Genomic DNA, 144179 nt, shown 5'->3' on the forward strand with positions numbered 1-144179 from the left:
AAGTAGCCGGGGAGAGGGAAGTCTGGGCTTCCCTGCTTAGGCTGCTGCCCCCCGAGATCCGACCTCAGATAAGCAGAAGAAGATGGAGGAGGATGCAACAGTGTCACTCCAACTACTACTACAGCAACAACTATAGTGCAAAACATTAGCTCAGCTAATTAGTGCGCTAAAATTGCACTTTAAAAAATCCGCAAAATAGTGAGTCCGCGAAATGTGAACCATGATGGAGCGAGGGAACACTATACTATATATTCTTCAGCTGTCAAACACACCTTCAACAGCACTTTCCTGAACAATTTCTCCATTACCCATAAAATGCATGAAATATTATACAATGGGAGCTCAATTCCAATTAAGTTATATTTATCTTCTTTTGTAAAGTCAGGAGCAGCCATTTCTCTTCCGTCACTGCCCCAGCAACATTTCTACACTCTGGTCCAGTTTTCATGTTTTTTGTATTATTGCATGTCTTTCCTCAGCAATTACAGTAGTTGTTCTATTGTGTTTGATTGCAGCTGTCTCATATCAGAGTACTTAAGTTTGAGTCGGGCTATTGGAGAAAGTGACACTGTGCACAGGTGACGTGTGCAGCAGCACTGTAGTTTTGTGGAGCATTTTCGGGCTTATGTTCGTACTTGAGGCAGAGCTGCTTAGAATTGTGTGGCTGGAGGTGGTGAGACATGTGACATAGTCATGTCACAGTTAAGGATGAACATTACCAGCAACAAGGTTGTTCGTCAGACAAACCCTGAGAGTGAAAGAACATTACATCTCACGTCGAGAGGTCTTGACACCAATTAACACTGAAAAACAGCAGCATTTAACGCCAGGTCTCAAACAGGAAAACTATAGTGTCATTTTAATGTCATCCTGGTGTACAGAAATGTTGTCTATTTTACATTATGATATTATACAACTTTCAATCCCCCTACTGTAGCTGATTAATATTCATTTTTTATAACATTATTGACCTATTTTTCCATTTTAAAAACGGCTTTTTCTTCAAGGTTACAAAATTATGAGGCATACAATAAAAATCAGTACATAAACAAATGCACATTTTATTTATTAACTTTTTTTGTAAATGAAGTACAGTATGGAAAAACATCTGAAAAATGTGAATTGTCCACAAAATCCTTCACTCCATCCAGTGCATATCCTGTTCAAGGTCACAGCTGGATCTTAACTTTGGGCAAAAGGCAGACTACACCCTGGACTGGTCCCCTGTCATTCACACCATGGGGACTGAACCTATACTGCCTGCAACGGAAGTCAGGTGAGTCAACCACTAGATCAGGGATCGCCAACCGTCTCGTTTGACCAGTCTGTCAATCTGCAGGACTTTGCTCTCCAATCTTAAAAATACTTGGAAAAATAAATGCATTATCACACGAATGAGGTCCCCTCCCAGAGAGTGACATGCCGAGACATGCCAACAGGCACGCATTATAACCCTGAATGTACCCTGAATGTACGTCTCGCCATATGGCACAAACACTGCCAGCTCCAGCCCAGTGAGCCCAGTCCCCGGAACCCGGAGGTGCCAGTGCGCGCCACACACTCACCCGACAAGTAAAAGGCTTTGTGTGACATGCACCTCCAAAAAAAACATGGCTCATTAAGGTTGAAGCTGTAACGCATCAACCAGCTCCAGCCACACCAAAACGACCTCTCTCCCCTCAACCACTATTGCTTGCCCGCAACAGGAAGCCGTCAAGCCAAATAGAGTTGTAGTTCGCTCACAGAACTGACGCCACGCACCGCGCCCAGGCGAAGAGCCATAAATGCAGGTGTGCCCAAAGTGCGACCTGTGGTTCATTTGTCAATGGCCCCAGGCACACTGGAGAATCAAAATTAATGGGAAAAAAAACGGTAAATATGGTAAAAACAGGAGCTGCTTAGTTTAGGATGACCAAACATCCTGGTCTTTCAGGACATGTCTTGTTTTCACATCCTGTCCTGATAAGAAAGTGATGAAAATATCCTGTTTTTTATTGTTTTTCATTAGGCCATTAAATTGACCTGCATTAGGGCACTCCCTGAGAGGCTGCCGTGTGGGCGGCTTTTTGTATTCGTGTTGCCAAAAGAAAAGGCAAAACACATGCATGGAGCTAATCCTCTGACGCTTGCCGAGATGAAGTCTTGTAAAATTGGGGACGTCATGCACAACGGCGGCTCAAAATCCCAAGTTCTTGCAACTTTGGAGAGCACAATTTTCCCCAAAATAATTGGTTACAATCCTAAACCTCACAAGCGATCCACCTCAGGTTATGGTGTCCGTTTTTTCTAATCATTTTTGTGACGGTTTTTGAATGTTATTCCTTTTTGTGTCTTTGATATTTTGTAACATAACAATTGTCTATTCATACAGACAAGGCATACTTCATACCCTGGTCACACGAGAGGTGGAATGAGCCAGAATGCCATCAGAAAGAACATTTCTGGTTTACTCTTGGACATTCAAAGTGCATTCTAAAAATTCTGATGGTGTTCTCAAGATTCAAGAGTTTTATTGTCATGTGCATTGTAAAAAATTCTGAGTGCATTCCAAATATTTGGGCCCATTCTTGTGGCCAATCCCAATGTTTTGAGCATGCTAAAAAAGCTCGAGGTGGATTCAAAGTGGAAAAATATCAAACGGCCAAAGAAAAAAGGAGCCACGCTTAACTCCACCACCGGCGTGGACAGCACAGAGGTGCTGAAACCCAAGAAGAAGAACCTGAGGAGCCAGCTCGTCTTCCTGATGATGAATTCCAACCAGACTTCGGGCAGAAATCGAATGGCACTCGTATGACGTTCAAAGTGCTTTCTAAATATTCTGACTGCATTCTAACAGTGTTCTTAATATTCCTACTGTGTTCCAACTACATTCGGTTTGAATGTGCAAGAATGATTAGAAACAGGTTTGAAACATAATCCAAGTATTAGAACGTCATTCTTACAAATGTCAGATCTTCTCCCGAATGTGTAAAAGTATTTAAATTAAATCAATTGAATATTACAAATTAACACGACTGAATTGAACAAAAAAATAACCTTTTGCAAACTTGAACGGGACATTTTTTCAGGGAGGATAATTTGTGAGCTCAAAAATATGCGCTTAATGTTAATTTTGTAGACACACGCACAGTCTGGCTGAGTTTCATATCTCAAAGGCATCTTTGGATGGCAATACTGCATTGAATTCTTCCCTCCTCAGAGCATATGACATCTGTAAAATGAGATTCTTTATCTGAAAGCCCTGTGAAAGCTATTATTCTGAAAAAAACCTACATTTTATCACGTTTTTCTTTTCTCCGTGCCACTGAAGAGATAACATTGTCCTTTGTTATCTCCTCATATATTTTCCGCCATACATCACAAATGGTTACAGCAAGATCACATTTTGACATCTTCTCAAGCATTTATAAAAACCTTACCCTACCATCTGCTTGAAGTGTACAGGACACACAAGCCTTGTATTTTCTACACCGCACTGCCCACCCCCCCACCATTATCACGTTCCACCCCATGCTCCCATTCAGCCATTGTTATTTTCAAAGCTTGCAGAAGATCTATTTGGACACTCTTGCCGCCACGTTAAAGGCTGGCAATGACAACTGGGCCATTGTTGACCGGCCAAGAGGAGCTGCTGCTCTGAAAAGCACTCTTGGTTATGTGATATGATTTGACATCTTTGGTCAAACATGAAACAGAACTAAAATGTTTGATTTTTCATTTTCATTTTGGTCAGCATTTAAACCAAAGTACAATCAAGTCTCATATTTTTGCAGAGCTGAACAGTTAAGAATGACAGTGATAAAACAGTGACATTTAAAGGGGCATATCCTGCTCATTTCAGAGCCTTTCAAAATGACATTTTATCCCAGTGGGGCACGATAGTAAGTTTCTTTTCATAAAGTAACCCATAAATGTCAAGTTATGTACATAGTAAATTACATTTTTATTTATTAATTTTACCACTCCCCTGCTTTGGGTTGTCGGTAAACTGGTATGAATGTCGCACAAAAGATCAAGAATCGGTGTGGCAGTCAGCCATCTCAGCGGAACAAACACCAAACACGATGTGCTTGTTAATTTACTTGCATCTCACCAACGCCTCAGGGATAGAACAACATTTGCAAAGCCTACCCTGGTAACATAACCTTGGGCCGTGGCCTAGTACAGTGCTTAGAGAAGGTTAAACAGGTTACGCATACCAAGAAAGGCGCCTTCTTGTTTTCAGTCCAGTGGGGCGTCACATAATACCAGACGTGATGGTCGAACGATCCCTCCCTCTAACTTCTCCTGTTTACTTCGTCCACAACACCTGCTGCCTCTTAGCCTGTAAATTAGAGGGTGCAACACAGGGTACTCAACAGTAACAGGAAGCCTCTTTCCTTCTGTTTTGTGTCTCAGACTTTAGAACTTGTACCTCAGCCAAAAAAGATCCTTGTGAGGATAAAGTACATCTGGTGCAGTTGCATCAACATTATCCACTATATCTATCAGCAGGATTGTTGAATTGCCCTATTAAGTGTGAAGCACAGGTGTGGCCAAAGTACAGCCTGAGGGTTATTTGGTTGTTCACCTATATGCTGTATAACAGTGGATTGGTTTCAGCACCCAGATGCTTCATAGAACAATGGTGTTCCATAGAACAATGGCTTGAATGGAGTGAGGCCGCTTGTCAGTCATACAGTCACTTTGTCTCTGTGGGGGGAGGCAGGGCTGCTAGAATACACACACAGAATGCAGCAAGTATGTTTTGTGGAGAGCGCCATGCAAGGTAATGTAATAGAAATTAGGAGGGAAAAAGATTATTGCAAAGCAAGTTGCCACAGTCCCAGCGTGGGAGTATTCCCACTGAATGAGCAAGGTGAGCCCATCGATACGGGTGGACTGATGGACTTGCTGCAAACATATCCACCCGACCCAGTTTTCCCATCTGGGAAAAAACTACACATCGAGATGCAGAGCCTTTGTCTGACGGTCAACACTCAGAGACGTTCGATCAGCAAATGGAAGGTTTAGAGGTTTATTCGGTCTCAAAAAATGTTAAAAATAATATTGTTTAGTGTCAAGTTGTGGAACAATAAACATTTCAAACACACCTGCATTGATTTGTGACTTGGTTAAATTATAAAACATTTATTTGTCCTAGCATATTTTTTATGGTACTTTTCTTAAAATGAATGTTAAAACCTCGTCTCGTTACGTTCTCGTGGACCCAATCTGGTGTATCGTCTCGTCTCTCACCTCTGAGCTGGTTGCCTCGTGACACCCCAATTGAGCTCTGCGCATTCCGCCATAGAAATGTGCATTGTCTGAAAAGCTTGTTACTGTCAAAAATGTACTTTTCTCATACCCGCCAATACAAAACGAAAAAAAAATTAAGATGAAGAGAACTAATCTTTTGAGAATATCTTTCTTTCAATATCAGTTAAATGATGTTTAGTTAATCATATTTTATTCATATTTGTTTGTTGCCTCACAGTTGATGATTAAAAAATGCATTATAACTCCCTCCCTGGGTTTTGCTAAGGCTGCATTCACACTTGGGGTTTGGTACTCTGGTCTGGACCAAAAATAAATGGTGCAGTTGATTTAGCGTCCACGCTGGTATTTTTGTCATTGCAGCAAATGCTGTGCACTTGTAAGGCTGTGATTGGGCAGCTTTCAGAACTTATTACATGATGTAACTCAACCGTTTCAAAATGAAATACACTGGTTATTTTTATAGTCTGCTATTTTTACCAGCTCAGATTTCACAAAGGGTTGGTTGGTTTGCATGTGTAACCCCCTAGATCCCAAATATAAGACTGTTCTCAAGGGAAAAACCATCTTACAGCATGTCCGGGTCAATGTGGTAATTCTGACAATGGATCTGAGTCACATAAGCTTACGGAGCTCCAGGGCATATATGAGCATTATTGGTAAATGCATTTGGAAATGTCCAGGAGTGTTACACAATCCTAATGGAGATGAAGTGTGAGGGATGGTAATGATTTAAAGCAGCAATGATAGGGTAATGAAACGTAGGAATGGTCAAATACATTGACATCGTTAACGGGTCACGGTCAACTTAAAGCTATTCTCTTTCTTGTAAGTCATTTGACATCTTCATCTCCAAATACTGTTGCCTTCATTCATCATTAGCTAATAATGTTTGATTTAGCTCTCACAGCACAAGCTTTTTTGTTAGCCAAATCTATCGGCGTCTTCTAAGTGGATAACCATGCCTGTAACACGTTTTTTTTTCTTGGGTTTTCTTGTGTAATTTTGTCTGTGGCCAATCCTATGAAGAATAATTCACTAATGTCAGAATCTTTACAGTTGAAAATAAGTCACTTTCCCTCTCCTGCATGCAGTGTATGCTTCCAGCACAGTGTCAGAACCTTTCTTAATGCACATGAATAAAAATCATCTTAGATTTATATAACCAAGCTATTTCCGTACTAAGATCAGGGACAACAATGATATTGTTCTGATTCTCTCTCCCGAATGCATTTAATGTGCTCTGTGTGCTGTCAAGACATTTTTTGAATCACATAAATATACATCTACAGATCCTGATCTAACAAGAGGGGCTCGTTTTGATCTCTGTGCGACTGTTCTACTATACTGTACTGTTATCGTTTTTCATGAATTGTCTTGCATTTTCATCTTTAGCAAAACAGACTTTAGCCAATAGACTCAGTTTCCACTTTGGATTAACATACTGTACAATCTCAATATGTCATCATACTACTATGGTGTAATTGTGGTACCTTTTTAACCTATTTTAGTTAAGTGTGTGTCAGTGTGTCACTGATATAGAGCAGGATCCATTCTATTTGTGTCCTGTCATGTAGTCTGGCTTTTGCTCCGAAATCAGCTAGGGTAGGACATAGCTGCAGCAAAAGGCACCACGATTTGTGTGAGTAAGTCTTATCTTCTGGCTCTTTTTCACTTCTCTTTTTGAATTACACATGGAGGCATGCTGATTTTTATCAACGTCTGAGGGACTGGCGTGTTAATTAATTAAACAACCTTGTCCTTTTTATTCAGCTACTTAATTACAAGTGAATTCAACAATGCCCATTATGAATGATGTCTAATCAGATGAATAGATTTTGCCAATTAAAGTGCCCTTAAGCCAAGAGGTGAAAGAAAAAATGTGTTTAAGATTTGCTCATAAATCCGAGTATTGATTGGGACACAAAAGGTCAGGTGATTCAATAAATAAAACCCAGCTCGCATGCATCATCACTCTCTACACACCTAAAGGCAATAGTTCAAAGCAATTTAGATTGAGTGCTGATGGCATCAAAGACTATACAGTATAGACCCGGGACGAGCGAGCACACCACTATCTGTACCCGTATCTGTTCACCCATTTAAATTATCTGTGTTTGTAGCTGTACTCGGAGTGGGCGTAGTTTAACCGGAAATGGGTGGGGCTGAAATTGGTACAGGTCTGAAATTGACATGGACTGATCAGAGGCTGCTATATTTATTGTTTATTATTCAGCTATATGTGTACTGTGTGTGTGTGTGTGTAAGTGATATGCAAGACGATTATTTCATTATTTTTAATGACGTGTGTGAAGTTGGTAACAAACAAACATCCAGTGATGGCAAACAGGGAAATAATCTGTCAGCCTTGTTCACTGTAGTTTTCTCAGTACTTTCAGTACTACGAGCAAAGTTTTCCAACTGACTTTATATCACCAGCCAAATTAGCAAGCAGATGAAAAAACCCAAAACAAAACACCTGCACTGACCGACGCAACACGAGCCGTTTACAGCTCTGTCTTGTCAAATGCACCGCGTACGTAAGGAAACAAGTTTACCAAGTAACTTGAGATACGAGCTGAGCTGAGGAAAACCTAAAAAAACAACCTGTCCACAGGGGAGGCAGTGACCAACGCGACACAAGCCGTTTTCAACTCTGTCTTGGCAAATGCATCACGTTCGTAACGAAACAAGTCTACCAACTAACTATAAATATCATACAAACCGAAATTGAGCGAAATAGAGAACGTGAGCTGGAGTCGAGCCAAGCAAGCAGAGAGTCGCTGCCTGTATTGTGTCTGTGCGTGCAAAAATGAGAGGCATCATGCATGGTTCCTCTCTCTGGCTGTAGCGAGTCTGTCTAGGCAGGGGCGGACGCCAACCGCAGAGCGTTAAGAGTGAATACATAAGCAGTTACCCATTGAGGATGTTCCTTCTTTACAATGACAGCTAATGACGAGCTGTACTTGTTTCATGCTCGTACTCTGCAAAAATGAATTTGACCGTGTCCCTTGAAGAATCCTGTGGGGGGTACTCCAGGAGTATCGGGTATCAGACCGCCTGATTCAAGTGGTTTGATCCCTGAACGACCCTGAACAACCCTGAACGGCCAGAGCTTGGTCCACATTGCCCGCAGTAAGTCGGACTCGTTTCCAGTGAGGGTTGGAATCACGCCAGGGCTTTGTCCTTTGTCGCACCTTTGTTTTCATAACTTTAATGGACAGAATTTGCTTGCATTGGATCTCTGCTTTTTGCAGATGATGTCGTCTTGCTGGCTTCAATGGATCGTGATATTCAGTTTTCGCTAGAGTTTGAAGCGGCTTAGGTGAGAATCAGCACCTCCATGTATGAATTCAAAAGGGTCGAGTGCCATCTCTGGGTTTGGGGATGTCCTGCCTCAAGTTGACGTGTTCAAGTACCTCGGGGTCTTGTTCACTAGTCAGGGAAGGATGGATTGCAAAAATTGGTGTGGCGTTGACAGTGAAGCAGACTCTGCATCGGTCCACCGTGGCAAAGAGGGAGCTAAGCCGAAAGGCAAAGCTTTCAATTTACCGGTCGATCTACATTCCTACCCTCACCAGTGATTATGAGCTTTGGGTAGTGACCGAAAGGACAAGAGTGCAGGTACAAGTGGCCGAAATGAGTTTCTGACGTAAGGTGGCTGCGCTTTACCTTAGAGATAGGGTGAGAAGCTCTGTCAATCAGGAGGAGCTCAGCGTAGAACCGATAAGGTGGCTCGGTCATCTGGTCAGGATGCCTCCCGGACGCCTCCTTAGACACGTCCGACTGGCAGGAGGCCTCAGGACATGAAGAAGAGACTATGCCTCTCTACTGAGTGCCTTGCGATCCGCCAGGACGAGCTGGACAAAGTAACCGGTGAGAGGGAAGTTTGGGTTTCTTCTTTCTTCTTCTTTGAATAAGCGGAAAAAATTAATGGATGGACGGACGAAAATAAAATTTGATCTGACCCAAAATAGCTTCAGGAGCTAATTAGGTCTTTTCTCTCTCTAGTTTAGGTCTTGAATAGTATCATGTGTTGATCCATAATTTAAATTACCATGGGATTACAAATCCTAAAATGGACACCTTCTTGTATGTATCGTATGTCACACTTCTACCAAGCAAACTTATTTGTCTTCACCCATCAGTAATTTGCATGTTGGTCGGTCAGTTACGTTTAATTTAGTATTTCCATTTTCAAGTACAAATGCAACCCTCTAAATGCGTATTTTACATAATAAAGAATTGGTTTGAAGTGGGAGTTATGGCTCAATCTTCTGCACCATCAAACTAAATTCCATGTTAGTGGAAGACAAGTTCACCTCCTGGAGCATAGAGGCTTCTTCTTTCCAGTGCAGCAGTTACATGTCATGCCCAAACTAGTGTATCCAATGTAACATTTGGCTCCTAATTTGACAGCCCTCATTTCAGCCTCTTCATATCAACTCTCAGTCAGCACAACCAGCCATCGTGTATCGTATTCTTTTTCTACATGAGTGCACATCTCTTGTTGGTTGTAATTGTTTTTGTGGGGTTTTTTTGCCTTTTTACATCACTACTGGAATCGTGTATCATTGTATGCACTGTACTTACTGCATGTTTTTTTTCCTGCTGTGAGTCGGTTGAAAAGAGTCATGTTTTAGTTGTAATGCATGGAAATAGCATGTACTCAAATCCAGGGCGCTGCAAGAAAGCATACCCCAAACCGTATACAAAAAGTTTGATTTTGGCTGTCCATTTTTCGGGGGGTTCAGAGAAAACCTTTTCATGAGTCAAGTGTTTATTCTTCACTGGAAAGGACCGAAATCCTGCACAATACTTTTTCTTTTTTTTTTTTACCCTGGTGGTAGCAGTAGCATAGATATGGAATAGAACTCAGTAAACACTAACCACTAAAAAGCTGCCGTTCTCTCGTATACACAATGCCATTATGTCCGCCTGTCATGAAATCAACCAGTATCAGCCAGTTTGTCTGATCTGTAGTCATTGGCGGCCCTCTGGAGATGGACTCCCTGTTCATATTCACTGTGTTGAGTATTTTATCTGCATTCAATGATTCAATGCTTTGTGGTCTACCACAAGCTGTGCTTCTCACACATCAAGTGGAGTGCTATTAAGGAATACTGCAGGGGGAGGAGAGGGGAATGGGCGCCTGTGGACAAAGCCTCTTTGCAGTGCACAAATTGTGCTGACTGAGCTATTTTGATGGACAGGCCACGTCTGTATGAATTGGGGGTTCCTGCGTGACAGCAGCAGCGGTGGTGTTTGGCAAGGGAGAAAGGCCACAGCAAAGCAAACCGGTTCAATAAAGAGGTCTGAGAGGTGGGCTTCTTTCCAGTCCTCAGCACAATCAGGAAAGATGAGAGGTGAAATGGCCAGCCCTTTGAACAACAAATAAAAAAGGAATCGATAGATAGACAGATGGATAGATAGACAGGCAGACCGTATACTGGATGTGGCTATATGGAACCACAGTAAGCGTACACCCCGGTTAGCATGTTTTTCGGTCAAAAATTTATGGCAAAACTTTGTCTCAGTTTGCATTCAATTTTTGGTTAGCTTCCAACATGACATGATACATCAACTTGGTTAAATATGTTATATATTGTTTGTAATTATGTTCTACATTGTTCCGTTTTTTAAAGCAAATGGTCCATCCATCTTCTATACTGCTTCTCCTCATTAGGGTCATGGGGGTATGCTGGAGCCTATCCCAGCTGACTTTGGGGACAGGCGGGGTACAACTTGGACTGGTCGCCAGCCAATCACAGGGCATATATAGACAACCATTCACACTCACATTCATACTTATGGACAAGTTAGAGTTGCCAATTAACCAAACATGTTTTTGGAATGTGGGTGGAAACCGGAGTACCCGGAGAAAACCCACGCACACACGGGGAGAACATGCAAACTAAACAGAGTTTGCCCATATGCAGTGAGTTTGCCCAAGTTTGCTCATCGGAGATTGGAACCCATGTCTTACCGATGTCCTGACTGTGACTGTGTGGCCAACATGCAAACTACTAGGCCACTGTGCGGCCCCAAAGAAAATGGTAAATTCACAGAAATGACATTTATAGCTCATGGCGCCACCCAAAACGAACTAACTCTCGCAGTTCAGGATCATTTCCGGAAGTGACGCTAATGCACAGTAAACTAATACTTCTCGAGGTAGATCTTCGACTTGCTTCAGTATATTTTTCATCAAAATAGTAGTCATGACACAACGTGTTGCTGTGGATGTGTACAGTAAGTTTGTTTTCTTTTCCAAAAGAGGAAGGTTTAAGACAACAATGGACAAAGCAAATGAAGAGAATGGGAGACAGATGGACGGCCACCTCGGGTTCTGTTCTTTGCAGTGATTGTTTCAGTGGTGACTGCTTCAAAGGAACACCTTTTCAAGAAGCATTTGGCTTGAAAGTAACAATATAGGACAATATAGAACATATTTAAGCAAGAATCATGCCAGGGAGCCTTTAAGCAGCTTGACATTTAAGATATCAGTTTCATCGCACAGTGACGATATACAGTATGAAAGGACCTTGCCTTGAACTTCAGTTAAGTGTAAAACAGCCATCTCAGGTCATATCTTCCTTAAAAGTTTTTGTTCACGCAGAAATATCGACATTACTCCCTGTCAAAGGGCGACGATGTTTATTGGCATTGCTAGCTGAGCTTTTGCACTATTTTGACACTTTTTCTGTCCCCATTTCTGACTAGAATTACAGGATTGCTTGGTGACACCCTCTTCAACAACATTATCAAAAATATGGACAAAGCGATTAAAGGCTTTAATAATTGCTTTGTAAATATTAGACCAAACCTCAAAAAAAAGATCCCTCATCTCTTGTCATTTGAGGACTGGAATGATACCATAGACAAAAAACCCAGTTCAATGTTCTTCAGTGAAGAGACAGAAGAGGAAATAACTGATATTGTGAACAAATGCTAATCTAAACTGTAATCTGACTAATAATAACTATAACTAAACTAATAACTAAAATAATAACATGAATCAGTAAAGTAATTCATCATTGCAAACAGATTTAATTCTCAGACAAAATAAAAATAGCTGAAAGTAGTGCTGATTTATAAGCCTGGGGACACCAATTCACAAACTACAGACACAACATCAAAATTAATGAGAAATTATTCAACAACAGGTTAGAATTCATGAACAAGAGAAAGCTACACTAAGCCAGCCAAGATGGATTTGGATATGGATGCCAAATGATGGCACGAATTAAAAAAAACTAAGGAATCACCAGGGCTATTGATTGCAAGCAGTGTGTCGCTGGACTATTTATGGATCTGCCAAAACCATTCAATACATACACAGATACAAATGGATGGCGTTGAAATTTACAGGGTGGATGAAAACAAATTCCTCACATCATCCAAGATGATAAAATGAGCTATCCATTAAAATCTATAAAGACACTGTGAAGTGGTGTTATCATATCATGTGCGGGCGTATGGGGTAATAATTACAGAACACACTAAGCATGCTGTTAAAAAGTGTCCTCCCTTCAATCACAGGCATTGAAATTCATCGATGTGGTACATTTGCAAACAGCTACAAAAATCATTGAACTCCCCCCCACCCAGTGAAAAAAACCCCCAGTGCCTGACATCATTTATCCTGAACTCATTCATTTCATTTCATTTAATAAGGTATACATCATTTATTACAGTATTACATAGTATATTATGTATTCATAACACTGCTACTAGGTTTACTTTCACTGTTAAAATAAACCTACAATAATAATTATGGACTGTTTGCGTGTTTGTAAGGGGGGGGTTAACATATAAAACCAGCATGGGATCAAATCATTATTTCCCCACTGTGTCACTAAATGTCAATGAAAGCCATAAACACCAAATTGAAGTCTTTAAAATGATCACTTCGTTGCAAATAACACCCCACTTCCTGCATGTTGTGGATCTCTTCCAATATTATAGTAGCTGCATTGGGGCCTATGGCATCTGACCACTGCAGAGGTCCTGTATGATTATATTATTATGTATTAATATCTATTAACACTGACTCATGTATTCAGACACCTTTTCTCCTTCTCGGAAACTGAGCAGTTCTTTCTTCCATGAAGCATGTGACCCTTCTCGAGTGGTGGTTAATTCATAACTTAGCAGATTGCATGTTCCACAGTATTTATGAGTTGTATAGGAATGTCCATGAAGTTGTGGTGAATGAATGAAATGTGAATGATGATGAAAGATGATGCTGAGGGGGCGTGAAAGCACAGAACAAAAAAGCAGCCCCACCAGCAAGAGGCATTCGGTACTTTAGCACAGTCCTTACTAGTGCACAGTTCCGGGTTTCGTAATCCGTTCCCAGACATCCAAAAATAATTCTAAATGACAACTGGATGAAACTTGTTGATGCAGATGTCCCGTACAACTTTCTTTGGAGGGTTATTTAGCAATCACACACGCAATAAAAAAGGCACGGACGGTGAGTCAGCAACGTGTAGGATGCTTGGTTTGTGCACTTGATTTCACATAACTAGTTTGTTACATGCAATATTACACAAAACCCGAGACAATGTACACAAAACAAAACGTTGGTGAACATTTTTGATGAAAACCGAATCATACGGTAATGACCCTTCGGGCCCTTATGTGTGTTCATGTATGTTTTGCCGTAGAAGATGTTGGCTTGGAGGAGCTGAAGGGGGGCCGGGCAGGAAGGAGGATCCCCAAGTTGACTGCAGTTCAGTTTGCCGTGGGTTATGGCCGCAACAGTAGCCTGTGTTCGGAATTATTTTGCTGTTGTAATGATCGCATTACTGCAATTAAAAGGCTGTTATTTCGACTATCCAGACTGATGCTTGTACTGCGCATGGAGTGTTACAGTACCAAAACCGGGGTGTACAAAAACCAAGGGACGTAAATACACAATCCTTGGCTCAAACCGTACACTCAGTGATGAAATTCTGCCACAATTTGTTCACAAAAATGAATTAATTAGGGCAACAATATACATTTTGATGCTGGAACACATTGCTCCAGTGTCTGGAAAACACAGCGTGCCCGGAAAGTAAAAATCCATTGTAACCTTGATAAAGTGTGATGCAAAAGATGAGTATCGACACATTCAAATGTACACCAAGTGAAACCGATACGTTGAGCAACAACACATTCGTTGTCTGTGTGTGTGTCCTTGACTGTGTGGCTGTATTAACATTACGACAACATATCAGCAGTGGAGACAGCTCTTTGGAAATAATCAGATTAGCTGACAGCATAAGTGCAACAGGATAGTCTGGTGCAATGCAGGAAGCACACACTCCACTCACTGCAGTGGTGAGGGCTCGGGAAAGCGCGGTCTTTGGTGAGCATGAGCGTGGGCTTGAGAATATAGTCAAATATTAGTCTGTTCTTTGTGGTGGGGCCCAAAGTGATATTTTTTTCACAGGGCCCCAGATCCCTGACGGCACTTCTGAGCACAACAGCAGTGGGAATGTATGTGAAGGAAATGTTCCAGTGTGTAATGCTTCAAGTAACAATTACTTATTCTCTTCCATACTCTTTGGCACATAAATCTGTCTTCAAATGGGAGCCTGCGGTGGTGGATGGAAGGCTGATAGCTCGTGGGGTTGCTGGCACAAGAGTGCTTCTGTGTGGGCATGTCAACTTGGCAAAGACATGCTATGAGCACATTTCTACTCTATTGTCTCCAGGAGATTGCACATAACGCTTCAGCGTGTGTGGTTTGTTTCTAAGCTGTGTGATGCACCCAGTGTCCAAAAAAGAGGATTAGAGAGGAACCTTGCAATAGGATTTGTCTGTTTTTTTCTGGAATAGCTCAATTTTCATATTTCCTTCAGAAAACACTTGCGTTATGCTTCAGTGTCATCTGTATAACACCACTAGTAAATTCACTGGATTTTTACAGTTCATGTGTGACCAAAATTATATCTACAGTACTGAGCAGAAAAAAGGAATTAAATTCCTGAATCGATATTTTTGTTTTATTGGAATTTAATTCATTCAGAAAACAGTCACCAATGATTTGCAGGTTGTGAACATGATCCAAAATGACGCAGATGCAATTTGCATGATGTTAACATCAAACTGTATTCATCATAACTTGCAAGGAAATAAGTATATGTACTGTATATGCAGTGCTCATGGTACCACAACACGTTACTCTTATTTCCACCATGAAAAATAACACTGAAAGGCATATATGCTGTGTTAGATGTGCTCATATTTTGAAATATATACCAATTTTCAAAATGTTTGTCACTTCTTCCGGGTCTGGAGGAGGCAGAGCAAGTGACGTCTAAACTGGACAGTCCCACCCAGAAGTTCCCGTTCATTACAATGCATTCCCTGTTGTTATGCTCCAGTTGTCTGTGAATTTCAGCTCATTGTTATATATTTGTCTATATTATGCCTGCTGGTTGTGTTGAAGTCTTTTGCTGGAACACTCAAGGAGACGCGGTAAGCCTGTTCGCATTTCTAATAGACGCCATTCACCTTGTCAGATGATCAGCAGATTTTGTATTTGTATTTGTACTTTATTTATCCCACAGCGGGGAAATTCACTTGTTACAGCAGCAAGCAAGATACGCAAGTAAAGAATACATAGTGACTACAACATGGTTCAGGTGGTGCAGGTGTTGTAGAGCCTGACAGCGGTCGGTATGAAGGACCTGCGGAACCTCTCCTTCTTACACCGTGGGTGTAACAGTCTGCTGCTGAAGGAGCTGCTAAGGGAACCCACAGTGTCATGTAGCGGGTGAGAGGTGTTGTCCATGATGGATGTCAGCTTAGCCAACATCCTTCTCTCCCCCACTTCCTCCACGGAGTCCAGAGGACCGTCCAGGACAGAGCTCGCTCTCCTGATCAGTCTATTGATCCTGCTCCTGTCCCTGTCCGTGCTGCCCCCTCTCCAGCAGCCCACAGCATAGAAGATGGCTGAGGCCACCACAGAGTCATAGAAGGTCCGTAAAAGAGTCCTGCACACACCAAAGGACCTCAGTCTCCTCAGCAGGTGGAGGCGACTCTGGCCCTTCTTGTAGAGGGCGTGGGTGTTGACGGACCAGTCCAGTTTGTTGTTAAGGTGAACACCCAGGAATTTGTAGCTGTCTAGCAACTCTATGTCCGCTCCCTGGATGTTCACCGGTGTAAAGTGAGATGTTTTCCTCTGGAAGTTAATGATCATCTCCTTTGTCTTGCTGGTGCTGAGTTGCAGCTGGTTAAGCTCACTCCAGCTGACAAAGTCCCTGATGACCGTCCTGTATTCCAGATCATTCCTGTGGAATGGCTGTGTCATCGGAGAACTTCTGGATGTGACACTGTGTGGAGTTGTGTGTGAAGTCCGAGGTGTAGAGGGTGAAGAGGAAAGGGGAGAGCACCGTACCCTGAGGGGCACCTGTGCTGCAGAGTACCATGTCAGACACACAGTGACGGAGCCTCACATACTGTGGTCTGTTGGTGAGGTAGTCTATAACCCATGCAGTCAGTTGTTGGTCTACTCCCACACTCTCCATCTTCACTCTGAGTAGTGACGGCTAGATGGTGTTAAAGGCACTGGAGAAGTCATTTGTGGGACAAATGTTTCAATATTACCCCGCAGATGGCAATAAAAAGTAAAAAACCCACAAGACGTTCCACCATGGAAAGGGTGCCAAGGTGACAGTAAGTCAATTCATGTTTCTTCTGCTAACATGCTCCATAGTAGGCTAATGCAGTGGTATTTGTGGTAATTCCGAACTGACGAGCTAGCTAGGCGGCTAATGTGGTATCTGAATGGTTATCACTGCCAGAAAAACATATCATACTGCTCCCAACACAATATTAGTGGATGTTATTATTGTTGTGAATATGTCACTTTCTTCGCATACGTTCATGGCTGTGTTTACACCTGGTTGTCGGTGTCACCCGGAAGTGTTTTCAACATGAATTGCTGGCAAAACATGGTTTGTTGCCACTTGCCTTTCGAGCCAATCTTGCAGTCAATCTGTCAGTTTCCATATTTCCAGCAAATCCATATTTTTTAACTTAATCTAGTCTGGGAATCTTAGAATAATAGTATGGGGTTTCATGCCAAGGCTAAATAAGCATCGATAGCTGTTCACTGGTCTTTTGTTTTGCAGTGAGCATATATCTGTCTGTGTCACTTACTGACCATTTTCCGTGTGCATTTTTTTACCTGCATTATCACGTATTTATAAATGATTGCTCACCCATGGTGAATGAGATGTGTTTTCTGTAGGAAAAAAAATGACCTATTTTCGGAAAAAAAAACGTTTTTGGGTTTTTTTTCAAAAATCAGAAAATTTGCAGGGCTGTGGATGCTGAATCTCACCACATGCTAATGATTGAGGCATTAAATGTAATCAAATTCAAAATAGTTTAGTACGTAATTAACTTCCTTTTCATCTTGACTGTTTCACTAAATAACAAAAATGAATGACCTGAAAATGTATGTATTCATGTGAAGAAATTGGAGCAGCTCACGATTACACCAAAGCCCATTACCTGCGTCCTATTGCCTGTCTATGACGATGTATCGAGGCACAGCTGGGTCAGTGGGATCTCACAGAGAGGGATTAATACAAGTTGGGGTCTGCTGATGCATGCTCATGCTTCTTCGGGCCTCCATAATTCACAATGTCAGGTGAAGAGTCCAAGCCCAGCGCCAACCCGGACCTGTCTCTCATCATAACACACAGTCAAGAGCCTGTCAGAACAGATGAAGCCACCAGCTCAGCACTGTCTAGGAACATTGAGTTGTAATTCACATTCTTGTGCCCCGACAGGCCTCACTAAATCCAGGTCCCTACATGATTTGCTGGCATCTGATCAAGAAAGCTCTACGCTCAACCACTGTGTCAAGAACAAGATTCATAACGACTGATTCACCCAGTCTTCCCATCACATTACAGCATTTCACTGCCTATACTGGAACTGCACTGCAAAAACTCAGACAGAAAATGAAGACAATTCAATGGAGTTCCTGTGTGTCCAACACATACTGTAGGGTATAGATAGGGTGTAAATCCAAATTAATGTACTTTGTTCAAACAATAAACATCTATTTTTCAGCAATTTTAACTGTACTCGCACTATTTAAACAACTAAGGAAATTAGAAATGGACACCAGCGATGCACTTCTGTGCAGATTGAAGTCAAATCAATTTGCATCAAAATAACTGCCTTTTTGTCAAAATGGTTGGTAATAACAGTCCAGAATACACTCCTAAATAACATCTTAATACCGGCAGCTAGCTACTGGATGTGGAGATGCTGCAGTGTTGTCATAGCCTTCACTGCATAAACCGGGGCTCTCTGTCAAGAGGGATGCCTGCTGCAACATCTCCACATAGCCAAGTGCCAATTGATGCCACTACCATCTGCCTCTTGATATACAACAGTCATGCGTTTTCTCAGTAAACAAATACAGTGCCACCCAACATTTGGCTAGTGGAAGTCATGAATATGAAGCCAGAGCTTGAAAACCTTCTTCTATCGTTACAGTCTCTTGTTTGGAATCACTTCGCCTTCCCGGTGAAATACGTAAATGAACAAAGGCAAGTGGGCAAAACGAAAGGCGGCCTTCTACAGTCGAGATCGGGAACGGGATCTCTTAATGCTACACTTCGGACAACTGTTCAAACTATTACTGTTTGACTTGTTTTCATCTTTGCACTTTCCTAAAAGGAAGCTTATATATTTCTATTACTGATATATAGTGGTACCTCGGTTCACGTCCGCCCTGGTTAGCGTGTTTTTCGGTTATCATTCAAAATGTGTGCTTAAATTTTGCCTTAGTTTGCATTCTCCCGTTTGGTTAGTGTGCAACATGACATGCGTAAAAAACTTGGTTTGTTTACACAGCCATCTTGGATCATGCGCCCAAGACAAAATCTTGCAATACTTAGTTCGCTCCTTTATTACGGCAGCCTGTGAGGCAATGAAGTGGCCATACGATGGAACCCTCGGCTTTGGCGACGCCTGTCTGTGCATTTTTTCACTGAATGTGACAAACTCTAAATAAGCCGCCATAAGTCCAAAGAAGATTGCGAGCATGATCTCCTCTCCTCCCCCTGCCTCTTTGCAAAACTAGATAAAAGTGATGTTGAATGTTCAGTTGTCCCTTCATTTGTCATTTGTAATTATTTTTGCACCATTTTCTGCATGTACAACTATAATTACTGTTTATAAAAATGTTTTGTGTTAAAAATGTTTGGGTATCTGGAACGATTAATTGGATTTACATATTTGGTTTGTACATTATTGGTTAGTGTCCGTTTCGGTTTAAGTCAGACATTCTTGAACGGATTAATGACGCACCACACTGTATTTCATATTCATTTTCTTTTTATTACCTGTATTTTTTTATTTGAGGTTTTTTTTTAAGCATTATCTGCTAGCTCATTTGCATTTTTATTTTAAAATCACTAAAGCGTTTAACACAAAACTTCTGCATGTGGATGCTTCTTCTACCAAGAATTAACCAAACTGTGACCTTAAAACCAAAGTAAGTACTGAACCATGATTATGACATGTACCCCCAGTAAAAATCACTGTCTTGCTGTGTCCAACCTGGACAGCAAAGGTGCATTTACATTGGACGTGCTTACAGTATGTAGTTCAACAATCCCGCCACGCTTTTAGCCTTTACCATCAGGCGGTCATGGAGGTCTGAATGAAAATGACATGAAAGCCAAATTGTAGCATTTTGATGTTTTTTTCAAACTCTATGGTTCCTAACTACATTTTTTTGTCTCATGCATGGTTCTCTTTTTTTGCATTTTGATTATGGATGAGCGAGTACACCACAATCTGCATCTGCATCTGCATCTGCATCTGCATCTGCATCTGCATCTGCATCTGCATCTGCATCTGCATCTGCATCTGTTCACCCATCTAAATGATCTTAAGCCGTACCTGTACTCGGAGTGAAGGGGGCATAAATAGGAAGTGGGGGTGGTTTAAGCAGAAATGGGTTGGGGTTAAATCTGTAAATTATCTTAAGTCTGAAATTGACATGGCTTGATCAGAAGTTGCTATATTTATTGTTTATTATTCAGCTATGTATGTGTGGAAGTGATCTGTAAGACTTTATTATTGAATTATTTTAATGACCTGTGTGAAGCTGGTTCATGCAACCATCGGGTGATGGCAAACAGGGAAATAATCTGTCAGCCTTGTTCAAAGTAGTTTTCTTTGCTACGAGCAAAGTTTTCCAACTGACTTTATATCACCAGCCAATTTAGACGCAAGCAGACGAAAAAGAAAAAACAAACACTGGCAGTGACCGACGCAGCACGACTTGTCTTGTCAAATGCACCGCGTACATAATGAAACAAGTTTCCCAAGTTACTTTAGATACGAGCTGAGCTGAGGAAAACCTAAAAAAACCCCGTCCGGAGTTGAGGAAGAGACCAAAGCAACACGAGCCGTTTTCAATTCTGTCTTGTCAAATGCACCGGAGGGGAGGGGCGGGTGCTGTGTGTGACTGGCCAATCACAGAGCATGAAGAGTGAATACATAAGTAGTTACCCAATGAGGATTTTCCTTCATCATGCTTACAGATAATGACGAGCTGTACTCGCTTCATGCTCATACTCGGCAAAAATACATTATCCGTAACGGATACTCGTCTAAAACAGGCATCCGGCTCATCCCAAATTTCGATGCTCTACTTACCGTTTAGTTCAGGGGTCACCAACGTGGTTCCCGCGGGCACCAGGCCTCCCGCGACCACATGAGGTGCCCGCAGTCCTGCTTTTCATTCAGGTTTTCAGTTAATAATGAAAGAACAGTAGAAAGAAATGCATTCTGAAATACAACATGTGAGTTGTGGACACCAGCATTTTGTTCATGTTCTGGTAAAACAAGCATATTGGCTTTGTTTGGGTTTAAAATAATCTCTGAAAATAAATCTTACAAAAATGAGTAGCTCTTGGCCATTTTCATTTTGTAAAAGCTCTCACACGGAAACACGTTGGTGACCCCTGGTCTAGTTAAAAATCTACCAATGCAAAAATGTCAATACGTCAATACCAATACGTCATCCAGTTGTCATGTCAGTACCAATTTTCCCGTGTTTTGTTCAGGGCCGTATGTCTACCTGGAGTAACTATATTTACTGACATGGTTTGACAAAGATAAATCATCTTTCATGAAAACATGAAATTGGACATTATAACGTTCTCACCAACCACAGTCCGCAGCATGTCAGTGGATTAATGAAGACATAATGATGAAGATGGGATGTTCCCCTCAGCTCAGGGATTTCAGGTGCCCACTGTCAGACTACATTTATACCATTAGCCGCCATGATTGGCACCTAAGCCTCCAGGAAACCCTCAGGATGAATGTACCATCAGGGATAGATTGGGTAAATTATGTTCCGGAAAACTGCATGGCCCAAGCAAGAGTTAAGCCTCGGAGTAACGGATGAGAAATTATGATATCCACACTTCGGTGAGATGTAATTATTTCTTATATATTCTTGATAAGAAATAATTACAATCATTACCACCAGACACACATTGTCATTTAGCATTTGCATTATTACGAAGAAAATGGTTTAGATATTAGATATACGGTAATTAAAATGGTTTAGTTTATTTCAAACATGTTCAACAGTAACATTAAAGATGCTCTCAACACCAGTTTTACTGTTCAGTGGAGACGAAGTGAAGAGGCACAAAAATGTTGGAACCTATTCCTGCTAACGAACAGGAAGTCAACCATGTTGATGTAAAAACCAGGGATCATACTTCTACGAAGTCAATCCATCCATTTTCTATACCACTTGACGTCATTTGGGTCACGGATAAGCTGGAGTCTATCCCAGCAGACTTTGGGCGAGAGGTGGGGTACATTCTGGACTGGTGGCCAGCCAATGGCAGGGCACATATAGACAAGCAAGCATTCACACTCACATTCATACCTATGGACAATTTAGAGTTGTCAACTAGCCAAAAATGCATGCTTTGGGGATGTGGGAGGAAGCTGGGGTACCTGGAGAAAACCTGAACATGAACATGAACATGAACATGAACATGAACATGAACATGAACATGAACATGAACATGAACATGAACATGAACATGAACATGAACATGAACATGAAGAGGGACAGGGACAGGGACAGGGGCAGGGACAGGGACAGGGACAGGGACAGGGACAGGGACAGGGACAGGGACAGGGACAGGGACAGGGAACAGGGAACGTAGGTGAAGAGCGTGTAGAGGAGTGGACTCAGCACACACCCCTGTGGGGTCCCAGTGCTCACAATTCTTGAGCTGGATGTGCGATTGTGGACTCTGACTGACTGGGGTCTGCCTGTGAGAAAGTTAAACACCCAGTTACAGAGGGAGGGAGACAGGCCAAGTGTGAGGAGCTTATCTGTGAGTTTGTGGGGGCTGACTGTATTAAAAGCAGAGCTATAGTCTATAAATAGCATTCTGACGTATGTGTCCTGGCCCTGTAGGTGAGAAAGGGCTGTGTGGATGGCAGTGTAGCAAGCACATCAGCTAGCTCTGATGAGCAAACCCGAAGTGCACGTCCTGAGATGTTGTCTGGGCCTGCTGCTTTTCGTGGGTTTGTTCGCCATGCAACACAAAACTCTAATAACCTCTGTATAAGGTCCGAGCATGATCAAAATTTGGAAACTGTGTTTTTAAAATGAGCTACATAAATAAAGTGGATTGGATTGTAAAATTGGTGTGTTTAATGGGCTGATGGGCAGAACATGATTGTATAATCACCTGTAAAAAAGATTCTGTCCGGTTGGACATGACAGAAGATAAGTGAGACCACTGATTTGTGGCTATGTTTCAGTTTGGTATACAAGCGGTTTAGAAAATAGATGGATGACTTGTGGCATTCCCCGTCTGACTGCATGACCCCTGTGACACCAGTGCCTCCCCCTATTTTTGGAAATTGTAACCCCCCACATGGTCCAATTCTTATCATTTTTTTATGATGTGTTAGGGCACCATCCAGTACATAGTGCATGTATGTAAATTGCATGAAAGTACAGTACAGGGAGTACCAGGAAGTCTTAGGCATGACTAGAAATCTAGTGAAAAGACCAGGGCTGTCAAAGTTAACGCGTTAATAATGAGTTAACAGATTTTCCCTTTCACATCTCTATTTTTTTATGCGCGATTAATGGGGCCAGAGTCAAACACATCCTGTTTGACCCTGGGCCCACACCGTCGTCTGAGGAAACACAGCGGCGTTGCAGTGAATGTTGAGCCACAAGTGGGAACAAATATTGAGCGGAAATGGACGAAGCCAGAGAATGTGCTGGAGCGCTGCCGGTATTTTTTATTGTCATTTATACAGCGGTACCTTGGCTTACGAGTGTCCCAACGAACAAGTGTTTTTAAAATACAAGCCATCTCTCCGGTGAGAGCTAAAATTTGGGTTACAAACTGCTGGTTTTTTTCAGGCATAGTCAAAGACAGCTGTTTGGGGGGCTTGTATCACAAAGACGGACATGAGTGCTCAATGAGATGGTAGTAAAGGTTGACGAGGGAATTTATTAGCGTTGTTATTATTAGTTATTAGCGATTTATATGCGTTTGTGCTTGAACTGCTGTGTTTGTCAAAGAGGACTGAATAAAACTGGTATTTTCACAGGGTTTTTCTGGAAAACCTGAAAAATCAATGACTTGAATTTTCCAGTCATGGAGAAAATGGAAAATGAACAAAATGGAAAAATATCCTAGAAACTGTCCAGTTATCCTGGAAAACTATTTACCCTCCCCATCACTTAAGAATGCAAACGATTGAAAAGTTATGCACATGCAAATCTGTTGTCTCCTTATCTTCTGGGCACCATGAAGGCACGGACCTTCCCTGCTTCGAGCCGACACAGCGCCCCACGCGATGCTACCAGCCAATCAAATTTGCATTTCCGCTTAGAGCAGCTCTGCAACCCAGTGCTTCCAACAGACTTTGTTGGTAGAGTTAGTGACTTTTGAGACCCAGATAGGAACTTAGCATCGACAGACAAAACTAGCAAGTGTAAGTTGAAAAGTGTCATATTGATCTGTATGAAATTAGCGGCTGAAAAGGTTCCGTAGAGTCCTGGAAAATAATTTCAGGGAAAGAGTGGGAACCTCCGTTTTTTAAATTTTGCTCATTCCCCGGAACCCTTATGTGAGACATGAACACACATTCCTTGCCCTTTCCTGTGCATTCTAAAGAGAGGAAAACCACTAGCATGAGGCAGCTAACAATGCAAGTAATGGGACTCAATTATTTGAACTACAAATCCCCCTAAAAAGCCATTAAAAAACTCCAACAATGTACAATTTTACAATTTACACAATGTGACCTGCATACTAACCAAGCCACAGTGACACTTATTGCAGGAGTTACCACCGAGGAACTACTTTTCTGGTGTAGTGACACAGCCGCTCTCACAACGCCTCAGGCGACTACCGAGAGGCAGCGTTAGCTACTGGATCTGCTGCTGCTCCATCGCCTGTGAGTTTGGAAAAGATGATGCTAGGACTGTGAATCACGCCTCGCCCGTCGATAGTAGAAGGGTGTGGCAATAAGCTGAAAAGTTGGTCAACTTTGAGATTCCACACTTTCCTGACTAAACATCCAGACAGACACTGCTGAGCTCTACTGGCTCTCAACTCGACCCGACGGCATCGCTACGAAGACTCATACTAGCTACGAGCTACATGCTCGTTTGCTAATTTATCCAGCTCAACTTGGAGCAGATACAGCCATACATACCATCAGTTGGCAGTCGGACACTAAGTGATTGTTTTATTATAGTCTTATGATAGAACATTTAGCACTAGTGCTACATGATAGCCCTACGAGAATGGCTTAGTGTTTCACTATAGGTGGATTTACCTAGCACCCACTTATTCTCTGCCTGGGGGGAGTAAAATGGTCACAGCATGTGTATAAAAAGAGGAAACGTTGTTGGAGGTTTTTGGAGGTGTTTTAAGAGAGGGCTTTAAAGGTGGAATAGGTGAATCCCATTACCTGCACTGTTTGCTGCCTCGTGCTAGCAGTTTTCTCTCTTTAGAACACACAGAAAAGAGAAAGACGAGTGTTCACGTCTCACATAAGGATTGTGGATGATGGGCAAAATACCCCCAAAAAGTGCATTTTCCTTTAAAGCACGGCCCTTTCTAATTGCTATAATGATTTTATCATTTACTCTCAGTACCTTATTGCTATCGTCAGGTGTTGAAAGTGTCAGGTGGTTTTGCAGAACTATAACAGAAATTCTTCAAGGGATAGAAACAATTATGAAGCATAAAAAAGGCCATCTGTCACTGTCTCTATCACCAAGATGCATTTACTATCCTGCTCGTCCGTGCAAACCACACTACGTAATAAAAATAAGCCTGACAATATGAATGCAAGTGTTCCATCAAAAGGCAACGAGACAGAGCCGTGCACATTTGACATATTCGTTGTTTTGTTTCCTTTCTTTTTCTCATTTCTCTTTGGTGTTTGCCAACCCATTTTAAAAATGTTTTTTGTGTTAATACAGTATGACCTCTTTAATAGGGACGCTCCCATCAGCGTTTAAAGCTGCAGATTCCGATAGCGATCATCCAGGACTGAAATCGGCCAACGCTGATCACATGGATTAATTATACATTTAAATGTATTTATAATGCTATTGGTTCATAATATAATGCTAATAATGCTATTATTAATAGTGTTACGGGGGGCCGTATAAAGGGGAAGGTCAGGACAATTCCAAGATCCCTTGACTGCCAGTGGACCCACAAAATAGGTCATTAATAATAAAAACGTGTAATTAATTAATGGGGGCGAGGGGACGTGATTTTTTTTCATGGGACCCAGAATTCCTGGCTGCACCCCTGCTACTGGTCATATGATATGAAAAAGGAAGCATAAAATCAACTTAATTTAGAAAAAATCATATTCAACTTACTTTTTGAAGAGAACATGCATCACTGGTGAAGCTCTCAGAGGATGACATGCCTCCTTCAAGGAGACTTGGGATGTGACAGTACTTCCAGGTACGACTGGGCGAGCTCAGTGTCTTCCCCTGCTGAGAAGGGCTGGTCATCTTGTGCCATGAATTCAATTATTTTTTGGGTTATGAGCTTAGCCTTAGTGTAAGTCTTGCACGAGTGTTAGCCACATGGCTATATTAGCTGCCGTATGACTGATGATCACACCGTGAGCCTCGAAAACATACTCCTTTGCGCTCAAACGTTACGTTCAAATACCATATTGAAGTTTTTTCCTGGGGTTCCAGACCGCAGACATGATTGTTATTGAGGGAAAAGTGGGAGGTCAAGGTAGGTCAGGACGCTACACAGCATGAAAGGATCGCTGCGTGCTGCAATAGTGTTAGCCACCGGTATCAGCTTTGGTGATCGGCGTTGAAAGACATTTATCGGCATATGCTGATCTCGTGATTTTTCACGGAAATCGCCCGATACTGATCGGTGGCCGATCAATCGGCGCACCTCTACTCTTTAATACAGTAGTAACAGTCATTTTTCTCCTTTCACCAAAACCTTAAAATCACAGTGTTCTCTGGACTATAAGTCACACTTTTTTTCATAGCTTGGCTGGTCCTGCAACTTACAGTCAGGTGCGACTTACATGAAAGTATAAATTGCTTCTGCTCTACTCTTATAGGCCGGAAAAAAGGTGACACAAAATGGTGCCATCCTTCAGAACACATCAACTTGAAAAACAATAACATTGCTTGCTTTCCAACAAATGGGTAAAATATTATTCTTGTCAACGCTCTGAAGTTACAACTTATAAAATCACATTTTTCACGTCACCGCACAAATTGCCCTTTCTTATTTGAAAAGTATTGCAATGACAGCATGAGAGAATTAAGTGAGTATAACCTGAACAATATATAGAGATGCTTCATTATCATTCCAAGGACAGGCTATTGGGATGATGAAGACTAGATAGAGGTCTACCGTGCAACTGAAATTTGCACCTCAGGTAATAGCAGTGCGTGCCATTTTACCCAATGTGTGTGTTAAGAATGAGGACGTGCATATGAGTATGATCCTCTTGCAGAAAATAAATGCACCAATATCGCTGCGAGGAACAGACGAGCTGCTTGGCCTCAGGGCATGTGCACGTCATATGAAGCTGTGTGCATTAAGATTTTTCTATATGTATCTCAGGGTTGCCGTGATCAAAACAGACTGGTTTGCTGTGCTCTGGGATTCGTGCTTTTCTAATGAGTATTTTCATGCATATATGTAGTGGTCCCTCATTTATAGCGGTTAATTGGTTCCAGACCCGATTAATTTCCCTGCTATAGGATCAAATGTTAATAAATGGAATGTTTTTGTAGTTAAAGCATAGAAAATGTGTTTATGACTTTCTAAATGCGTTTTTTAACATTATTAGAGCCCGGCAGACATAAATCGTCACCTTGACACTCCTATTATTCATTGTTTACAACACTTTGCTACAGGCACTCGAGACGGCCGCTAACCAGTTAGCCTCAAAAATATTCTAATTGCTGATATGATCCATGTGTAGACATTCCATTTTCCTGGTGTTAACATGTGACTCTAAATGCTTTCACCTTTTAGTGACGGATGGAGCTTGCCACTGATCACTTCTTCTTGCATTGTTCTCGGGCCTCGCAGGGCAAAACCTGGCTCATTAATAAACCTTCGTGATTAATTTCCAGTCCTCCCTTCCGTGTCACTTACCTTGTAGCCATTAAAAGCGAAACCCTTCCAATTAGTGAACTGCAGCTCAATGCCCAGGGACAATGCTAAGGACTCATGTTGACATTGAGAAGAAATTCATCAATTGTTGCTGTGGCAGAACAGACTACATAGCTGGTTTATACTGCAACTACAGCAGGAGTCGTTTTTTATTTTATCGCAACAGTGTCATCGTATCAGCGTGCTTTTTGCCAAATAATGTTCTGGAACTGGTGAAGCCCAATGTTGACTGCTAACTTATGACCTTGCAATGATCTTAGGTCAACAAAAAGCCTCATGTCTGAGGTTATCGTGTTCAAAATAATGTCTTGCAATGTAATATCCACCTGAACCATGTTGTAGTCACTATGTATTCTTTACTTGCGTATCTTGCTTGCTGCTGTAACAAGGGAATTTCCCTGCTGTGGGATAAATAAAGTACAAATACAAATACACTACAAATAATATGGACACCGGGAAGTCTGGGCTTCCTTGATTGAGACTGCTGCTCCTGCGACCCAGACTTGCTAAAGTGGAAGAAAATTGATGTATGGGTGACATATAATGCAAAAAAATGGTTTCAAATGTTGGTAATAATTCCTGGTAATACCTCAGAGGGTGGATTAATCACGTTTCTGCATTGCGTCTTACGAGCTAACAAGCTAGCGAGCTAATCAGTTAGCCTCAAATTTATTTTAAATGTAAGAAGCCAAAAACTTACCACTTCCACACGGAATGGAAGGAGGACTTTTTTTCACACTATCATGTGGGACTTGCCATGGCTGACTTTATGACTTCATGCAGTGTTAAGCTAATGTCATGTAAGCTAATATCTGAATGCTTTGTGTCATTACTGCTGCCTGGTGATCGGAATACTACATGTCAATGTACGTAAATTACGCTCCCTGTTGCATTCGATGTGGGTGGGTATGATTTACTGGGGACCGGTCCAGGGTGTAGTCTGCCTTTTGCCCAAAGCCAGCTGGGATAGGCTGCAGCTCTCCGAGACACTTAACAGGATAAGCGGTAGACAAGGGTGGATGGACGGGTAAAGCCATCAGCTGGCCACACACACACACACACACACAAACAATATAAATCTATAATAGAGACAGAAAAAGTAAATTGCTCCCATGTTTTAGAATCCCATTGTTGTCAGTGGCCACAACAAGTTCTATTATTGGGAGAAGGTTTGGTCCTTGATCTTTTTCATCACAGGCAGCCAAAGTGAACGATGACTGGAATAAACATTTTTATTTATTAAGTTATAGTTTTAGAAAAGTCCAACACAAATTCACAAACGATGATGACCATGCACAATTTTAGTATACAAGACAAAACAGTTACTTTTCAATGTGAAAATCCAACTCTACACGTCAGCATCTCACAGAGATCATTGATTAATACAGCAGTATTAGGCTGGAGAACACACTACAGAAGAGCATTAAGGTTGTCTTGGGTGGCCATATTTAAAAATATATGCAAGGTATTTACAGAGTAGGAAACACAACTTTCAAGAAACAAACACAGGAATCAGTTCAACCGGGCCATCCTTGGAGAACAAATAGATATGCTGCTTTTTGTGGTCAATACATTGTATATCGATGTGTGGAATCTCCTCCCAATGTACTGTAAGTCCTACTACAAACTTCATGTACTACAAGCTAAGAACACAACAATTTGTTTCAAAAATGAAGAAACAGTAAAACATTGTTGCTAAGGGACAATTATTGAGATTGTATATGGTTTCTTTCTTGTCTCAAACCTAAAATTCTACAATAATAACTTTAGCATCAATAGAATGAATTGTAAAGGATGTTCATAGGCGATCCAGAACAACACTGACGGTTCCCATTGGTTGTTCTTATCTTAAGAGGGCCAACATTGACATTTTCATGAACCAAAGCCACAAACAATAAACCTGTGAGCCGAAACAACGCTAAGTAATTACAGTCATTCAATCATACAAAGAAAGCTCTGATAACACTGGGGAACAAACACATTACAAGCATGGTATGATTTCTATACCTCATTATAACATTCAATCCACTGAACCAGAATACTACTCATTTTTGTAGTACTTATAGATTTTTAGATCATGTAGCTTTCTTCAGAATGCCACAGCATTTGTTCAGTATTTTATGCTGTAGTTTGATAATAAATAATACAAAAAAACATCCATGTGTAGGAAACTGTTTTATTAATAAAAAGAAAGGCAATAATAATGACTTGTACAGCAGTCCTGTGTCCAATGGGTCGTATGCAACAGTTAGCGGTCTACCCAGTGACATGCGGTCAGAGGAGGAAGGTGAGGCACAGCCATCATGGGAAAAAAAATGATAACACTCAAAAATATTAATATTTGTCCGTTGAACTATGTTATACAGTCGTCCCTTACAATATCGCAGTTCAATTATCGCTCCCTCACTATATCGCATCTTTGCAGAAATGAATTAGTTAATACATGATCGCTGCTTTGTGGTAAACTATGGTCTTTATTAGTCAAACACAGGTGATATGTAGTATTCTGATCACTAGGCGGCCGTTAATAACACAAAACATTGAGACATTAGCTTACATGACATTACCTTAACACTGCATGGTCATGACGTCAGCCACGGCATGTCAGACATGAGAGTGTGAAAAATAAGTCCTCCTCCCATTCTGTGTGAAAGTGTGACGTTTTTGGCTTCTTAAGTTTACAATAAATTTGAGGCTAACTGGTTGGCTAGCTTGTTAGCTGGCGACTGTCTCGAATCCATGCAGCATGAGAGTTGCTCAATGTGTTGTAAACAATGAATAATAGGAGCGTAAAGGTGACTATAGGTGTGGTATTTCATGTCTAATAATGTTAAAACCTGCATTTAAAGTCATATATATATATATACTTATATATATACTGTATATATACACACACAGTATATATATGTATATCACATTACGGAAATTCCCTATAGAACCAATTAACCACTATAAACGAGGGACGACTGTAAATGTATTTCTGTATGATTCCAATTGTTTCTAACATTTTTTTCAGTAAAGTTGCTGAATTTGCACATTTCCTGACCAAATACGGGGCGGGAATGTGAGATGGGGCTGCGGTGAGTCTCTCCTCTCGAAGTAAGCGCGCGAGCTGGAAGGTGCTCGTTGCGTTGCTGCCGTCCTTCTACAAACTTTGTGAATAAACAAGCTCGAATCAGCAACAAGTCAGATGTATTAAATATATGTTCATGCTTTGCTGAATGAATGAATTTGACTGCCAAGATGGAGGATTATATATCCAAGCTCAACGGACCGTGATCAGACTTTTACAACAAAGTATCAGAGCTATTGTTGGAGAAGGTTAATGTATACTTCATCTACATATACGACCACAAGCGTTTTTCAGTTTATAAAACAAATGAATAAATAGGACAAAGAAGTATTTGAAAACAAACTTAGTGGATTATGTCTACCTTTTCTCCTCTTGATGTCAACTTGTATTAACGTAAATAAAAAACTTCAAAGGATTCAGCACCTCACCAGCCATGAACTTCACCCTCCGCATGTCACTCGGTATGTACTATATCAGTAACTAGAGCTGATGGAGGAAAACTGAAGGCATATTTCAAATCAACAACCACAACTTACAATAAATAGGTCTAACATCCTAAATTCTATGTTCCCCAGTGTAATCGAGAACACATGAAGGATTGAGCAAACAGATTTTATACCTCGGTCAAGATATGCAGGTCAATTTCTGAAGGATACTGTGGCAGTGAGTTCCTATATTAAACCAGTCATGTACGACATGTATTATTGCAATTGGAAAACCTTTTTTGCCACCTTGTGAAAAACTGTAATTGATAAACAAATTTAGCAGTTTTGCATGGTAGCTTACTTTAAGTACAACTGCCAATTTCAGGCTTGTCAAATCACTATAAAGTACTGCACTACAACAGATCCTAAGAAAGACAACTAAGAAAACATCTATTGGCAAAACTGAAGAGAAGTACATGCACACACACAAACAGTGAAATAGTGACGGACATCATTGACGGTAACACAACAAAATGAGTATCAGAAAGGAGGCCATCAGTCAACCAGGAAACTGAAATATGACAGCTGTAATAATAGCGCAGAAAAATCAATATTCCATTGATGACTATGAAATAGTCCCATCAACGAACACACGGCTTCATGTAACGAGTCAGGCAGCAGACAGGACATCCTGATTATGCCAGCCTTGTAGGACTTTTTATGAGGCCGCTGAGATCGGCACACCTGTTCAGATGGCTAAGGGAGGACATCCGGTCACCTTGCATCAGTTCCTTGTGCTTTTGACTTTGAGAGGCGGGAGAGTGCAAAACTGCAGATGACAATAACCTCTCAGCTGATGTCCACAGCCCCATGTTCAGCAAAGGCACGATAATGTGTAGCGGTTGGCTCTATCGTTCCACATCCATATGGGCACTATCAGGACTGCAGCTCTCACTTGAAGGACTCATCCACATGGTGAAAACAGGGGTGGCATGTCGCTCTTGCACGTTCTTTTCTCGCTGCTCAGTCTGGTATGAGGTTGATGGTAAAATGCCAAGTATGCTTTTTGCTCCATTTCAATCCTCTGCTTTTTACAAAGCAACCATTCTTATCATGGATTTAGATTGACTTATTTCAATAAATATTTACTGATTGTACCTTATACACAAATCGGGATTTCTCTGCATTTTCCGACAGCACTTTCTAGCCTTTGTGCCGAATTTTGAAACACAAGCAAATATTGACTTCTCTGTTATTTGGATGTCTGAGCAACTTGAAAATAAACAACTTATGTTTGAGCTCTGGTGAAGGCACTATCATTGATGTACTGTAGTCCACTGTGCACTGGACCGGGTGATCATCTATAGTAGCTGTGGCGATACAGAACACAGGTCACCGAAATGTAAAAGGCGAACAATACACATGGGATCAGTTTGACAAGATGGAAGCGCTGCACGCATGTCTTCTCTGGAAAAAATAACTTTTTCACTAGACTGAGAAAGCCGGTGTGATGGACATTTATTATTTAGCGGCAGAAGATGGAGAGAAATCACTGTATTTTCGAGAAGGCCTGAAGCTTAGCCTGTGGCTCAACAACAGATTTACTATGATTTAAGTACGCAAGTACGTTGGTGTGAAAAAAGATGATTAGAATTAGCATTGCTACATTTCATAAAACTAGGCAAACATAAATGTATTCATAGATGGGTTTTTTTCAAAGCCAAAAACTGCTGATATTACCTCATTTAAAATACAGGTCATCCTCGGGTTACGGCATTCCGAGTTTCGGTGTTTCGCAGTTACGTACTTGTGCCCATAAATGAATGAAAAACGTACTTTTTATCCGACAGCAGTGCAGTAGCGTGAGAACTGGTTTCAGCACACGCAGGGGATGCACGCTTCAAGGCTGCAGTGTGTACTCGTACTCGCACTGTAGATGAGTACAGCGTATGATACTGTACTGTACTGTATGTATGAATGTGCTGAGGAAAACAAAGACCTTCACCATCGAAGTGAAAATGAACATCATAGCTCAGAGAGAGAAGAAACAGCCACCAATATCTGCAGCACTTTTGGTATTAAAACGATTATCGATTATCACAACCATCAATTAAGGATAAAGATGGTGTCCTTCGGCATGTTAAAGCATCTATTCCTATGAAAGCGACAGTAACAACAAATCAACGCTGTGGTCTCATTGTTTTGTTCGTTCTTCTGCCTCTTCTATTTCCTCCTCCCAAAAAGCTACAGAGTAAAGATCAAAAGTTCATAGCTATGGACGATTTTTAGAGTTTCCAATGACCCTATCATGCATATTGTTGGAATGTGGAAGGAAGCCAGAGTACACAGAGAATACCCACGGGGGGAGTGTACGTGTTCCGACAGGGATTTGGACGCAGGTTGCCTGACTGTGGGGCCAACATGCTAACCACTCTGCCAACGTGCAGCAAAGATCTCTTATTGTCGGCATGTTAGTTATGTTGGTCACTTCTTCACCGGTCTGAGCTTCTCGACAAGCATGAAGCAAATAATATGGACGGAACTTTTTTACTTAAAAAGAAAAAAAGTGTGATTGTATCTAAAATTCACTTCATTTAGGAAAACCTATTGCAAGAAACACTATCAGAAGTCTTTTTTGCAACATTTGCATGTAAAATCACTAGTTTTTAGATTTCGAAACTAGATAAAAAGAGAGTAATATTTTCTTAAATCACGTTTGATCATTTTCCGACTAGATTTTATGACTAGATTTAATATAATAAATCTTGGTACGCTCTATGAAATTTGCTGTGCAGCCTTCACATTGGACCAAAATCAGCAAATGGTTTTTGAGAAATGCTTTCTTAAAATGGGACTTTTTTACTTTCTTGAAATTTAGTTTTTGCAGGGTAGATATAGTTTCTCTGTGTGAGTCCATTCTCAAATTTAGAAAGTTTAGAAGCCAGTTTTATTCTTAATTTAAGACAAATATATATTAATCTGTTGTTGAAGAAGAATCAAAATAAGGTTTTTATCTTATTACAAAAAAGAACCAATTTGTGGCAAAGAAATAAGAATTGGCTAGCTATACTTTCTTAATATAAGATGATTTTTCTCAAGTGAAAATTGCTCGACAAGATATTTTTTCTGTTTAGGAAAAAAATAAGGAATGGGTGCTTAAAATGGGACTTTCTTACTTTCTTGAAATGTTGTTTTTGCAGTTAGAAGTTAAATTAGCTGTAAGGGCCAGCTTGCACAAAAACTCGACTTCCATCAGTGTAGGAACAGAAGCCGTACGTAACCTGCGGACTACCAGTATTGGGTAAGTGAAACTGGTTATAACGTTGATTGATAGTGTTTATGTTTTGGTTAAAAAAGGAGGGAAACAGTGACAACAGGATAATCTTTCCACTGAGCGGCTGACATTATATATTCTCTCAATATCTCTTTTGCAAAATGCTTGACTGGCATCCTCTGTTGCCTAATTTGGTATGGAGTGAATATGTAAAATTGATTTTAAGGCATTTGTATCGCTTACAGATACACAGGATACGTCATTTTGACATCATAACCTCGAAAATGAAACAGCATGGTGGCACTTATAACTCCAGAGGAAATATTGTAAGGTATCATGCACTTCATATCATTACATCCTTGTCATATAGTCTTTACTGAAAATGACCCTTGAACGGTTTGGCCGTAATCCCAAGTCCTACCACTGTATCCTGGCCCCTCCAATGGAGGGGTAACATTAGGACAGGCTCACTTAGGGGACTGTTGGGAAAGAAAGAGCGATGAAGGTTCTGATTAGACATCACCAGACGAAGCAGGCCAGGGCACTGATGAGGACTGCAGCCAGGTTTAATGGGTTGAGACAGTGTGCGCCTGAGCCCCGCGCTCCCATGCCTGCAATGAAAACCAGCAGATCAGTTTTTGATGAACCATAAATACCCCTAATCAAAAGCAGGAGACTTCTCTGCCATCATAAATCCGACGCCGAAGTCTTCAGGATGAAGCCTGCAGTTTTGTTTTGGTTTTTTTCACATATATTCAGTGAGGAAGCTTTTTCAAAGCTACTTATTTAAAGTAGCACTAAGGCGTTTTTCATTTTTTGGGTTTAATTCTAGGGGTGCCGACTGATAATGATTGGGTCGATAACCGCTAATTTAAAAAAAACGCTCCAGTGAGGCGAGATGACCTGTACTGTGCGAGTGAGCAGTTCAAGTCAAGACGTTAATGGCCTGTCGTAACTTCCTCTGAGCTCACTTGTAAACAAGATTTTCACACACATCACCTTTCACGTTGGAAAAAATTGATCAACATTTTTGCCTCCATTGATTGTTTGTGTTTGGTTCATATTGATTTGGTCTGACTAGGGCCTAACCGGTTACTCAGTTACAGTAATCGAAACGAGCTTCAAACGAATCAACTAAAAAAATAATCATTAGTTGCAGCCCCAGTATCCATCCATCCATCCATCCATCCATTTACTTCCGCTTATCCAGGTCCGGGTCACGGGGAAAACAGTCTCAGTAGGGAATCCCAGACTTCGGCCACCCCTCCCAGTTCCACCGGGAGGACACCAGCCGTAGTATCATGTAAATAAATTCTGGAAGTAATGGTTTGTTTTCATTATTCTAAGTATGTATGCCATTATGCCAGCATATACCGTAATTTCCGGTGTATAAGACGCACCCACTAAATTTTTTAGAGACAAAAACAGATTTGTACATATAGATTTGTACATTGCCGCACCGGACTATAAGCCCACATGTGCACGTCATAAAATGGCATATTGAGTCCGTGAGGACCAGGTAGCTCTTTATCTTACATCTTATAAAGAATGCTAAACTCATCACACAGCAACTTCACACTCAAAGCTAGCTAAGAAATATACAAGGGAAGTACCAATACAAGTTTAAAATAAAAAACAACAGCTATTTTAACTTCATCCCACAATGCATTTCATCCCAGCAAAGCATTTAATTGGTTATTGCTGCTGGGGCGCTGCAAAGACATCAGCCTCCCTCCTGTGGTTCCCTCTGGTGGACAGAGGCAGCACTGCAGGTCATTGGAGGTCAGACATTTTTGGCTGGACAACTTTCTGGAAGGCAACAGATGTTTGTACAAGCATATCATGCTAAATGGTGGTCTGCTTATGTGGAAGATGGTGGAAATAGGTGCCTGGGGTTTCATTGTAATGATGGATCTTATTTCTGACATTACAAGCTGAAGCTGTTTAAAAATAAAAGTAAAATGTTCTTTGAGAGGGATGGACCGAGCCATTCCATTGTTGTATAAAGCAACGTCTAAAAGCACTGAACTGCTTGATATGCTAGAGTGAGCTGTAACCAGTCAACGAGGAATAATAACCTGACAAGGATGACAAGGAGCCCACTTTCCTAAAAGGTCCTTTTTTCTGAGTTTTCTAGCACTGAAACGTTTGTATTACACACGCTTGAAGAAGTGTGAAGTGAAGCCATATGAAAAGTTCCATCTCATGCATGCTCTGTCAGTCACCTGAGAGGATGGCACAAGGAGGGAAAACGCAAACTCACTTAATTTGTGGATGTGGATGGGCTCACTGCCCACACCTTCACCGCCCTCACTCGTGGCCTTGATCTGAATGAGATAGTTGTCACTGGCGGACAGGCTGAGCTGCACAGAGGTTTTATTGGTGACCAAAGTGTTGATATCATTGTAACGGTGTCTTTTCAGCAGCACCTAAGCAGAAGAGGGTGTTGGAAACAAGTCAACAGCTGCAAAAATGTCATTGAGGAAAGATGACCTTTACAGTGCAAATGGGACCTACCAAATATCCAGTGACTTTGGACTCGGTCTCCATGGCTACCACAGGATCCCAATGCAGTGAGAGGGTTGATCCAATCATGGACCATTGTATGTTCAGAGGTGGCTGATTCGGTGCTGAAAAAAAGATCCAAGAGTTTGCGTTATATCGTTTATTTACATCCTAGCTTCCCAAAGTGGGGTACGTGTACCCCGAATTGTATTTTATAATTTTATAATTTGCCGTAGGGCCTAGGTTCCCAAAGAGGGGTACGTGAATGAAAATGAAAAACAATTACCACTTAACGTAATCAAAATCAACTTTACCAAAATGTGACCACGCAAAATACACATCTTTGGCCCAGAATTACTATAACGTTCAATATTTCAAGTTAATGAGCATAAAAAGGAGTATGTTTTTAAGTGTGTAGGGGGTCGTGGCCAACGCCTCATGTGAACGGCCACGCAGCCAGCAGGCAGTGCAGTGCAGAAGAAAGGTGACAGCACTGTCATCACGCAACACGGACCGGAAATGCAATCGGTACTACACATGTGCAGAACGCGTCTGAATCCGGTCGGCCTATTTTTCGTCAGTGACATGTAAGGCACGTGTAATCTACCATACGCCAATTACAACATAGTCAACCTTTTCTTTTCTTATATCATATCCATGGTGCAAGTGGATTAGTTATAAGCACTCTCTTCTTGGCTGCATAGATTATTTTAAGTTGTTTTCACCACTGAAAAAAGACACACAAGAACATTTGCTAGGAAGATGTTTGGATGGATCGTATTTAAAAAAAAAAAAAACTCTCGCTGAATCCTCTTTCTTCGGTCGTTGCGGCCGCTTTGTTCGGCGGTCTTTGAACACACCATTTGTGACGCAGATTGAGACTTATGTGTATGACTTTCTCCGACGCTTCACAGGCAGATGTGAATTTTCTAGTTCTTCCTTTCGCCTGGTCCTTGTGCACAAACGTCAATGCTGTGCCTAAATGCACAGAGATTAGGTTTAATAATGTTAGGTCTGTGCTGCTATGCATTTTTGCTTGGTACATAATCTCATGCTATATGTGCTCATACTGTATGTCCACTTGGCTCAGTTATAAGCCTCGTGTTGAATTCATTTCCTAATTGATTTCTGTACGTTATGAGCCTTTGTTTTCAGCCTTATGTTTTACATGCAAGAGCGGTTGCATTGTACTAATTATTTCCATGTTGTCGCAGACCAAAGCACAGCAAAAGAGCATAAAGATCACAGTTCAGCACATCTTACCACAGCTTGTCATCACTTAAATACTCAATACAAATACAAATAAATTCACCAAACAGAAAACAAAACTGCCAGGAAATATCTTACTCCTCTACTGTGAAACCCTCTCCATGTTTAAATTAGCAGTCAATGTGTGTAGTTGAAAAATAAGACACATGATTTTTTAATATAATGTCCTAATATATAATATATTTAATCATATATCAAAGATGTTTCATTGTGTGGTTTATGTTTTTTGAAGTGTGCGGGAGTAGGGGGCACATGACTTCCACTTAGATGTCTGAGGAGGTACATGACATTCACTGTGTTTACATGCAGTCAATATTCAGGTTAATGTCAATATTCCAGTTTGTGAAACTAGTTTATACCTGTTATACTACTTGTATTATGCTTCAGAATGCTTCAGAAACCGGAATATTGACCTTAACCTGAATATTGACTGTATGTAAGCGCGGTGATAGAGTAACCCAGGGGTAATATTCGGGTTTTTAAAAACCAGAATATGAGCATATTCTGTTTTTTCAAAAGGGTTATTGGTGTTTACGTGGCCGTGCGCAACCGGGTTAGTAATGTTCCGGTGATGATAGAGTTATTTGACTGCGTGTAAACGATTTACATGATTAATTTCTGAACATTGTTATCTAAAGGAAAACACATTCCGTACAGTTTCCAGCGCCATATTTTATTTTCTATGACAAGGAAGTCAAATCTTAAAGACTGACAAATAAAACCTTGGATTCACCGAAATATGTTGGTGATAACAATTGTGATGATGGAAACCACATGGTTTTTAGATATCAGTACATAATTAACTCAATGTTTCATTCATGTGGAGTAATTTGGCCCCATAACTACCTTCTTGCTGTGTTAGAAGCAAAACAGAAGGCGTTAAATTACGCTGATTAACCAGTGTGACGGCCGCAGACACAAAAGTTACTGGATTTCCAAAGTTCCTGTACTCCCGTGTAGCAGAAACTGTGAGCGTATTTTGCAAACAGCATCATCAATGATGACTTCCGCTGCCAATCAGCTCACAGGATGCAATTACATTTAATATCAGAGCCACTCAGTAAAACATTCCTGTCAGGTTTATGTGTCGATTTTCTGCCCCAATGTTGAGGTTTAAATCAACAATGAAGAACAAATGTTACCCAAGACTCATTTCATCATCACTATACCTCAACAATGTAACAATTGCAGTCATACAATTTCCATTTCACCTTAGTTTCAAAATATAATAGCATAAAAGATCCTTGTCAAGACCTGTAACTCCACTGCCAATTATGGAACACAAATTTGATCGTTGAAGAAAACCTTCTGTATTGTTTGTGTATTGCTTAATCGTAGGAAGCATATGACATAGTAGATAAACACAAGAAGCAGATTCTTTCCTCTTATTTCAGAAGCAGTCTGCAAGTGCACCCTTAACTTCACTTTCCCTCTTCCAGCGTCAACACGCAAAGCAGAGAGAAAAGTCTTCCTATCTTGTTAAAGGCGCATCATGCATTGCCCATGAATAAGTACAATTTAGGAATTAATTCAGAAGGAGTTTACTCACGTGGTTTCCTTGTCGTGATGTTGATGGGCATCGACTGCGGCCCGGGGCCAGCCGTATTACAGGCGGACACAGCGAGATAGTAGGCTGTGTTTGCATTCATCCCTGTGATGTTAACCACGGTGTAGTTTCCTGAGATGCGCACTTTGCCGACGGTGTCGGGTTTGGTGTCATCTTCCCAGTACATGACCTGTGAGGGACAGCCAGGTTTAGATTTATCTGTGCATTAGTGAAATGAATATTCCGCCATGAAATGTTCAATGGTGTATGATTTTCAAACAGGGAGGACGCCATGATAAACAACCGAGACCTCGTGTCTCTGTCACATGATAAGTGAGACAAGAATAGTCACAGTCAAAAAAATGTTATATAATAACAATTCCGACTTAAAAGACGGATGGCGTGTTTGTGTAAGATGTAAAGAAAACAGTTGCTTGTTTTGAGTCAACTTCAGTCATTCTCGTGTATTTGTGTTTGTAAGTGACAGAAAAATGAGTCAATAAAAAGCACAACTGAGATGTGACGTCCTCCTTTGGGAAACACTTCGGCTCACATTTATTAAAAATCTATTAAGGCTGTGTGATCATTGCCGGGGTGCAATTTGAAGTAATGTAATCTTTTGAGCAGGAATAAGTGATTTAACTACACTGCACTTGTAATTCTAAGACGTTCTAATTAAAGGACGGATATTCCGCATGTGCGGTTCACAGCTTCAGATCCACACTGTTGGTGGTCCATTGAGAATTGAAGCATTGGAATGCATTTCAGGACCACATCAGTCCCACTAGGACAATGTGACCAGTGCTATGGCAACTGGAGATATTTGTGCCGAGGGCCAGAGGTGACAGACACTGAAAGAACACCAGAAGAATCGCATTCTTGAAAGGTTGGTTTTTTTTTTTGCTATTGGGGCAACATTATGTTGGCACTGCAACAACAAAGTTATGTTGTTGCAAAAAGGAGGAGTGTAGTTCATAGTTTGTCAACCACAGGAAACCTTGATATTCCCATTACAGTGGTACCTCGGTTTTCATTATGAATTTGTTCCAAAAGGTCCGACGATATCTGTAATTTTTCTCATAGGAAATAATGCAAATACAATGAATCCCTTCCAGAGTCGCACAGTATTAACAAAAATATATTTTAAAAAGAATAATCCTAGTTTTACAGCACATGCAGAAAACAATGCAAAAATCATTATAAATAAGAAAATGAAATGAATAAACATTTAACACCACTTTTACATTTATTGAAGACTCGCGTTAGGAAGGTGGACAGGGAGGGTTAAGAGAAGGAAGGGAAGGGATCCAAGAACAACTTTTCAACATTTTTTATCATTTGCGATATCTGTTTTGTTTGCACCATGTTGGGAAAAAGATGGTCTGTTATTGCACTTATAAATGTTTTGTATCCATTATTCCATTAGATTTTATTCCAACATTAGCACATATTAATGTCACACCAGCATGCTATGATTATCTGCTTAAGGCCTCCGGTGTCCAAAGCAAGTCCTGCATATGATTATCACCTGATTCAAATAGTCTTAGGTGTACCCTCGTATTTGAATTTGAATAGTCAAACATTTTCTCGAGAATCCGTCTGTTCAGGTTATATTGATTTGTCTCCTCGCATGCACTAGCAGAGTTTGTTATGCGCAATATTGTACGCTACTCGAGACAGTGTACGAGAACACTGGGCTGTTCGAAAACCGAGGTTTGACTGCATTTGAAAAAAGAAAATGGAAGAAAAGAATGATATTGAAGGAAGTTTCAACATACCTCATATCCAAGCACTCTTTCAGGGATGGCTGGAAGGGCCTCCCAGATCACTTCAATTTGTGTTGCAGACACACTCCTAGCTCTAACCATCTTAGGAGCCACACTAGGGACTGCAGAAATAGAGCACATAGTAAGAATCCGTGACGCTCAGCATCTCACAGACTAATAGCAATAAGTAGAGAGCACAGAACAGACCTGTAGTCTCACAGAAAAGCTATTTCCTCTGCTCTTCTAATGGGATCTGTGACTGACATAAGGGAATACTGCTGCCCAGCAAATTCAATTAACAGTATAGCTCCCTGACAGCATACTGTGGTGTGGTATCTGCTAGGATTTCCTGTAATCTACCAGCATAATAACTAATATGAGGTGGGCATTCCCCGCTTTAGAGGGTTAGGAAACAGCAGCAACATTGTCAGAACATTCGTATTCAAGGTGAACGTGTAAGGAGATATCATATGTTACTTAAGCAACACTCTGCTGATGGGTTTGTACTGTACCATCCTCTGCTGAGTATACGGTGGCGATAGAGCTGAAGGGCCCCTCCCCTCGATTGTTGAAAGCGCCGACTTTCACATCAAAAGGTGAAAAGGGTGGGATGGTGTCATTGTGGAAGACGTAACGTGCGGCGCCAGGCGTGGAGATGACAGCTCGCGTCCAAGTAACTGTGCCCACGGGCCTGAGTGCGATGATGTATCCGAACCCCTCGGCATTTTGCAGTTCTTCGGACACAGGCTGGGAGCAAAACACAAAACTATAGTGATATTAAAACGCAGACAGACAGAGAAACAGACTGACCCATGTCTGTGCCGTACCACAATTACACAACCCGGTTATTTGGCAATACAACTGGGCACACTTAGCAATCACCCTTGCATTTCCCTCTATTGCTATGTAATTGTAGCTCCTCAAAAGCAAATGCTTTCTGCCCCTTCATTTTTTTTGACGGAGAAACGGCACTTAAGAGGCTGAACTGGAGAGCGGCGTCTCACTCTGTTGGATTATTAAATTGCACAGCTCATTCTGCACAATTAAGCAAAGCCATTATTCGACAATGGCGAGAATAGTAAAAATTTGACACATGACTTACCTCCCACGTTATCACTAATTCAGACTTTGTGCCACCTCCACCTCCGATATCCGTGGGAGCTGTATCAGGAACTGAAAGTAAAAAGCCCAGAGGGTCATTAAACACAGCTCCCAAAACACAACAACACATCACTTCAACTGTACATGGGGCCTCCAGACAAGGCTGCCTGCAGATACCTCTTCTTTTATACCTCACACGCAAACATTCATGATATACGGTGGTGTGAAAAGGCCTTTGCCCCCTTCCTGATTTCTTATTGTTTCTGCATGTTTGTCACATCTTTCAGATCATCAAACAAGTTTAAATATTAGTCAGTGACAACACAAGTGAACACAAAATGCAGTTTTTAAATGAAACGTTTTATTATTAAGGGAGAAAAGAATACAAACCTACATGGCCCTGCGTGGAAAAGTGATTGCCCCCTAAACCTAATACCTGGTTGGGCCCCCCTTAGCAGCAACAACTGCAATCAAGCGTTTGCGATAACTGCATTTTGTCCCACTCATCTTTGCAGAATTGTTGTCATTCAGCCACATTGGAGGCTTTTCCAGCATGAAGCGCCTTTTTAAGGTCATGCCACAGCATCTCAATAGGATTCAGGTCAGGACTTGGACTAGGCCACTCCAAAGTCTTCATTTTGTTTTTCTTCAGCCATTCAGAGGTGGACTTGCTGGTGTGTATTGGATCATTTTTCCGCTGCAGAACCCAAGTTGGTTTCAGCTCAAGGTCACCAACAGATTCAGGATTTTTTGGTAGACAGCAGAATTTCATCGTTTCATTTTTCACAGCAAGTCTTCCACGTCCCGAAACAGCAAAACAGCCCTAGACCATCACACTACCACCACCATATTTTACTGTTAGTATGATGTTCTTTTCCTGAAATGCTGCGTTACTTTTACACCAGATGTAATGGGACACACACTTTCCAGAAAGTTAAACTTTTGTCTCGTCAGTATTTCCCCAAAGGTCTTGGGGATCATCAATAAATTTTCTGGCAAAATTGAGCCAGAATGAGCCTTAATGTTGTTTTTGTTCAGCAGTGGTTTTGGTCTTGGAACTCTGCCATGCAAGCTGTTTTTGCCCAGCGTCTTTCTTATGGTGGAGTCACGAACACTGACCTTAACTGAGGCAAGTTCTTTAGACGCTCTTGTGGGGTCTTTTGTGTCCTCTTGGATGAGTCGTCACTGCGCTGCTGGGGTCATTTTGGTTGGCCGGGCACTTTTGGGAAGGTTCACCACTGTTCCATGTTTTCGCCACTTAGATAAATAATGTGGTTGGCTGGAGTCTTTACAAATGGCTTTATAACCTTTCCCACACTGAGAGATCTCAATTAATCACAGTTATTTTTAACAGGGAGGCCAATCACTTTTACACACAGGGCCATATAGGTTTGTATTTTTTTCTACCTCAATAATAAAAAGTTTAATTTAAAAACTGCATTTTGTGTTCAGTTGTGGTGTTGATAATTATTTAAATTTGTTTGATGATCTGAAACATTTAAGTGTGACAAACGTGCAGAAAAATAAAAAATCAGGAAGGGGGCAAATACTTTTCACACCATAGATACATAATCATGACCGTATCATACAGCGCAAGCCTGATCATAACAAGTCTTCTGAAATGTGGAATATGCACAAAATCAATGTATTACACCATACTTCCACTGTTCATAAGCAATCACAAACAATGTGCTGCTTCCCTTCATTAATTCAGAGCATTGCTTGATTTGTGAAATTAATGTGTGCTAATGTGTGCTATTTTTCATTCCCTGTTCTTGACAGCTCTCTGTCTCGGAGCGCAACACAATCACCTGCTTGTTTTATATTTAAACAGGTGGGTCCTGTGTTGGCTGGCTTGTGCCAATATTATGATGAGCCCAATGAACTCTGCCTTGCAACCTTATCCAATTTGCATATAAAGCCTTTGACACTCTATATCAAAGAATTCTATCAAAATATAGCGTTTTGGAAACATAATGGCATTTCCAGTGGCTTGTTCGCTCTATTTATGGAGTGTGCCGAGTGTTGTTGGAAAATGTCTGGTAATACAGTGCTTACTTGTTTGTAATATTTGTATTTGTATTTGTATTTGTACTTGATTTATCCCACAGCAGGGAAATTCGCTTGTTACAGCAGCAAGCAAGATACGCAAGTAAAGAATACATAGTGACTACAACATGGTTCAGGTGGTGCAGGTGTTGTAGAGCCTGACAGCGGTCGGTATGAAGGACCTGCGGAACCTCTCCTTCTTACACCGTGGGTGTAACAGTCTGCTGCTGAAGGAGCTGCTGAGGGAACCTTACTACTAAATAGTGGGGGTGTCACGAGACACTCCGTTCGAGACGAGATTGGGTCTAGGATTGGGTCTACGCGAACAAGACAAGATTTTAACTTCAAGTTCAATGAAAAAATGTCAAAATATATGACAATATGTAGCAATCTGCTAATATTATTTCTACGGTCCACTGTCCTGCAGTCTGTGTGTATGCTAGCAGCCCCGCCTCCATCCGGTGAGACAAAGACACTGTATGATGACTCCATTCATGCCGTTGTTCTATGGAACAAACGCACCAAGGTGCTGAAACCAATGCACAGAGTGAACCGCTTCCTGCCTGTTTGAGATTTCAGCATTTGCGACCCTGCAAATTTGCAGATTTTTGGTCCCAAAATTTATTTAATGAAAAAAAAATATTCTCCAAAAATAAAAATTTTTGGGGGGAGAAAACACATCTCATTCACCCTAAGTCGGTAATAATTTATAAATATATGATAAGAAAGCATACAATATCGCAGATCCCTGCATATTCTGTATTTCAGCATTCACGACCCGCAAATACCCCCACTTATGGTTCCAGAAAATGTAAAAAATGTAATTCAGCTTTTACCCACAGGCCATCAGGCTTCTCAACGAAGCACTCACACACGCCGCACGCAACACACACACACACTCATAGCACTTTATTATTTATTTATTTATTTATTTATCTGTATTTATGTCTCTTCTGTTGTTGTTGCTTAATTTATTGGTATTTATGTTTCTTATGTTCTTATTCTTTCTTGTGTTTTCTTTCTTTTCTTGGGAGAATGAACAGAATAAGAGTTTCATTGATTAGTATAACTGCTGTTTTACTATGCACACGACAATAAAACTCTTCAATCTTGAATCTTGACTCTTCCCCCAAAAATACACAATTTTTTTTGCAGAAAACACATTCTCATTCACATCTCATTCACCCTAAGTCGGTAATAATTTATAAATACACGATAAGAAAGCATAGAATATACAGCATGCATGTACGACAAAACGGCATGATATGGAAACACTGGCTTCTGCAGTCGACTTTCTACGATCTGGCTTCAAAGCTTACAGTCAGGTGAACACAAGTTGGTCTCAAAATGCAACCCTGGCTAATAGCATGGACCCACTGTAATACATTATATTGAAATGAACAATGCAGAAAGATAAGTGCAACTAAGATAGTTAGGTTCAGAAATATCTGGACAGTCTATCTCATTTTCCCTCTTTATATCACCACAACGGATATGAAATAAAGTAATCAATATGTAGACTTTTACAAATGACATTCCACTGAATTTGGCATTTACCAAATGACTGCTATTTAATATACAATATTTTGTCTGAAGTCTGGAAACATTAGCAAATGCCCCTGGTTTTCACCCTGGAGATACTTTCTAGGCCTTCATTGACTATCCAGTACTTCTGGATGTTGTTTTTGTGTGCGTTTTGATGCTTTCATAAATGCTGAATGCCATATTTTTGTGAAAACTCTTAAAGATGCGAGTCTACACTTGAACCTTCTTTTATTTGAAATCCATTGCCATGGCGTATAGAGACAAATTGATCAAACCTAACCTAACATTCCACATATGCAGGATAGGATGGCTGTGTTTGCTTTCCCTTCCTCAAGTCGGTCAAGCTTCGAGAGAATGTGAAGTTGTTTGGTTTTACTTACTTGCATCTTCTGTCCTGGTTTTTGCTGAGGCTGGACTGGGCTCACCAAGGCCCACACTATTGCGTGCCACGACTCTGAACTCATACTCCACCCAAGCATTTAAACCCACCACCGTTGCAGTCAGCGTATTACCATTTACCACTTCAGGCACTGCAATTTTTAAAAATTCAGATCAGAAATTGAATGTTAAAAGAATAAAAGGACCCTCATAAATACAGCATGTGGGTGGGTGATATTCAAAGATACCCGTCTCAACCGCCTGCCAGCCCACAGTAAAAGGTGTCCGACCCTGGATGATGTAACCGGTTATGGGGCTGCCATTGTCTCTTCCAGGAGTCCAGGAAAGCTGTGCCGTGCTGTCTGTGATCTCCTCCACTGTCACTTTGTCTGGAGGGCCTGGTGGACCTAAATCAATGACACAACGAGCAGGGTGACTTCTTCTTCCAAGAAGTCTGCCCTCATCAAACCCATCAAGGCCATCATGGTATCTTTAATGAAGAGCTCCATCCTTGATGTGTGCATGAAGGGACTTGTATGTGTGATGTGCTGGGACTCAACTAATTCCCATCAATGGAAAGAGATATTGAATGGGGATCATTTATTAAAATGTAGATGAGTGAGACCAAAGACCAAAGACTAAAATAAGGCTCTCAGTGTGAGTGTTATTGACACATTCTGGTCTTACAATGCTGTTTACGTTACGCAGATGTGTAAATGAACCAATTAGAATCATTTTCTATGATAAACATTACCTCCTCAAAGCACCGAGGACAGCTACTTTGGTCTAAGGGCATGAATACCAATGTAAATCACTAGAGATAACCCTGCACACCAGCGTTCTACACAGAGCACATACCAATGAGGCAACCACAGCTGGGCCTCCAGTCACACATGTCAGAGTGCGTGTGTTGGGGTTTTCCATTTCAGCAGCACATACATAATGTAAAAAGGAGTGGATATACCTCTGAGCTAGGTAGCGTTTTTGCCATTTATACACTATATTGTCACAGCACGGGTTTACCGCCTTTTAGCAAACAAACAACACTCGTTTCTCCATTCATGCTTCATATTTTACAACTGTGGGTCTCGTAATGCATGACATCAAACACATCAAATCCAATCAATAATGGTTACCTTTGACAACCAGGATGGCAGAGGCGGACAGACTCTCAACCTCAGTGTCAATAACGCAGACGTATTTCCCGCCATGGCTCAGTTGAATGTTGCGAATCATCAGATCTCCCGATATAGTCTAAAAGGGAATATGACCATTGAAAAAAATATGTTAGGAAAAGTACGATTTCGGATCGGCAGTGTTTCAACATTTATGATGCTTTGCGCAATCACAGTCTCAGTCGACCATCAATGTTTTCATCTTTTCAGACAACAACAGCAAACCTGGCAGATGTAGTCAGTGCAAATAAAGCTATTGGCTGCCCTTCAGGCTTTGTTCCACCATCCAGTTTCTCCGCCACAAAACGCTACGAGCTCCACGCAGGAAACACACAACAAACACGTTCTAGATAAATTGGTAAGCTAGTCCTAATTGGCTTGTAATCGCATCAGCATAATACGAGTACAGCGTAAAGAGCAAATTAAATTTTACATTAGCTAAATGCATGTATGCTACAAAGATCAGAACCCAGCACCCATATAAATAATGTTTACATTTTGGGGGGTTTAGATATTTGCCCTCGCCATGTATTATTTTAGTGGAGCATTAGTATCAACAGCAAGTTTCAATAGCTTGAACAGAAGTATGTTTATTGTACAAAAAAAGAAATTGCGTGACCTTGAGATGTCTTTTCGCTATTTAATAATAACACTTGTTTTGGGCACAAAGAGAAATCACTATAGATTTGAAATTGTTGCACTAAAACAAAAAGGTCATATTTGGCTCTTAATTTAAAAAACTTGACAAAAGGTTGAAATGTAAAGCAGGGCTCGGTGATTACCGTAATTTCCAGCGCATAAGCTGTGACTTTTTTCTCACTTTTAGAACCCTGCAGCTTATACGCTGATGCAGCTCATTTGTGGTCACGTTCTGGTCTCACGTTCTGGTCTCAGATCAGTCATTTTGTGCCTCATCATTAGTGATGTGCGATATACCGAGTCAAATTTAGGCTGGTATCAGCCTGTACTTTGTGCAAATACACCTGATGTGTTGGGTACATTTTAAAAAGCAGTGTATTTCAAATCATAGAATAGCTCATTAAAAAAAGAGTTGCCAGAAAATAAAAATTAAGGCACAACACTGAGACAAAAGGCGCCAACACGCCACAAGCCCAACCCCGAAGAAGATCCACAAAAGTAGGGGTCGCCAAAGTGCGGCTCGGGGGCCCTTCGTGGCCTGTTTCTCATTTGTCATTGCATCACTGCAGAAAGACAAAACAAAACAACAAAGACTTGCTTTGGTGTGTGCAGGACTCTTTTACGGACCTTTTATGACGCTGTGGTGGCCTCAGCCATCTTCTATGATGTTGGCTAAGCTGACATCCATCATGGACAACACCTCTCACCCGCTACATGACACTGTTGTTTCCCTGAGCAGCTCCTTCAGCACCAGACTGTTACACCCACGGTGTAAGAAGGAGAGGTTCCGCAGGTCCTTCATACCGACCGCTGTCAGGCTCTACAACACCTGCACCACCTGAACCATGTTGTAGACACTATGCTTTCTTTACACTGTTCTCTTTACTTGTCTTGCTGCTGTAACAAGTAAATTTCCCCGCTGTGGGATAAATAAAGTACATACAACAACAACTACAACAACAACAATGTATTTGGGAGCCAGGTATAGCAGAAGACTGGTGCAGAATTCCCAACACTATTATTCATTTATGTAGTGTAAACAAAAGCCTGTAGTGTTGTTACATCAACACCACATCCTCCCAAACGCCAGCGGTGTGTGGACACACGGCTTAAAACGTACGCAGATTCACACTTTCCATGTGGACAGTGCCTAAAATACTCTGAGCTAAATTAGCGAAAGCGGTGTGGGATTAGGGAGTTCCTAGCTGGGCGACCGCTGTCAGTGCAAACTATCCACACTGGCACTGCTCTGAGTGATTCAAAGTTGGTCAGTCCTCGGGAGACTTCATCAGGCCGGTGTCTCAAGCGTGTGCCTGCCGTGCCTGATGGCAAGCATCGCCTCTGCCAATGCATGCTGCAAAAGTTCCAATAATATTCTCGAAACAATCTGGCGGGTCATATATTACCCGTGGCCGCCGATTGCTGACCACTGGTATGAAGGCAAACTGACTTGAACAAACATCTCGAGATGGTCCTTGTGTGTAATTATCCAACTCACTAGTTGTATGCCTTCAATTTTGGTGTTTTCTTGATGACATCAACAAATAATGACATGCTCTGGGGATTGTGCATGACTCATATTATGTGCTTATTTTAATACATCCTCTTGAAGTAGCATGTCAGTGGTGAAAACAAGCATATTGCTTTGGAAGGCAGTTACCTGGGGGTGAACCTATTATGGGATTGCAGCACTCATATCAGACGTCATCACCCCCAGCAGCACTCCATCAGAGATGCAGCATTCACTCTTAAGGAACTTGGCACGATAACCCCTGGACCTCTCCCTCTCTGAGCAAACGGGTCTGGTACTGGACGAAGTGCCGGACTACCGTTGCTACACTACATTCTCTTGTTTTGCCTGACAGTTTCACACATAGCTCTGATTCCATCTTGAATGCCAGCAGCCACCTGCCCAACCTGCGAGCGTACGGCTGAAAGGAAGGCGTCTATGTCTTGGCAGGAGGCAAGTGAGACAGATTTGCTATAATTATGTAAATTAATTGACCAGAAGCTGTTGAGCAGGAGCCTGGTAATTTCTCTGGACAGGGGCAACAAGAAAGTATGAAAACTATATTACAGCCCTATGCTCAATTCCATGTCAATGCTAATTTCCATGGACATTCATGAGGATATGATCTCGGTATGGCCACAACACTGCCACAACGCTGCGGTGCACACTTCAGATCATCCTGTACATAATAAGCCTTTGACACATAAGTTCCAATGTTTGGACTGTATTGGAAAGAATGACACTAAAAGAAATGACTGTAAAATTATGTAGGCTCCCCCCCCCCCCCCCCCCCCCCCCTTAAAAGGAACACGTTTGAGCCATCGTGTATCATTATTTTCAGAGATGCACTATACATTTTTTTCAAACCGATATTGATAACTTTCTGCTTCTTAAAACCGATATGATACCAATAACCACTTTTTTTATATCTGCTTTTTTAAATTTAGATTTAACTGTAGTTTTTGCACACCTGGGGGTGAGATTGACTCGAACAAATTTGGATTTGACCAGCTGTACCTGTTGATTTGCCCTAATCAAATATCATGACATTACTACTGCCACTTCACTACTATCAGGGGAACCGGAGTATAGAGAGGAGGGAACCACCTGCTGAGGGCCAGCAAGGTGCACTGTATTCAGACACATGCTCTGAGCAGCCAGTGTGCCGCTACAGAGGTCAGGAGAACCGGAGTATAGAGGGGGAGGAGCCACCTGGCATGGGCCAGCAAGGTGCACTCTATTCGGGAACACGCTCCGAGCAGTCGGTGTTACGCCACGGAGGTCTCTAGCAAACCTTCAAACGCCACAGCACAATAAGCCCCAGGCGTCGTAGCTTTGCTGGCATTTCAGGTGGCTGATAAGGTTTTTTGTGTCCCCTAATTGCGGAGCATTTGGTAAAACTAGCACGCGAAATGTCTTTCTCTTAAAGTGAATGTTTACAAGTGAGCTCAGGGGAAGTTACGACAGGCCATTACCGTCACAGGCAGGAGAAAAGAGGAGGGCTTGATTTGCTCACCCGCACGGTACTGGTAATCTCACCTCATTGGAGTGTTTTTTTTTTTTAATTATCCGTTATCAGAGCTATTTTTAATGTTCTTGGATTTATCCGTATGATGTCAAAAGTCCTTCATATCGGCTAATTATCGTGCACCCCTGTCTATTTCAATGCCTGAACATTTCAAATACGCTTTTTAACATCATCATGATTACTTCAATCATTTTGGGGCTCAAGGTTTATAAATAATGATGCACATTCAATTAGTGCAGAGGCAGATTGTACGACACTATTCTACATGTTTTAAAATATAAAGTACCTTCTGTATTACCGATATTGGACCAGTTTAAGAAGATGCAACACAGTTCACAAAGTCAGTTAAAAGTCACAGCCTGGCACCCTGCAATAATAGAAAGTATTATTCATTGAGGCTTTTATAAAGTACACAGCAGCACTGATGTCTCCTATCCGACTGACTAACGCTGACCACTTGAAAACTCCCTGAAATTGACCTTTCTTGACGAAGCTGTCTTTGCTTGGGTGCTATTCATATCTTGGTAGCCCTGCGTGGGGCTGCAGAGCATACCTCTTGCACCCTACACTGTATGTCCCAATTAATCTCGGAATAGCCTGACAGTATCTGAGTTTAATGCTTAAGATGACTCACCCCACCCACTCTCTCAAAATGATCGCTGTCTTGCCGGAAGTCGATGAGCTGGCCATTAAATGCCCACGAGAAAGAGACATCCAGAGCTGGATCGCAGGCAATCTGGCAGGGCAACACGATGCTCTCGCCAACAATAATCTCCATGTTTGTGGGCCTCACGGTGATTCTGGTTGGCTCTGCGCAAGGAAACAGACAACATTGGCATCTCACTTTAGTCGATAGCTAATACACCTTCAATGAATGACACACAGGTAGTTGCATTCACTAACGTGAATACGTTCTTCAGCTCCAAGCCTGTTCACAGTTGTAACATTTAGCATAAAGATGGGATGCAGGAAAGTGGACACTAGATGCTATGACATAAAAGCGTTATCGGTATATGATGTGAATGAATTTACCAGAAATAAGAACCAGAGAAGTCAAACACTACTACGGTGCACCTATCATAAACAGAGGAAGTGCAGTGCTGCAATTCACAGCTTGACAGGTGAAGCATAAACAGCCCAGGGTCAGTCTGGGGAAACGGGTTGTTTCAAGAACACTCACCGGTGACAAGCAACCTCCCAGTGGTGCTCGCTGAGCCAAACTGGTTCTTGGCGATGCATGTGTAGCTGGCTGCATCCCCTCTGGTTACATTGGTAATCTTTAATGTTCCATTGGGAAACACGATCATTCTGTAGATAACACAAGAGGCAGTCAGCGCGTTGACTCCTGTTGAGCTTTGTGTAGAATATGCTTATAGGCAATACTTGGTATAAAATGGTTTATTAGGATTATTATTATTACCACAGAGTAAATATCGAGAAATTCTGTCAGAGATGTATGAGTCTATCATTTTATTTTAGTTGCAGTTGTCAGTGGGATAGAAACTCACTGCGTCACACTGATAGGCGACGCTATTTAGCAAGATAGAACAATGCACTAGAAACTCTGCTGCGGTAATACCTCTTTTTAGAATGTCAGCCAAAGAATACTGAGCACTATTATTGTTTTTGAAAGTATTTTTATTACAATTTTTGTATTTGATGCCATCATATCCTATAAAAGATTCAGTAAGTGTACTACGCTATGATTTAGGCTAGACTTCCAGCTGCTGTGTGGCCATACAGATAGAAATGAATATAATGAATATATGAATATAATATAATAATGAATATGGTCATAACAGACCAGTCATGGCATATCGCACTAAAGGTCCACTGTACTAAAAAAAACAACAAGATTGTCTTTTCAGGAGGGAGCAAAGACTGAAAAGGCAGAACTTGAAAAGCAGGTTTCTCAACTTCGTCCGCAGGCTAATGACGCCTAAGAGAAAGGCATCTCTTTTATTTACAATCAACTGGTGAACACTCTACAAGGAAAGGAAATGACTTTTAGTGTAGGTACAAACAAATCCCCAGATAAGAACGTTTCATAAATCTTACTTCCCCTGAGACACAGACTTACAGTATATCAGGTGTCAGAAAATAGTGACGATAAACGGCACAGAAGATGGGTGGGTGGAGGTGTCTGAAAAGTCCCAAGACTGTGGCTGTTTTGGTGGCATTCTTTGATGTGAGGGGTATCGTCCAATGCGAGTTCTTGCCACAGGGCCAGACGATCAACCAGCACGTCGAGAAAGAGATCCTGCGACGTTTGCTTCAGTTCCTGGCCACCTCCCTACCTCACCTCCCTACTCACCCGACCTCGCTCTGTGTAATTTGTTTTCTCTTTCCCAAGCTCAAGGGGCTCACCAAGGGGACCCGTTTTGAAGAAGTGGATGACATCAAGATGGCAGTGATGACAAAGCTACGGAGGATCCGGAAAAATCCTTGGCAGGGAAGACTGAGACTCCAGCGGGATTGCCTAAAAGGGGAATACTTGTCGTTCGGATTTGAAATATATCCTTTGTGACACCAGTCTTGGAGTTCTTCTGAGAACATATCATACGCAAATGTGCTTATAAATGTTCTCGGGTGTTTGTAGGAAAATATGGATTTCAAAAATGCCTTCCTTAAAAGCGCTTAATTAATTTATTCTGTAAGTGGTTTTCCAACATGGTCCCCAGTAAGGTCCTTCTAAGGACAGAGCCAACCAATTTTGCCATTTCAGTCAACTGTTTAGATTTGTTGTCATGTTTGACTCCCTCCTGTGGTCCAATAGGAGGGAAATGCGACCACACACGGATGAAATGTGGCACCAGGAAGTGCGTCTCATTTCCTTAAAATCTGCTCAGGACATTTTTTTTAGGTGCATGGTAATAAAAAGGATGATTCTAATACATTCCAATAAATAGGATCATTCCCAGAGGAAAGAATATTTTTTTCGTCTGTGTGGGCTGGCTGCCGTGATGAGCAAACACTACGACACACAATCTGTGATGGGATGCCAGTTGACCTTGTCATGTTTTGAGGAATTTTCCAACATTCTCAACTGTCACACAAGTCTAACAACTACGCAACTGAGCCATGCACGCCAGATTCAGCACAATGCGGTGGAAGTCAGTTTGTCTTCATCTTATCCGGATGCCCTGCTTGTGGTCCTCCTGTGGATTTTTTCCCACAGTGCACGGCTTCTGGAAAAATTCCCATTCTGTGCCCGCACACTGACTGTTTTTTTTATCTTGAAAGGTTTCATATATAGTGTGTCTAAATGTCGGTTGTCTTGGGAGTTGTGCACATTTTTTGCAGGGGTAGGTGCAGCTTTCAATGGAACCGCCAGAAGAGCCTTGATGTTTTGCTCATATTATTTGGCCCGAAGCCTTCTCCCAGTTGCGTGTGTTTGTGTGTATGCGTGATTCTGCATTCTTGAACTGTGTGATTATCTAAAAATTCTAATCAAACACTGCCCACCTCTGATTCAGTTTTGCTTATATCATATTATATAGTCATCAGTCCTGTGTGACATCGCTCCAGTTGATCAAATTAAGCTTCCTCTGTTTTCAACCCCCCCAAAAATGATGCACCACTTTATAGTAGTGAGTGGTGCTATCCGTGTACTCATTCTCTACATCACGTTTCTCTGCACAACGTTTGCCGTCTATTGAAAGCTGCTGCTATCATCTACAACAAGGTCTCTTTGCCTGTGCAACCACTGTGATTATATGCTGTAAATTCTATTTGCATGTCACGATAAAGGGGAACGCAATTACCTATCTAATTACTATCTAATTACAGGTGCAGGATCTTCAGTTTAACTTTTTAATGGCCTAATCTGCGAGCAGACAGCATATATCTTCAGCACCAACCCAATTTGCTTATCTTGGAGACTTTTTTGTACAACTAGTGAAGGTCTGGTCAACTTGCATCCTAATCATGCATACCAAGCAGTGTGCAAATTGGTGCGCACAAAGTGAAGTATTAGCTATGAACAATTATCCCTGAAGGATGCTTGTCTCTCTCCCTCTCTCTCTCCCTCTGCCTTCATTAGCTTTTCCTTCTTCCTCATTAGCTCCTTCCTTATGCATCTGCACAAATGCCAAATATACGTACTATTCAAACATGTCTGCCAACAGTGCATGGGAAGGGAATCTGCAAGGAAGATACACTGTAACCCTACCTTTCATTTCTCTGCAGCAACTCATTGTCCTTTTTCCAAAGGCTAATTGCTGGGGGTGAGGCTTGAGGCTTGCATTCAAGAGTGACTTCGCTACCAAAGCGAGCTTTCAGCACAGCCTTTAATGGATTTTTGGAGAAACTGGGAGGTGATGCTGCGTGGGAGGAAGGACAGAAAAGATGAGTGAACCTTTTCAGATCTGCCTAGCCAACATGAGGTCACTGTTCTGTGAGTGTGAGTAGCGCCACATCGCAGGATATTTGGCCAAAAGGCCTTTCCTATACGTATAATTATTATTACTATTATTATTTATTACTATTCCTTATTATTATGTATTAATGCACTACAAATTGTAAGTGAACCGTATTTACTGATTTCTACTTACTCTATTTTCTTATTTCCACGGTCTTGCCTTGGTTGTTTTACTTCGTGATTAAGAGATTAAGTTTGCTGGGACATTTTTGGAGAGCTGCTCAAAATATCTTTCTATCTATCTATCTACACACCAAACTCACCAATGCAAATATGTTTACAGTTGTCTACAGGCATCGTTGCATTTTGCCAGGCTTGATTAAGCTCTGTCACATTCATGGAGGGAGAATAGAAGCCCTCCTTGAGATGGAAGCCATTTGTGAAAGTAATCAATGCTTGTAAATAAATCAATAAGTCATCGATACGCATGCACAACGTTGCAAAGCCTTGGTCTTGCAGCATCAAATCAAGATGATGAAATAACTGAAAGAAACAAATAGACGCTCCCTGCTTTTCTGGCACATCCCATAGTTAGGCCAAACGAGTCGGCAAGACTGATGGCAGAGGAGCGATGTAGCTGCATGGTTTTTATCTTAGTCGATGATCAAACACAGACAACGGGGATAAGCGGAGGAAGACTTACCTAACACTGTTAGTTGGGCAGAGGAATAAATAATACCATGTTTGTTTTCAGCTACACATTGATACATTCCAGAATCTGACAGGTTTAACGCAGCTACTGAAAGGGCCCCATTTTCGATTTGTATCCGGCCCTGTAAAAGAAAGACAAACAGTTGAGCATATCCCTTGCAACCGCTGGCCTATTATGACCAAAGGCACACAAGCAATTACTTGTGCACCATGTGGAGAGAGAGACAGCAGGAAAGGAGAAAAAAAGGCCTAAGGAGACTTGTGGCATTCCATGTATGTTCATATTGAATCTGAAAAATATGAGGCCACAGAAGGGAAAAACTGCTCCCCCGCATGCTCGATACATATGACAGCACGGACTCGTTGCGTGTTGTGAAGTCATTTGTAACTGCTGTCGATGGTGTTTAAAGTAACGCTGCACAATAGTGTGACATGTTAACCTCCACGCAGCATTGGTGCTGGGTTTTAACTATGCATCTCCGACTAAAGCACATCATGAGAAGAGGAGCTCTGTACAAATCTGTACGACGTCTCATCAATAATATTGTGGGTGAGTAACAAAGCGCTATTTTCCAGGCACCCTAACTGCATTCACTTGTGTGACACTGACTACAAAAAGGAATCAAACGATTGTCAGTCAATGCAATCCTTCCCCCCATTAATTGACTTCACTGCATGATGGGGGGGCTGGAGCCATCATGGAGGAGAGGTGGGGTTGGAATGAGCACCAGTTAACAAGTGACGATAAACGGCCACACTTGCAAGGAATTGAACATTGTCAATTAAACAACAATAGCAGGGCTGTCAAATGATTACTTAAAAAAATCACATTATTCACATTTTTATATTAATTAATCATGATTAACTCATTCAACCCCAGCCATTTTTCAAAAGACTACCCCCTTCAGTACCAGCAATTTTAGATGATTTTAACTGATCCTTCAAGGCACCCACAATATTGTGTTGTATGGTAGAATAAACATGGAGCCTAGCAAAAGAAACATTAGACTCCCATCTTTCATCAGAGACAAAAAATGCTTGTTTCTACCTTTTTCCGTTCTTTTGTAATCAGCAGTAAAACATAGGTACGTTTCAGGAAAAGAACGCTTAAATAGGTAAACAACTATGCCACAACATAAACAACGCAAAAAAGGCTTGTTTTACAGCAAAATAACAATTTATTTGCAAATATTATAAATAAATAATACAAATATTTACAAATATACCACCGTTTGGAACTGAGCTATGCATGTACATGTGTGTGCACGCGTTTGCGTGCGCCTGTATGTGCTTGTGCATGCCCTAACATTTCCCGAACATTCCACACGCTACACTCCTCCACGTTCTTCCACTTACACACGTACGTACGTCCACGTACGTTTTTTCGATTCAAGTTCACATGCCAAGCGCTTCAAATGCACTTCTGCCACCTTGTGGACATTTTTAATGGCTTAAAACTGCTCTAAAAGTGACATCCATTAATGTGCAGTTACGTCATCACCTCTTTTTGCCTCTCGCGCAGGCAAAACGTAAAAGACATACAAATATGACTTTGGGATTCGGCATTCGGGTTTATAAAAACATATAAATTCATCTTTGGGATTGAATGTGTTAATCACCATTCACAACTATGTCTGAAATATGTCCATCTTTACTGAATTTTGTTAACAGAACGATAAATGACAAGACAGAGTTAGATATATTTGTATTAACCGTTCCAAATGAATTGGCAATTCAAATCAAGCTAAAAGATACCACATATCCCAAAATGCATTTACCTAACACTGGTCTCTTTGATAGTAGCAGAATATCTGAATCACACTTCAATCATGTTATTATGAGCAATGAGGGGTTGCGTTCAGAGACACTACGTAATTTAGGTGGAATTCCCACGTTTTGAGCGTATTTTCTGGGATTTCCGAGCATTGTACTTCCGCATTAAGAGTTACTCAGTGCGCTTGAACGGATCATCCTTTGAAGAGAACACAATGCACGCTAGGTCCTGCTCTGACACAAAGAAAGGAGACAATTATGGAGTTGTTATGTTTTACAGTTACTTTGAGTGTTAGAATATCCAGACATGTTTACCGAGTTGGAGATACGTACGTATATGGTGTCAGAATTGCACTGCAGTTCCGCCCATAAATGTATTATTTCACTCCCTTTAAAGCCAAACAATCAGCACTGCAATCACTGCCAAAAATAGTTGATCAAACATTCACCCTTAACAACAAATGGCTGCCAGAACATATATTGATCATGAAATTAGGTGCACGTGGTAATATGTCTGCCTCACAGTGAGACGGTCCTGGGTCCTGGGCTCCGACCTTTCTGGGTGGAATTTGCATGTCATCCCCATATTTGCATGGCTTGTGTGTTGGATCGCATGGAATATTAAAGCGAGGACTACCTTCATTAAAATGACATAAACAGGGTGTGATATTTACTCTACAAAAACCTTTTTTTTTTTTTTTTTTTTTTTTTACCAGTGATAGTTTTAAAGAAGTGGCAAAAGCTAACATGAATGAAAGGTTTTGGGTTAGTTGAGGTTCATGCAGCAGTTTAAATGTGTCTTTCTGGATAACATACATTCATTTTGACACTAAACAGCTTTCATTCCAGTTTTCTATTTCAACAATTTGGTTAAGTCAGGTGATCCACATAACACCCAAATCTCCATTGCCATATTGTTAACCCGGTTGTAGAAGCATGAGGAACACAACCAGCTTTTTATTACCTCTGTAATCACTTGCTCTCCATTCTTCAGCCAGCTGTACGATGGTTTAGGCTTTCCATTGGCCTTGCACTCCCAGAACAGATTTTGTTGGATGGACAGAACCGTGTCAGCCATTGTCTGGAACCAGTGAGGTTTAGCTTGGAATAAATGAGAGGATTACCTTTTCAAACATGTTTTCATTATCAAGAAACTGAATAAGTACAGAGTGAAATAGAAATCAAAACGCTATGAAGCGGCTCTTTAAATCTTCACATTCTAAACGAGGACATGGAATTCAAAGTGCAAGTAGAAATTAGCAACTAGTAGAAATAAGCACTTGTATACAGGGTTATTCAAAAAGAATGAACCAATGTCATTAGACAATATATTTTAAGGAAAAGTCCCCCAAGTCACAAGTATTCTACTCACAATCAACGTGTATTTCCTGTCTTGCAATGCAGCACGGCCAACATAAATACGATGAGAGAATTCCTCCCAGACACGTCTCAGAATATCACGATCCACTGAGTTGATCGCTGTTGTTATCGGATGTTTAAGGTCATGGAGGTGAGGTGCGGTCTGGGGATCTCGCAGGCCACGTACAAAGAGCAAGGTCTTGGCCCCCCTTGAACTACGTTGCCGGAGGAAGGACGCGACTAAAGAGCAACTATGGCAGCTACTCAAAACTTCGAAAACTAAATCAAACGGTCACTGACTCATTCCATGACGAAGCAATCGAAGCAATGCGTCATGAAATCGGTCCATTCTTTTTGTACACTACTGGTCAAAAGTTTGCGAACACCCCAATTTTTCCAGTTATTTATTGAAATTGAAGTGGTTCAAGTCCAATGAATAGCTTGAAATGGTACAAAGGTAAGTGCTGAAGCGCCAGAAGTTAAAAGAAAAGGTAAGGTTACCCAAAAGTGAAAAATAATGTGTATTTCAGAATTATGCAAAAAGTCCTGTTTCAGGGACCACAAAATGAGTCAACAACTTAAAGATGTTCTGCAGAAATGGAGGTTGATGAAGCCTTGGCAGTTTTGCAACTAATTCCTACAAGTGTTCCAAGTTCTGGAGTACGTACTACCTCCTCTGTCTGCATAAAAACACTGTGGTACTGTACCCTCGTGAACATTAGTTAGCACTTTATTGGAGAAACTTGCTATAAAAATGGCAAGAAAAAGGGGAATTAACAATGGAAGAGAGGCAGACCATCGTAACACTTAAAAATACAGGTTTTTTCCTCCAGAGAAATTGGGAGTGTTCTAAAACTTTTGATATCACTTATTGATATTACACATGGACACAAACTGATAATCGATAAAGAGTGGATTGGTGACAGGAGCTGAATATTTCAATAATTGATCCTTATTCGTAAGAATAAAAATGTTTTTGTCTTGGAACAATTTTGATGTGGACCTCTGTCACAGAGCAGATCGAGCTCAGTTTAGAGATTTCACTGTGATTGTCAGGATTTTAGTCATAAATCTTGTCAGTATACCAAACCCTATTCAACTTCATATTACAGCAAGATATGCTGTAGTATCTATGGAAGCACACAAAGCTCAGAGATCCTCTCTCAGGAGCATCACGCACAGACCTTTGGCCTCAGGGCGTACTCACACTAGACCGTTCGTATAATGCTGGTCTTGGGACTGATATTCCTCCTCCCTCTCCTGGCCCCTGCTGGCCTGCGCTCACACTGTGCATTCGTGCCATGGCCCATCACGTCTATCCTGCTGTATTTCTGCAATGTCTCTGCCTTAGTGAAATAGTGGCTTTTTTGGAGTCGCTCTGATAATTTGTTTTCTGCAAGGTTGCCGCTGTCATTAGTTACTTGCAAGAGAGGCGATCGCATTAATTAAATGATATGTTCTATTCTGCTCTATTGCTACAGTTTCTCTTAATATGTGGACAAGTTTCTCCCATATTTGGAGTCATTCTGATCATTTATTTTGGCCAAGGATGCTGCTGTCATTCATTTTCGCAAGAGGAGCATTATTTAAATGACACATCTTTCTTACACACACAAATGCAACCCCGCGTGAGTGCTGTGGAATTTTAGTTGATACTGTCTGTATTGTTCAAATACTGGGGAGTGAAAAAGTGTTTGCCCCCTTCCTGATTTTTTATTTTTTTGCATGTTTGTCACACTTAAATGTTTCAGATCATCAAACAAATGTAAATATTAGTCAATGACAACACAACTGAGGACAAAATGCAGTTTTTAAATGAAAGTTTTTATTATTAAGGGAGAAAAGCTCCGTGGCCCTCCGTGGCCCTGTGTGAAAAAGTGTTAAAACATGACTTAACTGTGGTTTATCACACCTGAGTTCAGGTGGAAAAGGTTATAAAGCCATTTCTAAAGTTTTGGGACTCCTGCCAACCACAGTGAGAGCCATCATCCCCAAATGGAGAAAACATGGAAGAGTGGTGAACCTTCCCAGGAGTGTCCGGCCAACCAAAATGACCCCAAGAGCGCAGCAACGACTCATCCAAGAGGTCACAAAAGACCCCACAACAACATCTTGCCTCAGTTAAGGTCAGTGTTCATGACTCCACCATAAGAAAGAAGCTGGGCAAAAACGGCCTGCATGGCAGAGTTCCAAGACCAAAACCACTGCTGAACAAAAACAACATTAAGGCTTGTCTCACTTTTGCCAGAAAACATCTTGATGATCCCCAAGACCTTTGGGAAAATACTCTGTGGTCGGACGAGACATAAGTTGATTGATTATGTGGTGGTAGTGTGATGGTCTGGGGTTGTTTTGCTGCTCCAGGACCTGGAAGACTTGCTGTGATAAATGGAACCATGAATTCTGCTGTCTACCAAAAAATCCTGAAGGAGAATGTCCGGCCATCTGTTGGTGACCTCAAGCTGAAACCAACTTGGGTTCTGCAGCAGGACAATGATCCAAAACACACCAGCAAGTCCACCTCTGAATGGATGAAGATTTTTGGAGTGGCCTAGTCCAAGTCCTGACCTGAATCCTATTGAGATGCTGTGGCATGACCTTAAAAAGGAGCTTCATGCTGGGAAAGCCTCCAATTTGGCTGAATGACAACAATTCTGCAAAGACGAGTGGGCCAAAATTCCTCCCCAGCGCTGTAAGAGACTCATTGCAAGTTATCACAAACACTTGATTGCAGTTGATGCTGCTAAGGGGGGGCCCAACCAGTTATTAAGTTTAAGGGGGCAGTCACTTTTTCACACAGGACCATGTAGCTTTGGATTGTTTTTCTCCTTCCTTAATAATAAAAGGTTTCATTTAAAAACTGCGTTTTGTGTCCAGTTGTGTTGTCATGGAGTAATATTTACATTTGTTGGATGATCTGAAACATTAAGGGTGACAAACATAAAAAAAAAAAATAAGAAATCGGGAAGGGGGCAAACACTTGGTCACATGTGGAACTATGTGCTGAAGAACATTGTGGAGCGTTTGTAAGTAATTCCACATGCTTTTTGAAGTGTATACAACTTCAGCCCTACTGATTGAATTACATGAATGTAAGAAGGAATCCGTTTACTCACCATGGAATGAAATCCGACCCCGTGCAGCATTTTTGCCCCGTCGATTCTCCGCAACACATTCATATGTTCCCGCATCTTCCTGTTGGAAATTTGGGATTTCCAGAACAGCGTTTGAGTTCTTCATTTTGACTTTGCTAGGAAAAGGGACTCCACCAGTTCTCCTCCAGCTTATTTCTGGAACGGGGCTGCAAATGAACAGATAATTGTCCTATGACGGTAAGTGTTTGTGACTGTATCAGGGTTCAAAAGCTTTAAAAATAGATATTGCACCTTACTCAAGTGATGAATATGATGATGAATAATGTGATGCTTTTGCAAGCTTAAATCTTGTAGAGCAGTACTTATCCATGCACCAACGATCTCATGTCACATACGCAACAATGCTGACTTACTTTCCCAAAGCAAAACATTCCAGTTTCACAAGTGATTCCTTCGCAGCAGGAACCGAGTCAGGAAAATGGACTTCTATTTTGGGTTCGTATTCCCCCATTACTCCTACAAAAGAGAGAGACATTATATGATAAGATTTTGTAGAAATAATGAACTGGAGCTGTGGACTGCACACCGGATCAAAGAGAGAGCAGTGACATTCGGGGGCAGTAAGTAAAGAAAATCGTTACGCGATTGCAGAGTAAGTGACAACTGTAGGGCTGGAAAAGGGGGATGGTAATCAAAGGTGGCTTATAAAAGATTTAAGGAAGACATTAGGTAAAAGACATGCTTAGTAGATATTTATCACCAGTGGCACTGGCGCTTGATTTATGATTTTATTTATATTCACCTTACTTGAACAGCTCAGTTACTGCTCCCTTTAACATTTCAAACAGTGAAAGCTGACATTTCAAAAGATGTGTATTAGATGGTATTTAGCAAATGCTAATTTACTTAGGACTTATCACTTTGAAGTTATACATTCTGTTATGAATAAAGGTACCCTGTGCGGCGTATGGCCCTGGGAGCAGAATGCAACATTTGCCTTTGGTTCGCTGCTACTCGTGTGATCTGGTGCCCTTTTTTCCAAAAAGAAAAACATATGATTCATAAAATGCATTAAATGTGAATAAGCACACATAAGTAAACTATGTAGTCCTACCGGTGCGTAGGTTACACCTACACACAACAACCCTGCCGCATACAAATACATTTAAAACACGCAAGCATGAATTCCTTTGAATTGGATGCTTTGATGAAGACTTCTATAGGATGCAATTAAACTGTACATTTAAGTTATTGTGGAACCTTGGTTAGCAGAATTAATCCGTTCCAGTCGGTCCAACAAACATACTCGAACCGAATAGAAATCCAATTAATCTGTTCCAGAAAGCCACAAATGTTAACACAAAACATGTTTTAATAGTTTTACAATTATACTGTAGATTGACACGCAGAATGAACATTTAACGCCACTTTTATACTGTACCTTCCAAAGACAGCCAGATCAACACGGACACCACCTTTGTGTTTTTCCATGATCCAACATAACCCAAAATGGAGCCAAAGAAAGTTGCAAGTGCAAGCATTTTGGTAAAGAAAGTGAGAAACATTGAATTCAAGACATAACTCATTGCAAAACACAAAGGTGGTGTCCGTGTTGATCTCGCTGCCACATTGTGTCTTTGGCAACAATCACGTCTTCGTTAAAATGTTTATCACTTTCATTCGTCATTTCTTTATAACTAGAATAATTTTCTGCGAGTATTGCTATACACTATGTACAACTATAAAAACGTTATAGTTTTGTGTTAACATTGTGTTAACATTTTTGAGACTTGTGGTGTAACTGTTTTAATTGGCAAAGAACTACAGTCAACTGCTGATGACATCGTAGCTGGGTGACATAGCTGACTTACGGTTCCTGTTTCCTTGTAGTAGCAAGCTAAAAGGGTGCTAACAAGGACGTTTGGGGAAGGCGGTCTCATGCAGTGTACTAATATAATGATTGTACACTACCTGGAAAAAGTATGCAGACTGAGGCAAAAATTTGGAGTACATTTTCGGCGTTAACCGAAAAACATGCTAACAGGGGCATACGCTAACCAAGGTTACATTGTAAATATATTGTGTGGTAAAGATGGTTCGAACTGATTAGTATCGTCCCTATACTGGCCAAGTCTGATCCAAACACCCAAACTATCAAGTAAATACTCAGTTTCATGTTGTGCAAAAGGCCTTAAACAGACTTTAACAACGAAGAAACAGCTTTTCCAGGAGAAAGACAAGGCAAAAGTGCTTCATATACAAATAAAAGCTCAGTTTAGTTTTTCAGTTTATAAATAATAAATAAATGGGACTAAGAAAGATTCGAAAATGCAATTTTCGACGAAAGAATTATTTTCTTCCTTTTTCTTTTCGTTCTTGGCTCCGAAGGAGTCGGTGCCTCTCCAGCCATGAACCTCGCTGCACATCACCGGTAAAGAGTATGCAGAGGTTTCACAGTCATCTACTGCAAAGGAGAAAAGAAAGCCCCGACCAAAGCCATTCGTGGAAGAGCTCTTTGTGCACCTTCAACAAGAGCAAGAGGCTCTTCAGCACCGCCTCCATTATTATCGATGAAAGGAGGAGCAGACTGACAGCTGAGGAGGCTGAAATGTTAAATTGTTTTGAAAAACAATCTGGACCTCATATTGAGTCACTACATTGATATAACATCGGAGGGCAGGCACTGTGTGCCATTTTACACTGTCAGTTGGATGTGCTCTTATCTATGTGTCAAGTTACACTTATTTAAGTTATGGTCAAGACTGGTTTGAGACTTAGATTTAACATTTTGTCCAGTTTGTAGCTTTCATTTCATTCCATTTTATTTGGAATATTTGAAACAGGCTGCTAGGTGTGGTGACCAATCAAAAAGGCCATTAAAAGTAATGTGCAGCAGCGGCAGCATCGCATAACATGAATCATGCTGTGGGCAATTTACTTTCTTCCTTCAGGGAAGCAGAATATCTGAACATGGTGTTTTTTTATATCTATATTAACCAAAGTACATGCATACAAATCTACAGCTATAACAAAAAAAGAGAAAAGAAGGTTACATCCCCGTATCAGATTGGTATCGATATGGGCATGTATGGTGACAGGATTGGTATTGGACATGAAAACGTGTGGTCAAGCCTGTGTTCAAACATTTCCAGATCAATGTTCATCTGAGTAGTAAAGCTCAATTATTCAATTTACCATCACTTCTGAGGACCAGTGGTGTCGGAGAGCTTAATATCTTCTCCCTTGTGACGGTGTTGTTCACCACGCAAGTGTAGTTTCCCACATCTGAGGGTTCTACCTTGGCTATGTACAAACTTCCAGTCTCTTGTGAGATGAAGCGACGACTGTCTTGTTGGACAAAGTGCGGATATTGATTGAAGATCCATGCAAAAGTCAGCTCTGAAAAAGACAGTAAATGTTAAGGTGCACGGTCATCTTCAGCCTTGGTCACAACCGGACCTAGGCTTGTTTTGTTTGTGGACAACTTAGAGTAAGATCTCGACACGCATGGAGGACGTGCAAAATATCTGAACGTGTATTGGCCGCACTAATTATGTATGTGGGATGCGCGTGTGGTGCACGACACACATACGAGTCCACAAGTGCCAAGTATGAAAACATTGACATTTTGCCCAAAACTGACACCAGCAAAATGTACGAAAGACACACGTTGGCCATACGGACGACGCACAAAGACGTACGAAGTGCGTAAGTTTGTCTTGCAACCTGAAAACAACTAAAGCGCCCATAGAGTTTGTTTGACATGACAAAGAACCTCTGAGGCCCGTCTGGGACCAGTCTACGGCTCGAAAATCAACATGTCACACACGTTCTGCATTTTTCGGCACGTAGACCGGTCGTAGGAGCCCGTACGATGGGTTGTGACCAAGGCGTTATACACTGAGACAAAAAATAACTACTTGATACCCCGATGTACATTTACCCCCTTAAAAAGACCTGAAGAGTCCAGAAGAGCTACAGAATATCAACAGCAAAAACAAAATCCGGAAAAAAAACATGAAATACATTAATTTGTACTACAAAGCACGCACATTAGTCCTGCTCCTTCAGCAATAAAACTGGTGAGAAAGAGAACGAGACTGCTGTTGTCTCTGTAATTTGAAAGCAAATACAAGATAATACGTTATCACCCTCGCACGCGTGCACGCGACGGACAGGACACCTCAGCTTGGTTGATAGCAGGGATGGGCGATATGGCCTCAAATCCACATCACAAAATACATCACAGCCTCTTGACGATAAATGTCAGGATATATTTATTTCTTCTAAATTTAAGAAGCCATCATTATTTACAGAATGGTACAGAGTCTATAATTTTATCTCCAAAGTGGGCCGCGTTAACTTGCGTGATTGGTGTAATTCAATACAATCTATGAGTTTCCGCGCATGCGCTCTGTGACAGGTGACTCCAGTGAATCGTGAACCGCATGGATTCAGTGAGTCACGGAGGTGGACTTGTTGCGCATGTACGAGTTTCTCGAGTGACGTAGACGTGAGCGCTGAATCATACTTCAGCATCGCCGCCATACAGAGAAAACATACAAGATGGTTAATTCATGTCTAACGGATGCCAGCCAGCGTGGCTACGCAAGTGTACGTTGGTAAACCTCACTCCCTTGGCTTAAAGGGTCACGCTGGGTTGACAGTCTGGGCTTTTGGCCTGGCGGTCAGCGCTCTCGACTCCCATTCCAAAGGTCTTGTGTTTGAGCCTAGCGGGGGGTTGGCCGAAACAGGCGGGTTACACATGGTCAGCATGGAATACAGTCCAAAGAAGATCTCACGCCTTATCTTTCACAGGTAAGGCTGAAAAAAATACTTTTGATTGTATTTGGCCATTATAACATCATTTTACAAACAGGATTGTTGACTTTGTGGCACAATGCTGTGGATTCTCGCCATGAAACCAGCCTCCAAAGCTTTGTAGAAAGGCACTTTATTAAGTTAAGATAAGGTCCATTTTCTTGCATTTGTTTAGGGGCAGATATGTCACATCCAAACGTATCGCTGTGACCTGCCAACCAGTGAATTGTTTCCATAGTGAGTATATGGGAGTCTACGTGTGAGGGGGTTTTTGTGCATGAGTCCTATGACATGACTATGACTATGACACCCCACTTACTTTTGTGGTTGCCTCATAACAGCTTCAGCCAGTAAAAGGAATCAAGTTTACCATCACTTTAAGGCACCAAAACTTTATAATTTAAATCTGGTGAAGGACGAACAACTTTACGTAAGGGAATTAAACACAACTGCATTCGGTGGCATTCCCGTGATATGTCTGTGGTATATGTCTATATTCTCAGTCATCCAAGTCATAATCCGCAAAAGGTTGACTCGAGGCAACTGGATTCTTGTTGTTGGTTGAAGACATTTCAACTTTAATCCATCTCCAATTTGCATCTCCAAAAGGAGGGACATTCCTTTGAGGACAACAATGTCCAAATTCTGGATAGAGAGGACCGAGAGCGCTGGTATAGAAGAGGTGTGAAAGAAGCCATCCATGTCAAACTTGAAAGGCCCTCTCTGAACAGAGGAGGAAGTTTACACCATCGCCCTAGTCTGCTTACAGTCATCAGTCAAAGGTCACGAAGTGAAATCAGTGGCATGGATGGATAATGAGATGAAAAGATAGATTTCGTAGATGGTCTGAGGGTGAGAAGCAGCGATTAGTTGTAATGTTCCTTCGTAAGAGAAGAGAGGCCTGTCACGATGAATAAGTATATCATTCCGAGACGAGCACACTGCACAGATTTGCAGTAGCGAGAATGGGCTCTGTGTAGTCTACCACTTCTGAGGTGACGACTATTCAGTCAAAACAGGGAAGCAATGACTGTCAATCATCTCTCCGAGGGAGAAAATCTAAGCCTTCTGAAGGAGCGATTGTCCAACCTGGTTGAAGTGATGCTGGCACAATGTTGCTTCTGATTTGATAAGCAGGGACCATTACCTGAACATATTTCTTTCAGGAAGTAAACATACTTGCTTGGATACAACGCAGTAACCCTTTTCCAATCACAACACGACTTGTTCATACTGTTCATCCATTTTGAGTGGAGTTTGAGTTTGGTCAATGCAGTCGGAATTCTGCTTCAACTGTGCTGACAAGTCAGAAATTCCTTGTTCCTCCGCATTCAACAGTGAGTCAACCCACTCAAATCACACTTGAAACGGTCTTGATTCCCACAGCATATCGCCGGCTTTGCAGGTGTCAGATGAAGTTTATGTGCACAATCACTCCCTTCGAAATGAAAATGAATGACACAAAGCAAGCGAAGGGAAGGAGAATGACAACAAAAGAAAGCAACGCCAGGCCCCCACAGCTTCATTTCTGAAAATGGAATACAGACTAGTCCATTGGCTACAGCAGGCAACTGTGCATAAGCCTGCATCAGAGCAGAAAGCTGTCAAACTGTATTTCACAGAGAAAACTCTTGCCCATTATCCAATAGACCAGCTGCACAATGCAGTACACTCCAAACTGTTCTCTTGTGTGGGAAACTGGTGCTCCAATGTGCAAGCTACTGTATCAACGGAGAGACAATCTCAACAGCAGCCATTGTTCATGCCTCGCGGATGCCCACGGAAAGAGAAAAAAAGTTGCATCTTTATTTGGAGTGGAGAATTTTTAGCTTTTCTTCTTAAAAGCACATGTAAGGATGGGTGTGTTTTCATGAAATGCTCAAGCCCTTTTGTTGGATGTCACTGTCATGGAATTAGATGAGCATATTTCCACAAAACTCAAATGCCGAAAAAAGAAATCTTTGCCAGTAAATTTGTAAGAACAGGTGTACGACTATAACAAGGAAATTGGCTGTCATTACATTATTTTATTAACACAATACAGCTACAGTATCAGTTGAATTTGCTCAAAGAAAGCCAGCTGATGAATCTTTGCAAGGCTTATGAAAACTTAAAAGAAAATGAATAGATTCATGGACAGCTAGATTACACAATGAGTAGGAGTCATACAAATAACTGGGAAAAAAAGCTAATAAAGATACCTCCAGAGTGTGCAGGTGGGCCACATAACAGAACCACTCCTTGGCCTTCTCGGACATTCACTGTACTTCTCACTGTCTGCGTTCGGAAGTTTTCAAGATCTGAGGAGTGAAAAATCGTAAAGATTTTAGCTGAAAAGCATGAACTCAAATCAAAACACATGCAGTAATCCCTTGTTTATCGCGATTAATTGGTTCCAGACCCAACCCTAAGTGCGATTCCTTATTTATAAATGGAACATTTTCGTAGTTAGAGCATCGAAAACCTGTTTGCGACTTCTAAGTAGAGCGTTCAACATTATTAGACCCCTGTAGACATGAACTGACATCGCAATCACCCCATCCAGCAGACATAATAACAGAAAATAAGCCATTTACGACATAAATAACACTTATGCTCGTTGCTATAAATGTGTTCCCTGTAGGAGCACAGTGAGGGGCGGACAGGAAGTGACGTCGGGAGTTCAGAGTTGAGTTTCACTTTGCCATGGGTTACGGCTGCAACAGTAAACTGTGTTTTGATTAGGGATTATTTTGTCTGTTGTGAGATCATTCAAACCTGCAATAAACGCTGATGATTAGTGTAGAATACCACATCAATGTTTTGAATGCATCTTTTCAATGCCTTATATTTGTATTTAAGTTAATTTAGTCCTTTTTATGTCTGGTGGTGATGGGCGATGGACAGACAGCTATCTGCGCATACTCTCCCCAGCTTCCACGTATTCACTGAGTCCTGCATTTGGTGTTACACTTTGAGCTATGGGACTTTAATATGACATCAGTGGTTGCCCTGGGACATCTCCTGACAGCCTGTAATGCTTTGAAAGCATCTGGAGTGCTGATGAAAGAGATAGCTATAGCTCTACGTTTACTGTTTTGCACAAGGAAAAGATTAGGCAGCGCACGGACTGAACAAACACTAGGGAGCACGCATGAGAAATGAGTTTGCGCTGCCAGCAGCCACAAGTAACATCATTATTAAATGTGGTGTAATCTTGCACTTAAAAGCATTAGTCTCACCATCCATACTCGCAGCACAACCTATCACCTCCAAATTAATGAGCAGTTTATGGCAGATAAAACTTAAACGTGGGATGATAAACCACCTCTGACTTCATGACTGATGGAGGTGAGATGCTGCAGACCGTTCTCTAATCTGTTTGCAGCCTCTGGCTCACAAACTGGTGTAAGCCTTCCAAACATAAACAAAAGAAAGTCAGTGTGACAGATAAGGGAAATTAGAAGGGAGAAGATTATGGCAAGAAGTGGGACAGCGTGTTGGTAAGATTAATGAGCAGCCCTCTGATGACCGCAGTGGAATCAAACAGTGCCAAGTCACGACAGGACACCACAGAGGTCAAAGGAGGAGATGGCTGACTTGAAATAGAGACAGAGGTGACTTCCTTCTGATCTCAGCAGGCTGCCTTGGTGAGCCCAACACTTAAATGTACTGCATTTGCTAGAGAAGCTTTCTAGAAAAAGACAACTTAAATGTATTTCTAATCCTGAGGAAGCTGCTTGTTGTTTCTAATTCTCATAAAGCTGCTGGTTCAGTGAGTTTTAGTATCATTTAGAGGAATGGTACTTGTGCCCCTGGAAGTGCAGTGCTTAATATGATGCATGAGTGTTTTCATGAAATAATTCCTACATTCAGATCGCTATAAAGTGTTCAGTTAAAGCAATAGAAGTGGAATAGACCCCTGATTACGATGGGATTATGTTTAGAGAAGTGTGAGGAAATGAAATCATTTTGGGAATAATATAATTTATTTAAGTTCTGTCCTGTGATCTGAAATAGGTGCAATAATGTTTGCTGTCTTGGATGGGATTAATAGTCTGTCTATCATGTTTACAGACACACATTTGAGTATTTTTTTCAGCAAAGGCAGCGGAATGGGAGTGTTTTTGTCTCCTCTGTGTCACAGCATGTTGCCACTCGCTGCACTTTCTTAATTTTTGAGATCACTGCTGTGACTACCAAACACACCCAACATCCCGCAAAGGACACTGAGGGGGACAACCAGCATCGTAAAATGCACAGCATCATCTCCCCACACAAGAGCAGTTTCAATGGCAGATTACTATCACTGTCCTGCTCAACTGGAAGACTATCTATCTATCTATCTATCTATCTATCTATCTATCTATCTATCTATCTATCTATCTATCTATCTAATGTATAAATTTCTCCACCTCAACTAAGAGCGCCTCAATTTCTGTGTTACTAAATATGTTTGTTGGGTATTTTACTGACTGTAGTGATTCATGGTGAAGTGCCATTTGTCAGCAGGCTCATTGATATGAATTTTCATTCATGAGGTGCTTTGCATTGACTCTTTATGGTTGAACGTGGGCGTGTTGAGGACAGAGATATAAGGGGGACCCTGCGGCGCACATTTCCAGGTGGTGTGTGATTTATAAAAGGAAAATTGCTTGCGAGTGTTTTTTTCATCATTCATTTTAATTTCCAATACTGCATGGTCATGGGCGAACTGGAGTCTATCCCAGCAACCTTTGGGCGAGAGTTGGGGTCAATTGCAGGGCACACGCAGTGCAAACAACCCTTCACATTCACATGGAGTCTCAATTAGAGAACACGCATGCACAGGGAGAACGTGAAAACCTCACACAGTGAGACTCACAGATTCGAACCCTCAATCTCCTGACTGCGAGGCCGACGTGCTAACCAAGAGGCCACTGTGCGACCCCCACACGCCTTTTAAGTTTGTATTTTTGTGCGCACACAATTTTCGCTTTTGTGCACAGTAGGGGTGGAATGGTATTTGGTCTACGTTTTTTTTTGTGCATACATTTTCTCCCCAAAATCCCTTTTTATTGTTTATTGTTATTATTGAATCATTATAAAACGAAAACATCTTTTTTGACCGTTTATGGAGGTGATGTGTTCAAAACCATCGACGGCAGGGCCGGGAGGAGGTGAGGGGAATGTAGCTAAGGAGATCCACCCGTCCGAGTCGCCTCCGTGTATCGCTATCACAGTTGGGCGGGCGGCCGCGTGGCTGTTTCCCCAACTTTTAGGCAGGCTGTCCCTCACTTGAAATATGTACAGGGTGGGAAATGGGACATTACGTTGCAGGGAAGGCTTTCCGTCAACGTGGACAGGCATGAGCGCGCACACACACGCAGTGCAAAATGTATCGCAAAACTGCCGATCCATGAGGTGGATTGTCCCGTGCAGCCCGAGTACACACACAATTTTATAATCGAGACCCCAGTTCAGTTAGCCATGTTACAATTTGATGACACAAAATATCAGCGAGGGTAGAGATATAGCAATGTAGGGGAGCAGAAAAATATAGGTCGTCACAGCAGTGAACTGGCCACACGCTGTAAGTGCAAATGCTTGAGGCCTCAACTCACTGTAGCTGCAATGATTGCTTTGTAAGAATCTATGTCCCTTGTAGGACAAGGGAAAGGGAAGCAAGTAGTAATGCTCGCAATAGAGCCACGGCAAATCGAGTCTCCATTGTGACATCGTATGACTTGATTTGAAAATGTTGATAGAAACTTGGACTAATTTTCAAACAACTTTGTACGTGTCTGGAATATGAAGGGCAAACATAATCTCTATCGAGACGATGATAATTACAAAGACACTTTGCACTTTTTGAGCTGTCGCTCAATAACAATGAGCTTCAAAAGGACACAGTTGGAAAGGAGGCAGAGCATTCCTACATAGGCACGGCAGCATTACACAGAGAAAGTGCATCAGCTATACTGATCTCTGAGACCTCCCTCCCGTGCATTTGGCAGACAATAAATGTCAAGCAGCTCTACTCTTCACCCAGCCCCCACATGTAAGATTCACCAGAGAACTACACGGATAATGGCAGCCTCGCTCATGAGAGTAAATGAATGATTCTTCATCCAGGGGAATAATCAATAGTGTGTAAGTTTGATCGAGAAGAGAGGTGACTACGATTTCTATCAGGAAAAGAAGAACCCACGTCATTTCTGCTTGTGGTGTATGGCTGGCAGGGTTTTATATCTTTAAAATACACATCTTAGCCATGACTTGGGTTTGTATGGATCACAGTGTCTTGGCAAACTATGTGTCAGTTTAGATGTTGTTGATGCTGTCAGAGCTGGAACCGCTAATTGGAATCAATCCAGTTGAGAATCTGCCTTACCCACAGTATTTGTTGCATTTGGCATTTCATTCAATTACCATCAACCCCTCTAAAATCAATTCCAAGGCAATTTAAATAGCAAATGAAAGTAGACCAAGACCGCAAGCAAATTACATGCGTGTCAAATTGACCTACAAGAGATATCCAGATGTCAGAATGTCCGTGTGTGTTAGCACTCACATGCAAATTGGACGGTAGCCTTCCGGCTCAGGACGGACCCCCACGTGTTGAAGGCTTTACACTGGTATATCCCAGTGTCTTGGTCTTTGTCCAAGTTGCTAATGATCAAGTTGCCCCCAGACATGCGACGCCGGTAGTCATTCCCAAGATCGATGGGTGTTTCGTTTAGTGACCATCTGAAAAAAAGCAAACACAATCAGTAGCTGAGCCCCTAGGAGATGCACACTCAGTATTTATCACAACGATCAATACCTTTGCTCTGCTCACATCCAGCAGACAAGTTGGGGTAAATTGTTAAGCAGTTTGGCTTTAAAAAGGTTTAAGCTTTAGGTTCTTTTAAACAATTGTGAGTTTCAGGTGATGGATGATGATTTTGGCGGACAATTTGTGGTTTCTATCAAATGGCCTCAATATTAATTATAGTTGCAGCTAGACTGAATGTTCTGGTCCTTTTCTGGATGAATGCAATACTTAATTAGTATCTACTTTTGGTTACAATTAAGAAATAAATCAACCTTGTCTTGGTAGCAGTAATTAATTTGATATCATTAAGGTCTGTCAACAAAATAAGTCTTCAACTGCTCCTTTTAGTCAATATTCACGTCAATATTCAATATTCAAGTTCAACAAGTCATGCAAATTAGTTGAGAGTTCGCTCTCACACACACGATACGTTTCACTTTCTGTAAAGACAGATCACAGTACATCTGCCAAAAAAAACCTCGAAAAAGGTTTCACGTTCACACTAAGACACAACCTTGAGAAATGGAAACATTTTGAGAAAGTGAGAAAACATGTGAGAAGAACAGAGCAGGTGCATGTTTGCAGACGGTGGGGGGAATTCTGCGTAAATCTGTCTGAGACAGGACTGCGAGATGACAATTTCACCGATACACCGATCAATTTGATTTCCCCCTTCCAGGCAAACCTAACAGGCAGTTAGAATGATGCTTTGTGTTGTTATGAAACCAGTAAATTTCCCCTATTTTCCTGGCTGACTGAATACAAAAGACGCGTCTGTCTTTCATCTTGAAACCTGCATGATTCACCGTGCTCACACTAAGCCGCTCGTACTGGTCCCCCCTCCCGCTGGTCTGCTCTCAGGCTGAGCGTTTGCTTGTCCCATCATTACTACTCTGCTTTGCTGCAATTTCTCCAACTTGGTGGCTCATACACTGCTTTTGCTATTTCTACTGTGGAAGGTGTCTGCGGCCATTTGCACTCTTTGTCTTTCATTTACATTCGGAATTGTGCCGTTTATCTTTAAGAACCTGCAAGCAGTGATCGCATTACAGTCATTCTGTGACGTGGCTACGTTGCAGGCGTGCATGTGTAAGTTCATGGAGCCGTTCCCTAGACTACCTCCTTCAACCGTGCCAAAAAGGGGAAGCGTGTGGCGCCTGGACGCATGTCAGTGAGCTCACAGAGGCCAGACGTGCCGGACGTGGGTGTGACGTGGGCCCAAGCACATTCCAATTGGCCTGGTCTGGTACGGCCCAACAGTCTGTGGCAGCCACTTTCTCATTATTCCAGCGACGACGTTACTTTTGATGCCCTTTTGTCACAACAAAGTTAGACTTCTAAAAATATCTGCACACAGTGAAGATACTTAAAATAAAACATTTTGATATGTCTTTACTTTTAAAATGGACTTGTATGTTTTGCTCTTGTGCTTGTACCAACATTGTAGAATCAGCTGGAGTGAAATGGCAGAGAGAGCTGCAACTACCCAGCATGGTTCAACTTAACAGCAGAGAAGGAAAGCAGATAATCACCCCGTCATGCACTTCCTGCTGAAACATCTGAATTATACTTGAAAACCTCAGGAACCAAGTCGCTTGTTTTATGTATTTGTTGAACCCGTGTAGTTCTCCGGTGATCCCTCACCTTTCTCAGAATAATCCTTACCCCATGAGGTGAGATCTTTCATAGAGCTCAAGTGCGAGGGCGTTTGACTGATATCTTGTACTTCTTCCATTTTCATATTATCGTGCCAGTAGTGAGCTCTTTCTCACCCAACTACTTGTTCAACAGACAGGTGTAATTTGATATTGTACTGTACAGTACGTATGTTAGGGTTGAACGATAAACAGTTTGATTGAATATCTTGTTTGACAACCGAGAGATTCGCCTCTTTTGTAGCCGCCTCCTGCATTGATAAGAATCAGCCATAAACCCTTAGATGAATCGATTGTGGAGACATGCACCGGGTATCGTGACAGAATCAGTCAGATCAAAACATGTCTTTGAAACAGAGAGGGGGGCCTGACCTGCCAGTGAAAGGATTGTCGCTAGGCCTGTCACGATAACAAATTTTGCTGGGCGATAATTGTCCTACAAATTACTGTTGATAATCGATATTACTGACGACATTCATTAATTATATGGCATAATAATGCTAGTACATCATATCAAAAGCAATAAACTTTAATTTCTCAAGCGCATTTAAGATTGTAATTGGAATCTCAAGAGCTTTTAAATAAAATAAATTAAACATAATGTATTAAACAAAAAAAACTATGAAAATAAAAGGGACTCGCAGCAAAAATTGCACTTTAATAACAATAACAACCGTAACCAAAAACAATACAAAATACACCCTGTCTCTAGTAGGAAAAAAATAACACTCCAATTAAAAGCAAAGAGTATCAAGTCTCTGGAAAGCAAACTGCACTTGAATAAATAATGAACATTCCTTAACAGGAAGTCTTCACATATAGTGAACGACACTGTGAGTGTGCACCATTTTTTGCTGTTTTAATTTACGTTGCCCACCAAACACCTTGGTAAGCGTTGACTGTCGGGACGAAGGCTCTGCTGCACCTCCACCGGTAGCAGTATCAGTTCATGCGCTCATCCTGTTTATTCAGTGAAATATAAAATAGAAGAAATATTGGGGCTGTGGCCTTTGGCTCAGAAACCATCGCTTTTGTGCATCGCTTCATTCATATTCAAGTTAGCTGACGACGCTAACTTGTGCTAACACTAAGCTGGCGGACTTCTCTGTGTATCAACTCACTAGCAGTCCCGCCTACTGAGACAAAGAGTCAGAATGGTTTAGAGAAGGATTCACTCTCTCCGTTCCTTCAATAGAGAACCAACGTGCCCAGAAAGATGCAGAGTGAACCCTCTTGTCATCTAGCCTGTGTCGTAACGAGAAGAGCAAGAGGAAAACAAACGTGTGCACATGTCAATTTATTGAAAGTGATCAACTTCATTTATATTTCTTATTTGATTAATCGAGTTATAGATTATCGCCTAATTGTCGCGCATGCTACATAGCTTGCCATGACTGACGACAAGAATGGATGTAAATAGCAGCAGCCGTGCTAGTGCTAACTAGCTAATCACCGCAAAAGACTTTCAACACATAAGCAAAAAAAAAAGTTTGGAAGGTCTTTGTACTTTACAAGAAGGACGCGAAACTCGACAAAAGCCCCACCGTTTGTAGAATATGCAGATCAGTATCTAGCAACATATCTTGACCAGCCAGACCAACACAGGCACGTATGGTAGCTTATTTGCTTTTTAACTTGTTTACTTTGTAATGCTGCGCCTTTGTGACCTCGTGTTGAAATCACCATGCTCAGTCTGAAATGTTGCACGCTTGTTATTGTTATGACATTTTGAGTATTGGATCGTTTACTTTTCCAAGCTACAACAGCATTTTCATTGCACCCATGTGATGACAAATACTGCTATTTACTCATCTTTGCTTGGACACATTTTTGCCACTTCTAAAGAAATGTGTCTTTATTTAAAGGGCTTTGCACTATTTATTTATTTATTATTATTGACTGGACTGATGGCTAAGACTTGCGTTTTTTCATTTTATATATATATATATATATATATATATATATATATATATATATATATATATATATATATTGATCCCATCAAACAAAGATGTTCATTCAGCAAGTCTTTTTTGGTCTTTGTCTAAAAAAAGAAATACATTTGATATGTTATTCTGTTGACTTTATTTCTGCCAGTGCCTTACAGCATACTTGGGGATATGATTTGATCTTTTACACATTTGATACTACTGTAAGAATGCATAATATAACTGGCGTCTTTATTTCAGAACGTAACTTTAATGTCTACATTAACGGTAGAATCCATTCAAACACACACATATACATTTATAATAGGGGTGCCACGAGACACCCAACTCACGAAACGAGGCGATGCACGAGATTGGGTCCATGAGTACAAGAGGAGATGAGATTTTAACATTCATTTTAAGAAAAGTTTTTTTTTTTATTATTTAACCATGTCACAAAACAATGCAACTACATTTTGAAATGTTTATTTATGTCCCACAAATTGATGCTAAACGACAACAACATTTTTTAGACCAAATAAAGCACTGTTGTAATACTAATAATAATAAGAAGAAGATGCAATATTTCCTTTAATATCATCTTTATCATCTTTCATTGTGTGAAGTTGTGGAATTGGCGCTTGATGACGTATCGTACTGTTTGCCAAATGCTGGCTTTTCAATGGACGTGTCAGCATTAATAGTGGCAGCGTGTAGTTGAACAATGCCGTGTCAATGCTTTGATGGACTTGTCTTTGTCTATTTTTGCCAAGGCTGTCCAGCTGTCCTTTGATATTTAAAATAAAAAACGATTTATAAGTGACAAGTCTTTGTGTTTTTGTATTTATTTTGTGGTTATGCATAGTATGCCTTTCTGCTCTATTTTTCCACTTTTGCTGGGTTTTTGTTTATTTTATTTCTGCAATGAGCCACTTTCTACAGATGGGCCCTGCTCCACACTTTGGACACCAACGGTTGTGTCGCCAGCAAGGCCAGGTGTTGTCAGGTGATGGAGGAGTGTGTCCAAGCTCTGCCCTCTTGCCCTGTGCTGGTTAGGGTGGGTTGCATTGTGGGAAGGTTTTTGACCCGCGTTGCTCGGAGGTACGAAGATGGAGCTCCACTCCAGTTCGGCTGCACGGCGGATACTTCACCTTTGTTGACCACTTGTATTTAGTTACCCAGTATGCATGATGCTTAAAGCACTTCCTGTCTTTCACTTTTAATGTGCACCCTTGCTCACTAAGTGTAGCCACCATGTTGCTTTGTTGTCAACACGGATCTCTTCCACGTACAGCAGTCACGCGCAATCAAAAAGGCACAGACGCTGAGTTAGCTTTATTTGGGCACTCAATTTTGAGGAACTATACAGTACTGGCGTATGAAAACTGAGGTTTGACCCTTAATACAAGAAAATTCAAGCCAGGATTTCAAGGACCGATACAGTACAATGTTATGTTCAATACTCTTTGAAAACAGAGGCAAAATTTTGGTGAACATTTTTGACAAAAACCAAATCATACAAACCCTGGCGCATATGAAAACTGAGGTTTGAGTGTTTATATAAGAAAATCCAAGCCATGATCACCTATACCCTAACCAGTAATCAGATGGCATAACACCCTGGCCCATGGAAGAGATGCAAGCCACAGATATTAAGCAAGAAATCCACCCACAAAGGAGGGTTCCACTCCACGTCCAGCATCCTCAGGCTGTACACAAAGCAAAAAGTCGGTGGCCGAGCATCACAGGCACTATCCAGACAACGGGCCTCTAAGAATACATCAAGAAGATGGCCCCCACGGACGCCATGCTAAGAGAATGCCTGACAGACACCAGGAGGAGGAGCCAGGTGGGCTGCCACGGAAAGACAAATCCCTGCATGGCATGTACCACCGACCGATTGAAGAGGTGGCTGACATTCGAAAAACATACCAGTGGCTGGAGAAGGCTGAACTGAAAGACAGCACATGGCACTAATCATGGCAGCACAAGAACACGCCCTAAACACACATCAATAGGGGATGGGGTCTACAACATCTGGCAGGACCCCCGGTGCAGACTGTGCAAAGAAGCCCCAGAGACAGTACAGCACATCGCAGCAGGGTGTAGGATGCTGCCAGGGAATGCATACATTGAGCAGCATAACCAGGTCGCGGGAATAATGTACCGTTACAAGTGTATCAAACATGAACTGGAGGTCCCAGAATCAAGTGGTGGTAGACAAACATCACAGCGGTGGTGACAGATGTAGTAATCCCGATTGATAGCAACATCTGAAAAAAGGAACAGGAAAAGATGGAGAAATATCAAGGAAGAGCTTGAGAATATGTGGGAGGTGAAGGCTGGAGTGGGCCAGTTTTGACCTGGTCACGGGGGGCGGTAACCCCCAAGCTACGCAGAACCCTCAAGCCTCTGGTAGAGGACTGGAGCTTGAAGGAGACACTGCTCAGGTGAGCGAGATAACATATTTTTTGTATAGCAGTTATATACTGTAGCATGATCATAAAGAGTACTCCTTATAGAGTATACTGTATGTAAGTAGTTGATCCCCACCCGCCAGGTAACAGTCAATCACCCCTGCTCTGGAGCTCCAAGCAAGATCTCACCTCATGGGGTAAGATTACTCTGAGAAAGGTGAGGGATCGGGCCAGAATCACATAGGATGAGCTTGTTATTGATTGTAAGGGAGCTGCGACAGTCTCCAAGCAACCCATAGGTAACACACTTTGCTGTCAAGGATTGAGATCCTGCAGTGCCCGCAAGGTCCCCCGGCTCAACAATACAAATGCATAAGCCCATTTGAAGGTTTTCAATGCATACCTGATTGATTCAGAGACGACTCTGAGAACACCATCCTCACCGTCGAACATGGAGGTGGAAACATTTGCTGTTTCTCTGCTAAGGGTACAGGAAAAACCACCGCATTGAGGGGCCGTATACCCTGGAATTCTGAATGAGAACCTCCTGTTCTCAGACAGGCCAGTGAAGATGTGAAGATGATTCTTCCAGCATGACAATGACTCAACTGCAAGAACAGTCTCAGCTCCGCGTCCCAACAAGGCTTTGCTGGTTGATCAAATGCTCACCTCGCTCAATCAAGTACAAGTTGATTTAGAAATGTGTGCAGACAAACCAAATTGTCTGACGCATCATTTAAAAAATCTCATAAGCTCATGGGTCAAAAAATGGTGTCATTACTGTGTTTTCTGCCCCAGTGCTGTGACACAATGCCGAACAGCAAACAAATATCTTAATTTGACACACCCTCACGTCAATGATCAATTATCCCTGGTGCTAAGCCATATACACAGCTAGAGCCATAAATCTGCTTGAAGTAACATTACATGATAGCAGACCATGCAGCGTTTTTTTCCCTATCTTTTCCAATCACTGAGGTGTCCTTGATCTTGTGTTACAGCAGATTCATAGTAAACACAGTGACAGGTGTATTCATAAAGCACAGCTCTCAGCTCTGGAGTGTGCGCCAGCGCTTCACTGGGCTATTTATCAAAAGGGACTCCTTCATATACTTGGAATATCGAAAATGGGTGAGAGAGGGCCTTGGACTACTGACTAGTGATTGAGCAATAATCCTTCTGGACCTTCACACAACATCTTCAAATTCAATAAAATGTTCAAATCATGTATTCACAGCCGATCCATGTTTTTATATTTGTAGTAATAGCCATATTTACTGCAGCAATTCCAATCTCGGGACGAGTAGCGTACCATGATGGTACCAGTGGTGACATAAACAGTAGTAACTAGACCGAAAAACAAAGTATTTATTGTATCGGTGCCTCATTTTGAATTAACAGTTACTATTAATTAATAGTTACTAGGGCTGTCAAACGATTACCAATTTTTATTAAAATTAATCACAGTTTTCAAATAAATGAATCAATATTATTCACCATGTGCAGCTTTGTGTTAAATACGCCCTGTTTGCTGTATTTTATGACAGGGCAGGATTATATATCTTTGTACGTAGTAACAGCTCCAAATGAACAGGAAAGTGTAGTCAAGCTAAAAGACAGCAAACGTCTAAAAGTCTATTTAGCTAACACTGGTTTCTCTAATAGTAGCAGAACACATTTTAACAGGGTTATTATGAGCCATGATGGGTTGCGTGAAAAGACACCACGTAACGTAAGTTGAATTCACATATTCTGAGTGTAGATATATTTTCTGGAACTTCTGAGTATGTTTAAATGCAGCAAATTGTGCTTCCGCAGTATGAGTTACGCTAGTGACTGATAAGAATTTTCACTTACTGTTTTTCTTTGTCTTTCAGTTTATTTAGACCACTCATACACGCATAATAATAAAAAGAAGAATAATGTTCGGCGTGTCCGTGAACACACCTCACGGTCATCTGGTGACATTGAGGAAGTGTTCCGATCACGAGCGGACGAGACGTGTTGGCGGTACATACTGTATATGGTGTTGGAATTAAGCTGCTGTTGATGTGCTCATGTCAGAATAAAGTTATTAAAAAGTGCCAGACTCTGTGTGGGGACGCTACTGTGACCCCTTCTGCCGTCATAAAAGAGAGGTGTGGCTTGACATGATGCGCATGCGTTAATTACGCTAAAGATCTTGAAGTAATTCATGAAATGAATCAGTCACCGCCATTAACGCGCTATTTTTGACAGCCCTAATAGTTACTATTAATTAGAGGTGATGACGCAAGTGCAAGCTAAAAGATGTGCTGTGAGAGCAATTTTAATCCATAAAAACAGCCATAAGGTGGCAGAAGTGCATTAAATAAGAGCTCGGCAAGCACATGGGTGCACACACACTGTTTAGCTCCAAATGTGAAAATTGTATATACTGTACTTCATGGTGTTATATTTGTTGAAAATAAATTGTTATTTTGATGTATTATGTTGTGGCACAGTTGTTTAGATATTTGCGCTGTCACAAAAGCAAACATATTTTTGTCAAAGTGAAAGTTATGCTAGAAATGTATCTTTTCACAAAAAGCTGTCTTTCTCCCTTTTTTAGTTGGGAACTGATATTTTCCTGAAACGTACCTATGTTCTACTGCTGATTACTAAAGAACGGAAAAAGGTACAAACTAACGTTTTTTTCAGATGAAAGATAGGAGTCTATTCTTTCTTTTGGTGGGTTCCATGTTTACATAACCATACAACACAATATTCTGTGTGCCTTGAAAGATCAGTCAAAATCGTCTAAAATGGCCGCTACTGAAGGGTTGTCTTTTGAAACATGGCTGGGATTGAATGAGTTAAGCACCAGTGCTGGTTCAAGAGTCCCAATTTGGCACCGGTGTCAGGTAATATGTAGGAGATACCCAATCCTGCTCATTATACTCATCGCCAGTTAGGTCTTCCAGTAGTTGTAGAATGTCTGGTTGCTTTGTCTTGTAAGCTGACGTGTCAACAATTAGATTTATCGCAAAAATAAATTGGAAAAACTCTTTTTGAATAATTTAACCACTATCATTTAAAGTTCTGTGGTGATACGTTGATTTTAATGAAAACCCAGAGAAATTAAATGCCAGTGCTGAGAAATGATCTGATCTAAAATACCAATAAAAGAAATGAATAAGTACTATAATATAGTACTGCGACAAGGCAGTTCAACGGTGTTGCGCCTCGATGCGGTTTGGGTTCCAATAAAATATTTTAAGACACCTCAGCAGTGCAAGAATGAGTCCAACATTGGATTCCCAATTATATCAATACTGTTTATGGACTATGCATGGCTCACATATATGCAATAAGTCACATGCTCTTTTATTAGGGGAATCTCATACTTGGTTCAAAGCTTTCGATGTTTCAGTCCCATTAATAGTGAAGTAAACTGTAAGGAATGTATACTTTATATTGTACCATCAGGACAAAAAAGTCCTCTCCTTGCCCGAGGGGAATAAAGTCAGAGACCATCAGTGTCAGAAAATGTGATGCAACCCAAAAACAACTCATTCCTCCGAGAAAAATTAAGGAGAGAATTGTGTGTCCTTAAAGGAATTACTAGACATGTCAGTCTTTTGTATTAGAAATGTTCTAAATCAAACCCTGTTATTCATTTTATGGGTAGTTAGTTGCTGTCTGCAGCAAAGACTGCGTGCCGAGCCATTCGACATGTGGCATACTGATAAAAGCATGGGCCAAAAAATGGTAGAAGGCTTCTAAATTGTCTGTTGGAATGAATGTGAGTTTGAATGTTTGTCTGTCCCTCTGTGAGAGTCCTGTGATTTACTGGCGCTCAGTCCGGGGGCCACCCCACGTCTGACTTCAGTCATTCGTTTAGTATTGTGCAACCGTGGTCAGCGTCATGAATCCATCCTAAAAGGTCAGACTCAAAATGAACCGTACTCTAACCGAATCAGTTCTTAATGCAAATCCAATGAATTCATTCCAGAAAGCCACACATGTCAACACAAAAGACATTTCTATAGTTTCCCGGTTATTGTTTTACATCCAGAAAACTACTTGAAACACATTTAAATGATAAAAGAAAGGGTTAAATGAACATTTAAGGTCATTCGAACGTGATTCTTGCCAATAGTGTTGGACAGTGTTGCAAGTGCCAGCACTTTGATAAAGAAGATGAGAAACACATTTGAATTCAAGAAATAACTCGTGGCAAAACACAAAGGTGGTGTCTGTGCTGATCTCGCTGCCACATCACACGTCTTCAGCGCAATAAAAGTAGCCATAAATGTTCATTTATTGATTTTATTTTATTAACTCATTCAACACCGAAGACGCTATATTTTTACAATCCCAAACAACATATTTATACGTCTTTTACTTATTTTTTTTGCGAGAGGCAAAAAGAGGTGATGACGCATCTCCCCACTAATGGATTTCACTTCAGAGCAATTTTAAGCCATAAAAACGGCCACAAGGTGGCAGAAGTGCATTTGAGAGCTCATGCGGACGGACAAAACACTCATGACAGGAAGGAGGGAGTGGGAGAGCGTGGAGGAGTGTAGCGTGCAGAAGGTTACGCATTGTAGGGAAACTTTAACGCATGCAAACGTGCATACATACGTAGTTCAGTTCCAAATGTGAAAACTGTAAATAGTTCATGGTGTTATATTTGTAAAGAAATTGTTGTTTTGATGTAAAACAACCCCTTTCTTGTGTTGTTTATGTTGGTAAAGTTGTTTTGATATTTGAGTTGTCACAAAAGCAAAAGATATTTGTGTCATAGAGTGAAAGTTATGCCTGAAATGTATCTTTTCATAAAAAGCTGTTTTTTCTGTCTTTTCTAGTTGGGAAGTGATATTTTCCTGAAACGTTCCTATGTTCTACTGCTGATTACTAAAGAACGGAAAAAGGTAGAAACAAACTTCTTCTTTTCGGATGAAAGACAGGAGTCTAATGTTTCTTTTGGTAGGTTCCATGTTTATATAACATAGAACACAATATTCTGTCTGCCTTGAAAGATCACTCAAAATCGCCTAAACTGGCCGCGACTAAAGCGGTTGTCTTTTGAAAAATGGCTGGGATTGAATGAGTTAATAACGTGACAAGATCCATGCAATATCACACACTGACCGGGAAATGTACGGAGCTACCTCTTGAGGTAAATTTCCGACGTTAACTGAAAAACACGCTAGCCGGAGCGTACACTAACCAAGGTTCCACTGTATTGTATACAGTAATTGTAAAAAATTTAACTTAATAATATTTAATTACTAAACTAAAACACTGAATTTGTTTACAATTACATTTTTAACACAAGATCACAATCGTTGCACAGTTATTTTGTATGACCATAAAGAACCTGGAAACAAAGAACATTCTGAATCAGAAAAGGAAATGCAGCTCAGATTGCCTGACATGTATTACGATACATCTGTTGTTTCTTTTTCAGCACACCATTCCTCAGATATGTTAAGTGTTCAAAGTAATGTCACTCACAAGGTTACTGCCTCGCTCTCCTGCTAGCTGTGCATCTACTGTGCATGGTGCTGACCAAGCACCGAAACACAATCTACCACAGCACCGCAACCAGATGCCTTTTTCACGCATAATAGAAGAGAGATGGCACAGAAAATGAACAAAATAGGCAGCGATATTTGTTTTCTCCTAAATTGTCACTTTGGCTAAATCATAACCCTCGCCACATTTTTAATAAAGTCAGCCTCACGCATATCTGAGGTTTTGGAAACGTTATCAGCTCCCGTGGCAGTCCCCTGACTCCAAGTGCAACCTCACTGCTCAGCTTTCATTTGGAAAATTCCTATTTGGGCCGATGCTCTTAAACCCTTTCTTTTGTGCGTATAATAACACAACCTGTACCCTCGTGAAAACAGCAAACACAGTTCAGTGCAATCATTGGTGATGCAGTTGTCAAGTACACATCAGATTTGCTTTTGTGGGGGATGCACAAACTCATCCGGAAAGCCGAACAAGTTCTCATTTGTAACCGTGAGAGACAGGAGGACACTGAACAAACTGCTTTCCATCATGGACAACACCACCCACCCACTCCTTGGGACAACAGAAGGGCAGCAGAGCTCATTCTCCAGCAGACCCCTCCAGTGCCATTCCAACAGTGAACGCTACAGGACTTCATTCATTCCACACGTCATCCAGCTCTACAATACCTCACCTGTCTGTACAAGATCATTCCCAGCATTATTGCGCTGTACTGTCTGCCATCCCCTGTATGAAGTGTAAATTGACTTGTATTTACCTATATTTTTACACACTATTTGTAAATATGCAAATCTTGTTCATCTTATATTCTTTTTATTTTATTAAATTTTATTCATATTGCACTGCATTTTATTTAAGAGTGTTTGTCTTTTTATTCTGGAATTGAGCTACCGTAACCAAGCAGTTTCCCTTGTGGGTCAATAAAGGCTGTCAAAGTCAAAGTGTATGAGATGAGGTAACTTACCTGTACTGCGGAGGAGGGCTGCCTTCTGCCTCACACATAATGGTGGCCTGTCGGTTGGGGGAGCTGATGGGCAAAATGAGGTCACTCGGCTCTGTCCTCAATCTAGGCCCTTGAAATATGACATCGTCTGTACAGACTACAGAGAAGGGAGAAAGTCAGAAAGATTGTCTTTTGGACCGTAAGAGGACAAATAGTGAATCTTGCTGGAATCCAGTGTACAAGTGTATTTGGCATACATTAGTTTTCTGGTTGTTTTTCTTCCTTGTTTTTTGCTATCATGCATTGATTTTTCATTGAACAGGGTTGTGCTTTCCAAGAATAAATGCACTAGAACTATTCCCTTGTTAGGGTGTGTGTATATTATTTGCTTATCTTGCTGCGAGGAAAATACATTCCACTTATCTTCAGCTTTAACTGCACATGCAGACATATTTGCCTCCACGATATCACCCCACTTCAGAATGCAAATGATTCAAAATGTTGCAAATAAGTCATACACTGTTTACATTACTGTGAAAATACTACACCATGCATTTGAGCAGCGCATGAATAAATGCGCGTTGTAATAATACAGTGGTTGAGGACTGCTGCAGTGTAAGGTCTCAGCAATGAATAATTCCTTGTAAGCAATGCAGCTGATAAATAAAGCAGAGTGATCCATTTTCAGATAATCTATGTCAGACGCTGCCTGAGCCACTTAACTGAGGCTGTAAGGCTGTACACATCCTTCAGAGCTTCAAAGTGAGGGAGGTGGAACAAAATCTGTTGCAAATGAAGGCAGAGCCAGCAGGCAGCCAGAGATGAGCTAATTAATGTCATACCGCTTACGCACTGTATCATATGGCTCTTAGTTCTACCCATGGAATGTATTAGATCAATAACACATTTCATAATGTGATGGACTGATGTTTAGCTGCATCCCACTGAGACACATTAGACATTTTAATATTGTTTAAGACAGGCTATACAGAGGTGAATAAAATGCAATTTTAGATGTAGGAGCTGCGGTGATTTTCAAGGGTTTTGAAGCATGCAATCTCACCACCTCAGAAGACAATTTGAATAATACGGTATTTACAAAGTCATCTGCAGGGAGGTTGTTATTCTACCCTGGTCTCTCTCGTCCCAAGTGGCCACAAGGGCAGAGAGAGGAACATTGTTGAATAGAAGGTGCCTAAATGAAGGGCTCGGCTCGTCGCATGGATGCTGATAATGATCTGGAAAGTCCATGAACAGGAATGGGATTGAACACCCTGTTGTCCCTGACAAGATGTTGCTCATGTGCAATCGGACAATACCCCCCGGAAGGTGAAGGACAATGTGCCGTTCATAAAGGTTGCTTTTATCACTGCAGTCTTATTGGACATATCTCACGGTTATTAACTGCCACACTAATTACCGTATTCCAGCGCTCCTCAAATAGTGGGGCGGGCCCCCCTTGGAGGGGCGAGGGCGGTTGTGAGGTGTCTGGTGGGTGCGACAGGCAGGGGTAACTCTACTCATAAAATGTCTTCAAGGTTGGCAGGTCTGTTGGTGCTTGAACGGTACCGGCGCCAGCACCGCATACAGTGGTTTGTACAGACAGATCAATTAATAATACAGGTTCTCCATAGTAGTTCAAATCAGTGGTATGTGAAAAAATGTCCCCTAAGGGGGTGTGACAAAAAATAACTGAGAACCACTGCCGTATTAGAACATTTACATTTAATGTATGTGTTTTTAAACAATCGATGATTAATCGATTATCCAAATAATCGACAATTATTTTGGTACTTGAAACTTTTTTTCCTCAAATTGCGTTTTGGAAAATTTTAAAAACTTGATGTACACTGTTTGACCAGAAAACATTCACCACCTGCATTGAACTACGAACTGTAAGTAGGTAAGTAAAACTGCAACAATTAATCAATGATTAATCGATGAATTAATCAACAACAATTTTGGTATTGCATTCATCATTTTTTTATTTAAAAATGTAAATATCCTCTGATGTCAGCCTCTCAAATGTGAATGGCAGGGGTGTCCAAAGTGCGGCCCGTAACCATTTGCAGCCTGCGACTAATTTTCTCGGCACATTTTAAAATGCAATTAAACAAGGAAACAAACCAAAAACACCAACAAAAGTGGAAAAAAAGAGTAGCAATTTTACAAAGTAATAGAATAAGTCATAAAATAGCATAAAATCATAATAAAATGAGAACAAATGTTGAAATATGAAATAAATGTTGAAGTCGTAATATTAGAAACAAAAAAATTGCAGTTTTTGGAAAAATAAGTTGAAAAAAATGTAGCAAACAGCTGTGATGCAGGCTGTTTCTGTTAGCATATCTGCATGGGTTGGTCTTCAAAATGTAAGTGGCCCCCGTATTGTTTGATTTTATCGCATGTGGCCCTGCAAAAAGTCTGGACACCCCCGTTCTAGGGCCTAATTGATTAGTTGATAAATCGAAACAACAAGCTTCAGATTAATCAGCTAAGAAAATAATCGTCAGTTGCAGCCCTAATTTTTATTCCTGACTTATTCATGAAACCTCCCCCAGGAGCATGCATCCAGGACCGATGCAGAATAAAATGCAATGAGAAGCGAGTTTGTGTGATGTGCTACAAACTATGACAGCATGGACAATGTTTATCATGACGAATGTGCTAAAATATCTTACCTGCAAGGCATCCCGTGATTGATAGGAGAACAATTTGTTTCCATGGAAACATCATCTTTAGTTGCAGAGGGCTAATGGGACTCTCATCCAATTACTTGTGAATGCAATGCTCTCCTTGTGAATGCAAGAATTTTAATCTGAAGGGAAAGCAATTACACGTGTTTAAAATGTCACATTTTGATAAGAATACAGCAAGCATTCACTCAACAAAAGAAGCATAATTATAGCGCTGCAAGACCGGCTGTTATTATTTTGGAGTCAAAATATGTGAAGTGAGTCTTGAGGAAGTCGGAAGCGACATGGGGAAAAACAGCCGAAAATATCTGGGATGCAACCCGTCAATGCAATTTTCAGGTGGCACTGAAGAAGAAACAGCTGCTTAATGGGGATGTTTTCTTTGGATATGCTTGTTTCTCATCCTGCCTAACAAGCTCATATCTGCAGTTCAAAAAAGAGAAGCGAGGAAAGGAATGAATGACCTCAAAAGACACTTACTGTCTCCCTATTTGACTATTAATAAGAACTGGCAGACTGTGTGTACCAGCACTCTGCAAAACGCCATTTCACACTTCAACAAAGAGTTTGGTGTGCAGTGCAAGGAAGCAAACTGCATTTCTACCCATGCATCACTTTCCCTTTCAACACAAAGTGTAGACAACAATAAAGATTACGGTCAAAGTAAAGAAATGGTCTCCCAATCACTTTCACCTGTGAAACGGGTGTCTTCAATGCCTCTAGCAGAGTCGGGCCCACCCAAAGTGGTGTCCTACGCAACTTTTTATACGGCAGTCTCCTCCATCTGAGAGTTACAAAGCTTGCAAAGAAAATGGATGGCACTGCTTTTACCGCTATCTTTCATTTGTAAGATAAGGTGTCACCCATTATTAACAAGTTCCAAATAAATACCAAAAAATATGAAATAAAATATAAATACCCACAAAGTAAAAACCCTTTAAATAAGTGAAAAAGTAGTATAGTAGTATTAGAAATACAAATACAGTATAAGCATCAAACAATTTAAATAACCACATATTTTGCATATTTTCCCCACACCTTACCCTTGGCAATATTAAGCTACATTTACACCATAGAATAATTATATACGAAAACTAAATAAAATAACTTTATACAGAAGTTATGAAAAATAACTATACAATGATATGCAAATCTATGTACAAAAGTGATGGGATGAGGGAGATTTATTTGTTATCGCTTGTAGTAATATAAATTAGGCATTGCTTTACATTTGCATCAATGTGAGCTTTTCCATTTTAATACAGTCATCCCTCATTTATAGCAGTTAATTGGTTCCACACCCGACTGCATTAAATGAATTTCCGTGATATAGAATTCAATTATAATAAACGTAATTTTCTTGTAGTTAAAAAACCTGTTTATGACTTTCTAAATACAGTTTTTGACATTATTAGAGCTCTGTAGACATTAAATAACACCCTTGGTGTCGCATTTACACTCCTATTATTCAATGTTTACAACACATTGCGCAACTCTTACGTTGCAGAGACTGGAGACGGCCAGCTAGCGAGCTAGTGAGCTAACCAGTTAGCCTCACATTTATTTCTTCTAAACTTAAGAAAAAGAAAAAAAACTTACCACTTCCACACAGAACTTTTTTTCACTCTATCATGTCGGACATGGCTGACTTCATGACTTCATGCAGAGTTAAGGTAACGTAATGTAAGGTCATTTTTCAGAAATGTTTTGTGTCTTTACTGCTGCTTAGTGACCAGAATATTACGTATCACTTGTATTTCAATATGTTTTGACTACTAATAGACCATAGTCTACCACGAAACTGCGACCATTTATTACTTAATTTATTTCTGAAAGAAGAATGTAGTGAGGGAGCGATAATCTAACTACGATATTGCAAGGGATGACTGTAACAAGTTTTAATTTTTTATTTTAATATAATAATATTGAAGGTCAATTTTTCCCCACTTTCTGGTGCCCCATGGAGGCCACGGCGCCACTTGCGTCCATCTATATTGCCTACTTGCGATATTACATGTTTCGGATAATAACCAAAAACAAAACTGAAATATTTTTTTTCTTGAATAGATTTTTGAAAATTGAATTTGCACTTGATGCCTGCCCCAAAAAGCATTCACCACCTGCATTTAACTAAGCAAACAGGTAAATAGAACTGTAACAGTTAAATGGGTGATGAGTCAATTAATTCATCCACAACTATTTTGGTATTACATTAATTCCACAGTTTTTTTGATTAAGAAGTGTAAATAACCTCTGATTTCAACCTCTTAAATGTGAATATTATTACATTTTCTTAGTCATCCCTGGAAGCAGAGCTTTATTCTTCCAACCAATATCTTAGATATCTAAGATATTCACACGCATCAGCTTTCACTTTGGAAAACAGTGACCAACATTTTGCCTCTTTTCTGATATGTTGCGGATGTAACTGTTTGTATTTGGCTTCTATTGATTTGGTCCATCAATGGCCTAACCCAGGGGTGGGCAAACTGCGTCCCGCGGGCAACATTTGGCCCGCCAAGCGTTGTAATACAGCCCACCGGGCATTTCCAAATTCTTTTTTGAAACTTTGAATATCAAAACTGTAGCAACATGACTGTCAGTGCTACTGTGGCACACTTGAGTCGCAAAAATAGTCAGATACACCCTGTAGCTTGTACAAAAACACGATCCAAACCACGCAACAACACGTCAACACACACGACCCACAAATTAACCTACCTAATCCGCCATGTGGCCATACAAATAAATATTTACGCACGATACCCATACCAAAAAAACACCCATATATTCCCGCCACAAGGCAAGCTGGGTAGCTTGTGGTTCTCTTTCTCTCAACATTTTGCAGTGTTTTTCACATTTTTTCTTTGCAAAATATGATGAGGAGGTCGTCAGAGACATAAACAAGGAGAAGTTAACATACTTTTGGTATCCAATGTTTTATTGTTCATAGTCTATACTGATTTTGCAGCTGCACTACACAGCATGCCTTGAGGGCATTTGGAATTTGTGTTATGTTTAGCGCTGAGCTGTTGTTTATCATCCTCTTAGTAGTAGTAGTTGATTTATGTGTAGCATTAACTTGCTGTGGATGTGCTGTGTTTTTGTTTCGTTGCACCGTGAGCAAGTATGTTGTTCTGTTTGATGACCACCCCTCTGCCAAATTTTTAACCAAGTGTGGCCTTTTAACCCCTGACCTAACCAATTACTCAATTAATTGAAACAACAAGCTTCAGATTAATCAGCAAAGAAAATAATTGCTAGTTGCAGCCTAAAAGGTAAGGATTGGATATAACTACTGCATGGATGATTATGTTTCAGCTGGCAACAACCGTGACTGAAGACACATCCAGTTGTCATGGAAAACATGTTCTCTTAAAACGGGTTCAAAAATTACGTCATCAATACAAGTTCTTCTCTGAAAAATTCATGTAAGTCGTGACAGAAATAAATGTAACATTAGCGAAGCTTGTGAAAACGATGCATTTACGTATGCGTGCCGTCATCAAAGCTAAAGGCGGTCCAACAAAATATTAGACTGAGTGACTTTTTTGGTGGGGCAGACTACCATTAAAGAAACTGCACTTCATTTAGCTGCCAGCTGTTAGCAAAATCCAATGAATTTGAGCAGTACAACATCCTAGAGCGATGCACTGACCAATGACCACTGCTATTAATTTAAGAAAATGTGCTTTATTTTGAAAATAATGTAATTGTCTAACCTGGTAAATAGTACATCACTGACTGTGATGTAATGTAATCCTTATGGGATCAGCGTGTAGTCCCTCGCAAAAGAGAAATAGAAAATGATGGAGAGAAAGCAAAATGCTCGTACTGCTTGTCAGAGCATTTAAGGCGAGTTTGTGTAACACAGAAGACATAGATACTTATCAATTTTTAAAAGACCATCAGTGAGGACAACCACAGGCTAGAATCCGGTCACTTGTAAAGCTGAGAGACATCAGACAATTTGGTGCCATACAAGGGGCTTCTACATACAATATTAAAGACTCAATCCAGGTTAGCAACAGGGAGCCGGTGACACGTGTGTTCATTTAGGAGGGACCATTTAGCAACATTTAACAATGTTCGAACATGTGAAAACAAAAGAATGTCAATGTTTAACGATACTGTATTAGAATAAGGAAATCCCTCAAAACAAGATTGAAGCGTTTCAGAGGATTGGTTAGTGCTCGCAGGAAACATTAATGGAGCCACCTCACAGTTACTCTCATTAATGGGAGTGTCCATGCTTCTTTTTCCACTACAGTGCACACATCGTATGTACAGGTAGCACCATCGGACAAAAGGTGATGTTTTGGAAGTTTTTTGTAAATTCACAGGACTTGATGGAAACTGTCCCTTGTTCCAGTAGATGGTAATCACGTGGAGGCGTGGATGTTGACAGTGGCGTGGGAACTTTACTCTGCCATGGGAAGGATGTACATTTTGGGACACATCATCAGTAGTGTACCTTTGAGTCAGTGGGTGTTTCGGCCTTTCCACACTAGACACCCTCATCAAAGGCGGCCAACTACAGGCTGATCAAGCCTGAGCCCAATGAGGAGTACAGTAGTGCCTGATAGGCCCATGACACCTCCAGAGAGCTCATCGGCATCACCCTGTGACTCAGGTGTGCCCCCCTCTGCTTTGAGCCCAGCAAGGGTCCCAGCGCTTGATCCATAGTCACTAGCTGCTTCTTTCAGCCACTTCAGAGACGGATCTTATTGTCTGTTGCAGAGCTTGTCCATGAATGCCAAGGCTTTTCATGAGCCTGGTGGCAGAGGAAGCCACATAACCTCTGCATCAACTTCAGCTGGATAGACCTTGACCTTCCATCCTCGTTGTTGTGCATCTGCTGCCAGATCTGTGTAGCGCAGTTTCTTTCGTTCGTGTATCCAGGAATGGATTTTTGGAATCAATATAACAATCGACTACTCATGAACTCATAAAGGCACCACCGATCTGCCATTCTCCATGACCAGTGAAATAGCCTTCCCAACACAAGAGTCTTCACTTTCACTTTTCCTACTTAGTAACTGACATTATTAAAATAGAGACAAATTCTGATCCTGGTGACGTCATAATATGCAAATTAGATGAGTACATTTACTCCCATCACTAAATGTGGGTCATACTACTGATTTTTGTAATTTACAGTATGCCTTTATCTCTAACCATTTTCAAGCTACAATCTTTTGAAATCGTGACGTCAAAACTGAAAAAACTCTGCCTCAAGGCTTAAAATGCTTGAAAAAGAAAACATGCAGTAGAACACACACATCAGAATACAGTAATTCCTTGTTTAGCACGGTTAATTGGTTCCAGACTCTGCTGTCACAAGTGCATTTCTACAAAGTAGGATTCCTTCTTTATAAATTTCGTACTTATAGCATGGAAAACCTGTTTACGACCCTCTAAATATGATTTTTAACATTAGTGGAGCCCTGTAGACATGAACTCACACCCCTATAGTCACCTTTCCACTTGCATTACCCAACAGAGTAGACAAAATAAGAGTAAATAAGCCACTTCAGACACAAATCGGACTTGTGCTGGTGTGTGTTACTATAAATATCTTCCCAAGGGGACCTGAAAGAGAGGCGGACAGGAAGGTATGTCGGGAGTTCAGAGTTGACTTTCAGCTTTGCGTGGGTAACTGCCACAAAAGTAACCCGTGTTTTTTTACTCATAAAGTATCTGTTGAACGGTCTGTTTCGTCTTTTATTCATGCTTGAACGATGTTGGTGCCCAACACGCATACAGTGCTTTGTACAGATAAGTACTGTACATATTACAGGGTCTTTATCGTATTTCAAATCAGAAGGTTGTAAAAACATTTTTGTCCCCTGCAGTGTAAAAATAATTGACAACACTGTCATAGAACAATACTGTATATATTCTTTCTATATTTAATAGAAAATGGCTCTTTCGCATCTGTGCTATATTTGTTTTGGATGCTTTGTTTTTCAGGTTTGTGTCAGCTCAGGGGATTTTTGTTTTTTTTCTTATATGAAAACGACATTTTGTTTTGATATAAGCAGTATATGGCTTGTGGTTTGAAACATGTCTGTCTGTGTACTCGACGACCCCTGCTCTATGTTCCAGGCGTCAATTAGAATGATGTCATTTGGTACAGTATGTTTCACTTTCACTTTCCAAATGTAAAAAATAATGAAAATTAATCTCTTTTTTATATCTGTAAGTCAACTTGCTTTTGCAAGTTTATGTCATTTGCATCCAGAAATGCTCATAATGACAGACAGATACAATGGAGATATGAATCATTTTGTGTTGAAGAGCTTCTCTGTGGAGTAAGTGGACATTCTCTCCCTGGTTGTGTGGCTTTTCTTTGGGTACTCCTGCTTGCTCCTGCATTTATCCCAAAAATGCCAGCTGTCCTTCCAATATTTTCAGGGTCAGACACCAAAACTTGATTATTGCTGGATAATGCGGTAGCCTTCCCGGGTCATTGAGATGTCAAGAAGTAAATGTCCCTCCTTTAATCAACTGGTCAGCTAGCTAAATCTACACAGCCAACCCTTTTGACAAAGAAGATGGTGAAAAGAATGTCAGTGTTGAAAAATGTCATATGGCTCCCACGGAAATCCATTTTAAAATATGCGTCTTTCATAGCTCTCTTAGCCAAAAAGGTTACCGACCCCTGGTGGTCCATAAGTTCCCAGCGATTGACAGGTGACCAGTCCAGGGTGTACCCCACCTCCCACACAAAGTCAGCTGCGATAGGCTCCAGCTCACACGTGCCCTATTGAGGACAAGCGGTATAGAAAATGAAGGTGACCAAAATGGCCTTTAAAACTTTTCTCCTGTGGATGTGCATGTGACTTTTAAGACTTCAATTGTAGTATACATAGCACAGAAGGGGCTTTGCTCAAGCTCTGACCTACATCACAGTAAGTGGAAACTGATACGCCTCTCAGGATTAAGAATCCACCCCAGCCCCTTCATCCTTAAAACATAACCCTGTTGTGGTGATTAACCCTGGGCTATGTTTGGAATTCTTGAAATAGACCTGAAATACCATCACATGTTTTTACCAACTTGTAAAATGCAGGATTGTGGCTGCGCCTTGACATGAGAAGACTGACAACCTCATGTTATGGGAAAGTATGCAGAAGCATTGGATGCTGAGCAGGCATATCATCATTAATGGCCAAGGCTGTCCTAACTCAACTGCCCTACTGACAGTAATTGTTCCCACTGTGACGTAGAAGCAGTCACAGCAGGAGTGGATTTCCTGTATTTCCAAATGTTGCCTTTCTGAAAACCTATCATGTTGAATTACACGGTTCTGGATTCTACAGGACAAAAATGTGCTGAATTTCTCAGTTTGAGCTCAGTATTAATTGCCATCTGCTTTCTCTGGGATCCGACCTCACCATCCTAACACATCAGCTCCAAAAGCCTCAGGTTTTCCTGAGGAAAATCTCCCAGAATGACTTTGGCTGCAAGTTGGTTGCTGAACAATGTGCATGGCACACAATCTGCGCTGACGTGACGCCTTTGTGTTGAGCTTCACTTGAAAGCCTGTAAAGCGTGCAATTTATATACGTTAATTCCTTGTCTATTTCCTTTAATTGGTTCCAGACCCGACCGTAATGAGTCAATTTTCACAAAGTAGAATTACTTATTTATGAATGGAATATTTTCGTAGTTAGAGCATAAAAAACCTGTTGAAAAAAACCTTCTAAATATGTTTTTATAGATAGATAGATAGATAGATAGATAGATAGATAGATAGATAGATAGATAGATAGATAGATAGATAGATAGATAGATCACTATCTATAAATCTATCTATAAATAGATATCTATCTATAGATGAATAGATAGACAGATCACTATCTATAGATAGATATCTACTGTATCTATCTATCTATCTAGCTATCTATCTATCTATCTATCTATCTATCTATCTATCTATAGACAGATCTATAGATCTATAGATCTATAGATCTATCTAGCTATCTATCTATCTATCTATCTATCTATCTATCGATCTATCTATAGATCGATAGATCTATAGATCTATAGATATCTATCTATCTATAGATCGATAGATAGATAGATAGATAGATAGATAGATAGATAGATAGATAGATAGATAGATAGATCACTATCTATCTATCACTATCTATCTATCCACCTCAACTAAGAGCGCCTCAATTTCTATTTTCTATTTTTGTCAATCTGTTCACTATTATAGCTAATATTTTCATTACAACTGTTACCACTAATAAGTATGACTGTTTCGTTAAAGTATTATCACTGTGGCTGTTGCTATTATTTTGTTATTTCTATTATATATATATATTTTTACCACTCTAGACATCTTCTGATGTAGCCCTGTTGTTTGTTTCTGTTGCTTTGTTATTGTTGTTGTGATCATTGTCTCTCTATGTATTGTCTGCCCTCTTGTCCCCTCACTACCCCCCCTCTGTCTTCTTTTCTCTTCTTCTCAATCCCCTCCTGCTCCGGTCTGGCCGCTCCTATTTCCATAACAATTAACATCAAATAAAGTCAAATAAAATCTATGGAACAGGTGAAGAGTATCTTACATTTTTCCCTGGTAGAGAAAATCTGTTTAGCATGTAAGGGCATCTGGATCAACAATGCTATCTGCCCCAATGGCTGGACAGGACAAACAAAAAGAAACATTACAGTAATATTACTGATACCCAGCGACCAGTGACCATATTAGTCACAGCATATTTGAATGCGTCTTCTGAGTGCCTAATATTTGTATTTTAGTTCATTTGGCCATTTTTATGCTTGAAAATGCTTAATTTAGGCAAAAATACTTAATTGCTTCCTTAATTATGCATAGTTTTTGACTAATAATAGGTAATATTCAAGTGAAATGTATTCACGTATACTCACACACACACACACACATACACAATTTTGGAACTGTTTTGTTATTGGTAACAAGACCTGTAAAACTAGCACCAAAAGACAGAAATAAACAATAAAATTCTCTAAATCAACTATGGTTTTTCCATGATTAATGCCAGGAGTGAGTATTTTGTGCCCTGGCTTTTGGCTTTTAAAATGCTAAGCACAATATTTGATGTGCAAAAACGTGAACCACGCACCACATTATACTTTCACCTCCGCAGAAGCTAAACTTAATGAAAGTAATTAGCACACTCTCCACTGCTGGAACTTTTCTCATTTACCTGGGATTTTGAAAAACCTTGGCACGTTTCCATCGACTTTACGCGAGTAAAAAACTTTCACCTGAAAAAAAAAAGGAATTTTTGAGGTGTGTTTGTGCTGAAGAACGCATTTTGGTGGAACACACTTGCAGAATTTCTGTTTAGCCCTCATGTCTAAGCTAGCATGCGGATGCAAACATTTCATGTTTACCAGCTTCATTTTGACCATTTGGAAAATGGAGCAAAGGAATCAAAGACAGACAACTCTTTTGGGATATGTTTCATGGCCGCATAGCTTTTCTCGCTTTGTACCTTAATTGTATTGTAGTTCACTCACTTGCACTTTAGTCAATAAGTCTAATCAAATGCTGTCTTTTCATTTACAGGATCAATGTAAACCCCATAAGCCATCAACCTGATTTGCACACATTTTCAAGAACTTTGAGGTGTGATGGGAATGCACACCACACAAATTGCTGTTGTTTGTCCTAAAATTGATAGACAAGGTGGTTAGTGACATGGTCCCCCATGCCCTAGTGCTGGAAGGCAGCAAAATTCCCAAGGAATCTGATGAAGGAGTGAAGAACAGACAAAGTATTTATCATAGCAGCATGAAAGCTGCATTCATATCAAATGCTGCACACAAGTACCGGTGGTCCTCGGGTTACTAACGACTTCCACATTTATGTCATGCTGTAAGTCGAATTTTACGCCCCGTTCCACAAGAATACGTATTGTCTATGTGTTTTGGCCTCTCATCCACACGCATACGGACGTTTCTGTCCTTAAAAACTGAGCTTTTGGAAAACTCCGGCCAGGGTGAAGATTTTTCAAAACTCCAGCTTTAGCGTATTCGTGTGGATGGCGAAAACTAAGCTTTTGGCTTTTTGGTGACAGATGACGTGACAGCTATTTGCCGTTATTTCCACATTAGATTAGTATAACTGAATGTGTGCAATGGCAAACATAACATTGCTGCTTTCAAGCATACTGAAATGACTTTTTGTGTGTATAAGAGTAATCATACGCATAGTTTCGCTTTACATCGACAAACAAAAGCAACATTGTGGGCCTTGGAGGACACTATACTCTCTAAATGGCTCGGACACCCCCGCCAACAATGGCAATTTGGGACAGGTCCCGATCGGACCTCTAGCTGCTGGGACAACTTGTTGTTATTTTGGAAGAATGCCGTGGGAACGTCAGCATGGCAAGAAGCTTATGATTGCGTTTGACTGAGCTGTTTCGCCCGCACATTGAAAGCGTCCCTGTTTGAAATGCCTGCCTTGTTCTGCATAACGGTTGTCGCTGAGGCAATTAAACAAGGACGATTTGACAGACACACAATTATTCCAGCGATGATAGCGGCACAGCCGATGGAGTTCTTTGTTGATCTTGGTGTGAGTGAAGTCAGAACTTATGCTTAAATTAACACTTAAGTCACTCGCAGTGAAGACATGACCGATGGAGGATGTAAAATACAGTTGACCAAATAAAAACACTAAGCAAGAGAACAAATCCACTATGCTGCTTTATTATTACTGTCACTTTCATAGGAGGAGATCCTTTAACATGCTCAAGGATACTGCAGCAACCTGCAGTTACAGTATGTGTAGCTTTAAGGAGTTTTGTGATCTCCTACGGTCTGTGAAGCCATGAAGGTGACATGAGTCCTGGGTGTCTGTGGGTGCGGGCGAAGGACGGCTGCATGCAGAGAGCACAGTTGAGTTTGCTGATGTTGTTTTAGTTTTTTTGCAATAAACAGATTGTTGATGGACCACCTCCTCATCATCTGTAGAGCGTCCACCTAAACGTTAAACTATATCATCTTTATGCTTCATGGTGGTCGCGCTAGTTGAGAGGCCAATTGAGCACACAGTGTATTCTTCCACCACCGATGTGTGCTATAACTAGTTCCCCAGTAAGTCCTGTGTTTACAAGCTAAAATTACGTTTTTCATGAATTAATGGGAGTGACTTCATCACGGATCGATGCAGCGTCTGCAGAAATGCGGTCGCTGTACCGGACCATCGTGAAGAGAGAGCTGAGCCAGTAGGCAAAGCTCTCAATTTCTCAATCTATGCTCCCACCCTCACCTATGGTCATGAGCTTTGGGTCGTGACCAGAAGAAGGAGATCACAGATACAAGCGGCTGAAATGAGTTTCCTCCGTAGGATGGCTGGACTCGGTCATCCGGGAGGGGCACATCGAGAGGAGCCTTTCGAGGTGGCTCGGGCATCTAGTCCGGATGCCTCCCGGACGCCTCCCTAGTGAGGTGTTCCGGGCATGCCCAGCCAGGAGAAGGCTCCGGGGAAGACCTAAGACCACGCTGGCCGTTTTGGGGTCCCAAGTGGCCCAGAAACGGGAAGTCTGGACTCCCCTACTGAGACTGCTGCCCCTGCTATCCGGACCCAGATAAGCAGAAGAAAATGGCTGGATGGATGGATGGAGTTCGTAACCACGAAACATAACACGGAACACGGAACACGGAACACCGTGACCCGAGGACCACGTCTAACAAAAAGTCCAAATTTCTGAATGTTTTAGATAATGCAAAACAAAAAATCGTAAAATGTCCCAAAAGGCAAGGATCCACCACCAAGTGATGGAAAACACAGCTGCTCTGCAGATGGATGAAAATTCAGAGTCCATCGTGTGCTGATGCCTCCTAATTCACTCTGACTGAGGACTTGCACACCAGCCCAACTCACATAATCCAGGCAGGACAGAAAAAAATAACTGAGGTGATTAACAAATGAAGGCAGGGCTTAATGTTTGTATTTCATGGCTTAGGCTGTATGAGAAAGCTTGATGGAAAAAAAGAGCCAAGGAGTAATTGTTAGGCATTGATTGTGCCATGCTGGTGCATTAGCATTAACCCAGTGAATTATGATTCCTATGGCAGATTACACATTAACTTCTCAAATATAAAGTTGCTTGAAGTAATTGCCCCAGCTACCACGCCAATTTAAAAGCTCAAATTAACATTCATACTGTAGGGGAAAAAAAGAATTGAAATGCATTTTCAAGTCTTGCTGGTGAAAAAGTCCAGACATGGCAGTTTTCTACATTTAAGTGACATGTCAAAAGAATGAGATAAGTATGACAAGCACGACTGCTCCAGTGAATCACTGGAGGTTGAAGGCTAACATCCAGCAATATACAGTACGTATTTGAGCTATTTTAGCTATTGTTCTGTGGTTTTATAAAGATGTCTTTCAGGTAAACGGCATCAAGGTTATAAAATGCAAAGGGCACACAAAAAACATAAGCCTTCGATACTGTAGATAGATATGTTTACTACCTTGCAGCTCAACATCTGTGCAGGTGACTCTGCGGACCCGACAGCTGTGTATTTTCATGTGAAAAATCATGAATTCCCCGAAAGACGCCCCAAGTGACTCCCTGTGTTGAACACTGCTGCAACCCTCAGCTGCTGCTTGACACCCAGAATGGGGGAGAGTGCACTTAAAAGAGAGGGAAGCAGTGATCCATTTCTCACCCCATCATGAGCCAGGCACATCCCCAGACCCCCACCTGAGATACTGCCACAAACACATACCGAATACGACTGGAGTGTCTTTATCTTGACCAAGATTGCCTTTCACAATCTTCCTAGAAATATTTTTTTGCGATTTGGCTACCATGAAATGAGCAAGTTCTACAACACAAACCCATTCTTGCCCGACCATGCTGGGTGCTGCTTGGTTATGGAATGATCTGCTGCATGGCTTCAAAGACACATTTCACCTCTCATTTAGCTGCTGCTTGATATTTTCAAAATTATGTGCAAACAACTATAAATAAACATGAATGGGGGGGCTGAGAGATTATAATCCCTGCTGAATAGTGGAATTCTTTGAAGATTCTGCATGTTTTTCTCTTCTGTCGGGTCTGCATCTTGGTAGTCTGGGTCAAGAAAGAAAGTGTGCATGACATTTTTTTCTAGAAAAAAGACAGATTGCACCTGCAAAGACTATTATTGCGACAGAACAACATATCAAACACAATGGCAATGTTGGCCATTACATGGAGACAATAACCATTCACTCATATAAAATCAATAAGCAGTCCACGATGTTATTATCACAAGTAGGGAATAAATAATCATCAAAATCAAACAAAACAAAAGTTGAATGCTTTTTTTAGTCCTGCTGCTGTGTCAGCGTGACCGTGCAGCGTGGTGCCATATGGACTTTATCCTGGATGAAGGAAATGAGCCCCATCAGTTTAAATCCCACAAGGACCATCCAAACCATTTGAGGCTTGTCTAGAAACGCAATCATCAGCATCGTGCATGAGTGGCCGCGATCAGCATGCACACCCTGACTCCTCCGATTTAAGAACCTTTAATGAAGACCTCTCCCCATCCTCACCGGCGAGCATCCGTTATGGGGTTATTTATTTGTCTCATATTAGTCGAAACGACATGCAAATTTCATCTCAAGTCAAATTGCAGGAAAACTTGGCACGCGCATTTGGTAAAATAATGCCATAAAACGTGAGTGAATTGTTACTTACTTCTCTTACGATGTTTCCTCTTCATGAAACTCTTTTGATTGTAATTCCATTATCCGTTAGTGTGTCGGTACCATCATTCACAGCAGCGCCCGTGTGTCTGGGAAGCCGAAGAAGGTCTTAGTCCCGGCTCCGTGCGCTCTTTACTTTATTCTCCTGCCCTTAGGTGCGCCTCCACCTCCGCAAATTCCCCCACGCAGTGATTTTGCAGGCAGCGGCTGATAGGCGCGGTACACCGGTCTCCTCCTCCTATTACCACTCCACGAGATGTGGCCAACAAGCAGCGAGGACAGCGATGCCACTGAGTGGAGATTCTCAGTGTGCGCATCCCACAGCGGGCTCCTGCTCTCTTTGTGCGCGGTGCAGGAACAGGCGCCCACTGGTGACGGGTGAAAATACGCTGCTGTGCTGCGGCACAATAATGCGCCACTATAGTACCTGCCTTTCCTCACCATCACCTAAGTGAGTGCACATCTGATAATTGAAAGAAAGAAAGTAGGAAAGCTGAAAATTATAAGAATTTTCATTTTGCACTGTTGGAGATGACAGGAACTACTCTATGCCTGTTGCCTCAAGATTACATTTTTTTCCCAACCATAAAAATATAAGAACACTACTACCGTCTAGCTTATGTTACAAATGGTGGTTTCATACAACAGATTGTAGCAACAAAAAACCTGTATTTTTCACAGATTCAGTTTCAACTTCATAAAAAGTGTATTATGTCTACTATATTGGGTAAAATGAGTGTAAAGGTGACTATCGGCGTGCCAGTTCATGTCTAGAGGGCTCTAATGTTAAAACAAATGTATTTAGTTTTTAGTTAGGTTTTCTGTGCTCTAACTAGAACAATATTTCATTTAGAAATAACTTTGTGGAAATTCACTTAAATCAATTAATGGAACTAGTTAACCACGATAAGCGAGGGATTACTCTACATGCAATGAGCTAACATTATAGCTAAACTTTGTCAAATCGCTATCATAACTATCACAAAAATAACCACTGTGCATGTTACATCCAACGTATATTACGTACTGAAAGCATGAAGAGGGCATGATACGGTTCTTGCAGTAAGTTTGTGTGTAAGTTTAAGACCACATATCTTAAAATTCCAAAATCTGCTCAAAAACTGGGACTCCATATCATGTTCTGTCAGGTATTCACATTTTCATGACCTGTGATGGCTGTCACACTCGTCAGCCTTCATGGGAAAGTCTATCCCAGGGTGCTGGACAAAAGGGCACGGACGTTAGTGGAACCTCGGCTACAGGAGGTGCAATGTGGTTTTTGTCCCAGTTGCAGAACACTGGACCAGCTCTACACCCTTGCAAGGGCACTGGAGGGTACTTGGGAGTTTGCCCAACCAGTCTACATGTGCTTTGTGGACTTGGAAATGAAAAATTTGACCTTGTTCCTTGCGGTGTCCTATGGGGGGTGCTCCGGGAGTACGGGACTGGTGACACGCTACTATGTTCTATTCAAGCAGAGTAAGAGCCTGGCTCGCCAGCAGTAAGTCAAGCCTGTTTCCGGTGAACGCTGGCCTCCACTGAGGCTGCCTTTTTGTCACCAATTCTGTTCATAAATTTCTATGTGCAGCCAAGGAGGCGAGGGACACCAGTTTGGGGGCCTTAGGATCTTGGTTTGCAGCTGAGTGTGAAGCTTCTGGGATGAGACTCAGAAGAAAAGGGTGGATTCCACCCCCCCAGTTGGGAATGAGGTCCTGCCCCAGGTGGAAGACTTCAAGTATCTCAGAGTCTAGTTCACGAGTGAAGGAGGGTTGGAGCGTGACGTTGACAGATGGATCGGTGCAGCGTCTGCAGTAATGCGTCACTGTATCGGACCGTCGTGGTGAACAGAAAGCTGGGCCGGAAGGCAAAGCTCTCAATTTACCGGTTGATCTCCAGTATGTTCCCACCCTCACCTATGGTCATGAGCTTTGGGTCGTGATCGAAAGAACAAAATCGCGGATACAAGCAGCTGAAATTAGTTTCTCCATGGGGTGGCTGAACTCACCCTAGGAGATAGGATGAGGGGCTTGGTCATCTGGGAGGGAGCCGCTGCTCCTCCACATCGAGAGGAGGCAGTTGAGACGGCTCGGGCATGTAGTCCGTATGCCTCCTGGATGCCTCCTGAGGTGTTCCAGGCATGCCCAGCCGGGAGACGGCCCTGGGGCAGACCTAGGACACGCTGGAGGGATTATGTCTCACAGCTGGCCTGGGAACGCCTTGGTGTCCTGGAAGTGGTGGCCAGGGACCGGGAAGTCTGGACTTCCCGACTGCGACTCCTACCCCCACGACCCGGACTCGGATAAGCGGAGGGAAATAGATGGATGGATGTTCAGTTATGTTTAACTGTACACTACATCAATGTAGTCACTATACGCAAAAGCACCCTGAGCAAGGTACTCAACTCCCCCAATTGTTCCCCCAACACTGGAAATTTGCCCACAGCTCCAATGTACAACTGATAGAATGAACATTCTGTCTATCCATTCATATTCTTCCGCTTCCGTGTCGCCTGTACTTCCATGTTTCTACTTCCACGGGAGGGTCATAGTGGTGTTCCCAAGCCCCCTGTGAGGCATACAACATTCAGTGTTCAATAGCAATACAAGGTCAAATGGAATGGAATACAAGTTAAATGTGATGATGACACTAAAAGTCTTGTAATTTAATTTTAGTGTGTTTTTCGTTCAGTACTTTTGCACTAAATGAGGACAAGCCCCACACAAACACTCTTGTTGTCTCTCAAACACGGTGTCACTTAATGTGAATTTAATTGTTTTCATTATGCAAGCATCTGAAATCGTCCTTTGAAAGACCCAATTTACTGGTCACTGAGTGGCCTCAAAAGAGCCCTTCTGTAAATGCACGCCCCTCAACACCATCAACCAAACAGCGCTAGTAAAGCTAGTAAACTCATTAGAATGCAAAATAAGACTCTGGTGTGAGCAAGCGACATGTTCACGCGGACAGCGAAACCTCCATGGTCTAACCCGATCTCGCAAAACGAAAACGTGATGAGATTTCTCATTCAGAAAATAACTCTTTTGCCATAACAAATAAGTTAGTTCATCACAAATGAAAATGAAGTGGGTCATTTTGCCAGCCTCCATACATTGCCGAGTGCATGCGTCTCTGATGTCCTCGTCTCGAGACTCCAAACAGGCAGGAAGAGACTTCCCTCCATGCATTGGGACAGCACCTAGACTCTAGACGCCTAGAACAACAGCGTTCGAACGGAGTGATATACCTCTTGTCAGTCATATAGTGGCTTTGTCTATGTAGGGGGGCCGGAGGTGGGGCTGCTGGCATGCTGCATGCCTGCACACAGTGGAAATTAGGAAGAAAAAAGATGATTGCAAAGCCAAAAGCCACAGCTTGGGAAGGAGCAATGACCCCATCAACACGAAAGAGCCAGTATGCCGAATTTATTTGAAAGCGGTAGCATAAAAGGCAACAAAACGAACTTGTCCACCCGACCCAGTTTTCCAATGTGGGAAAATAGTACCAAGATATAGATGATATAGAGTCATGTCGTGTTTGATGAGTGGCTGATGATGTTCCATGCTGTTGATGTGACAGCAGAATTGCAGCACGCTCGTATAGAGACAGTAATTCAAATGGGTTTAATTGTGCCATTGAGGAAAATGACCATGATGTAGTGTTCCATGTCAACTGACAGTATGTTGACTTGTAGCTATTGTGTAGCGAACCATTATCCTGCATGGACAATTGCAGTTCCATTCGAATCTTCATAAACATTTCCATTAGTGTTTTGTCTTTCATCTGCCTGCATTATGAGAGGTTATTCCCATTTTCTTTCTCTTTAGACGTTAGTCCTTAAATAGGCTCTGTGCCCACATTGGATTTGTCTCAGATTAACAAGGAGATAATTAGTCATGAAAAACCAATCATAGGCAAAGATGAATCAATAGACAGGACCTTGTGTGACCACAGGGATGCAGAGGTGAGAAACGTCAACCCAGCTGTTACATTCCATGAAGGTCCTCAACCCAGAGACTCTTCTGTCATGTGTGAATGGCCGCACCCGTTAAATACTGTAGTGGGGGCGTAAATGAGTCCATTTTAAACTTTACATCCACTCTGCAGTATTTTGCATTTGACTTTTGTGGCCTATCTATGCCTCGTTTGACAAGCTCATCAAGTCCTTCAAAAGTGGCCGCCACAGCAAAACTCCACAACACTATTCATGCAATCCTATTCGGGATTGTTTGTAAAACATAAGGTGAGCTACAGCCTGGACAGATCATCACTTGCTTCCAGAATGACACATAGAGCAATCTTATTTGTTGCTGTTTATATTGATTTTTTAAATGTGACCTAAATCATGGGGGTCAGGCTGAGGACGAAGAAACCCAAGCAGGCTCCAAAGAACCTTGTCAAGAAGCAAATGTGAAAAAGACAACAACCTCAGAAAACTCGACAGGGCATCAATTTCTGTGGTATGGTCTGGCATAGCAGGGGAGAGAATTAAGTATGTTTTGTTTGGTGAGTAACTGGATGCCAGGATGCAGAGTCAGACCTCGGACTGGGTGACACAAGCGGTTGTTGACGTAACCAAAAGTAATTATTGCTTGCGCGTTTACTTGTGACTTTCACCAGAGTCATCTCTCGCCACTTTGCAGTTTGAATTTCCCAAATTCAGTCTATCACAGTTTTTCAAAATAAATGAAGAAATAAATGATCGCTGTTTCGTGGTTGAATACGTCCTTTTATTAGTTCAAAAATATGTGTATGTAAGCAAATATGTGTATATTATTTTCCTTAATTAAGCATTTTCAAGCATAAAAATGGTAAAATGAACACAACTACAAATGTAAGGCATTTAGAAGGGGCATCGTGTCCAAAGTGTGGCATTTGCAGCCCACTGATGTTTTTTTTTATTGGCCCGTGGCACATACTATTACTATTATTATGAGGAAAAATGATAAATACATTTTATTCGCATAAAGATGAAACATTACAGAAAAAAGATGTTATTTTTATGTTTTATGTTAAGTCGTAATATTACGAGAAACAAAACAACAATGTTGTAAGTTTTGAAAAATTAGGTTGCGGTTACGAGAATAAAGTCAAAATATGGAATTAAAGTCATAAATACAAGAAGAACATTTACAAGAAGAAAGTTGAAATAGTTGCGAAATTAAAGCGGAACAGAAGCAGAAACGGAAAAATAGCTGTAATTTTATGGAAATAAAATCATATTTTAATGGGAAAAAAGTTGCAATTTTACAAGAATAAATTAAAAATAATGTCATTTTAACAACATACAGTTGGAATATTAAGGAAAATATGTTATTTTTTCTTAGTTGTAAGTTAAACATTTTTGGAAAATTAAATTGGCGAAAAAGTTATAATCTGGGAATAAACTCAAAATATGGGAATAAAGTTGTAATAATATGAAAATTTACAAAGATTATTTAAGAAGAAAGTTTAATTATTTGGGGGAAAAAAAATGAAAATTTGGTTAATGCTCACTTTATTTTTTTTCCTTCTTTTTTTATGCAAATGAGATTTTGACTTTTTTCTTATAACATTATTATCTTATAACATTATTACTTTTTCCACAACCTAAAAAAATTCATTTAACTCATTCAATACGAAAGATGTATTTATACAATTATCTAAACCCGAACCCCTGATTCCAGACATACTGTATTTATACGTCTTTTATAGGTTTTTTGCGTGAGGCAAAACAAGGTGATGATGCAATTGCACAGTAAAAGATGTCACTGTTTGAGCATTTTTAAGGCATAAAACGGCCACAAGGTGGCAGAAGTGCGTTTAATAAGGGCTCAGCATGGAACTTTTGCATGTAAAAACACCCTCGGACAACAAGGAGGAAGTGGAAGAGCATGGAGAAGTGTAGTGTCCATAAAATTACGCTTTGTAAGGAAATTTTAAACGCAGGCTCGCACAAGAAAAAAGTTGTGTCAAAGTGAAAGTTATGCTTGAAATGTATCTTTTCACAAAAAGCTGTTTTTCTCCCTTTTCTAGTCCTGAAACTTAGCTATGTTCTACTGCTCTCCCCCTGACTTATACTGTACACATTTTTTTCGTCTTCATTGCGCATTTTTGTCTGGAGCGACTTATACTACGGAGCGACTTATAGTCTGGAAAATACGGTACATTATCCTGATGTATTGGCTGTCATTTTTTGAGTAAAAAGATAATCAGGCTGAAGAGAAAGGGTAGAAAAAAATCACAACCTGGATCACTGCATGAATAATGGTCGCTGCTGTTAGTTTTAGCTGGCATTTGACTGACTTAAATATCAAATTGATGATTAATTTTTTATGATTATGATCTCAGTATAACTCTAAAGGCGCTTTCAGAAGGTGTGAAACTACACAAAGAAAGTGAAATACCATTATGGAAGGGAATTTGGAGTGTTAATGATCTCAGACACTGGATTATTATATTGAATGATAGCAGTACGAGTTCAGCTATATCACACCGCACATGAACTCCTGAGAAATGATCTTAATTAATGGTTAACCGAGGAGGTAAAGAAAGAAAATGTCCAGTGTGCAGGTGAGAATTAATTTCAGACGGCGCCAGTCAGATGCTGAATGAAACAATTCCTCATCAAACCAAGAGGTGTGACTGACTAGCGATCATACCATGGTGTACCCCACCTCTCCGCTTAAATCAGATGGGATGAGGCTCCAACCCCCCCCAGTGAGCCTGAACAGGAAAAATTCTATAGATGATGGATCGGTCGTCAACTGGGAAAAAAATGTCAATTTCCACCGACAGAATCAGACTATGTATGATTTCCAAAGCTAAAATGTGCAGACGTGCTATTTCAAGACTCAATAGACAGAAGTACACAGCAAATAATTACCGTATACCACAAAAACCAACACGGTATGTAGAACTGTATGTTTATTCAGGAGCTGGATGACTTCACATGTGTTTGGAAAAATATAGAAAATTCTGTCGTGGGGTCACGTGACAGAAGCGTAATTCACAACATAAGATCAAACTAATTTGGGAGCAACACACTGGCAGGATGCTTCATTAGCCAACAGGAATGAACACTATTTGTGGCTCAGGTACAGCTACTTTCAATAGGATATTAGTCGATATTTTTTAATATGCTCTTTGCACATGGTAATTCAAATGCATGCGTGTGCATTGTCTCTACGTTGTGCATTAAACTCGCTCTTTGAAAACTGTAAAAGGACAAAAGTGAAGGGAAGAGAGAGCAGGTGGAGAGTGATCAGAAAGGAAATTCACCTCAAGCTGTGCTGTGCTCCCCTGTGAGATATCGCTCTGACTGAGAGACTGGTGAGCTTTTTTTTAAGCTTCAGGCTTGGCAGCATACTGTACTGCTCTCATTGTTGTAACTGCCAGTTCTCTCAAGTTAGGGAGTATACCAACATCCACGGGCGAGAAATAGCACTTTATTTATGTTTTATTGGTCCACATTTCGTATGTGCTCCAAAGTAAAACAAAACAAGATACTATGTTGAGGGTTGAGCAACTGACATTGGTAAAGCAACTGGGAAAAGTTAAAAGGAAGCAAACTTTTCATTGACAGGAACCCCAAAAAAAGAGTATTTCTACATTTTGTAAGATGCAAAGAGGAACGGAAGATTACTTTTCTTTAATGTGTTAGATATTGCTGTTGCACCTTTAGATTGAGTCTATTGGTTAAGTACATTTTCAATTTAATGGCTTCACACAGGGCCGCACGGTGGTCTAGTGGTTAGCATGTTGGCCAACACAGTAACAGCTTGGAGATCGGGAAGACCTGGGTTCGATTCTCCCCTGGGCATTTCTGTGTGGAGTTTGCATGTTCTCCCCGTGTGTGCGTGTGAATTTTCTCCGGGTACTCCGGTTTCCTCCCACATTCCAAAAACATGCAGGTGAGGTTAATCGGCGACTCTGAATGGTTGTTTGTCTATATGTGCCCTGCCATTGGCTGGCGACCAGTCCAGGGTATACCCTGCCTGTCGCCCGAAGTCAGCTGGGATAGGCTCCAGCATGCCCCCACAACCCTAATGAGGAAGAAGCGGTATAGAAAATGGATGGATGGATGGATGGCTTCACACAGAAGGCCTTCTTGCCAAGCACACGCACATAGCACAACTAGAGTGGAACAACACTCAACTCAGAGGTAACCAGAAAATAGTAACCAGACAAGTTATCAGCATAGAACCAATTTGAGCACAAAATTAAAGTTCACTTTCTGGGTACACAAGCTTAAGTATCACTTTGTTGAGCGGCGCGATAACTGCTATATAGACTCTGTGTACTTTCATTCTGGGCTCTTCCTCTATCTTCCTCATTGATGCTAAGAGTCCAGCACTGTAACAAAATCTATTACTCTTATTCTTTAATACAATTGAAAACCTTTTAAATTGACTACTTCTCTGATAGCAACTCGGTCCAAAGAACCACGGAGAAAGGCTAAAGAGAAGAAATAGTCTTTACATGTGTAAAAAAAAAAGAGTGGCACATCATATGCGTATTTTCAGTTATGAGATAAATAACATGGATGCAGTGTACGGATGGAAGGTTCCGGTGTGTTGTTTGCATATCTTAAGTAGAGCATAGACAGCAGAGCCTTTAGACAAGTCCTTAACAACGCCTACACAAAAAGCAGTCCATTTTTGTCCATTTTATGATATGAATTAAGACAACATAAGATTTCATCAATGTCCATTCGGCCTGTTGGCTCAATTAAGGTTTGTTGAAAATATAAAACATTTTTGTGAGGAACTGTCTATTTGTTATAGTTTTTGTTCAACTCTGATGTCTGGTCTTTCTAACTATCTTGTTTGCCCATGACTTTGCTGGGTGTGGCTTTTGTTCCCCACCATGCACTCGTCTACTCCTCCACTGCAGTATTTCAGACTGATCACTTTAATTCATTCGTTTTTGGTACTCACTTGATCCGGTGATGTTGCCATCAACAGTTATTTTGAAAATCAGGCCATAGGAATTCAGGAATACAGTCATCCCTCATTTAGTTTAAAGAAGAAGAAAGGGTTTAAAACAGAGTGGGGAGCGACAAAGAAGCCAAAATCTTACCACTTCCACACGGAATGGGAGAAGAACGTCTTTTCACTCTATCATGTCGGACATGCCATGGCTGACTCCATGCAGAGTGAGGGTAATCTAATGTTGTGTCTCAATAGTGGAACATTACTGACACCTAGTGGCCAGAATACAACTTACTCCTCTGTCTTTTAATATTTTTTGACAAATAGTATGCCATAGTCAACCATGAAACAGAGATAGTTTATTAATTTATTTTTTAAAAACCGCAACAGAGCGAGGGAGTCATAATCCATCCATCCATTCATCCATGCATTTTCTTCCGCTTATCCAAATCGGGGGGGCAGCAGTTTCAGTTGGGAACTTCCCGTTCTCCAGCCACTTCTTCCACCACCAAGGTGTTTCCAGGCCAGCTGTTACCTCCAGCATCAGCTGATGTGCGCAGGGTTCTGGACAAAACAAACCCACGAAAAGCAGCAGGCCCAGACAACATCTCAGGACGTGCACTTCGGGTTTGCTCATCAGAGCTAGCTGATGTGCTTGCTGACATATTTAACCTGTCGCTTGCACAAGCATCTGTACCGACCTGCTTTAAGTCCACCACCATAGTACCCGTACCCAAGAAGAGCAACGTGACCTGCTTGAATGACTATCGCCCTATAGCACTCACTCCTATTGTAATGAAGTGCTTTGAAAGAATAGTCATGACCCACATCAAAAAGAGCATCCCAGCGGCAGCTGTGGACCCTCTAAAGTTTGCATATCGCCAGAACCGGTCCACGGATGATGCAGTCAACACTGCCATCCACACAGCCCTTTCTCACCTAAAGGGCCAGGACACATATGTCAGAATGCTATTTATAGACTATAGCTCTGCTTTTAATACAGTCAGCCCCCACAAACTCACAAATAAGCTCCTCACACTTGGCCTGTCTCCCTCCCTCTGTAACTGGGTGTTTAACTTTCTAACAGGGAGGCCCCAGTCAGTCAGAGTCCACAATCGCACATCCAGCTCAAGAATTGTGAGCACTGGGACCCCACAGGGGTGTGTGCTGAGTCCGCTCCTCTACACGCTCTTCACCTACGATTGCGTGGCCTCCCAGAACAACACCAGCATCATTAAATTTGCGGATGACACTACAGTCATCGGACTGATCACTGGTGGTGTTGAAACATCATACAGAAGAGAGGTGGCGGACCTCATAGCTTGGTGTCGTGATAACAATCTCCTTCTCAATACAGATAAGACTAAAGAGATGATCATCGACCCAAGAACAAGGGAAAAGGAGCCGCATAGACCCCTGTTTATTGATGAGACTGAGGTGGAGAGGGTGAAAACCTTCAAGTTCCTTGGCACACACATCAGCGAGGACCTCACCTGGTCTCACAACACCCAACAAATTCTGAAGAAGTCCCAAAGGAGACTGTACTTCCTGAGAAGACTGAGGAAATTTGGCATGTCCACCACAATCCTGAGTTGCTTCTACAGATGCACTATGGAAAGTGTCCTTACCGCCTCCATCACTGTTTGGTACGGTAACTGTACAACACGTGATAGGAAGGCACTCCAGCGGGTGATCAAGACCTCACAGAACATTGTTGGGGCAGCCCTCCCCTCACTGCAAGACATTTATAAAACTAGAGTCCTACGAAGAACACACAACCTCATCAAGGACAGCACACATCCACAACACTCATTATTCACACTCCTACCGTCAGGCAGACGCTACAGGAGTTTGAAGTCCAGGACCACAAGGCTGGCAAACAGCTTTTACCCACAGGCCATCAGGCTTCTCAACGAAGCACTCACACACGCCGCACGCAACACACGCACACACTCATAGCACTTTTATTTATTTACTTATTTATTTATTCATTTATTTGTATTAGTTATTTGTATTAATGTCTCTTCTGTTGTTGTTTTTGTTGTTTAATTTATTGGTATTTATGTTTCTTATGTTCTTATTCTTTTTCTTGTGTTGTCTTTCTTTTCTTGGGAGAATGAACAGAATAAGATTTTCATTGCATAGTATAACTGCTGTTTTACTGTGCATATGACAATAAAACTCTTGAATCTTGAATCTTGAATCCAGCATGTCTGAGGTCTGCCCCGGGGCCTTCTCCTGGCTGGGCATGCCGGGAACACCTCACCAGGGTGGCGTCCGGGAGACATCAGGACTAGATGCCCAAGCCAGCCAAGCTGGCTTCTGTTGATGTGAAGGGGTTCTACCCTGAGCCCCTCCCGGATGGCTGAGCTCCTCACCCTAAGGGAGTGATTCACCACCTTATCGTGGTTGAGGGGTTTGAGTGCCCGAGTGATCCTAGGAGCTATGCTGTCTGGGGCTACAGTATATTGCCATGGTAGGGTCTCCCAAGGCAAACACGTCCTAGGTGGTGGGCCAAAGAGTGATTCAGAAGACCTTATGAACAAACTCAAGAGGAGGGACTGCACTTAGCTCGAACGTGGGATAATGGGGCCTCACCCAGGAGCCAGACCTGGAGGTGAGCCTCAAAGTAAGTGCCTGTTGGTCGGGCCTTCACCCGTGGGGCCTGGTCGAGCCCAGCCCGAAGAAGCCACATGGGACCCCCTCGTAGACCCACCACCTGCGGGGGCAAGCATAAAGGTCCGGTGCTATGTGTTTTGTGTATTGGGTGGCGGTCAAGGGCGGGCACCTGGGCAACCTCGTCTTCAGCAGTCAAATCTGATTCTTGGGAGCGATAACTGAACTGCTATATTGATGACTATAGGGATGACTGTAATGACAGTCTAGGTAGAACAAATAGTTTTCAGGCTAAATTGCATGGACTTCGATGAGTCCAGGGTGTACCCCGCCTCTCGCCCAAAGTCAGCTGGGATACTCTCCAGCATACCCCCACAACTCTAATGAGGATAAACGGCATAGAAAATGGATTGGTTGGATGGATGGACTTGGATATTTTATAGGTTCAGATGGCACATCACTTATGCCCCTTCTCATACAAAATATGACCTACAGTATGATCATATGAAAAGCATAAACGAGTGTAGATACTGCCCATTTTGTTCTGGATTTTTTCGTTTTTTGGTTAACCTTTGGTAGTGTCATACCACATTATCCTATAGTCCAAAAGAGTGTGTCTGTGTGTGTGTGCTTATCTGTATTGTAGTTGGTAACTTGAGTGGGTTTTCAAAAGGGAACAGATTTACACTGCAGGTCTCCGCAGGTCAGGATATCAATCTATTTACAAAAACCTGCAGCACTCAGCGGTACAGTAAAGCAAGGGATGACATCAGATGTTCGGCTTGAAATGAGAATAACCAATCTTTCCACTTCCACTGCAGTCAGAGTGGGAGACATCTGATTCATATATAAAAAATGGATGCACTGACACTGAAAGGCAATTCTGCTTCTTGGATTTGTTATTTGGACTTTCCATTGCTCTGCGTATCAAATCATTTCATGTCGCAAAGAGACACGACCAGCAGCAGTCTATCATGATCACTAATGAGAAGTTAATAGGGCTGAGCCTTGTCAAGTCAAGAGATATTTTGGAATCTTCAGCACCATGTCCTAAAGGATCATTGACTGTATGTGCGTGTTTGAGTCTATAATTTTGACCCTGTAAATTTAAAAAAATCCTAAATGAATTCAATTATTTTTTTAATCATTGAAGATCTATGTTGTATATCTATGTTGTATAGGCTTCCTTCATGGTCATCACCCTCACAGTGGATGGTGACACTGGTGCTGCAGCAGTTTCCTGGTAATGGCAAGCTTGAGCTTTTGTGTGTGGGTTTTTCCAGAAAACCCCAACTAATTTCCTTTTATCTGAGAGTGACCGTATGGGTCTTCTTCGAAACCGTGGAACTTGACACACTGTCTGTTTCTGTGTACTCACAAGGGTGAGCAGAGCATAAAATGAACATTAAAGGGCACAGGGCTAAAAGCACAAAAGGGGTTTGTTTAGTCAGCAGCTGCACTAGCGGAGCGTGTCCGAAAGCAACACAACAGTCACTGCTGATGTGCCTAACAACGCGAGCAAAAACAAATAGAAGAGCATAGACAGTATGAAGCTTCTGTAACTATAAGCACGTCTGTTTTTTTCTCAGCTTGTACAAGTTAAGATAAAAGTTGAAGTGGACTATGAAAATATTTCTGTTGTTCCATCACATGGCCCCGTCAAGTCAAGTCAAGTCTGTTCTTTGGCAGAATGCCGGCCCACACACCACCAGGGGAACGGTGTCATAACACATTCAGTTCAGTGTGGAGGCAGGGAACACTGGGACTAATCCATTCCATTTGACGACTCTCCGGCAAGGATTTGAGTGGCTGTCACGACCAATTTCAGAAGAGATTTCTGAATTAAAATGTTGCATATAGAGTATATCACCACGCATTTCAACTAAACACTCTGAAACTCGAACGGCTGAAAAGATTGGAATTTGAACTGAAGTTTAAGTTAAGGAACACATAGCTGACCCAAAAGGGCAAAAGGAAAGTGCTAATCGATAATAGTTGAGATGCCTTTTTACATCTTACATTCTCTCTGTATGCTAAGTTACAGTTAGTTTTTTGGGTTTTTTTTTTCCATAGGGCCCAGTGAAAAATAAGTGACAGCAAAAATGGCCGTACACAAAAAATTTTCAGTGGTGCCTTGGTTAACGTCGTTAATCTGTTCCAGAGGGTCCGACTCAAACCAAAACGGACTCTAACCAAAGCAATAATAATGTAAATCCAATTAATTCGTTCCAGACTCTTAAAATGCTAAAAACGCATGCACAAAACACATTTTATAATAAGACAACCCAGTGGCCACCCCCACGGCTGGGGGAAAATTTTGGCAAACGCGGCTCTGTGGCGTAGAGCATTAGTTCAGCCTAACCGCCGTTTCCGCTTGGACGCATTTCACTGCAGCACACAACTTTCTGTGTGGAGGAGCTGTCAATAAAACCGCGTCCGCATGAACTGAAAGCTGTAGGTAAGTTTTCCATGATTACTTTAGTTGGTTCCGGTCAAGTTTTCTCACTATGTTGACTTTGACTTAAATTCTGAAGCGTGATTCAGAATTAAAACAGGAGTGCCGATCGGCATCCACTTCCATATTATGCCTGCTCAGGTTTGGCCACTATGATGGGGAGCAGAATCCAGAAACTATGCATTGAAAACATGTCCTCGGCACACTGCTCAGCTATTAATTGCTGTTATAGTCCAAAAGCAGAGGCGGAGCTACGGGTCACTCTCCGGCCACCCCACTGGCCATCTAGACAATTCAGGTATCAACTTATTGCCACCCCTACGTGAGTAATGGTCTCACCTTGGCCACCCCAATGAAAAACTTCTGGCTCCGCCACTGCCTGAGGTAAAAGGTTCCCACTCACAGAATGCCCCTAACGTCGTCCAATTAAACTATAAATATTCCGGAAAAACTAAGATGTTGAGGAGTGTCATGCATGACATAATGCGAGAGATTTCAACTAATTTTGTGCGACTGCAGCTCACTGAGCGTTTAAAATATTATGTACACAGATGTCTTTTTGTTCATTAATTCCAACAACACCTATAAAAAAACCCACTGCGTGACATTGCTCTGGAAAAATGTTCTTGTATCTGTACGGGCCAAATTGCCTTCACTCTGCACTAATTAGGTGACATGGCTCTAAGAAACTCTTGAAATTAGGGTGTTAAAGTTTCTTAGTTCATGAAAAAATGACCACTGTTTGAAAGCAGATGGTCTAACAAACATACAGTACAGCAAGTTTTATATAAATATAAACACACTTGGCAGGAGACGGCTTGAATTAAAAACCACTGAAGCACAAACTCCGGCCTCCCAAATTAAGTGTCAAATGTGTTTTCTTCCATGCGGTGTGAGGCATCATGAAATAGGTATCACATAACGTGGTAGCAACAAAAAAAGAGTAGCTTGACCTCCCCTCCAAGTACACTCCTGATCAACATTTTAAGACCAGATGAAAAACTGCAAGAATGTACATTTTGCACTGTTGGATCGGAAGGGAAATGGGAGTCAGACAAGAATATTTTTGAACTAGCAATTTATTGCAAACAACCATATCTTAAAAGACCATAGCTGAAAAACACTCCAAACCCCCTAAAATAGAAATAACATTTCAACAACAAGGACAACAACAGCGCCATCCCCATTAATCACTTCAAAAACATTTTTGGGCATGCTTGATGCCAGTGTTTCCAGGAGGCTTGTGGGAATGTTGTTCCAGGTGGTGAAGATGGCTTCGTGGAGGGCATCTACTGTCTGGAACTCATGTCCATTTTTGTAAACTTCCCTTGCCATCCATCAGTAACCCAGGTCCCATGTAATTAATGTATAAAAGCTGAAGTGGTTAACATAATGAGACTGGCCCTGAGTTTTGTACACAATGATTTGAAATGTATATTCCTATTCGAGTGTAATAAAGACCTCCACAACTGTACTTTTAAATAAAAAAGATCAATATACATTTGTTTACAGTATATACACAATATGTACACCCAAAATCAAAATGACCTTTTCTGGTGAGAAAATAAATGTGAATAAAATATGTCCAAAATAGCAAATTTCCTGAACAAAATACCAGGTCCCGTTTGTGTGTTCTAAATCTTTCCCTCACTCTTCAAAATGACCTCTGTCACACATTAACATTGGAAGCCATCAGGACCGTCAAGGTTAATTTTTTTCTCTTCATAGAATAAAACTTTCCACCCCCCAATGTCCCATGTTTGGTGCTCTGGGCAATTTTGTGGCATTGAAGGAGACAAGGCCTTTGAAGCATTTTTTGTTTTTAAAAACCTCTCACAAATGCCATCTGATGATTATTGGACTGCACTTGGCACCAGTAACAACCTTTATTTGGGCCGAGTTGTGGCGGACAGCCCGTCGGATCCTCCGGCTCAGGGCCAGTGAAATCTTTTGTGTTTACCACTTGAATGTTTTGTTCCATAACACTCAGGATCTTTGAAGAAGCTCGAAATGACTGTCTTACTGCGTCCGACCTCAGCAGCAATGGCATGCTGTGAGAGGCCTTGCTTATGCAGCTGAACAATCCGACCGCATTCAAAGAGAGAAAGCTTTTTTGCCTTTGCCATCGAGAGACATGATGCCAGGAAATTACACTGAATCCACATTTTCTGCTTATATTCTGGCTTTTAAGGGCTGTGATTTTAAACTTTTGCTCAGCTGGTAAACAGCCTATTTCACTTGCATTCACTTGCATGAACGTTTACGATAACTGGTTACTTTTTTTCCTTTCACTCCCATTTCTTCTTTTTGCATTTTGAAGCCCTACTTAGAACCTCTCTCAGATCCAAAGTACAAAATGTGAATTCTTGCAATTTTTCAACTGGACTTACCATTTTTTGTTGTACAGTTGATGGTGCTGGCAGTCATATCAGGTTTGAACAAGAAGTTATTAAAGGTGGCTGTATTTTTTTTTTTAATAAATCACAAGCCCTATCACTCAGACCTGATCATCTATCAATCTATTGCCATTTATCGATATATAAAACAAAGAAAACCACAAACTGAATACTGACCTTTGGTGCCATCCTGGAGTTTGTTGTTTTCCAGAGAGAAACTAGCATGGTTTGATGTGTGTGGGTGACAGGCGCAGCATGTTTTTATGGTCCATTGATTCCATCCAAATATCTAGGCTCGGATGGGAATGTCTGGGTCGTTTCTTTTCATTGTTATCCAAACAGACAAAACAACTAACTTCTCCCAAAAAATACACATATGGTTTAAGATCATTTGCATGGAAGAGACAAGCGACGTGATGCCGTGCACTCAACTTTGACCCTGACGTTACGTAACTAGGGTTGACCGATCGGATTGCAATTTGCAATGCCTGTAAAGGGCTGGTTACACGAGGAAGGACTAAGGCATACTCTAATACTTGAAATCTAATATGTTCCATTCAAGCTGTGTTCATGCACAACCTGCTGAATGAGCCCAGTTTATAATTTCGCTGGTTATATTATGCCACCTTTTGCCACTGCATTGTCCCGCAATTCGCCTTGACAATGCGTGAATGGGCATGTAGAACTAAGTCTAACTGAGTCTAGGAGTTAAAACAGGAGTGGCCGCCATGATGGTGAGCAGAATCCAGAAACTATGTATTGAAAAGGTGTCCTCGGCACACTGCTCAGCTATCAATTGCTCTAATAGACAGTGGCGGAGCTACAGGGTGGCCCATCCGGCCACCCCACTGGCCATCTAGATCTTACAGGTATCAACGTTTCGCCACCCCATGTGAGTAATGATCTCCGCCACTACGACCTATATCAGCTGATATCGGTATCGGAAATGAAGTGCTGGACAATATTTTTATCTCGGATATCAGTAAGAAAGTCGATATTGAGAATCTGTCAATGTATGAGGGAAACACATTTTTGTATATTATTTTTCAAATAAAATAAACATCCTTATTTCCAAACACGACATGCATTGACATTCAATTTGATGTAGTTATTCATACAACTTTCTGGAAAGTTTTCCGCAGCCTGAAGTGGGCACAGGTTGTTGCAGAACACAAAGCACAGGAAGTAGACAGGAAGAAGAACAAAAACAAATGAAGCAGGATATGACAGCCATGCAAAATGACATCCATGGATGTTGATATATTATTTAAATATTAACATAACTATCTCAATATCCCTTTCTAATCGTTATTATGGGTTCTTCTATCTTATATATACTGTATATGTATATATATATATTCCCTACGTTCCTTTTATGTATCACTACAGCAACAGCTGAAATATGACAAGTCTGTCCTCGATGACTGTTATCTGTGCTAAGCTTCACTTTAAAGTAAACAGTCTTATTTTGCTGTTTTGCTGACGGTACCAAGTGTCAGTACTGCAACATTATATAACCCCTAGTGCTCTTGCCTAAAGCAATTCTCACATTGTGTCATAAACATATCACAGTGTCGTTGATTTATCTCTTCAATACGAGAACACGTCTGTTGAGCTGAGAATACAAATGACCGTAAATTGCAAATCTTATCTCTGTCTGACATTTTCATGTAGAGAGTTTTATCGTTTGCTGAAGGAACCTCTGCACCATATCCAGAGTCTCAAATATCCACCCTATCTGAGATCTCACAATGCTATCAGAGCTCCAGTATTCCAGAAAAGAGGAGGTGGACGGAACGTATCATTAGTGCTCCATTAACCTTTAACTAGCACTGCATTTTCAAGACAAAGCTGTTCTCTCCAAAACACATCATCGCTTCACTGTCAGAATGATCATTACAAAAACACTATCTGTAAGGTATTAAGTGTAGTGTGCCTCGGCCCAATGACAATTGAGCCATGACCCGCAAATGGCCTCTGGGCTGCACTTTGGGCACCCCTGCTTCTGTGGCTCTTCATCAGGGTTTGGTACGTGGCCTCAGCTTAGTAAGCAAACCACAACTCTATTTGGCTTGATGGCTTCCCGTCGCAGGAGAGCGATGGTCACTGAGGTCCGAGGAAGAGTGTTGTTGCAGCTGGAGCTGGTTGATGCATTTCCACTTTTTTTTGAAGAATACATTTTCATGAAACTGCTGAGTTATTTCATATTGTGGTTTGAACACTGCCTATGCCTGATGGATACCAAAAAGTAGATTCCGCTTGAAGGGATGATTCACGATAAAAGCATGTCGTATAGTGTAGTATATAGTACAGTATATACAGTTTTATAGTTGTTCCTGTCGAGGCCTGTCACGATAATCAATAAAGCGATCAAACAACGACTCATTTAAGAGGTCACAAAAGACCCCACAGCAACATCCAAAGAACTGCAGGCCTCACTTGCCTCAGTTAAGGTCAGTGTTCATGACTCCACCATAAGAAAGACACTGGGCAAAAACGGCCTGCATGGAAGAATTCGAAGACCAAAACCACTACTGAACAAAAACAACATTAAGGCTCGTCTCAGTTTTGCCAGAAAACATCTTGATGATCCCCAAGACCTTTGGGAAAATACTCTGTGGTCTGATGAGACAAAAGTTGAACTTTTGGAAGGTGTGTGTCCCAGGGTTTAAAAATAATGCCATATTTGAGAAAAAGAACATCATACCAACAGTAAAATACGGTGCTGGTAGTGTGATGGTCTGGAAGACTTGCTGTGATAAATGGAACCATGAATTCTGCTGTCTACCAAAAAAATCCTGAAGGAGAATGTCCGGCCATCTGTTGGTGACTTCAAGCTGAAAGCCGCTTGGGTTCTGCAGCAGGACAATGGGCCTCATTCACGAAACGTTCTTACGCACAAACGTGTTCTTAAAGCCTTCTTACGAAGATTTTTGGCATTCACGAAACGTGTTCTTAACTCACAGTTCTTAGATCTAAGAACAAATTCTATGAACGCTCAGGAGGACTCTTACGCACAAGCAAAGCTTGCACTTTCAATGTGCAATCGCCCTCATGATGGATTTTGCAACCTGATCCCAAAAAATGTAGTGCAAATAAAATATCCCAACAATGATTTATCATCAAAACAACTAAAATATACTCCATGGATAAATATATATTCATTCATCCATTTCCCTACCTCAATCGCAAACGGTATCAGTCAATTAATATCCAAATAATCTCAGATTGGCAACAAGATTCTGAATGTTCTTGCAAGTTTCCCTGGAGGTACACACGACTCCTACATTTTCCGAAATTCCTCCATTGGAATGCGCCTGAGTCATGGTGCAGCATGCGACGGATGGTTAATCGGTGTGTAAAATGTTAATTTCTTGCCTTTTGCATGTTGTTATGTAGCCATTAATTTATTTTACATGTGATCGAGGCTATGCCCTGGCACCTTGGCTCATGACACCATTGAATAATCCGCAAACCCCACAAGAACAAATGTACAACCAAAAGCACACACGTACACGCTCCTGCGTGGAGCGCACCATCGGTATACTCAAGGGACGCTAGATGTGTTTGGACACTGCAGGTGGAAGGCTGCTCTACAAACCAGAAAAGGTACAATAGGTTTTGTAGTATTTAATATTAGGTTTTAGTTTATTTATGCTCTGGAATGGCAAAAAAATAAGAGGCAAACATTCTGATTCTTTGTGAAGGCTCTCATTAATCCAGGAATTCTCCATTGCAAATATGTTTTATTTGGTCAACTGGATAAATCATTGATTCTCTGTTGTTGCAGGTGTGCAGTGTCATAATGGCCTGCTGCGTCTTGCATAACATCGCAATGAAACGTGGTGTGCCTATTGCGCACGAGCACCCCCAGATAACGACATGCGCCCCCAGCCACGTCTTGAGCCAGAGCACGGGGCTGCTGTATTAATTAGGCAGCGTCTAATCAAATGTAACCACGGAAAAAATACATTGTCACACACAAACTATGTATTTTGACTTTATTTTTCCATCATGATTGTGTAAATATTTTCTAGAGTTTCCGAAATGGTTTGGTTTCTGATTGATGGCCCACCTCCCGTTTCCTCCAGATCCCTCCGGTGCAGTCCAATCTTTTTTTTTGAGTCTATTTTAAGTCAAACCACTTCTTTTTAAACTCTGCGGTGGCGCGTTTCTCCGTGGAAACGGCATTTATGTTTCCTGCAATGGTGCTCCATGCCGACTCTTTTTGGATGGCCTGATGACCGGTGGATACACGTGAAAATAAGGTGGTCTTGTGTTCGCTCACTCCTTGTAAAAGCACCTCTATTTCAGTAGAATTGACGTTTTTCTTCTGTTTGTTGTCCAGCTGCTCCTCAGTCTTGCCCTTGCGCGTTGCCATCTCCGCCTCCAGCTGCCTGTTGCGCACGGCACATTTTTTACCTTATATAGGAAATAATAGGCGGTGACCTATGCAAATGAGACTTTTAAGAAGATGTTCGTGAATGAGGCCCAATGATCCAAAACACACCAGCAAGTCCACCTCTGGATGGCTGAAGAAAAAACAAAATGAAGACATTGGAGTGGCCGAGTCCAAGTCCTGACCTGAATCCTATTGAGATGCTGTGACCTTAAAAAGGCGCTTCATGCTGGAAAACCCTCTGTGGCTGGAGGAGGACGACCTGCCCGCCTGCCCAACAGCCATAAAAGTCTAAAAAGCACAAGATTCCGCCTCAGTAACGGTGAGAATGGCAAAATATGAGAATCGCCCATCGCTATCCACAGCTGGCCGTCGGAAATGTTGAACATTTCCGAGCTTCGGAACAGCTAGTGCAGTGTGTCAATGTCAGGATACATCTTTAAACGAATAGTCCAAAAAACGTACAACTTAGTTTTTCTGTCGGAGTCGTTAAGCGGCCTAGTTGGGACAGAGACTTGAACAGTGTTTGTGTCAGTTTGTTACTGCTGTACTGTATTCCTTGTTGTTATTTAACTGCGGTATTTTTTAATCATATATCCTATACTTATTTATTAATTAAACAATTCTTCTGTCAGTTCTTACCCCTTAAATGATGTATTCTTGTGTAGTGAAAGGTTATCTTAACTTCGACTACAAGACATCCTTTATTCTTTTCTTTGTCTGTGACAAAATGGTCATCTGGAAACATGTTCAACACACAAAGTGGACAGACTATCGCTGGGTTTAGAAGAAAAGGTAGCTTTTAATAAGCTTTGCTTCCTCCTACTCCTTCCGGACATGTTGAAGTGTGCAAGTGTAAACATGATGTACTTTTATGTAACACTGCTACGCTTGTTGGAAATAAATGAGTAAAATCATTAAACCACAACCATAACCATGGCGTGGTAGCTAAATACTGCAATGAAATCCTCATCAGTGGGAAAACAAGGAACTACCAGATGTGGAGGCATGCTTGTCAAATGTACCATAAGAAAGTGTTTATATTATTATTATTATTGTTATGCAGCTGGCTGATTCCAATCTCTGAATGACTAGATGGAAAGGCGAGTCTCGTATCTCAATTCTGACAGGTTCAACAAGCCTTCTTCCCCTGAGATTCCACACCGTCATCCTGGATAGCACACAATTCACTTCTCCTCTCATTTGGAAACACACACAAATACACAGAGCACTCGACCGGACCTGGCCTTTTTATTTAAATCCATTAATATTTAATGCGTGAACATGTTGTGAAAGATCACATGAGCATGCACAAAGGACTCCTCGATGAATATGCAACAATCTAATAAATATTTCAGCATTCCATTTCACCATCTCTTGGTTGAGTCACCAGGAGCCCGAGTCGGTCATGATGAGACTTAAATGTATTTTCTTTTCAATATCGACTCTTTAAAAACGCCAGTGCTCGCTTGCAGTGGTATGAAAATGTTACGAGGTCTCTCTTCAGTGAGGATTTATTTTAGCCAACTCACTTTCATGTAGGTTAGTGGCACATGACTACTAACCCCAATAATCCTCTCACAACCATATGCCCTCAACGCCTGCCCACCTACACCCTACACACACACACATATATATATATATATATATATATATCACCCTGGAAACAGTCTGACTCACATACAAGACCTACAGGTTAACTCATCAAAAACTCATTCAGTAAATACATTGAGGAGGAATAATCTTAATTAAATAAAAGTCTAGGCATCTCCATTTAGACTGCTGCTTCTGTGACCCGGACCGAGCGACATGAATGGGATCTTCATTCTTTCTATTCAACATTTGGCCCTGAAAACAAATACATTTCAAAATATTGATTGGACCAGGACACATCAAATATGAGAGGTTTATAAGTTTAAGCCGTGCTTATTCCTTCTGCTTTTCAAAGTTATAATATTATGGGAATAAAGTCATAATATTACAAGAACAACATTTCTGAAGATTATTTCACAAGTGCGTTGAAATATTTGGAAAAAAAAAAAACAACAGCAAAAATGAGAAAAAGCAGCAAAAAGTGAATTTCATAAAAATAATACACTTTTTCACCTATACGACTAAGATGAGATGTAGCTTTTTTCTTGAAATATATAACTTAATAATAACTTGTTAGCATATCTAGTGTGTTGCTTTACAAAATTGGGAAAAAGTTTGGCCATCCCTGGTTTCTTAACTTTAAACATGACGTACGCCCATAAAACCTTGTATGCATGTTCCAACTAAACAAACTATTACCATTACCATACAATCTACCATACAATCTACCCTCAATTTTAAACTTTGAGGCCCATTTGACAGAGTTGGAGGAAAATACACCTTAAGCTGCGGCATACGGTGAGTTTCATGGCTGGTGATTTTTTTTCATGTTAATGCAGGTTGCCCATTATGAGGATAACAATAAAAAAGACAATAATTCACTTTTATTCCCCAGCTGGTGCTTCTGTCAAAGAAAAAAAGTCCACTGGCTTTTCCTCTCTATGAAAGGACGGCAGTAACAAGCACCTTCCATGCCCCTCAGGATGAAGCAATTACTTAAGCGCATATGACATTTCTTTGTAAATTTCTTTGTATTTTAAAAACATCACGCGCTTGTAAGGAAGCGTGTAATGTGGCTATAGAAAGTCATGATGTAAAAGAAATGTCTCTGCATCATTATATTAATGTTGACATGCTGACAAACAGAAACTAGCAGGCTCTCACTCACTCATTGCACTCAGATGGCAGGCAGGGTTTCCACACTAAGCCGACAAGAGACGCCCTGTATTTGATTAGGAAATGCACAAATTCAACAATTTTTTGCTTCAGAAAGTGTGGAATCACACAAAAAAATACATTTATAATACCTCCTCAATGGACAAATATTAACATTTTCATTATTTGTTTCTAGTTTTTATTCCTTTTTTAATGCCCACGCTACTAACGTACTAATTGGAAGGTCCTCTGCTAGCTTTTACGTAGTTAAATAAACGGGTGAAATTAATTGTAGGATGTCAGAAGCCCCATGCCAGTCCGATGTGACACACATTCTTATCCGAGAGAAATTCATCAATAAAGCAGTTGTTTAAGCTCCCAATAGATTCCAGCACCCGCTGTAAAATGTATGAGGAGCAGAACAAACAGACAGCGGATGGATCGAAAAGCGTCCCAGAGGCAGCCGGAAGAGAGTCCTTAGCAATAACAACACTATCAATCACATCCAGCACTCGTCCTGTTGGTTCGTGCGCAGCCTCACCACAAGTGCGTTCAAAAGCTATTCCCACATTCACGTTATTGCAGCTCTGTCATCATGTCTGACTCTGAGCGGTTGGTTTACGAAATGTACAGAAAGTCTTGCTGAATAGTGGTAGTTTTCAAAATATATATGTTATTGTTAAAGAAAGTTTCTCCATAAAACCAGAGAGATCTGTTTTGGCAACACAGCACAGCCACATGTTGATGCTTGCACTGTCTTTCACATCAGGGTACGAGTGGTCAGGTCCAGGTAAGCATTAGCTTACTTGCCGACAAGTTAGACTTTTTTATGTGATGTGAATCTCTGCATTTTATCAGGTTGTGATTTGCCTTTTTTTTTTTTGTGAGTCAGACTATCCCTGAGCAATGTAAGTTTGGAGTTTCGTTCATTTATGTCTGGAATTTATTTAATTTATTTATGTCTGGAATCATTTTTAAAGGTTTAATCTTTTTTGCATTTGTTTACCTGGACTTTTATGCTGAAAGAAATCATTATAATACTCGTCATTCGTGTCTTTGCACATGTAAAAAAAGACAAGCGGCGGTCCAGGTAGGAAAATTCTATAAGGATTTATTCCTTCAAAAAGACTAAAATAAGGCACACAAGGCTATGACCAAAGCCAGGGCAGACGGAGCACTAGGAACCAGCACGCCAAGGAGTACCAGAAATACAGCAGCAAAAATGAATCAACACAGACCGGATTGAACAAAAGCAGGGCAACCATACGACGTCGATTCATTACAGAACACGGAACTGGTGTGTTGGACACGAGCGGAACGAAGAGGTTGATTGGTGGAAACGATGGGAGCACGGCAGAAGAAGACATGGAAAACCTGACATGCAGGTGGAACTAGGAATGAGCCAAGCCACACAGACATGCGGTAGATGGGCATGAACGCCGTCTAACCAGGAAATAAAGCAAACCGGTCAGGTCTTCAGCAGGTCCAGAATAAACGTTCAAACTCAAGAGCCAAACATTCATGGAACATTATTTCTTATTGTACAATTTATTGTACAAATACATCAAAATCTGAATTTAATTAGATTTTTCCATAGTACATCGCTTGAGAGAGAAAAGAAGGACGGATTCGCCTCTAGCAGCCTCACAGCATCTTCTAGGAATCTACTTATTATTCTTCCCATGCGGAAAGGTCAAGTGGCCTGGATTAGATCTATAGGACTGTGCAGCACATGCACCTCCTAAGAGCTTCGCCTAGATGGACTTCTGATACACAATCATTTACATCTATTCATGCATTTTCTACTGCCTATCTGAGGATGACAGGCAGGGTAGCCTCTGGAGTGGTCAATCACTGGGCACATATAGACAAACAACCAGTCACATTCACAGTCACATCCGTGGACAAATTAGAATCTCCAATTGACTTGACATTTGTGATTTTGGACTGGGGGAGGAAAGTGGAGTACCTGGAGAAAACACACGCACAGGAAGAACATGCAAACTCCACACAGTAAAGCCGAGACTGGAACCAGGAAATTTTGACTATAAGGCAGATGTGCTAACCACATTTCCACTGTGCTGTCCACGTATTTACAGCAGGGGTGGGCAATTATTTTTGACACTGGGTAAAAAAAAAATTGCGGCTGTTTGCAAAATAAGCACACTATTTCTGCTACACAGATAATTTTGACAACGTACAGGAGCATTGGAAATACAATCACAATCATTACCTTTTGTAAGGCTCATTAATTAGCATGAGAAGTGACTTAAACGCCTTCTGCTAGCAAGAAGCTAGGCTATGGTTATTGGGCCAAATTACTCCATGTGAATAAAACGCTCAGTTAATTATGCTTTGATATATACAAGTCATCATATGGTGTCCAATAATCCATCCAATACATTTTCTATGCTGCTTATCCTAATTAGGGTCGCGGGGGTATGCTGGAGCCTATCCCAGCTGACTTCGGGCAAGAGGCGAGGTACAGCACACATATAGACAAAGAACCATTCACACCTACTGATCTACTTGATGAACAGCTGGGTCCAGAAATCATACTCCGCAGGGTGGTTGGAGCATTCTGTCACGATTTGAAGTTACGTGACGCCAAGATGCAGAGACGGGAACCCAGAGCAGGTAAAGTCATTCATTTTTTCTCAAAGGGAGAGCAGAAAAAAATGAATATTTTTAGATCATCTAGTGAAAAACACACCCAGATGGCACGAGACCTTAACAAACATGCAATGGTCCAACAAAGAGTGACACCACCGGCTGAACTAAATAAAGGTTAACTCAAATTAGTATCCCTCCCTCTTTTCTTGTCGCTCCCAGTACCACCCCACCCTGAGTCAAATCAGCTGTTTTCCCCAGCTCCCCTGTTTTCCCCAGCACGCAGCCGTCCATCCCCCTGAAACCTGCCAGCGACAGTGGACCTCCCGACACCTCGCCACCCCGCCACCGAGCAAAAGCCGCTTGATTGATCGCCTTCAACCTGAAAGCCGCATCACATGCACCTCTCCATGATGTTCTCCATGATGAGGGCACGTGCACAAAAAGAAAAACGACTCAACCACATATTAGCCGCATCACTGTATAAGCCGCAGGGTTCAAAGCGTGAGAAAAAACGTAGCGGCTTATACACCGGAAATGAAGGTAATTTAGAAACATCGGCGGGCCGTTTTAAAAGGGTTAACAGAGTTTGCCAAGGTGTGATTTTCAGTAACACTGAAATAGGAAAAAAAACACTTCAACATCCTTGCTGGAAAATAGTTATTTGGTGCAAAACACTAGTTTACCACAGCACAAGTGACAACAAGGCGGAAAGAAAAATGGATATGATTTCATAAAAGGAACTACAGGCAAATCCTGCTTTCAAATGCGGGTGTTTTGTGACTACACGTGTATTTGCTGACAGATCATTGTGTCAATGTTCATCTACTTCAATCACTTTGCACACATCACAGCCAAGTCTACCGTATTAATCATATGACAGAGTTCTTCAGATAGAAATTTTATTGTCAGGCATAATCCATACAATATGTATGCTTCAGGTCTGACACGCCTCGTTATTAATTCAACACCCATACTTCTTTTTCCTGGAGCCAAATCTATTTCACTGACATACGTGACATGTTCACGATGGTTAAATACTGTTTCACATTTTCAAGATTTATTGTATCATTTGAATGAGAAGGACTCAGTCGGCATGTTAGGCTAAAAATGCCTCCTGGGAGTGATTCACAGGCATAGTACCAAACTCATCTTTGGTGTGGGATTTGAAGAAATCTCACGACCACAAATTACAAGTAAACCTTTCAGGGCCCACACACTTCTGATCAAGTGTTGCCATCTGACAATGCAGTCTTGTTGGTGTTACTGCTGCCTCTACCGCAAGACGTACCTCTAAATGAATCAGAGAACATGCTTATTCAATAAAAAAATATTATGAGTCATGGTGTGTCAAATATTTGAACTCCCTCCGTCTTCTTCTGCTTAACCGAGGTGGGGTCACGGGGGAAGCAGCCTAAGCGGGGAAGCCCAGACTTCAGATAACTTAAAATCACATAACATCATGAATGCATACTGACAGGAGTAAATACTGACAGAAACATACAGTGTACATCATGGATGTTTTGCAAACTGGTACATATTAGGACATCACTTGAATTTTCAACTCAAAAATTGCTGTAGTTGTCTTTTGGCTTTTCCTGTCATGGGTCGCTAGAGCCAGTCAATCATGTCGGCAGTCAGCATGATTTGTTTTGCTTACTTTTTATGGCAGGTTCCCTTCCTGATGCAACCTTCCCACTTATCCGGGCTTGGGAGCACCAATGGGCATCTCCCGTAGCTGGGAGATGGGGTCTGGCCTGGAATACAACCTGCGTCTTGTGCACAAAGGGCAGCAGTGTATACCACTACACTGCACTACACATTCATCCAGGTCATTGTGTCCTCATACCAAAGCTCTATTTAATAAAATGTACCGATCCGGTTATTGTTTGCTTTGTGTATGATTTTAGCTGTTTTATAATGTACCAGATTTTTTTCAATATTTTAGGAATAGAGGCGATAGTAGATATGGGATGAAGCCGGAGTACCGGGAGAAAACCCACGTAGGCAGGGGGAGAACATGCAAACTCCACAGAAATGTTCCAATGGAGATGTGAACCCAGATCACTTGACTCTAACTAACCACTGGCTAACCACTATGTCACTGTGCTGTTGTGCGACCGGTGTTCTTTGCACAAAAAATCTCTAAAAAGAAATGAAGAAAGATTAGGGAGGGATGGATGCCCTCCATTACAACTTTCTGTTCATGCAACCACTGGATATTACAATCAAGCATACCCAACCTCCGGTGGAAACTGAAGGCAGATTAGAGTACACCATTCCAAATTAGGGATGGGTATAGTTATCAGAATTCTGTCGATTAACCATATCTTGAAGCAATGGAGTGCATTACCTGGCTGCAACCAACAGTGGCGCTGTTGACTGAGGTTCAACTAATTTACTGTCCAAAAGAATATACAACCTGCCAACAGCTATGAAATGTGGAGCCACGAAAACTTCCACGACTTGTGTGGCTCGTACAACACTGGCATTGAAACAGGGGTTCAGTATATTCAGACATAGTGTTGCACCCCTTTAAAAATGATATCTTTAAACCAGCAATGAACGGATACATTATTGTTAATTTACCCCAGAAATGTCAGTAATCTGTTATACTTTTCCTCTCAACTTGAGGAATTTTGGGTATTTGTTGATTTTGAGAGGTTATTTCTCATTTGCAACCTCTGTCATTCAGTACTGAAAAATTCATGTTGGTAAGCTCCATTAGCAGAGCACCTGACAGGCAAAAAAAATCCCAAAATTTATAAGCTAGAATTGAAACGCTCCTGACTATGATAAACTAAGACAAAAGCACCCACCAGGAAAGCTTTTTGCCCCTTTATGCTTTCAAAGGCATTATAACCAAAAGCCAAAATAAAAAATAGATTACACAGGATTAACCACATTGCAAAAATTCTGAAAATGGCTAGATGTGGGCTTGGTTCTAAAGGTCACCATGGCATAAAATACAAGAAAGCAAATATATAGACATACACATATACAGTGGTGTGAAAAAGTGTTGCCCCCTTTATGATTTGTTATTTGTTGCATGTTTGTCAGATAATAAAACAAATTAAAATATTACACAATAAAAAATGTTATTCTTAAGGGAGAAAAAGCATTCAAACATACATGGCCTTGAAAATTGCCCCCTAAATCTGATAACTACTTGGGCCCCCCTTAGCATCAACAACTGCAGTCAAGCGTTTGTGATAACTTGCAATGAGTCTCTTACAGCGCTGGGGAGGAATTTTGGCAGAATTGATCTTTGCAGAATTGTTGTCATTCAGCCACATTGGAGGCTTTTCCAGCATGAAGGTCCTTTTTAAGGTCATGCCACAGCTTCTCAATAGGATTCAGGTCAGGACTCGGACTAGGCCACTCCATTTTGTTTTTCTTCATCCATTCAGAGGTGGACTTGCTGGTGTGTTTTGGATCATTGTCCTGCTGCAGAACCCAAGTTGGTTTCAGCTTGAGGTCACCAACAGATGTCCGGACATTCTCCTTCAGGATTTTTTGGTAGACAGCAGAATTCATGGTTCCATTTATCACAGCAAGTCTTGAAGTCCTGAAGCAGCAAAACAGCCCCAGACCATCACACTACCACCACCATATTTTACTGTTGGTATGATGTTTGTTTTCTGAAATGTGGCATTACTTTTACACCAGGTGTAATGGGACACACACCTTCCAAAAAATTAAACTTTTTGTTCAGCAGTGGTTTTGGTCTTGGAACTCTGCCTTGCAGGCCATTTTTGCCCCGTGTCTTTCTTATGGTGGAATCATGAACACTGACCTGAACTGAGGCAAGTAAGGTCTGCAGTGCTTTGGCTGTTGTTGTGGGTATTTTTGTGACCTCCTGGATGAGTTGTCGCTGCGCTTTTGGGGTCATTTTGGTTGGCCGGCTACTCCTGAGAAGGTTCACCACATTTTTAATAACCAGCTGCAATGGTCAATATATTGGAGAGGCTGTATCTCGATGTGTTCCCAATTTAATATTTCATTTTAAATAATGATTTAGAAAAAATAAATAATGAGGGTTGGGATTTGAAGCTCTCACTTGTAATTAGTCATTTAATTTCTAAATATAATTAGCCTTATAGTTGAAATGCCATGGCTGTGATTTCCGAGTGTCGGTCTAAAAAGGTCATTGTAGAGATTCACTTCTATCTTCTCTGTCCTCTTCTTCTCTCAACAGTTTTTTTTTACAACGTAACAAAAATCAACATAAATTGTTTGTGTGCCAACATCTGTCCTGAAAATGACACAAATGATTATTTAGGGTAACTGGAATGCTCATACATAATGAAGAGCGTGGCACAAAGTGGCTGTGGATGTGGTTATAGTTGCAATGGCATGTTGTAGCAATGTCCAGTAGGGTAACTAGTAGGTACAATAGAACAGATCAATGGCATGTACTGTATACTTCAATGTATTTCAAATCTGCAGTTTTTTCTGATGACAATTGTACTGTCAATTGTATTTTGGTCAATTTATTTTACAAAAATAAAATATAAAACTGGTTTTGTGCATTCTGCTCCACATCTAATACTCTGACTTGATTATTTTCCTTGCAGTGTTTTGCATCCATTATTTTATTTTAGTTCTTTTTTATGCAGATCCTCATCGTGTCCTGCTTGTTAGGCGTTACAATGACCCTCTCTTACTAAAAAAATAATGGCCTCATTTTTGTTCTTGCATAGGGTGTTCTGGAAAATCCATTTTAGGTTCATTAGGCGGTCCTAAACCTGATTCAAGTCAACATAACAGTTTACCGGCTGCTCCAAGTAGCAACGCACATGTCCAACTACGACGAGTTGCTGTGTTAGACTGCGGGAACTATGTCTCACAGCCTTGACCTTGGCCTTGGAACGCCTCCTCGTCGAACTGGAGGAGGTGGCGGTGGACAAGGAAGTCTATGCTGCACTGCTCAGACGAAATCAAGTTACCGTAATGAAGCAGCAGCTCATGTGCACCTCCACAAACCAAAAAATAAATAAATAAATTATCACGAAAATGTACTGCTCTCCACCAAGGTGAAAAATGTCATCAAACAAACAAAACAAAGAAAATAGCGTTGCTGAAACAGAGAAGCAACCTGAAAGGTCCAGATGTCTACTGATTAGATGCAATGCTGACATCACCAAGGAAGCGTGAGACTTAAGGAAGCAGGGTAAAATTCAAGGCTTCAACTGCAAAATGTACATCAAGTTAATTGAAGAATCAGACGAAGCCAACGTCGTCCCTCTCCACTTTGCGGTTCCATTTTGCAGCTTCACACTATCACTACTTTTCAAAAACATAATAATTAATAAATCATGCTGTTTTGTGGTTGAAAAAGTCCTATTATTAGTAAAAAAAAATGCATACTGAAGTAAATTTTACATATTTCCTGCCTAAATTAAGCATTTCCAAGCATAAAAATGGCTAAATTAAATAAGATAGTTAAATGGGATGAGCGAGTACATCACTGTCTGTATCTGTATCTGTATCTGTTCACCCATCTAAATGATCTGTACCCGTAGCTGTACTCGGAGTGGGTGGAGCATAAACCGGAAGTGGGTGTGGTTTGACCGGACATGGGTGGGGCTTAAATCGGTATATATGATTTTAAGTCTGAAATTGACAAGAACTGATCAGAAGTTGCTTTATTTATTGTTTATTATTCAGCTATATGTGTGTAAGTGATCGGCAAGACTTTATTATTTAATTATTTTTTCAGTGATCTGTGGGAAGCTGGTGATTCATGCAAACATTCAGTGATGGCAAACAACTGACTTTATATCACCAGCCAAATTAAAAGCAAACAGATAAAAACGAAAAAACGCAATACGAGCCGTTCACAGCTCTGTCTTTTCAAATACACCACGTACATAACGAAACAAGTTTACCAACTAAATTTAGACACGAACTGAACTGAGGAAAACCTATTAAAAAAAACCAGTGGAAGCAGTGACCAATGCGACACGAGCCGTTTTCAACTCTGTCTAGTCAAATGCACCGTGTGCTCCTCTCTCTGGCTGTAGGGAGTTTGTCCTGGGAGGGGCGGTGGCTGTGTGTGACTGGCCAGTCACAGAGCGTGAAGAGTGAATACATAAGTAGTTACCCAATGAGGATTTCCCTTCATCATGATTACTTATAATGACGAGCTGGAATCGTTTCATGCTCATACTCGGCAAAAATGCATCTGTAACGGATACTTGTCTAAAACGAGTGTCCGGCTCATCCCTAATACATACAGTATATAAGGCATTCAGACAACTGAATGCTATGTAGTGTTCTACACTGGTCATTAGGTGTCAGTAATATTACTGGAATGTTCGGTGGAACTTGATTGCTGGAAAAACAGGCTTTTATTGCAGGTTTGAATTATTTCACAACAGGCACACTAATCCCTAATAAAAGCAAAGGCTGCTGCTCTCCATTTACAGTAACACACATGAGCATGAGTCTTAGTTCCTGTTATTATGTCTACTAGAATGAGTAAGACAAGTGCAAAGGTGACCGTAGGGGTGGTAATTCATGTCTAGAGGGCTCTAATAATGTCAAAAACGCATTTAGAAGGTGGTAAACTAGCTAAGCTCTAACTATAAAAATATTTAATTTATAAATAAGGAGTCCTGCTTTGCAGAAATGTACTTAACACAGTCAGGTCTGGAACCAATTAACCGCAATAAATGAGGGATTACTTTAATTGTTTGCATGCTAAAACTGCAGTAAAGAAGCCCATAGATATTTTTTTTCCCAAATTGGTCCATGTAGACCATGAACACACTTTAGGATATAAGGAAAGCAACACCACTACAACATCTTTGTGACACTTCACTCTGGCTCAAGTATTTCTCGCTCATTTTCAAACGTAATCAATTTTCAAAAGTGTTTTTTTTTCAGCGACAAGCACACAATAAATCCCTTAGAATGCCAGCAGGCCTTTGCTATTGTAGCTGAATCAGATCAGCACTAGGGATTACATGGTTCTACAGTCTCAAATGGTTGCTCTGAGATACAATTATTATGAGTTCAAGCTGAGGGATTCAGGCCCCACCATCGTGCGTTGTTAAGCAGCACCAACAATGCTGAGGTCTACCAATGGATTGGATCAATATGCTCATGATGAACTTCTTTTACCTCCCTGCATATGGAAACGTATGGTCATTTGAAGTGTTGATATAAAAATGAAAAAATAATAGTTTCACTAATTAAGCATCTTATCATATCGTTGCAAGACAATTAAACATGACTTGGTGCAAATAAAACCAAACAAACCCAGAAAGCTTCATAAATTGATAATTAACTTCAGACTGCACACAGAAGTACAACTGTGGTTGTGCGTAGATGTCTGTTGGTCACATTTACAGTGTTGTTGCAGTTTGTTGTATTAAAATTTAATCAGGGTTGCATTGTTCCATTATAAAAGTGTGGCTGCAGGGCCTTGTGGGATTTGCACTTGTGTGTGTGAACTCGTGAGGCTCGATGCAAGCGGATGTAAACAGAGTCAAATATATCGACTGCAGTATTTTTTGTCTCATGGCCTTTGGTTGAGAGCTGTACAATAGTAGCTATTTATGTATGCATGCAAGTACCTGCTGCAATTACACCGTTTTGTAGACATGAAAAACAGAGACGGCACTGTTATTTTACAAATGTCAGTGTGGCGGAATGATGCGGGTGATGTGAGGACTTGTGCAAAGGTCTGTTGTTAATGAGCCGTCAGGGACCGCGGTGTGTAGGAGGTGATGTGAACTTGTCAAAATTCCATGCGGTTTAGTGTTTTCCATTCATGATACTTGCTACTGTTAAAGTATTTCAAGAATAATTTTCAGTCAGGGTTCATTCAGTACATACAGTACATGTAGTATTGTACTGCAGTATCGCTGTAGTATGAGTTTAGCTCCAAACAAGTACCAAGTGCAAGCAAATGAAAGCAGCAACAGAAGACGCACAGATTTGTGACATACTTAACAAGACTCAGGATGGAAAAGGACAGAACAACTAAAATGTTTGTTCCACGTGGAATCAACAATAACTGAATAACAAATCAGAGAGCAGTACTTGAACAAACCACTCAATTCTGAAGCAACACCACAAACCTTTTTCTATAATTGTCAATTGTATCAATATACACGGGCCCCACACTTTAAAGGTGTCCTCACTCCCAAACCAAATGCTGGATTCCACTCGCAATAAAGACGCGTAAATTGCATTTTCTTCAGTTTATTGAAGCAACAGCAAGCAGATGAAAAACCTTAGAAACACAAAAGGCAATAGACCAAGTCAATTATTTACAAAGTTAAAACCCTTGAATAAGTCACGGCGTTAACACCAAAAACCACAAACTTGGCAGATAAGTGGTAAGTATGTAGAAACTAAGGTAATATTTAGATACCTGTATAGTTTAGCAATAGAAAGCCGTGATTGGCGTACAGTCAGGGAAGACAAGTTTCTGTTTTCTGCATGATTCCAGTTGTTTCTAACATTTTCTTAAGTAAAAATCACTGAATTTGCACAGTTACTGATCACATACACGGCAGAAACCTAAGATGAGGCAGCTACGATCGTCTCTTCTCAGCTTAGTGTGTAAGACCAGCCTACTGAATGCACTCAGTGAGTGCAGCGAGTTGGATCATGGCGCCTGCAGTTTCTGTTTGTCAGCATGTCGCCGCCTATATAATGTTGCAGAGACATTTATTACACACCGTGATTTTCTACAGCCTGTGTAATGTCTTTAACGTAAGTGTGACATCATTATTATTGCTATTCAGACAATAAAAGACAGAAAAATGTCATATGGGAGGCGCTGCAGTACTCGCCTTGTCCTGAAAGGTGCTTGTCACTGCCGTCCTTCCGTAAAGAGGAAAAGACAGTTTTTTTCCCTTTTTGACAGCACCAGCACCATCTGGAGAGCAGCAAGTCAAATGCAAGATATTTTATGTCACGCTGAATGAATTAATCATTTGACGGCCAAGCGGGAGGATTATATACCCAAAGCTAACCAACAGGTGATGTGGCTTTTACAACAAAGTAACAGAACTTTTGCTGGAGAAGAATAGGGTGCATGCACTTCATATATAAATAAAAGGTAAGACACCACATTTTTCACTTTTAACAAAAAATAAATGGGACTAAGAAGTATTTGGAAATATATTTTACCAAAGTGACTTATTCAGTTATTCTCTTCTTTTTCTTGTAATCCTCTAATGCCGAGGTCACAACTGGACATATGTTTTTTTTGTCCGCGCGATTTTTGGCTGTGTTTTTTTTTTTCCGTGGAGAATGCAGTTATGGTGAGCATGCAAGATGGAGATCACCGCGCACTCTATGTACGACCTGTAAGTCAACGGTGCGTAACAGGCTGCTCGGACGTACGGCTGTCACTTCCTTCATACAGCGAACGCACATAAGTTGTAAGACCAGCGTTCGTCAAACGTGCAATAAAGGGGTAGAGTATAAATATTTTTGACCACATTATCATAAGTTTGTCACTGAGGAAATCCCTCCACAAAGACTTTGTCTCTGAAGGAGGCTATAATTTTTCCACTTTGCACAATGGATATGATATTAAAAAAATAATGGTTATGCTGTCATTTCTTGAAAATAAGGATTTCTTGGGAATGGGGGACTGACGTATGTTGCACATGCGTAGTAGAAATCGGGTTGGCTGCCGTAAAATAGGTCCACTGATGACACAGTTTGCACAGGCGCAGTACAACTCAAGTTGCCGTGAAATAGGTCGACCGGATGTAGACGTGTTCCGGTTCGGATGGGCTGTAGGCACCCCTGCAGCTTTACAGACACGAGTTTTCGTGCAATTGATGCGCTCTCACCGTACAACCAACTAACTCAACACGCATGGAGGAAATACAAAATATCTGAGCGTGCATTGGCCGCACTAATTACGTATGTGGGAAGTCTGCAAGTGCAACCTATGAAAAAATGGACATTTAAACCAAACCTAACACCAGGAAAAACATATGAAAGACACACGTTGGCCGTACGACGTGCATAAGCCTTGTCTTGCAACCTGAAAATAACGTAAGCGCCCGTGGAGATTGTTTTACATTACAAAGAACCTCTGCGGCTCGAAAATCAGCATGTCACCCATGCGCCCTCTGTGCGTTTCTTTAACGTAGACCGGCCGTACGACCAGCTATGGCATAGGCTTCGAAGAGCAACCCGTATTAACATAAAAAAATCCAAAGACAAACAAACTCCAAAGGGGTCCAGCCATGAACCTCACCGTTCCTCACTGATTATCACATAACTATACAAATGGTTAACACCAAATAGCAACCAATATTAATAGAATAAAACCCCAAAGTAGATCAAATTCACATGATGCCATTTCAATATCTTGAGTATTTAGTGAGAGCAGAATGTCGCTGGCAGTCTCTTTAGTTGTCTGAGTGTTTGCTTGCAGTTTCTGATCAATCCAGAACAATTTGAAGCCCCACGACATCCACTCAAATTCCAGCAAACACCAAAGTGAGCACGGGAGCTCCACTTTCAAGTCAGTGGGTGCGTGCTGCGCTGATTGAAGTTAATTTCACCTGGTGCCCAGTCCTGCATGTTGAGAGATGTGGCGGTGGCCGGTTTGCCGCAACAATAATTAATGAATGACTCAACTGTAATTAAATACCGCTGTGGGCGTCTACGGTGACTGAGCACAACAAACATGTCATGTGAATTTACATATAATTGGCTGATAGATAACTCCACAGTGAAGTGACAAAAAAGAACAAACAAAGAGAACAATAACCATGTTTGTGCAATACCAATATGAAAATAGGTTTAGGCAACGTAAAACCAAACCTATTAAAAGTTACTAAAATAGTTTACAGTTTCATTTAACGGGCGAATAAATAGACAACATTTTCAACACAGGCCTCATAGTGTACATTTTTGAAATGCCCGCATTATGGATCTTAATACCAAATAACGATCTCAAACTCGGAGGACGTGCACAAGGGTCAGTACTTCACATTCAGTTGCAAATGGTGGAACACAAGGCTAGCGTGCACCATTCCAGATAACAACCTTGACAACGCTTCTCTAGCAAATTGTTGATTGAGTTGTTGCACGTGAATTGTTATTATTACCCGTTCATACCCACTCATCTTCAGTATTTCTTCAATGATGCCTGTAGCTTATGGAGAGAAAGCTTGTCATTTTATCCAATCAAACAAAACATGGATTTGAAAGGAAAAAAAAAAAGATTTGTAAACAAAAATAATGGGTTTGAAATGTTAAAAAAAAGATTTGCAAAAAAAGTTTTTTACTAAAGTTATATAAATACCCAAATTTTTCTCAAACTATAAATTTTGTTTTCATTTCCAGAAGTTGTGTTTGCAATTCTGGAGATTTGGTTTGCGAGTCTCAAAGTTTTGTTTGCGTTTCTAATTTTTGTACTTGCGTTTCACATTCACTGCTGTCGGCGGGGGCCTCCTCTGAATGATCTCTCCGGCAAACTTCGGCCGCGGGAGACCGTAGGACTGCAACTGGAGTGACAGTGTGCAGAGCCTGGGTTGAAGGTGTGGGAGACAATTTGGTACCCTTGCAACAAGTCTCTCCTCTCCACGTCAAAGGAATGATCCACCGGTAAGAATGTTCCAGTGACATCGCAGGACTTGCCAGAACAATGCTGCATGCAGCAAAGAACTGCCTTTTGGGACTCCGGCTCCATGCTATTTACCCATAGCCGGGGCCCTAGCAGGTGCTGTCACCACTCTGGACCAGGGTGGACCTGGGAGTAATGAGAACTAAGGGGTAACTCCACATTCCCCAAAACTCCAAAACTCCCGAACGGGAGCCTTCCCAGCGGTTGCAGTTTATTGTCATACCCAGTACAAGAACGATACGAGCCTTTTTGTTGGTCAGTTTCCAATACTGGGCTGACAACTTCTGCCCTCGCTAGTTTAGGAGGGAAAATAACAAAATGCCATAGGTGGCGTGGACACCAAACTACTTCACTGTGGGCATTGGACATCAGAGCGATTCAACGCTGATTCTTAACTTTTCTGTCGTCGTTATGTCTCCAAAGCAGCTCGCTATCTGCTTTTGTCTTACAACAATAGAGTAGTTACACATTAACAGGCATTAGCTCGCATGCTAGTTTAAATTTAGCGGTAACCGGGACCAGACGACGTAACAATTAGCCGAGGTCTTCACTCTTTGGCTGAAACTGAATTATTTTCTATTATCTATTTTAGGTAATCGACCTTTACAGGTGCTTGACATCACCCAGGACAGGCAGGCCATCAAATTAACGTGTAATCTGCTTTTCCATTATGCATGAGGGCGAGGCGCGCATTGTTAAATCTGGGCCACCAAACCATTCGCACATGAACACACAGCTACACAACGTGTCAGTATGGTTCACGCTGCCCTTGACTAGATGGTGACAGATACTGCAAGAGGCTGCCAGAGGGCTCAACATAATATTAGGGCTGCACTCTCACCATTAAAGTGTTTAGCAGAGCATTCTCTTATGGACAATAATTGCTGAGCAAAAGTTCTGTCTTCAAGAGATCATCATGATCCTGGTGTGGCAGCAGTGAGATATTTCAGGAAACTCTGTCAAATAGATATGGCGGTGCATGCTGGTATTTAACTGGGGGGAGGTACATTACATTCCCGCAGACTTAAAGAGCAACTGCACTCACTATTATTCCATATTTGCACATGCTGCTTCTCTGGTGACAGGCATGAGTTTGTGACAGCAACTGCACCAGGACATATTGTGTATAGTCTGCCTCTCCATCTGGAAGGCCATCTTTTGATTTTCATTGGTGCAGTGAAAAAGACTGATGATTTGCAATGGTTCAAAGCCCAGACCATCTGCTGTCCTGGACCAACCCCTTCAGAGGACTGGCTGAGACCCAGTCCAAGCCTGTTGCACTGCCCTCCTAGTTATCTCACCTCAGGGCCTCATTTGAAGTTGCCTGGTCGACACCTCTCTGGCGTGGAACCAGTCACACTGCTGAGGTATTTCAAGTACTTAGTAGTACAGTCAAACCTCGGTTTTTGAATGCCCCAGTTTTCGTATGATTTCATTGTAGATGAAAAACAACTTTGAGCTACTTCTCTGTGGAAATGTACACAAAGTAGGGTAATTTCCAGAGTATAAGATGCACAGGTGTTTAAGCCGCACCCACTAAATTTAGAGAGAAAAACAGATTTGTACATATATTAGCCGCACCGGACTACAAGCTGCACATGCCTGCTTCATAAAATGCCATATTGTTGCTTGCACGAGTCCGTGAGGACCAGGTAGCTCTTTATTTGACAGGAGCCAGCCAGGAGCTACAAAGGAACTGACGACGACCTTATCATGCCATCGGAACCCGTAGGAGGTCATTACTCAATATAACACCTGTCTCACCTTCATGCTGCATGTAGTCAGCCAAGGCACGTCTGACACAACAAACTTCTCTTCCCAGTTCTCCTCCGTGTGGAAGTGGTAAGGTTTTGGCTTCTTAGTTTGTCCTTCTTCCCCCACTCAGTTTGAAAGACTTCCATAAGGTTAGAATAAGTAAAATGCAGGGACTAACTCGTTAGCTCGGTAGCTTGCTATGCTAGCTGCTCTCTTATATCCCTGCAGTGATCCCGTAGCCTGTGCATGTGCTGTAAACAAAGAATAATAGGAGTGTAAAGGTGAATGTAGGGTTATTTTATGCCTACGGCGCTATAATAATGGTAAAAAAAATGTATTTATAAAGTCATAAACAGGTTTTCTATGCTCTAGCTACAGAAATATTTAATTTTTTATATTGAGTCCTACTTTGCGAAAATTCACTAATCGCAGTCGGGTCTGGGACCAATTAACCGTGATAATCGACTATGTTTTGTTTTGTTGTGCAATGTTAGAAAAGGCTTGATCAAGTGATATTACAACAACAGTAGGTGGGAGAAAACCTGACCCATTTACTTCTTTATGCATTTGGGGTATAGTTAACCGACAATGTAGTGGGGGCTAGGCATAATGTAGCCAGGCTGGATGTGCTCAATTAAGCATTTAAACCCATCATTACTCACCACTGACTGGGGCTGGCTCCTTTTTTGCTATAGCCAATGACTGTTTGCCGTCCCTTGGGACTTTCTCACCCTTTGCAAATGTTTGGGACAGCCCTGGTTGGTTGAGGGAGCCACGGTCTTGCAAAAATCCCCATGCCGTTTTTTGTGATTCTGCTTCAAATGCACGATGAACGTTGTTGTATTAAGCTTCTGTGGTTCTACTTGTCTTTTCAGACTTATACTGCCACAAGGCCGATATCACTCCTTGCTATTGCTAACATGTTAACTTTACATCACGTGTCAATGGAGGGCCGAGACACTGCAGGTTTTCTCTCCAACAAGTTCCTCCAGCAGGTGACTTAATCGATGAGCTCCTTCCCTCAAGCTGAAGGAGGTGTTGATCATGAAGATCATCTGCTTTAGTGACCATCTGGGAGAAAAAAAGCCTGCAGTGTTTTGGCCCTCAATGTCACAAGTTTGACATCCCCTGCTTTACATGTTACAATTCACAATTAGCCATG

General features: G+C 41.2%; 1 protein-coding gene across 4 annotated transcripts; it reads right to left on the reverse strand.

The window, feature by feature from the left end:
* Positions 1–29204: 29204 nt before the first annotated feature.
* Positions 29205–103844, reverse strand: cntn3b (contactin 3b). Of its 4 annotated transcripts, XM_054783749.1 has the most exons (23): positions 103508–103844; positions 89793–89929; positions 87133–87268; positions 74421–74596; positions 70090–70188; positions 66263–66466; positions 63481–63583; positions 63089–63273; positions 59578–59714; positions 56833–56962; positions 55941–56091; positions 52950–53077; positions 52404–52579; positions 48054–48171; positions 47166–47324; positions 46920–47069; positions 42947–43017; positions 42357–42591; positions 41857–41966; positions 40082–40268; positions 37276–37388; positions 37022–37187; positions 29205–35369 (listed from the first exon to the last, which is right to left on the reverse strand). In XM_054783749.1, exons 2-23 carry the CDS (start codon positions 89845–89847, stop codon positions 35278–35280), a joined length of 3081 nt encoding a protein of 1026 aa, XP_054639724.1. In that variant the 5' UTR covers positions 89848–89929; positions 103508–103844; the 3' UTR covers positions 29205–35277. The 4 variants fall into 4 exon arrangements, with proteins under 4 accessions (XP_054639724.1, XP_054639725.1, XP_054639726.1 ...); XM_054783750.1 differs by lacking the exon at positions 89793–89929; XM_054783751.1 differs by lacking the exons at positions 87133–87268; positions 89793–89929.
* Positions 103845–144179: the final 40335 nt, after the last annotated feature.

This window comes from Dunckerocampus dactyliophorus, chromosome 8, assembly GCF_027744805.1.
Source record: "Dunckerocampus dactyliophorus isolate RoL2022-P2 chromosome 8, RoL_Ddac_1.1, whole genome shotgun sequence".
Classification (NCBI taxonomy): Eukaryota; Metazoa; Chordata; class Actinopteri; order Syngnathiformes; family Syngnathidae; genus Dunckerocampus; species Dunckerocampus dactyliophorus.

Excerpts from the sequence above, each read along its gene's own strand:
- cntn3b (XM_054783749.1), bottom strand. The coding sequence starts at position 89,847 with ATGATGTTTCCATGGAAACAAATTGTTCTCCTATCAATCACGGGATGC. Across the intron at positions 53,078-55,940 it reads TTGCTGCAGAGAAATGAAAG|AATGATCGTGTTTCCCAATG; the intron begins GTAGGGTTACAG and ends TGTTATCTACAG. Across the intron at positions 41,967-42,356 it reads CGTATACTCAGCAGAGGATG|TCCCTAGTGTGGCTCCTAAG; the intron begins GTACAGTACAAA and ends CTATTTCTGCAG.